Source organism: Calypte anna, chromosome 2 (genome assembly GCF_003957555.1).
Source record: "Calypte anna isolate BGI_N300 chromosome 2, bCalAnn1_v1.p, whole genome shotgun sequence".
Taxonomy (NCBI): Eukaryota; Metazoa; Chordata; class Aves; order Apodiformes; family Trochilidae; genus Calypte; species Calypte anna.
The window spans coordinates 84,526,402-84,670,580 of NC_044245.1; the positions used below are offsets into that span (position 1 = coordinate 84,526,402).

At 41.4% G+C, this 144,179-nt stretch overlaps 1 protein-coding gene and 1 long non-coding RNA gene across 2 annotated transcripts; one reads left to right on the forward strand and one right to left on the reverse strand.

Moving 5' to 3' along the window:
• Positions 1–2,860: 2,860 nt before the first annotated feature.
• Positions 2,861–8,545, reverse strand: C2H18orf21 (chromosome 2 C18orf21 homolog). The gene is made up of 5 exons (XM_030446198.1): positions 8,059–8,545; positions 7,801–7,823; positions 6,775–6,974; positions 3,467–3,675; positions 2,861–3,050 (listed from the first exon to the last, which is right to left on the reverse strand). Exons 1-5 carry the CDS (start codon positions 8,136–8,138, stop codon positions 2,900–2,902), a joined length of 663 nt encoding a protein of 220 aa, XP_030302058.1. The 5' UTR covers positions 8,139–8,545; the 3' UTR covers positions 2,861–2,899.
• Positions 8,116–81,632, forward strand: LOC115597936. Its single transcript, XR_003987276.1, has 5 exons — positions 8,116–8,179; positions 80,194–80,476; positions 80,912–80,971; positions 81,280–81,347; positions 81,429–81,632. It is a non-coding gene; the product is annotated as an uncharacterized LOC115597936 (long non-coding RNA).
• The last annotated feature ends 62,547 nt before the right edge of the window (positions 81,633–144,179 follow it).

The window sequence follows — 144,179 nt, forward strand, 5'->3', positions numbered from 1 at the left end:
GAATGGAATATATTCTGAAGGGAACAGTGCATCAGATGTGTGTATATATAGATATGCATGCATCTGATATATGCATAAGCATGTATATACCTGTATACATTGTACAGATATGAATATACATGTATGTGTGTTTATTTTTTCAGGACATTGATTTTGTGAAAATCTAGTATCGAAAAAAAAATGCTGTATTTGAGGCATAGGAATGATATAACTTCAGATGACAGAACACCCCAACACTGTTTCTGCAAAGCATTCTGAAGCACACTTGTAAAACAAAGAGTGGCACGTACTGAATGCTTCAACTTTTTTTCCAGGGTACAGTCTGGTAGTTTGCAATAGTGAGCCCTTAGAGCAACTCATCTGGCCAAGTGCAACAACTCTGGTGAGTACAACAGAAAAGATGTTGTTCACAGCATCACCAGACTGTTTATAAACAGCCCATTGCAATAGCAGCACACCTGGAGTGCAGCACTCAGGGTCTGGCATCCACAGAAGACTTCTTGGAGATGTTTTTCAGACTGGCTCTCCTGTGATCCTGTGGGTAGGTGGCCTGTTAGTGTTCCTAGCACACCAGGGTGTGTCTTATGTGCTTTTATCCACTATCTGGGGCTTTATCCAAAAGGGATGCTCTGAGACTCATGCTCTGAGACCACTCAGTATTTTGTAAAAAGCACAGTAGACAGGGACAGTTGGGAGATACGTTTCAAAAGGATGCTCTTGATTTGATCTAAGATGTTAACATGTGTGCACCTTAAAACAGCAAATGTCCATGCTGGTTTTGTATTAGCTTCAAAGGAAGCAGAGCAGTACAGTACAAAATGTGCATATTTTTAATATAAAATTTATTGTAAAACTTGTTATCCAAATACTTCTTTATAATACGCATTTTCCATCAGCAACATTGAACTATTTTTCCATAGTATGGGATCATAAATACAGCAAGAACAGGTGAATTAATGCCAAGTTCTGCCGTAGAAAAGACATTAACTCCAAGGTCTGTATTTTGATCAAAGAGCAAGTTAATTTGATCCTACACATATGTAAGAAACAAATGGCAGTGAACCTTTCAAAGTTATTATGCGAGTGTACAGGAGATATAAAAAGGTTACATGTCAATCTCTGAGACTGTGAGTAGAATTTGCAACTATTCTCCCCCACCCTGGACTGCTTTCAAGTCTGCCAACTTACTTTTTGTTAAGTGGTATTCATTGAGTTCCAGTGCACTGAAAGGGAACTATTCACTAGAATACATTAAAAAAAAAAAAAAAAAAAAAAAATTTGCAGGCCTTTAAACCAAAGAATTCAGAGGGAACCTGAAATACAACTTGCAGAACTGTCACCACATACCATACATAGGATAGGCTATGAACTCAGTCCTGAATGACTGTGCACATGGTTTTAACTTTGACAGTTGTCTATTCATGAAAATCTTCTGGTAAAGAGTTGACTGCTGTCCAGGGCAAACCTGTTTTTCCAAACTGAAGTCCAGGAAGGAAACACCTCTAAAGCTTGATGCCTAAAAAACTGAAAATTATGTTTAAGACAAAACTGAAAGACTTCTAAGAAACAGATTGTCTCCATAGCCATTTTGAATGAGACAGGAGTGACCAAAGCAATCAGTGAGCATCAAAGCAATCAGAAAGGGAGCACCCTGTGCTCTTTATGAGCCTGCCACTCTCACAGCAGTACCAAACTGGGGTGCTGACAGTAATCTAGCCTGGAGCTGCTGGTCAGCACTGAGAACAGCCTGCACTAGAGCAGTCTTACAAGGGTCTGTGTTACCCTGGGAGCAATATTGTCTGTGGTCTGTATCACAGAGGCTATTCTTAAGAAAAGGAAAAAACTTATATCTGGTGATACACTGTTTTATTTTTCTATATGAGTGCTGTCTTAAGGAGCAAGTTATTTTTGAACCTTTGTAATGGCTGTGTTAAAGCCTGTACTTAAATTACCACAAGTATATACTTGTGCATATACTACAGCAATACTAGAGAACACTGCATTACATACTTGAAAATGCTGTGCCTGCAGAAAGTGCTGGTTGAAGCATCTTTGGTCTAGTCAGATATGCAAAGCAGGGATGAGATAATCTAAATTCTGTTGTGACACTGCCCTGGTTTTGCTGGAACAGAATCACAAGCCAGCCATGGCAGGGAAGCCATTAACAGTTCTCAAGTCAGCTGCAAACTGAAGACTGGGCAACTGCCCCAGGATGACCAACAGGTGCATCCCGTACCATTAACATCAGGCTCATTACAAAGGGAAAGGCTTGCTGAGGATGGGGAGCTCCTCTTCCTGGGTGTCTTATTCTTGAGCTCTTTCCTGAGGCCTGGGCTGATTATAACCCTGTATCCTTTATGTTGGCATTAACACTGTGTTGCTATTTCATTTAATTAATTTTCATTTCAACTCTCAAGTTTCCTTTTCTCCAGTTCCCCTTGTCAGCTGTGGAGGGGTCATTCATCAACTGCTATAGTCTAGCTCTGGATATGGGCTAAATACAGACAGATGCATTATCTTGAAACAGCAGGTGAGTGAGGTGGAGCAAACTGCCCGAGACAGCATTCAGCTCTGCAAGCCTTTATGTTGGTTCTGCAGGACCAACTGATGGGTCCAATATTGTTGGCTTACTTGAAGGATGGATCCTGATCTTTATTCCTGGGCAAACAGAGCAACACAGGTTCAAGATTTCCAAGTGTACAACACTTAACTATTTGCTCATCTCCCTCCTGCAGACAATCAGCCCCCTCAGAACTACAGCCTTGCTTCTAGAAAATATGGTGTATGCTTTCACAGGATACTTGCTGTGAGCTTTATTTTTAAAGAAATCACTAATTTTGTTGATTTACTGAAACAATGCTTATTGCTGTAAGTTTTATTACTTTGAAATAACATGTAACTAAAGTAAAGTCAAGAAGGTTTTCAAATCTGCCTTTTGGCTTTTCTCCTTTTCTTCTAGGTCAAGCATCCGTTTTAGCTTAGAAAAGTGGAATTTAGAGTTTCGGGGTGTCTTGGAAGCAGAGTTTGTCTTCTGTCCAGATACATGTGCTCTGAAAAACAAGAGACTCAAATGTCTTAAAGGTGAGGAGTCAGAATGAACATAAATTAACTATGAATGTCTGTATATATATATATATATAAATTTTGAGTGTAAGTTTGGAATATGAATAGTGTGTTTTAATGTGAAAATGAGCAGATATGCAAATTTTACACCAGACATTTCACATTAATGACAAAAACATAACTGTGCATTACTTGCACATAGTGACTTTTCATTAGAATCTTTCATTTTAAAAATCAGAAAGTGAAAATTGATCTCAATTGGACCACTACATAAAAATACCTAGTTATCAGTTTAAATTTTATTAAGAGACTGATCTGAGATCAGTACTTGACATCTTTTCCCAACAAGATGTAATACACTGCACTCAGCAGAGTGCCTCTCTAAAAGGAGAGAAACAGGTACCTGGGAAATGAAGAGGGGCTCTTCCCTTTAGATCCCAACCTACTGCAGCTTACAGGTGTCACTGTCTTTGCAGAGTGGATTTTTACATCTGGTGTCTTCAGGCTAGAATTAATATTTGGAGTGTGAGAACTGTGTGTCTTGGTAGCCAGAAAATCCCTGCTTACACCATAATGTCTCGTAGTTTTGTTGCATGAGTTGCAAGTAACCAGCTGTGGAGAGAAGAAAGGAAGTATCTATCATTCTTTCCAGTCTTTCCATCTTTATGTTATAAAGCCATTGTAAAAATTACCCAAACTATTCTCCAAATATTGTGACAGAAATTCTGCTTTTACTTAAGTGAAACATGAGTTATTGAAAATCAGCATATGCCTTACACCTAGTACTGTCATTCAGGCTTCTTAAGCCAAACTTGTCCAATAGGTTTATCCAGAAATTGGATATATCAGTGTCCTGGAAACTAATTTCAGGATACCAGTAATTCTCAAGGTAACATTGTACAGTAAAATATGGAAAACACCCTGTCAGAACAGATAAATGAAACAACACCTGAACTGGATGACATCCTGAGTGCATGTTAGGAGTATTTGTATTTCGTTAAAATACATGGCATAAAGTGAGATCTAAATTTATGAACATATTCTACCTTTGGTGAATTTATATTAACACACTTTCCAGGAGTCTTGAGATAAAAAATTTAAATTACCAAACTGTCAGAGATAGTAATTCATAACTAATAACAGCAAGTCTTAGCGAAGAAATGCTATTAGTGCAAAAAGAAATAAAAAATTAATACAGAGGAGGCTGTAGACAAAGGCCATTTTCTCTTCTGCTTACTTTTAGATTGCAGGGAACTTCCAGCAGCACAGTATCTTGCAGAGGTGAATCAGAACAGATTATGTGAGACAGTCACAAAGACTACCAGATATTCCTAATATCCCTGACTCCCATGACAACTACTCTTAATAAGAGACATGAAAGAAATACAGCCAGACCTTTTGAGGAACATTACTATGCTGACTGAAAAAGTTATGTGATGTTTCTGGTTAAAAAAACAGACCCGAGGAATGTCACAAAAACATCTAAGCAGTTTTGAAAACATCTATATTAGAGCATTCTTCAAAATGTGTATATTTACCTAAATTCCATTTGCTTAAAAGAATTAGACTTAGCAATCAGAAATGAAATATTTTCAGTTTAAGTGTTTTGAATGTCTCTAGACATTGTCAGCCTAGCAAACTAAAAAAGAGAAAGATCATTAACTTAACACAAGTATGTACTTTTAATTATTCTAAATGACATTCAGATGGGAAAGAAAAGCAGCATCACATAACACTTTACCACTCCATGAAATACCAATGGAGGTAAACACCTTACAGTGAGAGCATTAGTGGATTAATTATAGCACTGCACAGCTAGTTTCCATTCTGTGAATTGCACATACATTTAACTCCAAACATTTTAAAAGCCCTGAAATAGTTCCTAATGTTATATGCCTTTCCATGGCAGAAGCATTCTTAAATTAAATTCTACTTGCTAAGAAAGGTATCAAATGCACAACCTGTCATATTATTGCTTGGTTTAATTTTCAACATACTTGAATTTTCAACATACTTTGCAAGTCCCAGGTATTAGATTGCAGGCATCTACATTGCTGATTTTGAAAGCTGTCAGTTCCTGATAGTATTGTAAGACCAGAAATACTTAAATCACAGCACAAATGCAAACAGAATTGAGCAGAACTTACAAGGGCAGTGTAACTATATTCCAATATTAGAATATTACCCAGACTTTAAACTGGACCTAATTAAAAATGAATTTGAAACTACTGATACGAATGCACAATGCACCCTACAAACTTTTCCAGCTATGGAATAAATGTGAGAACCCATCAAAATTCCATAGGAATACCTGGCTGCCTACAGAGACAGTTCTTAATGTACACTAGAAGTTTGTGATCCTGTAGCAGAAAAACTCCAAAGATTCTGGCTTCTCAGATGCCTTTTCTCTTGCTGTTTTCTCTTGCTGCTATCATCTAAAATTCCAAAAACAGTAATAGCAAATGTGCCTTTCTGGAATGACTTTTTTTTTTTGCCCTGACAGCTGAGAGCCTATGTGATATTTCCTCAGCTTAATTTTTTGTTGCTGACTCTTTAGTAAGTTTTGATTTTGCAATTTTTATTCCTCAAACCAGCAGACTCTCATCTGAAAAAATGCCAGCTGAAAAGTGTGCCAGCAACTGCTGGGCTCCCTCATTTATTAAAACATCCATTCATATACCATGTTAATCGTAGTGCATGCCTTGGCAACACTAGACTAAATGTATACAAATATTCTTCAAGTAACAGTAATCATTATAAAAAAACCCAGTAATTATACCCCATATTCCTGAGTAATTTTAGGAGAAAGAACTGAAGTACCAAGAGCAACAACAATTGCTTAAATTACCTGTGTGGTTCAGTATTGAAAGATTTATGATGAACAGCAATAGTCAGACAAATGTAAAAAATTCTACTTGTACTGAAGGCAACAAGAATCTTATGGATGGCCTACTGAGATATATGAGTAAAGCTTTTAAGTTGTAAATATACCTGCTTTTAGACAACTGATAAAACTAAAAAAACCTGACAATCTCTGTCACTCCATCCCTTCCTCAATTCTGAAATAAAGGCACTGAACATCAAGCTAAGCACACTAATAAAACTAGCCTGACTTCAGGCACTGGCATGCTTTTCTTCTTAGGTAAGTCCCAGGATATTAGCATTGGATTTCTAAGGACTCTAATGGAATTCAGGATCTACACAGCTGTGTTAAGGTAGGTTTGCCTGGTCCTCTTCGTCACATTCATACGAAAAAAACAGGCAAAAAACCTGCCACTTCTGCAAAGCTATGCAAATGATACAGTATCTGATGGTGGAAATGGGAGACCTTCCTGGCAAGAAGAAGTACTTACTTTTCAGCAAGATCTTATCTTTTTTGCAGTCTACCCAGACTGCTGCTGAAGAAATTAGAGGAAGGGCAGAGCTGTTTGCACAGCTTCTCTGACATATGGGCTTGCTTTGGGGCTTTTTTTTAGAGGGAAGCTCTATGACTTCTTGTCATTGTACTCATCATCTCTCTATTGTGAAGGGTTTTTAAAAATTTGAACAGAAGATATCCCAAAAGAAAGGAAAAGCTATATGCTCATGAAAAAAGAAATGTGTAGGTGTGACCTCAACTTCTAGGAGAAAGATTTCCGTGTTCTTTTTTATGCCAGTGGAAGGTTTCAGGGAAGTACTCAGTATTTGGCAGTTCCAATAATATATCCTTACCAGAACACTTCTTGACTCCCTGTATTTTTTCAAAAGCTTTGTCTGTTTCATATTAAGTTTGTGGTTCCTTGCCTCCTGTTTAAGAACTTTCTCTATCTGTGGTGTCACTTTCATCTTCGGTTTGAGACGTACCCGGTGGCTATCAGGACTGAGGAACTGGAAGCAGTAAGGACATATCCTTTCTAATCCACATTCTTTATCTACAGATTAATAAAGGCAAAAGAGTAAAACCTACATTAAATAATTGTTTTATAGGCAACATTAAAATGGCATGTTTCTACTTTAACATTCTCTAGGTAGATGTTTTATTTTATGTTTCAGATACAACTGAGAGGATACAACACGAGAGGAAGCTGAACACCAGTATGTGCTCATTTAAGCACAATTCATACTAAAGTTTTTTGCACAGCAAAAGTTTAAATAATATGTAAACTCCCCTGAAAAAATACAATTCCTTCGTAAAAATCTTTAATGACAGAGGCTCAAAATTCTGCAAGGAGCTCCCTGTAGGCACATTCTTTTGCCAGATTAGTGACACCAATACCTTATAAAACTCATTGCCCATTTTATGTGTGAGATTATAGCATCTCAGCCTGGGATGATGAGATGCTATGAGATAAATTTCAGACCTAATAATATAAAGCATGCTTCTACATCAGCCTCATTAATTCCTGCTGCCAGAGCCAGACTCGAGCATGTCTCTGAGGAAACACCTGCACCTTCAACTATATCACTTCTGCCAGCAGCCCCGAAGCACACCCTGAAAATCCTGTTTCTGTGGGAGCAGCAGAGGGAGAAGGGCAAAAGGGGTAAAAGCCTGTTCCTATTCATAAGAGCCACGCTTCTGCTTCTACAACCCCGATGCGCTGCCCTCCCCTCCCCCCAAGACCCTCGCCAGGACCACGGGGGTCCCGGCTTCACCCAGGGGACGGCAGGGAGAGTGGGAGCCACTCTCCTCCTCTGCCGCCTCTTGACGTGGGGCAGCGGCTCCGGCACCGCCGTCTGCGCTCGGCCCCCTTCACTCGCCTCGGGAGCTGCGGAGCGTCCACCTGCGGGGGAAAAAGGGCACAGTGTCACGTCACGTCACCCTCCCCGACCACGCGGGGGCGCACCCCGGCAGGCGCGAGGACAGGGGGCGGAGCTCCCCACGTGCGTCAGCAGCGAGGTCTCTCCCTCCCCACGCCCCCTTTAACCGGCGCGCTCCGTCCCTCGCCGCTTCCTTTCCCGTCGCCTCCCTCTCCCGCCCTGAGGGCCGGCATGTCCCGCCGCGGGGCGCTTGCTTACAGCAGAAACCGCGCCTGGCCCGAGCAGGCGCCGGCCAGCTCCTCCGCTGCCGCCGCCAGGAACCTCCGCTGTCTCCCCATGGTGCTGAACGCCCGCCCCGCCGGAAGCCGTTGCTAGCCAGGTCCGGCGGCCGGGGGCGGGGAGGGGAAGGGGTGGATGTGCATCGTTTCGCCGAGGCACGGCGATTACCCGCGGCCGCAGCATCCTGGTTCCGGGTACTAACGGGCCCCCCGCGACTTCTTCAGCGCCGCGCGGCGGCTTCCCCTGAGCCGTTCCGCCGGTGAAGGAGAAAGGGCGCGGCAACCGCGGTGGAGGCAACCGGCGGAGCGGTCCTTGTTTTACCCCTAGTCGCTCCGCGGAGGCCCGTCCCCTCCCCGGCGTTGGCCAAGTTTTTGTGCCGGGCCGGCGGGGGCCTCCCGCTACCGGCGTGCTGCCGTGCCGCTGCCTCCCCCGGGGCGGCCGTCGGCGGCCGTTGGGGCGGCAGCAACGGTTGCGCCAGACCGTTGGCGGGGGCAATTCTGAGGGCGCGCGGGCGGCGGTTCGGCGGCGGTGGAGGGAGAGGAGGGGGATGGGTGAGCGAGCGGCCGCTTCCCCCGCTTCCCCCACACCGCCTTTAGCATTGCCGTTTGTTCAGAAGGGAGAGGAAGGCTCTGGGAAGGGTCTCGGTGTTCTGGAGCCGATGTTGTCCGCGCCGTGCTACAAGTTTTCTGTAGGAAAGAAAACTTTTACCTCAGGAAAACAAGGAAAAAAAAAAAAAAAAAAAGAGAATTGTTTTTCTGTCAAGAGTCGTCACGTGAAAGATTTCAACCAGCAGCTCCAGGGTGCTGAACATGAGCTACCTCCCGCTCTATTTAGATGTCTTTTTATGAGTTTTGGCAACTACATCCTATGCTTTATCATTCTGCAAATGTGCTCCTATTAAAAAGAAGAAGAAGGAAAAGAAAAAATCTCGGCGTTTTAGCGTTTGATGTGTATTTTATTAATTCCCTCGGCCCCATTCATTTGCTAGACATTCTTTGATCTGTTGGTAATGATGTTCATTTAGGAGAGGTAGTCAGCTGAGCAGGCTTCATGCGCTATCAAGGAATTTGAATAAATATAATTATTTTTTATTTTCTAACAGAGTAGCCGAGGGCTTTGGAAGTAGAAAAGCATGGGAAGAACTGGCTTTCTGGGCTTAATTTAATAGCAGAGCTTTACACTGCAGTCAGTAAATCTGAGCTTCTTAATGAAAGGTTCATAATAGCTATGATTAGTAACTCTGCTCACTTTATTTTTTAAACTCAAAACACATTTTTCAGTGGACCTTTCAATATTACATTGATGATAGGTTTTGTGTGAACTCTTACCTTTCCTGAAAGGGAGAGCTGGGATGTCACACAACATCTGTTTAAAAAAATAACCCGAGTTCAGCAGTAAACAGTTTTTTGGCAAATGAATCATTCCCGTTAATTGCAGTGGGGAAAAAAAAAATGAAAGTGTTTTTTGAACACAAGTAAGCAAAACCACTTTCCACGGTTTTCTGGGGGATGGGCCTTAGGAGTTTTAGCCATGTGAGCCTGTTTGCCCACATAGGAACTGGACTGCAGAGGTGGTGGTGAGGTGAGGTAGTGCCATGTTCTCATGTCCCCCCCTGCCTGGCGAAAGGGAGCTCCCTGTCCTCCGGAGCTCAGACCTGGCTCCTCCTTGCCCCTGGAGTGCTGCAGGTGGGCGACGGCACTCGGGACAGGTTTTGTCTGATTGTTTTTATGTGAACAAGTGCCTGAGTAACTTGGGTAGCAAGCTGTACTAATGAAGCAGTGACTAATACAATACAAGGATTCATTTTTATTTCTTTCCCTTCCCCCACCCTGCTCTTACACTTTTCTTGTATCCGCTTTGTTGGTTTGGTATTTTGCCCCCCTCAATCTCTTCCAGATTTTTTTTTTTTCGCTGCTCCTGAAACTAGGCTGTCCCATTACCTTTTTTATGTCAGTTCATTGGTTTGATTTGGGGTTTTAGATGATCATTGTCCAAAAAGCAGTGTGAACAGCAGCGCCCATCAATGTGCCATCCATAGACAGTGTGTCACGTGTCTTGTGCCTCTACCTGTCTCAGGGGGCAGAAGCTGTTTCTTGTGTTTAGTGGGATTCTGATGTGCTAAATGAATAAAACTAGAGAAAAAGTGAAAATTACCATGAAACCATATCCTCGAATTTGTGTCTCCCTGCTAGCTCCTTTTTTGCAGAGCTCCCATCAAAATTCAGTATGTCTGTGCATTCAGTGCTGGTAGGAACAGACCCTTAAAACCACATAACCCTCAGCTCCCTGGTACAGTTTATGGTGTCAGGGGGGTGAATTCACCAGCATTTCACAGCAGAATTAATTTCTCTTTACTTTTTCCTGGCTTTTGTACACCAAAAAAGCACACCGAAACAAACCACATTAGCAGACCCATGTTACCAATTGTGTCCTGTTTCTGATGTTTAGTGTTTTGTAGCTACCACGTCCAACCAACAAGCTGTAAATCTTGCCTGGTGTTTTGTAACAAAGGGAAAAATATGATTTCTGTTGACTTTTGGTCATCATGTATCATTATTGATTTGGGGGAGGGCGGTGGAGGAAAGCGTGGTGTGTATCTGTTGCTTGCGGATTTTCCCGAAGGCGGTGGTAGCTAGCAGTCAGTAGAGGGCAATAGAGAAATACAGTTTGTGATACCTAAAGGATTTGAAGCACTGATTATGTGTTTACAGAAAAGAAAAAGAAGAAAAGAGCCAGGAGGATAGGTTGTTCAGTTTACTACTGGAGACCTGACTGTGACAGACCACCAAGGAAACAAAATGTTCAAAGAGAGCAAATAAGCCCTTCTGGAGCATCTGCAAGTCTCTCCTTTTTTTCTTCAGAGTTACATAGGATAACTTAACCAGAACTTACTGATGACTGCATGTTTAGTGGACTCGGGAAGGAACTGAGAGATGCGGGAAGGCACTCTTTCAAAAGGAACAGAAAAGGAGGCATTTCAAAGATTCTGCAGGTGACTGAGGTGAGCAAACTCACAGCTTCTCTTTCAGGTGAGATAATACGTGTTCAGTCAGCTGCATAGAAGTCATGAGCTGAGTGAGTGAGTGACTGAAATTATATGAGAATTTTGCTTTTCCAGGCATGTTGGTGCAAGACTAATTTTATCCTGGGGGGGGGGGGAAGGATAATGATGCTATGATGATAAGCATTTCTAAGCATACGTTATTCTGGAGACATGCTAAAAACTGGTTACTTGTTTTATGTGTAATATTTTATATTAGAACTGTTTGAAACATGCTCATCGTTTTACAAGGTTTACGTGCTACAGTTTCTAGTCTCTAGTTTACTGAGAAATATATAAAGATGTGACTGTTGTTGTTCTTTTTAGAGGAGGTTTTTTGGTAAGCTTTTTGGACAAATGTGACCTGGAGGTCTGGAGAAATTAATTAAGAGATTCTGGATGCATGGTGAGAATGCTCTCAGATTCTTCAAAGGCTTTATTATCAAAACGATACTGAGAAGTGATAACAAAGAATATAGCAATAAAAGAAGGAGTTAAGGTACAGAAATTAAGGGGATGACAAGGGGGGGTGGGAAAGATGAAAAAACCCAAGAGACTAAGTTAGGAAATAAGCTTGTTAAACACTTTTCTATTGCCAAAGTCTCAGCTGGTGTCACCGTAACACTTGGAAAATATCCTCAGGATGCTGGAAACCATTAAAGCACTACAGATTATCAGAGGATAAACTTCCACTTCAGCTGCCACTGGTACCAGAAGTGACCAGTAAGAAACATTTGGGAAATAACAGATGAAGAATTGAAGCATTGACATTCTGGGGATATATCTTGCTAGTGCAAGGGTATCTAGAGGTCAGTCAGACAGTACCCATCTAAAATAAAGCAGATTGATAAATAACAGGAGTAAGTCATATTCTAAAATATACCATCAGCTTTGAAAAGCTAATTAAGAAAGTTTTCCAGTGTTCCTCCTGAGCCTGGATTTATTTTGTAGGTGGTATGATAGGTAAGGCTACAGTGCAGTGATTTATCTTTGCTTTGGGTACTAAAATATGTAAAAGATTAATATGATTTTTTGTTTATACATTGTTTAGAACACAACTTCCTTGCAGTATTTACCTGAGAGAAGTGAAGGATAACATATATAAAGCACGTCACTATTTTCCCTGGGTTAGCAACACCTATCTGACAGGGAAGGGATGCAATGAATATGAGAACATCCCCCTGATCTTTAAAGCTGCCAATTCCAGTTCCAGTCTCTAATAATTTTTTCTTCCTCTCATTTCAAGTGGTGTAGATTTTCTTGTATACCTGCAAATCCATTCTTTCAAAAGATAATAGAAATTAAAGGTGGTATTGAACAAAAACCTCAGACAGAAACATACTTGCAGTTTAAGGAAATCTATACTTGTGTACCAACTTTCTCTAAAGCAGCCTCTGATAGAAATTATTAGCTCTTCACCTCAAATGGGAAGTGCTAAGTGCAATAGACATTCTCTTAGAGCTTGTATCTATTTTCAGTGAAATTAACATGGTTGGTTGTTGCTGTTAGCTGAAGAGTTTTCTCATGGGTCATAATCTCCACAGAAGTAACTGGGGGGTTTATGTAGTGGGGAGTCATGCAGGTCACTGTCTGAAGGTGAGAAATGGCAGCTACTGCTTGTTCGAGTCCAGGCTATGCTTTGCCTCTGTGTGACTTTGTGGTACGTTAGGCCTTTTAATGGTCACCTTATGAAATGGCCAGCCTGGCATCTTGCCCACACTAAGGGCTAGGCATTGAATGTCAGGCTGCAGATGTACAAGGAGGCCCCCCTTGCACAGAAGTAATGGGAAAGGCCATCTGGTTGTAGTGTCCTTCAGTACATAGAGAAATACACTCCTATGCCATGCCAGATATAAATCCTTGTCACCTTGAGTCATAAGAAACTTCTTTTCTTCATTTTTATTCTCAAAACTGTTGTCCAAAAATGTTGAAGTCTCAAGCTGTATTTCTACCTGTGAAAAATACACTGCTAATTAATGTGTTAATTGTCATGTAAATCTCTTTGCTCAATGAGATGTGAAACAGATCCTCCTGTTAGGAATATCAATGTGCACAGGAGTTTGTCCCAAGTGCTCAGGGTCATTTATTGCTGTACTGCATCACAACCCAGGGCTGCTATTTCAGCCTCTTGCCAAAACAGGAACATTTTACTTTCTGATGAATCATCTGGGTTTCACTCTGATCTCCTAAAGTTCACTGACTCTGTCCTTCCTTGCTGTATAGTCGAGCCTCTGCCCTAGAAGCCTTGCTTTTGTAGCCAAAAGTTGGGATGGAACACTCTTCAGCAGCTATGGGCTCCATTCCTTAATTAAATCAGAGAGGAACTGCTAATGAATGATCAGAGCATTTTCTCTGTCACTGGAGCTGAACGTGCCGCATTCCTAGGTTTTTCTGGCTTGGAGTGTGGCAAAGCAGTGCTGGCAACTGAGTTGGAGTTTGCCACACACTGTGCTAAGTGTTACCTGCATCAAGACAGAAAGGGAACTAGGTCACCCAAAGGAGGCAGGTGTAGGTTATTCTCCATATTGGTCATATTTACTTGTGAACAGCACAGAAGAGCTTTCAGGAAGATACTTTCTTTGTTGCTGTTGTTGTTTGTTTGTTTTTTCTGGTGCAAAAAAGGCACAGGCAAAATCTTATTTTTTCTTTTTGCTTTAAATTACTTTCTTTTTAATTCTGGATGACCTGTTCTAAGGTGGCACTGGTTTGAGCATGATTTTGGACTAGATGACCTCTAGAGGTTTCCAGACATACCCTATAATTCAACACTCATGTTATTTGGATTCTTCCTGATTCCAAATTACCTGGAAGAGAAAAAAGAATTTACTATTTTAGCATAATTTTCTTTTCCCTTTAAATTATTGTTTTAACTAATATTAAAATGGATCAGAGAGACTGAAAAATGGGTACATCCAATAAATAACTGTGTCATGGAATAGTTCTTTGCCATTGTTGGTTTCTGGGTTTTGTCATAAATGCTTTGGCTATTACATTCAGACTGCTTCACAGAATTGCTGTTATGCAGAAATTTAGTCAGCTGGAGGCTAAACTGCCTGACTTCCTGCTGCAATGAAGAGTGGCTTCTCACACCTTTTTATAATATCCAACATTGGTTTCATGTCTGAGAACCTGGCATCACTGCTCGTTCTTCTAGTTTTATGCTTGATGAATCAGATGGCAAGAAGGGGCGGAATATTTAATGCTAAAGTATGTGAAATAATATGAGCTTGATTCATATAGTTTTTTCAGTAATCAATTTTTGCTAAATTAATTAAAAATTAAACTATTTGCCCAGGTGACATTCTTAATTCATCACCCTTGCTGAGACTGAGATCTTCAAAGCCATTCACAACAGCTAAAAAAACGAATCTTCCATTAGCTTTGATTATGACGCCTGACAGAGTACGCAGAAAATCTGAATCTTTAGAGATGGCAGTGATGGACATAACTGAGACACGAGAGGTAACAGATTTGAGACTTAGAGAGAACTTTAAGCCAGAGGTTCACAGTTGAGTATGAGTGGGTGGTGCAGTGCTCCTTATCTGCTTCAAAACTGCTGCCGAGGCACAGTGGCAGCACAGCATACTTTGCCCACATTGGGAAGATAACACTTGAGTCTTCGTTGCTAGTAATGTGGCATTGCCCCCAAAACATATTCCTCTTCTAAAGAAAATAGAATGGAGAGGATGGAACTACTTCATAAGTCTGAAGTAGCTACAGTGAAGAGGAAAAACTCTACATGACAGTAATTTAATTACACTGCAGTATTATTATCCTGACTAGTGATCGAAAACAAGAAACTTCTTCAGTGAGGTTTGTATTATAGCTGCATAATCCCCCAATACTGAATGGAGTTACCCTTTCTGAAGTTGGTCTGCATGCAATGCAGTCTGCTTTCCCTGCCCCTCAGAAATTTTATATGGGAAACAAAACAGCAAGGGGTAGATTATTCAATAGTGGGTTGGTTTTTTGTTTTTTTTATTTTATTTTTTATTTTTTTAAAGCCTCAGAGCTCTCTGCTTAAGCATAGCAAGTCAGAAAAAGCTAAGGGTAGTTGTATGCACATATGTTAAACAAACATCAAAGTTGTTGCTGACTTCCTACTTACGTGAAATGTTGGGAGGGGCTAATGTAATCTCTAGACTTTTTCCAGAAGGCCCATAGCCATGTGTTTTATGTATTCTTTTCATTATTATTATCAGATGATTCTAACAGAAGTGTTCATGTGTGGTCTGCAGTTTCCTCAAAGGTCATTTTGGCCCTCAGTGAGAAAAAGGCATGTTTTGCCTCTTTAGAAAAGTAGTTTTAAAATGGCTAAGCTGATGGCATGGCAGCCAAGACAAATTTCATCAGCTCATTATTTGACTTAGTTTATACAAGTGAAAAATATTTTTTTTCTTCACTGTGTCCTTTAGCAAAGTTTTCCTGATGAAAATATGCAGCATTTGGGTTTTTTTAATTAACCTCACCCTTAATAACCCTCTAAGCCAGTCTGAGATCTCTGCATCCCTTAGCAATGTTTGGGAAAAAAAGATCTGGTTATCATGAGAGTGTGGGCAAAAGGCAGGACAACGGAAGGCCTGGAAAAGTAAAGGTCCAGATAGAGATGTACTGGCAGGTCTGTGAAGAGCCTGTCACAGTGCCTATTGGCTCTGCTCTTTCATTAGCTCTTCTGGTTAATCATTTGCTTGAGTGCTCAGGTACCGTGGTGATAGAGACACTACCAGTGCCACAGACCCAGCATGCTGCATAATCATTTAAACATTATTTTTGAAAGGAAACACAAAGACAACTACTGCATTTCCTCGACAGAGCTAACATTGCCATTGACTTTCCTCTCTAACAATACAAAATAGCATGATAGGCTTTTTCCCCCCATGTTAGTTTTTTCAGTCTGTTGTTGATATCCACAGATTTCTCATGAAACCATGAGTGGATTGAAAGACTTCATACTTCTTCTGTATGGTGAGTAGAGCCCATTTGTGCAGTGGCCTTCCTGTGCAGCTATTGAGATGTTTTTCCATGGTCATCAATATTAAAATCAGGGAAGGGGCCTTGGAGTAAGAGCCAAGTGTATTCATTCCCCACCAGTTTGCTAGCCTGAACTTTGTGAAACTAGGGCATTAGAAATGCAACTTGGAGCATCCTGGCCAGCAATTAAATGTTGGAATGTGAACTGGCAAGCTATTCTTCCTTCTTCTCCAAACATGAAGCCTTCTGCCTGAGTAGCCCCTATTCAGCATATCTTTTCTAGTGTCACATCTTGAGGTCTGATCCTCAGACAGACCTCTGTTGTTACTTTTTATAGTGCAGTGCTGTTTATACCTCTAAATATTTATGGTGTCCACCACTGGAAAGTTATCACTGAGCAATGGTTACTCACAGAAGGCATTACTGTGGTAGCAGACTCCCAAGATAACTGCACAGAGTATAGAAACAAGTGTTATGTCATCTTCATTAGTATCTTATGAGTTTGCTCTTGGTTTTGGTACCTTGAATTTCTTTGGAAATTCTGCTTTCTCAGCACTGGTGCCTGCAGCAGATTGAACTAGCTTACTGGCAGGCTATGAAACCCCAGCACATGATATGGCCAACAGGGCACATCTAAACCATAAGGGCAAGCTAAACCACAGTGGAGGGAATCAAATGTAAGGTATGCATCTGTTGGAGCTGGATAATTGTTCCTCCAATTCCACTGATCATAAAAGCTCACTTTAACCTTTTTTGCAGCCCTTAGGAAATAGAAAAGACATCCTTTCCTTCTTACATTTCCCTCACATGGTAAAAAGGTACCAGATATTTTTTTTAAGGCCTATCTCTTGCCTTCTGCTCTGACAACAATTAGCTCACCAATTGATGTGGGCCAAGTTCCATTAATATGCACTAAAAGTGTGCAGAAAAGCTCAAAACCCAAGACATGATGTAGGGATCATGTCTGTTTATTTCTCCTTGGCATGAGGCAGGGAGGACTTGTGATACACTGCTTGCTGGAAGCTGGAGACAATTAGAAGCAGTGTGAAGACAGAGCAACACTATTTGAATCTCCCATATCACTGATTAAAAAAAAAAAAAAGACACAAAATACGACAATCCTGTTAACATTTCTGAGCAAAAGGTGAGTATTGTGGGAGTTGTGAGTCAGGACATTAGTCTTCTCCCTAGCCTGCTTCCTGTAAGATCTTAGATGATGTTGTTACAGGGGTGGTGGGAGAGAAGCCAGAACTTACCCTTTAAGGATTTCATTTGGAAGGCATTGGAATTGGCATCCTGTCCTCTCTATCCTTCTGCAGTATGTGACTTTCCACCTGTGTGCCAACTGGTCTGTGTACTGTCTAGAACCCACAAAACCTAATAACAAGTACAGTTACAGCAACTCTGCTCCGGTGTTTTACAGGGCAGAAAGAAGAGTCTTTGAGGAGAGTAGACTATAAGAGCTGTTTGCCTTGTGTGCCTCTCCTGACTCCAGCCAGTGCAGGGAGAGTCACACCTTTCTCCCAGGTAGAAGTCATGTCAGACTGCACAGGAAAGTACCAGATAGTACCATACTAGTATTTTTTGGGTATCAAATTAATACCTTAACAATCCTGGTGCCTGTGGCGTGATTGCAAAACTGGGCTGTGGCATCAGAATGTAGACTGCTACTATTCAGATGGCAAATGTCTACAATGCAGAATCAATAGAGTTGTCCTGTAAAATGACTTTGTTGCTGTGATGCTGACAGTCATGCAGGCAACCCTTCCTGCCAACCATTTCCTCTTTTTCATTTATCTGCAGTAATTTTTTTGTCCTCCTTTGCAATAAATCTGAAGGGTATTCATAGCATTCACAAACATTGTTCAATTAAGTCCCTCATCCTTCCCTTCCCAAGGGTGCTTTATTTTTGAGAACTACCCTAGGAACACATGTGAGTTGAGCACGGACAGAGGTATCTTCTGCCAGCACATCTGTGCACTTGGTTTTTTTTTCATGGACTATTGTCTGGAATTTGGCAAGCCTTTGGAATCTTTCTTGGATGAGCAGTTCTGGATTATTCACCATTTTTTTGTAAACTGAAGTGAAAATAGATGTGAGCTTAGGATTTTGAGCTCAAACTCAAATCCAGGCTTTGCCAATGTGAGCCAAAAACTGTGAGATATAGTTCAGCCCTTATGAATTAGAATCATGCAACAGAATTGGGTTTTGAATCTGAATGGCATCCAGGTTCTGTGATGTTCATGTAAATATAGCTTAGTACTTGCAGTGTATTTACAGTCTGCTATTCATTTCTAACTAGTGAAGTTTTCCTTTTCAGCTACAGATTGAGAAGCTGAGGGCTTTACCATTGGCATTTGGTACCTTATGATGGTAACAAAATCCCCAGATGTAGAAGTGTAATAAACACTCAGATATGAGGGTCAAAAATTAGTCCATTTCTAAATAATTTTAGTATCTGTTGGAATGGGCAGAGAAAGAGGTTATGTAGGTTGCACAACTGCAGTCTTTGACTGTTCTCTTTCAGAAAAGTGAACAGATCAATGATTTTTCTGTCCTCATGGTAATTTTGGTTTAAAATAGTAGATCCAAATTGAATCCAGGTTTTCCAAGTGTCTAATTAGCAATAGGTAGTGGCACACCTGGAATTAAAAGAATGTAAGGAAAGGAGAGCAATCACCTGCTCTAGTGCTGAAAGAGTTAATGAGGAATTAAGGCAGAAATAAAAAGTTTCGAGAGTTATGTTTAATTTTTCAGTCTCTTTGTCATCTGCCAGTCCTTTACATGAGTGCTAAAGAATTCATTAAAAAATTTAAAAAATCTTTTAAAGACCAATTTAAGAAACTGAGCATGCAGTGCTAACTTTGGGAAATCACAACTCTGTTTTCTGACACAGTCTTACATCTCTGTCAAGGGAAAACTTGATTATTTCAGTGGATTGCTGGAGAAGTAGAGGTGAATCTCACTTTATCCATCCTCATTTTAACAGATTGACTTGGAACCCTTCAGTTTCAAAGAATGCAAAGGTGTCAGAGTGAGTTCATATGGAACAGATGGGTTTTCTGGAAAAAAGGCTCCAATTTGATAAGCTTCCAGAAAAAAGTCACATAACAGGCAGGACACAAAGTACCTTTGCAGTGCATCTTTGCTGGTCCCACTGAAGTTGATGCTACTTCTGCAATTGACTTCGTCTGAGATTAGGACTTCAGTTATAGTTTGGTGTGAGTGTTGAGGATGAAGCCATTGATGAATAAAGCTGTGTCAGCTTCTTAGCAGTGAACTGATGTTCTTTTTGGCCTAAGCTCAGTGCTCTTTGAATAAGAACCCTTGATTAATGTTAAGTGTTTCTCAGCTATTCTTGTGCAGGTAAGAAGCTGATGTCTTGCTACTGTTTTTGGAGCCCCAAAAAGTAACAAGCGTAAAAAAAACCCGAACCAACCTCAAAACCAACCAAACAAAAAACCCCACAAAAATAGTAGTTTAGGTTTGATGGCTGGTGTTGAATATGCTTGTTCTTCCCTTTTGCAGCTGCAGAACATACTGGCACTGCAGGGGGGTTGTCCAGACCGTGGCTGTTCAGACCATGGCTGATCTTGCTTCATGGATCACCCAGAAATGCCTTCTGAATTGTGCATGCACTTGTTTCCTTTTCTGGAATAAACATTTTTTGTCTGAAAAGAGCCTTTACAAAGACCAAAGTTGTGCACCCACTGATATAGAGGAAATAACATTTTCTTGATGCTTGTAGAATGAAAGTGACAGCTGTTACCATGGAAATAGTCAATTAATGAAAGAAAAAGTTTTGAGGAGGCTAAACATCAGCAGTAATCTAAGATTGCAGTCAAGACAAAAGGTTAAAATTGGAGATGTGCTAATTAGGAGATAGCTTTATTTCTGATAATGTGAGGATGGATACAAAGGAATTCTATTTGATGAAAATGCTGTTATCCTGACTAATCCCTTGAACCTATTATTTTGATTACACAACACTGATAAGGATCATCCCTAGTATAAATCCACTGATTTAGTTCAAATAGGTGTAAAGTTAATGGGTATAAATGGCCACTATGTCCTGGAAAGGTTCTTTCAAATACTTCCTTATAATGTCTTTTAAGAGTTGTTTTTTCACATTCCCTTTTTGGAGACATTTTCCTGGGTTTTGTTTTGTAGTTTGCAAGGACTGATGTCCTCTCTGTCCTTTTCTCTCTGCTCAACACATTTTCCGAGGTGCAGAAATTACTGTGTTTCTTTGGATTTCTCCTTAAATGTGCTAAAAATGTCAGCAAATAGAGAAAAGGCTTTGTTATTTCCGCTGCACTTCCTCAGTTGATTGACTTTGTCAAGACAAAGTGAATAATAGAGTAAAGTCATCATCTGCAAAACAGGAATGTTCGGGCCAGATATTCTGTGTTCATACAAAATGCCAAAATTTCACTCTCTTCAGGAGACATCTCTACACAAGTTCTGAAAGTACAGCAATGTATTATTTCTGTTAAAATTCACAGCTTTAGCGAACTAAAACCATATCTGACAAACTCCATCTGAGGAGCTAATAGCAATTTTTAAACAGTTCCACAGTTTGCCCTGGATTATTTCACAAAAGATTTAATTATTCTTAATTAAAGCTTCTGTTGATTAAATTTGTGTGAGTCCTAGCTATTCAAATAATCTTGGGTCCTTCCTTCTTTTATTTATTTTTTCCCAAGTACAATTACCTGCATTATCGCAAAAGCCTTTATCTATGTAATTGGTTTTACATGGGTTTTGAAACGAAGACTGGATGTGAAAAATGTAATGATAAATATAGTTGGATATGTCCCCCAAAATGACAACAGTAAGATCAAAGCAGTAGAAATATCACCACCACACTATTCATTGAAGAGCTACAGGACATTCTATAACCAGTGAATGCAAGTAATGGGTCTTTACAAGCCCACCAGCCCTGGCCTTCATACTGTTGTTGTTCTTTAACTTAAGCAACACTTCCACCACCTGGACGTGTCTTCCTCAAGACATTTCTAGGTATTCCTTCACTTATCTCTTTTACTGCCAGGCTAAACAACTCAGCTCTGTTAGTGTCTTTGGATGGAGGTGCTCCATTCCTTCACTCGTGTCACTCATCCTCATCTTATTTTTCTCCACATTTTTTTAAAGTAAAGAAACCGTATTTTTGCTGTTCTTCAGTTTCACTCCCAACTTGGTTGTGCTATTAAAAGTATTTGTCACTGGGCTAGTATTACATGTCAGAAAGTTTTAAAAGTGCAAGATGGTGATTAACTGGGCTTCAAGCTTGATGCATTTAAATTTTTAAGTTGAGCTTTTGTATAAGCTCTTTGAGTTTCTATTTGCAGAGTCACATTCTCATGAGTCACCCTGTCTTTATCTCTGAATTCAACTTAAAACTTACTGAAAACCATGGAAAAATACTTATTCAGAGCCTTTCCTTGTGTTCCCTTTAATCTCTATCCTTCTTCCACATTGGCACAGCATTCTTCCTTGTCTTTTTTTACTTATTCTACCAAGGAACCTTTTACTATTTGTTTTCATATTCTTTGCAAGATATAACTCAGTTGGGTTCTCAGCAGTTCAAACTTTTTACTTCAAATCTTTTTACTTCCTGACCTCTCAGATGTTTCTAGTTTGTGGACAGTACCTTTGGCATTCTGCAGCGTTGTAATACCGACTTGTTCAATTTACTGTCCTTTTTCTGAACTACAGAATAGACATAACCTGAGAGAGCTTAAATACCAGTTTTTGTCATTTTACAATGCTTTATTATGGTTGTGCAATTGTTAAGTTTCTGTGCCTACTTTGCTTCTCTCTTACGCAAATAATCCTACTCATGTCAAAATCAAAGCTATGAAGATTATTTGTGTGAGAAACGGGTTGCAGATCAGCGTCTACATTCCTTAAAGTACTTTCACCAGGTGCAGCATTTTCTCACAGTGGCAGCTTTTTTAGCTTAACTGTAAAAGCTGTTTAAGAGATACTTGCGCAATATCAAAAGACATGCAGAATATTTTGGAAGGTGAAACTGCTTGGAATCCAAAGGATATGGAGATTTGTCCAGGTGCCCAGTATTTCTCTAATACCATTTTTGACACTTGGCTCAGGTTTTATGTCTTTCTTTTTAAGTATTATTAGGTTTTCTTTTGGCACCCTGGTGATTTGCAATTGTGCAAGTACTGTACTGAGTGCTCGGTCTTTCACAGAACTGAATTGTTGCATGGAGAAAGTTCCTTGGTAACTACTTACTACTTGGATTTTTGTCAGGCCTAAAGATGTATTATGGCTATGTTGCATTAACACTAGAAAAGCATATTCAGTAGCAAACTCTGCTCCAAAGAGCTTGGAACTGAAATATGTAGAATATATGTAGGGCCAAAGGAAGAAAACTTTTTCTGTTTAATTTGGAAAATAAGTAATCTAGAGCACAACTGGTAGCTGAACCCAGTCTCTATTACTTCTCAATCTCCCACAGTTGCAGGAAGACTTTTCCTATTTTCATCACTTACAGTCATTAAGAGGTTTAGAAAATTTAATTTAGGATACTGGGAAGAAAAAGAGACAAAATTTGATATTCTCTATTGGTGCAATTGCATTTTTTACCCAGTCCAGTAGGAGAGTATGTATTAGCTATTACTCTGTTACTGACAGGGAGAAGGCAGTGGAGGGGTCAAAACCTGATTTGGCTGTTAATTTACAAGTTTTGAGCAATAGGCATGACATAGCTGAACAAAGAAGTAGATGACAGTGCAGAAAATATTTTTTGGTATATAAAAACTTCCTTTTAGATTGAGCCTATTCATAAGAAGTATTACACACAATTCTGAGAAGATATTAGGAAGTCTCAGTGCATTTAGAATTCAGATTAGCTGATGAACTACGTAAGTGTGACCTGAATAATGATTCTCCTACGCTTTCTACTTATGAACCCTTTTTCTACTACAAATAACTTGGGAAATATATTTTAAATAATGAGTTAATGGGTTTTGTTTTGTTTTTTCAATGTAATGAACACAGCTACTTTGAATAGTGTCATGTTTTGAAGTGGAAGTGAAAAAAACCCAACAATCTCCAAATCTCTTCTGTGTGTAAATATATCCATTTACTTCAGCAGCTTCCCAGTGAATCTAAGTTTGACCAATAAAACTTCGTTAGAATGTCACTCCTGTGTGTGTCTTAAAGACTCAGGAGAGATTAGTGAAGAATCTGTATGTAATTCAGTATATATCACTGTATCAACTTCACAGCAAGGCAGGATCCTGGGTCATAGGAAAGAAAGGAAACAATTTTGTTTTGAAGAGTGCCGTATCATGTATATACCAAGCTATTAGTGCTCTCTCTGGCAGCAGAACTATATATTGCATTTACCAAAAAAACCCAACAACTCAGCAACTCTCACTAGAAGTGCTCACATAATGTTATATTAAGGAATTCCAAAGAAATTCTGATCAGACTGGTGGTCAGGCTATGAATACCTACTGAATTGTTGGGTACCAGCACTGTGTTGTAAAGAGCACTACAGGAGAGCTTCCACTGGCGCTAGTGTTGCAGTTACCCAACAATTCATCTGGAAAGAAAAATCCAAATAATTTTACATTTGGAAATGTTTTTTTCCCCAGTTCTGTTCTAAGGTAGACAACTCAAATCTTTGTTTTGTTCTCTTGTTCTGATTTTTTTAGAATTACTTTTTCAGGGAATTACAATTAGAAAGTATTAGAAACTACTGCAGGGTCCTGCACCTGGGTCGGTGCAATCTGCACTATGAGTTGAGGCTAGAAAAGAACTTGGGTTTGCTGGTGGATGAAAAGCTGGACATGAGCCAACAGTGCATACTTGCAGCTCAGAAGGCAAATTGCATCCTGAGCTGCATCAAAAGAATCATGGCCAGCAGATGGAGAGAGGTGATTCTGCCACTTGGCTCTGGTAAGACCTCACTTGAAGTACTGTGTCCAGCTCTGGGGCCCTCAAGACATGAAGGGCATGGACCTGATGGAGCAGGTCCAGAGGAGGCCCACAGAAATGGTCAGGGGGCTGGAGCATCTCTCCTACAAAGCCAGGCTGAGGGTGCTGAGGTTGTTCAGTCTGGAGGGAAGAAAGCTCCAGGGACACCTAATAGTGACCTTCCAGTATCTGAAGGGGCCCTACAGGAAGGCCAGGGAGGGACTGTTTGCAAGGGCCTGTAGTGATAGGATGAGGGGCAATGGTTTTAACTTAGAGGAGATTTAGATAGTATGATAGGAAAAAGCTCTTACCATGAGGGTAGTGGAAAAATGGAACAGGTTGCCCAGGGAGGTGGTTGAAGCCTCATCCCTGGAGATGTTCAAGGTGAGGTTTGATGAGGCTCTGAGCAACCTGATCTAGTTGAGGGTTTCCCTGCTTACTGCAGGGGGTTTGGACTCGATGACCTCTAGAAGTCCCTTCCAACCCAAATTATTCTATGATTTTATGTTAAAAGAGAATGATAAATCATGGTAATGGAAAGCTGCCCTTTCAGTATATGTTCAGGCTTTCTGAGCAATACCTTAAAAAAACAGGATCTTAGCCTTAGGATTTGTACTCTTGTATTAACTTTTCAGGAAAACAGCTCTACTAAATCAAGGACTCTCCCTCTGTTAACAGCCTGTTAGAGTGATGGGATTTTTTGTTTTAAAATCCAGAGAGACAAAAAGAACTGGTTTAATTTTCAGTCATGTAAAATATACAGATCAATAGCTGAAAAACAAAAGTATAATTTATTTTAATGCTTATTTGTTAAAAATAATGCATATATTTTACTTGGCTTATATATCTATGTTGATTTTTTTTAGCTGTGGAGAAACAGCTACAATACAAATACATGTGGCAGTCTGTCCAAACAAACTGACCCGATTAAGGTGAAAATTTTTCATTGCAGCAATTTCCTGTTGGTAAATTAGGATATTTGCAGTGAAAAGCATGTTCTTTTTGCAGGCTTATGTTAATAAAATTCAAAATCACCTCAAAGCCCAAGTGTTTAACCACAAAATGATTTTATTTTTCATTACAAAAAAGTTCCACTATAACTTCTGAGTATTACAGTTTAGATGCTTCTTGTTCCTCTTTTAGTTAGGGACCTGTTTTTCCTGTCTGGACCTAATCTTCTGTGACATGCCTCTATCTCTGTTTTATGGCTGTGAACATAGCCTATTCTCTGATGAATCAGGGGAAATACAGTCTAATAATGTAGCTACACAAGGGATTGAAACTATGAGTCATTCATACTTTAATATCTGTGAGGGCCAAAAGCTTGTGTTTAAAGTGCCCCTGGAAAATTAAATTCAACTGCAAGGGAAAAACACACAAGTATTTTTAATTACCTCTAGACACCTAGTTCTCATTTGCTGTTGAATACATATGGTGACTTCAGTAAAATTAGTTCACAGGAACTGAGTTTAGAATTTGAGCTGTGCAGAAAGCTAGCGATGCGTGTGAAAGACAGGCTGAATTTATATACAAGTGACTTCATCTGCTAGGAGAAAGAGAGAAGAAATAGTGAGTGAAGAACATGTTGGGCTATTGGTATTCCTCAGCCATACTCTTATTTGTACAGAGAAGTTTTCTGTTGGTGGCTCTATTAATCCTTTCTCTCCGTTTGCAGCATTTGAGACAAAAAGCATTTTTTACACAAGTGTTGTGCATGTGGCATGGCACAGACAACTAAAATCCATCTATGAACTTCAGTGTCAGCTTTACATCACTTACTGCCTGTGGCTCCAGGATAGGTATCTTTAAGACTTGAACAGCAAGCTGAAGTTGTATTTCAAAACGTTGAAACCAACTGCTGGTCTGAAAGCTCTCCAATTTGGATAGAATATTCTGAGCTTGGACTGCTTAATCAGTGCTCTGTGATCGCTTCATCAACAAGAAATAATTATATAAATATAAAGCTCCTCTATTCACAATTAATTTGTAATTTTGAAGCTGGTCTATGCAGTCATGTCTACTGAGTCACTAAATCTTTATGCTTTCTCCTCTTTGGAGAGTCAATAAGCTTAGAAGCATTACCCTCTACAGGGCTGATTTTAGATGATTTTAGAATATGTCAAAACTGTTGTAGAGCAACTTGCTACAAAATTTACATTATTTACATTATGAATCATTCTGATTGACTGGACATAAATTAGTGTCAGTTCTGTTATTATTTTTAACTCAGGGTGCAAAGATCCTTACATATCATAATTAAGCCTTTAGGCTGGGGTCAGCACAGGTATTCTGTTCTTCCATTTTTTATTAACCCCAGATCTTTTTATATGGGCTGTCTATTAATTAGAAGTATGAATAACAGTTACTTGGTTCAACTACAAGACTATTGAGAAACTTAATTTGAGAAAAGCTATTTGCCCACATATTCATTGGCTTTATCTCAGACTGACAGTGCTACTAAAGTTTAGATTTATACAGGGCAGACCATAGGTCTGCAGTTAACCTATAGCTCCACAAAAGGCTCTTAAACTCTGAGTTAGCTCTGCAGACCAACACTTCAGGCCAAATGGGTTTGCCTGTGTCCACACATGTAGCAAATGATGTCCATCAGGTGACCTTCATTGCATCCCATTTGTACCCTAGAGCTTCATCTGCTTTAAGATGGTGAGTGACCAGTGTCTTGGAAGGGGTACAGAGCAGATCCATGTTTCAGCTGATGTGACCTCTGGCAAGGGGACAGGTGAGGACAACCTTTTTAAAACTCTGTGCCAGAATCCACTTGAGCTTGTCCTTTTGGTGAGTGCAAAGGAGGCAGGAGAAGGAGAGGGGAGTAGCCATCTTTCTTTCCCCTCCTTGTGTTTCAGAGGAAATAGACTCTATCAGGGAGAAAAGAAAGAACAGAGCATAACCACAGGAAGAGATTTTTGGTCTCTACCTTTATATGCATGTGAGGGCATGGGCTATGTCTTTCCTCTCATCCCCTCTGTTATACCACAAAGGTATGGCCTTCTCTTCACCTATAATTAGGTTTTCAGAGGTCATTAGCAAAGGTGAAGGCACATATTCTGCCAGAATATGACTTGACGTTTTGTTAGGGCCAGAGAGAATTGTATCCAAAGGCAGATTTTAGGGTGGCTTTTTTAAAGGATTATGTTGCAAGCTAAATCATTTTATCTCACCAATTCATACAAAAGAATGACATCTCTGTTTCTTGACTTGTACTCTATGAATACAATTTTAGTATCTTTATTATACTTTGAAATGTAAGTATTTCCTGCGATTTCCAGGAAAGCTTCCATTAAAAAAGCTATAAGCTATAAACCAATATGTAGAAATTAATTAGCAATTTATTTTTAGTAATTGAGGAAGTCCAAAGAAAACAAAATTGTCCTACTAGTACAATCCATAAGGAAGAAAAAAATAGGAGAAAAATTGTCAGATAAATGGAATAATATAATTCACCACAGTCTAATTTCTGATTTTCAGATTTTGAGGATATTTTAATTTGATTTCCAGGTCATGACCTGCTGTGAGAATAAATAAATCTTAGAAAGTGCCAAGACTGCTCAGCCATTTCTTGTGGTATCATTCTTACATGAGGAACCTGTATCACCGTTTTTCTTCAAGTATCTTCTTTCACGTGGTAAGTTTTTCAGACACAGAATCTTACATCAGAAGTGTTAGGAAGGGAGAGTGGGGTGAGTTCAGAAAAGTCTAGTTCTGGTCTTAGATTTTGTTGGCAGAACTGGAAGCTATAATCAGTAAACCCAGCTGTACTCATGTTGAACATATGTGAGGCTGTGGAGTATCATAAATACCACAGTACTAAATTACAGGTGTCCTAACTGTATTTTATATTTTCTTTGTCCCCATGAAGTGGACCCCATTTGCAGCATGTAAGATTTCTCTACTTGTCTTATAATTTGAAATTCATTTTTTAAACACTGGCATCTGTATTTGCAACTTATGGTTGTCAAAGTGATGTTAGTCCCTCTAAATAATTTTTTAAAGGAGCCTTTCATCCAATATGAAAAGCAAACAAACAAAAATGCATTAATAATTCTGACAACTAACCTTTGGAACGGGGACCTAATTAGTTCTTATTTAGCTTGGTCTAAAGATCACTGAAGTAATTTGGAGTCTTTCCATTAAAGTTAATTCACTTTAGAGCAGAGTTCTTTCTCAGACACACTGGTTCAGCAATCACCCCCTCACCCACCAGCAACATCACCCACAGACAGGTTGTGTCAGGTATTCTACTTGACATTGTTTCTGGTGAAGATGTTGTCTAAGTTGATGATGCCCCTGTGGGCACATAGAGGACATGGAAAAAAAGTTTCTGTCCTGAGTATCCATTTATTTGGCAGTCACCAAAGCCTGCAGGTTTCACTCATTCCAGCTCCACTGTGAAGCTTTCATCAGAAATGTCAACATTAACAAGATTTTAAACTGCAGGCGAATATAGAACATCATTTGATCCTGGCAAAGAACTGTTTGCCTCAGCACTTGTGGGATAATGTAGAGTAAGCAGCAAATCATTGATGAATCTGTAATGCAACGCCAGTCCCAGGAGCACTCAGGCAAAATTGCTGCAAAGAATAAGGAAAGACACCAAAAGTGATGAAATGCAGGAATAGATTCATAACTTGGGAGACCTCTAGAGAGACTCTTCTGTATTGTTTTGTTTTTTTTTTTTTAAAGAAAAAGGGGTACAGAATTATGTGCTTAACCCTTTCAGTCTTGCTTAATAAAAATCAGAAGGAACCCACTGATGCTGAGTATTTACTGAACATCAACTGGCTTGGAATCATCCTATCAATTACTTTAGTTTTGTGCTTGTGGTAGTGTTGAGTTGTGGTCATTATCCATGAATTTCCTTTGAAACTTTTGTGTATTATGTCAGGCCATTAATTCTCATCACTGATAAATACCTTATTTGCCTTGCTGTCCAGAGAGATAATTAATAAAAATAGGATAAAAGTTGTATCACATTAATACATCTTTAAAATGTGGTGAATTTGCTGACAATAGCCAGCAACTTAAACGGTGATTAGAGAGCTTCAGAGGAATTGCATGGTCAAAATGGTACAAGACATCTGTCAGCACAGTCTGTTCTTAGACCATTATTTCAGTGGATGCTTACTTGCTCCCCATCCTTATTTTGTCTTGTACCCGACTGCCGTAGTTCAAATATAGATCCAAGGGGTCAGTGCAGGTTTTTCCATAATGATGGCCGAGCCTTGTACTTAAGACCTTGGCATTTGGGAGATTCCTGCTCAGTTTCCAGCTCTGTTATGTATTTGCTCTGGGAATGTAGGTGAGTCGTGCTGGGGCCAGTGATAATAGGGCTGACAGTTTCTTTCTTATGCTCTGCCTGCTTGGACAGTCTGCTTTGTTGACAGGGCTTTGGTTCCTACTGTACTGCTGTACCTAGGAAGCTGGGTTCCAGTTCTCTTCTGTGCCCCATGTTATATAACTGACTAAAGTAGGTTTGTTTCAGATAATGACATCAAGATTAAAAAAACTCCTAATCACATTAATTATCCTCGGAGTCTTCCACTGCCTTTCCAAATTTATTTTGGAGACTAAATAAGGTTATATTGTAGTACTAAATACAGTCATCTGTTTGGATGATAGTAGTTGCAAAGCTCCAGCTAATACTTATATCGAGTGTAGATTACAGAATACATTCCACCTACTGATACCAAAAATACTGACCTCTTGTACAAAAAATACACATTCATTTCAAGAAAACAAAGAAGCTTTTAAATAATCATTCTGGAAATGTTGGTGGCATTTTGCAGTCGTTTGTGTTCTATGATTTGTGATTGAAATACTGTTTCCTACTTTCTTTTAAAATGTAGTTCTCTACTGTTTATAATTAAGACATTTTATTTAGTACTGGCTGATGGTTTTGGAGTTAGATGGAGAGGGTTGTTAGTTTTATTATAATTTGCAGCAGTGCAGATGTCACTTCAGACTGTATTGGTATAAGATAACTTAAGGATCTTTAGCTTCATGTTTATATCTGGAACAGTGGACATCCAAAACAATTTTACTCTCCAAGGCACAGTAAGAAAAGTGTTGGGCAGTGAAGATGGGTAAAGAACCCATATGAGGACAATAAAGCCCTGCCTTTTCCATGACAAAAGGGCCCCATGAGGCTTTTCAAATCTTTAATAAAGTACATGCTCAGGGGATCAGGCAGGAGGGAAGAAGAGAACCTATTCTTTTTTTTTTTTTCTTTCTTTTTCCAAACACACACACACAAAAAGAAACGTAATTTCTCAGGCATAAGCAAGAAATGTTAGGAAATGTTTTACTGACAGAGAAACATATATTTAGCATCATAATTTTTTGGTGCATTTGTACTTGTTTCCAGAGAAATCTTTATAATGCTAGATGATAGCAATCTGCCCTATGGGCAGATGCGCACATAACAGCTGGTGCCTGAGGTATATTTGCCCATGTTTGCTGAGTTCTCCTTTTGTTTATGTTACTATATGGTTTAGTTTTCTTATATTAACTGTTGAGAACAGTGTCTCCTTAATGTCAGAAATCAATACCTTATTTATAACATGCAGATTTTAATAATGCAAAAGCAGTAATGATTTTTTCTAAGTGTCTGGTAAAAATAGTGTGTCACTGTCTTTCTGTGGTTGAAGATACTTTAAAATCGATAGATTGGTCATACTGATTTTTAAATAATCTATTTTTGCTGTTCCAGATGATGTAAATTCATGGAAAATGGTTTTAGAACCAGGCTAGACAATGCTTTTGTATGTTTGAGTGTCTATGCACTATGCTTAAGAGTCTTGCCCTATGCTCTCAGCTGAGATTGAGAGGAGGTAATTTTCCTTGAAGTTTTGTTTTTAAGGTTCCAGTTCAATACAAGCATATGTTTGTATGTATTTGAGTACTCACATAGTCATTCTGAAAACAGGGAATAAAGTTCTGACTTCACTGATGTCAGTGCTGAAACTCCCACTCAGTGAGGCCAGAACTAAAAATGTTTTTCTGTGGAATAGTTTCTGGGCAGGGAAAGCAAGGGTTCTTTTGTTTTTTTCACCAGTAAATGAAGAGCAGTTAATATTTTAAGATTTTTTAACATATGATGCAGATACCCATGGAGGCTGTCAAAGTAATTTCAGATTTGAAAAAATGTTGTGTTTTAGTAATGATAGTTCTTTTTTTTGTCCTGACTTTTACATTGTATATTAATGATAACCATATTATTATGATGACCTGAAATGTAAAGTGGTTTAGATAGCATTTAGATCCAATCGATTTCAAGCTTCTTACTGCATCAAACTAAAACTGTTCAATCATATAAGAAATAGTCTTGTCATTATCAAAATGCTTTTTGATTTAGATTTCCAGATCTCTTCAAGACATTTGTTTTACACAGAAAATCTGAACTAGTGACATTCTTTCTGATTTAGAGCATAGTCAAATTCTGAAGGGTCAGGATTTCCTGCAGAACAGAAATTTTGACCAGCTCTCAATGCAGTGAGTACTTAATTCACTGTAACTGTTTACTAGTTCAATGAAAAACTGGTTACTGAAGTGCTGTGCATATTTGGAGTTTAGCTGGCTAGCATTCCTGATCAAAATGACATGTATATATGATCATATTGCTGGGCAAATGTACTGTCTGTGGTGCTTTGTTTCTTCCAGAAGATAATAACTGTTCTTACGGTTGCTGTTACTCAGAAATTCCTCCCCCTTTCTGGTTGACAAGGTTTTTTTTAAACAGAGCCCAAGCTTTTGTAGAAAATAGTGTGTTTGTTTTACCTTCCCTCTGTACTCAGAAAACAACTTCATGACCTACAGTTGGAAATAAGCTATGGTCACAAATAAGTTGTGGTTTTACTATTAAAAACTTTTGCAATAGATTTTGCAATAGCCTCTTTTATTGACCCTTTTATTCACTTCTACTTATTTATTAATTTCTTAGTAGCCTTAATTTCTTGACAGAGCACAATATGCTAACAACTCTTGATCCATTTACCTGGTAACTATATCTCCAGAACCACAGTGTTGCTTTTTATTTACTGTAATGGTGATTGGCTGGGACTGGCCCTGTCTTTACACTACTTCATATAAATCTAAATCTAAGGGAAGGAAGACTATGAGGAAGAAATTCTTTGCTAGAGAGTAGTTAGGTGTTGAAATGGGCTGCTCAGGGAGGTGGTGGAATCCCCATCCCTGGAGGTATTTAAAGAGAATGCTTGGTTCATATAGGGCTGACTATGTAATAACAATTCCCAGCTGTTTGGATGGGAACCTTTCACTTACAGGCTGAGTGACAAGTAGTCACAGAAAATTTCCTCCACTGTTGTAATGGACCTTGAAATCTACTAAGCCCAGGAGGGTAAAGGAGGGGCAGGATGTAAAAAATAATATTAACACATCATAAGTGGAAGCAAACATGGATTTTTGCATTCAAATGAAATTTTATGTACTCAAAGGAAACATCATCTAGCAGTTAAAGTATAGAAATGGGAGGTGAGTGATTCCAGTCCTGTTCTTGGCCATGCTACTGCAGGTTTTGTTCCCAATGCAGTAGAACAGAGGTCAAAAATACATCTGTATGAAAGAGCTTTCCATTTTTAATAATAGCATGAGATAATGTCATATCCCAGAACATTAAAGAGAATCAGAACTTTTATTGTAGATAAGATTTGTATGAAAACCAGCTCAGAATTTCAAAAAAGGGACAGATCAGAGTTAAATGAAAATGGGTGTGAGAGCGAAGTCCTATTCAGTCTGAAGTCATGTGAAGAGAGGCGTGTAAGTATAGTCCGGGGTCAGAAAATACAGAAAACACCAAGGGTAGTAATTGCACAATAATTAGTTAAGGGGTCAGAAAATGTGTCTCTCTCATACACCCAGGAAATTTCAATAGCTGCTTACCATAGGATAGTAAGAGCTTCCTTTTGTATTAGTGTAAAATTACTTTTATAGGGGAGATTTGTACAAAATTCATGGTAAAATTCATGGTCTCTTCAGGGTTTATGCCTGCATGTGGAATGGATTCAGACAAGTTCATACCTAACTGTGCTCAGGTGCACAGATAATGTACACATGAGAAGCTGTCATATAAAAAGCCCCATAACTTCAACTGAGACAACCTGGAAATTTGACTCCAGGTATGCAGAGTTTTCTCCTCATTTTCTGTCTCCAAACACACCTTCATGCCATGACCAGGTTCTTCATGTGTCTGTAGTATCCAGGATCTTACTGAGCTGTTAACAATTTACGAAGCCTGAATAAATGTACCCTAGATTTCTGTTTGCAGCCTTTTGATCTGTGTTCTAGATTTGTAGGCAGGTGGTGCTTGGACATGCTAAAAGCTTTGAGATACGTATTTCCAAGATAAGGAAATACATAGACCTTTGCCATCAAAAATGTGAAGAATCACTCGTCTCTGATACTCTGAGTATCAGGTGTAGTCTATATGTCTTATGTTAAGGTGTTCCTGATGTGCCTTAAGTCTTGCTCCTATACATGCCTAGAATGTCTTCAGCTTTGGCATTGCTGAGTAGTGCAGAATCTGCCTTCCATCTCAGACCTGTCAGGGTTTTAGACTTAGAAATGGATGGCTCACCTGCAGGGTACAATGTTATAGATGTTTTTTGAGCATAATGTTGACACCCCTTGTCTGGTCTAGTGGCATTCGTCTAGTAGTGAGGTGATACCACTTTAAATCCCACCTCTGCCTGAGCAAATAGGAATTTGCATTTTTTGCCTCACAGGGGAAGCAGCTTAGACACCAGACTATGAAATAAGCTTTGAGAAAGAGTAATGGGACGTGGAGCAAAGATTGTCCTTTCCTCTTTCAGCTTCTAGGAAGTGATTAAATGCTCATTGGACTAGGGAAGAGGATGACTATACCAAGGGATAGAGGAGAAGGGGCCAAGCACTTTCAGAAATTGGAAGGATATGAAGCTGGGATTTGAGATCCCAAGCGAGAGCCCCAAGGAGGTTGGAGAGCCTCTCACTTGAATTTTGTGGGAAAAGATGGCTTAAGTGTCCATCTTCAAGGAGAGAGTTATGAATTGTAGAAGAGAAGTCCCAGCTGCAGCTCAAGGTAGCAGCTATATTGGGGAGGGGGGTGAGCGGAGAGAGTGCCTCCATCTCCAGCAGTGCCACTGTGCCAGTTTCAGCAGGTTACCCTTCCATATGTCCCTGTACTCTATCAAATAGCACATCAGTATCTGAGTGAGAATATGGATGGTAAAGTGTCAAAGCATCAAGGAATATTTATGTTTCCAAGGATATAGTTCATCACACTTTGTATATCAAGAATCACAGTGATATCTGTAAACTGGTGTAGAGGTCTTTAAATCTCCAAATGAAAAATGAAATGGCATCAGTTTTTCTATTCAGAATGGATTAAAATCTAAGAGAGGCAAGGTTTCAAGGGAGAGATTAGCTTTTATTAGATCATCTGCTATAATTGGAAGAAGCAGGCCAACTTTCAGGCATGAGTCTCTTCATTGTAATCTTGTTTACTGCTTATTACCACAAGGTGTTGCAAAGTCAACCTCCTACTTTGTCTCTATCTTTGTGTCTCTTTCTTGTTTTATTGCAGCAAGCTATTTTTTCCTTTCTGTTGCTGATTTTTTGATTATTCTAGTTAGTCATCTTGCCTAAAGTGTAATTTTCAGAAGCTGGACTGCATTACCTTTTACAGCTCCAGGGACTTCTTTGTAGCAGCAGAATACCCATCTGCCGTGTTCCATCTGGTTTCCACTTCAGCCTTTGCCACCTGAATGTTGAGAGCCAGAGAAGTAGGCTCAGCATTCTTCACTTTAGTATGCACACATGCAGGGGTATATTTAATTACTAAATATTTATTAGCTAATAAATATTTTTTTTAATTATACTCTAAAAGGAATAGCTGGTACTTAATTTACTGAAATTAAGTTACCTTAATGCACTTGGTTCATGGTTAAAAAAGTTAGTTCCTTGAGGGTTAAAAGGAAGGGAGGAGCTGAGGATAGAAGGGAAAAATAATGACGTTATTTTGTTCTGTATTTCCAAAATGACTTTCAGCTTTCTGTGGAAAGTCAATCTGCTGTGTCAGTCTTTGTGTCCATTTACCGCCATTCTTTGACTTCAAAGATTCCAGTCCAGCATCCACTAGCATTTGCAAATGCTCTGTAGAGGTGACTGAACCTGTTTGCTTTGTATTTTCTCTTGAAAATCTGTTAAGCTTTCAGAATTTATACATAGATATGTATTCATGAGAAACCAGAAGCTGAGTAAAAAATTTAAGTCGGTTTTCAGCGAACTTTGGCTGTAGCATTTGCCCCTAGTAAGCTGGTGTGCGCTCCTCAGAGATGTCCCTCTTCAGTTTTGCATCTGTCCAAATTCATGGGGTTCTGAGAGAAGCTTTTGTCTCAAGCTGAGTGCTCAGGGTGGGGCTCAGATACTGAAGCCCTGGGTTTTTTGCCTGATATGCAGTTTTATTGAAATTTTGCCTGGTTTTTTTTTTTTTTTTTTTACTCATCAGCTTCATAAGACAAGCAATCTTCTCCCAGTCCACAGGGGCTCATGAATACATTGGTTATATCCATATGAGACTAAACTGTAACAAGTTAACACCTGTACCTTTATGTTATGAGTTAAGTGAATTATTTCACTTGGTGGATGGGGCTTTGAGCAACCTGGTCAAGTGGGAGGTGTCCCTGCATGTGCATGGGAGGTAGAACTAGGTAATCTTTAAGGACCCTTTGAACACAAACCATTCTATGATTCTGTGATTCATGAAGCAAAGCATCATTCACAGAAATGAATAAGGGTAATGACACTCTGGCCCTTGTCCTCCTGATCCTTCTACTAAATATATCAACTCTTAAAGAGGACTTCAGGAAACTTTACTTTATGGAAGCAGTAAAAATTAAGAATTGTGACAATAGAACCTGAAAATTGCCTGTGAAAAAAACAGGACGTAAAAAGTCAATTGCTTGCAAGGAGTTGTTGAGAGCTTGGGAAGAAAGTATCATAATGATATCACATAATGGCTCCATTATAAGACAATAGATACTTTGCAGAGCAACACTAATGAGCTCCTCTGAAGCTTCAAACCGATCTAAGCTCACTTGCTGCCTTGGTCTAATTTAGACATACATTTATGTCTCTGCAGTCACTTGATGCTGACTGGGGGAAGGAAACCTGCAATAATCCACTAAGTATGCTGTCATGTTAACAAAACTATAAGAATTAATAAAGCATTTTAAATACATCACAAAATGAGTTAAAATTGCAAAATAAATTATAATACAGTAAAGAAAAATAACAGCAAATGTGAAATAATAGCAAATGCAAATAAGAAAATAATAAAGTAAAATGTTACATTTAGGAGTAAAAGATACCGAAACATTAACATTTTACATTGGTTTGCGTTTTAGAAAGTATTCAAATGATGATTTAGGCTTTGATGCAAAATTTATTGGCCAAGTATTGTGTCTGGAGTGAGGCACCACTGTTTGTTCTCATATCAGCAAATTCATTACAAAGAAGCATGGGTATATAAAATTTCTTGGTTTAACAAAGTGGTTTGAACTCAGATAGAGTTATCAATGGAGCTCTCTCAATCCGTTCTTCCATCTCTACTCTTGTCAGCATTGTAGATACGCTTCTGCATGTCACCAGGGCATAAAAAATTGTAGCACATTTCTTAAAAGCTATTCAGTTCCTTCTCTTTTATGTAAGGGCATAAAAATGCTTTTCTTGCCTCCGGCATTGATAAGCTAATAGCAATTTCTCTGAGCTTAACTATTCAATTTCATTATTTATTTGGATAAATTCTGAGGAATTGTGCAAGGGAAATGGAATTGAGGAAAATCTACTTGAACTTAGAGTTGAAAGAATTTGCTAATTAGCATGAAATAAGAAAGAGAAACCGGGACTTTCCTGTATTTAGTTACTGGTATAGTTTGGGCTTTTTTATATGAAAGTCCTTTCCTTTCCATACTCTGAGTGTGAGCAGCACTCCTAAGGCATCTGTAGAATTTTACTAAGAAAATCAAGTCCCTTGAGTAAAGTTTAAAGAGCTGCAAGCAATAAAAAATACCTTGAAACTAATGGTATATGGTATGTATATATATATATACGCATATATATATATATACCTATATATATAGGGTGTATGATAGTACCAGGACAAGTAGGTACTTTTTTCCTAGGTATCGTTATTAAGCTCTTAAAGTCAAGACCTTAACGTCAACAGGAAAACTGTTGGTGACCTTGAGGGACTTAAGATCAGCATCTCAATTTATTGGAGTTTTGTTAATTTCTAATGTCTAAAATGTATGTAAGAAGATGCTTGAATGGCAGTGATCAGAATTTTCTAACTTGGTCATTCAGCAGACAAGGATGCTAGAGATTGCCACTTGTGAGAGTTGTATTGATGCTTTTCCATTGACTGCCTGTATGACCTTTGTACACTGACCTGCCCCTTCAGCCCACAGTTAATTTATTGTGACGAGTAAGAAAATATGAATAAGTGTTCTTTTTCCTTTCAGAATCCAGTACCTATGAAATTTAAAATCAAATATCTCCAGGGATTCTTAGACAGAGAAGGAGACAGAATGCTTGAGGGCAGCAAAATAGAGATTTCTGTACCTGCAGACAGATCCACGGTGGCTGGTAGCCAAAAAGAGGAAAAAAATTTGCATGTGAAGATACCTGATTTTTACTCATAATAATAGTATACTTTTCCAAGTAAAAGGGAGGATAATATAACTCAGTTGAAGATGATGCAGTTACTACAAGAACAGAGCTGAGTTTGACCCATGAGGAGCAGAGATCTTTTCCCTTTTCCCTTGTGGAATCACGGGAAGATGCAGGGAGGAAGGGGAAAGAAAGTTACGGGTGTGGGAGGCTGCCATGGTGATGACCAACCTTGCACTGCTTCAAGTCCTGATGTGTATATTCTGGGTTTAATTATGGTGCTGGAGTGTAGTGATAATAAGGCTGCAGAGTTTTGTCTTCTTCATCTCTGAGGCAGAGCTAATTAATACAGGCATTAATTAATATGTGCTTTGAGGTCCCTGAACTTTAGGTGATTAAAATATTATAAATAATATATTATAACTTAGAGCACATGGATCACTATGAAATAGTTTAATGTCACTGACTGTAAAATGCAACTAATCTTTAATGACCTGCATGGCATAGAACAGCAGTTTGAAGTGACCACATATATTTCCATGTCCCCGGAAGAGAGAAGTTTAGCTGTCTCGGGCTCCTTTCTCACACCAGCCATGGGGGGCATTATTGGCAGAAACTTTCCATCTTTGATCCCACTGCTTTTCTCTGGTGCCAAGACTTTACCTTTTAGTCAAGTGCTTGACAGGCTGTTTCTGGGTTTGTATCTGCAGGTTTTGAGTAAGGCATTTTTTCATGGCTTTGTGCTTTTAGTTCTCTAATTATCCCACAACATCTTTGTCCTCTAGTTGTGGGTGGTGCATAGGAGAGAATTAATTAAATATTAAAAACATTTTTACTATCTTCACAACGGCTCTTGTAAGTTTTCTCTTTCCATCTCTTGCTGACTTTTTATAATGGTTATAACCAAGCATGTGCACTGTCAACAAACAAGACGTCTTGGTCTAGAATACTTATTTAGAATATACTTTCAGTGGACAGTAAATGGGGCAGTGAATGTTAATAAATACTCTTTGTACTTGATATATGCAAGAGTCAAGACTATCTTAGTACTAAATAGGGAAGATCCTGGTCAAACTGGACAGCTTTTAAAGGATCAACATGGGGTGCCACTTCTACAGACACCTCAGGGATGATGATGATGCCTTCTCCACACTTCTGAGAGGAGGAGGTTCACATTCCTTCTAGGAGTGATCACCTTTAGATCTCCTTCAGACAAATCAGTAGGTTAGACAGTGCTCTCACTTTCAGGAAGAGGGTTAAATATCTGCTTTTCAAAATGACCTCTCTGCTCCAGCTTCACGCCCTTTGTACACACAGTAAAACCCTCTTGTTAGAAAGAGCTTAAAACAAATACCCTGTCTACTGAGAATTTATAATCTGTATCTAGATTTCTAGGCTGCTGTTTGGTGCTGATTTCTTCTTATAATCACCATGGCAGCAATACTTAACTCATTCTGTTAAATAAAGAAGCTTTTAGACACTTCGTCTATGAAGAACCATGCCAAAAAAGAGGAACATAATTTTTGTAATTTATTACATGACAACACAAAATTGGAAGCCTGCAATCAGTGGGAAGTAAAAGCTTTCAAAAATAACGCTCCAAGGTGGTAAGTTAAAATTGCTGGTTGTCACATCTATCCCACTGCTTTTATCCATAACTGTTCTGTTCCTTGTATAAAAGCCTGGCTTTATTAGCATCCACTGGAAGCCTTCAGACACCATATGCCCTTGTGCCTCTCAGGTTAATGACTGGTATTAATTACTACCAACATACAAATTTCTATGGTCACATACCAGTTCCTATGTTTTATCTCAGGTGCATGTGAAAACACCTCTAAATTTATTTAACAGCACTGGTTTCAGCACTGAGTGTTTCTCTAAGACAAGGCCATTTACAGGTACCATGAAGAGCTGGATTTCTATCTGACAGTAAGAAGGGTCAGCTTATTGCTGCAAAATGGGCTTTCACACAGGTTTCAAGGGGAAAAAGTGAGCTGCTGCACTGGTCTAGCCTCCTTTCTGAATGCATAGTCATTCTGCCTCTTGCAGAAATAAAGGGACAGGATGCTTTTTCATGTATATAAAGGATAAGGAACAAAGATACAACTTCCCAAATTTCTTTCTGGCCTAGCAGTATCTGTCTTGTGCTGTATTTGATACACAGGCTAACTCTATACTGCTATTCCTGAGCCCATCTTCAGTGCTGCATTCACAGAGCCACCCATCCCCAGAAGTTGTGCAACAGCCATGGGTACCATCTCCCTGCAGGTGACCCAGTGGTTTGGTCCAGTCTTCAGGCCATCTTTCATGGTCTCTAAGGTTTGCAAACAGACACTCCTCTGATGTCAATTGTGCTAGGGTACTACACTCTGGGAATATCCATTGACATCTACTTCATCACCACACTTCTAAACTATTTTGTTCTGTAGTTCCATTTGTGAGTTATCAAAAAAGTACTTGACAACATTGACAGCAAGTGGACTGACACCATTACTTCCCCCTGGCAAGAGCTGTCTCATTCTATCCTTTCAACAAGTAGATGACTTGTGAAACTTCTTGCCAAAGGATACAGTAAATACTAAAAATTTACAAAGGATGACTGAAGCTCAGGAAGATAAGTCCACTGAGCATTGCAAGATATTTAAAGCCCACATTCAGAGAAATAAGGTCCTGAGCTAAAATCATTAAAGGTGAAGAGAGTACTTTGCAAAAAGTTTCATAGATAATTGTCCTGTTCCATAACTATGCACTTACAACTGTAATTTGTTTTTTTTCTTAATCAAAACACCAGAATAAGAAATTGTCAAGAGTTCCATGAGCAAAATCTGTGTTCAGACATCTCTTACTTCTGTAAGAACAGGGTGCCCTCCTGGAATGGACATACCTTTGGTCTTACCCACTGCTCCCATTCTTATATTTTGCTTTTATGTATCTAAAAAGGGAATAAAAGAGTACTTAGCTCTCTAATCCCCTTTTTTTGTTTGTCCTGTAGCACAGCTAGATTATTTAGACACATACCCATGCATGCAATATTAAAACACTGACACCCAGCAAAAAAAAAACAACCAAACAAACCATAGGCTTTGCCCCACATCCCAGTGACAACAGAGATGATCTGTTAAGATGTGAATTGATCCGTGACATCTTGACCCATAATCTTGTCTCGGAGAGCTGTTATTTCAATCAGAAAAGGGTGAAGCAGGCTCTAGTGCATCTTTTATAAATAATTTTGTGATGGTTTCCTTGTGATTTATTCAGTGGCACAGTATGAGAGGCTAAAACCTGCTATGGGTTTTAGTCATTTTGTCCAGTGCATTTTCTACCAGTAGAAATTTAATAGAATCATTTTCTGCCTTTGAAATACCAGATGCCATATTGATCTTCCTTTTATGAATGCTGTTATTATAGATTTTGATGCCTTTCTGCTTATAACAAGACACAGAGATTTGTTGTAGAGTGTGTTTCTGTATATGTTTTGTAAATCAGCATAATTTCGAGTGACAGAGATTGCTTTTATTTGTTACTTAGGTTTGAGCTAGAAAAACAATATTTACAGCAGGAAGAATTTTCAAACATTTGAATGTGAGAGAATGTTTTTATTCAATAGTTAATTTCTCTTTTACCCGCATTCTTTTATGAGGGACTACAAAGGTAATACGTCTGAATACTAGAACAGCTACAGGGGCTAATTTTACCTGTCTATGGCCTCTTAAAGAGGGAAAGGAGTCCTCATATCCTGAATACTAGTGTTCCCTTTATTGTAATTTTTTTGTTGCTTATACAAATATATTATTTTACAAATTTCCCAGCCTGCCACTTTCTCCCACTTCTGTAGGCATCATTTCCCAAGCTGGAGATGAAGGCTTCCCTGTGTGGATTGACAGATGATGGCAGTAATACCATTTTATACACAAATCCTTGAAGATTATTTAAGCACACACTCCTCTGTTGAAGCTGGCAGGAGAATGGTGCCTGGTAGGTTTTAGCCCTGCTGCACCACAGTGCTGGCAAAAGCTGAAGCAGTGGTGAGCTTGTTAGGGCACATACTCTGGAGGGCACTTCTCAGCTGTAGCAGTGGATGAGCTTTCAGGTTTTCTTCTGTTCATTGGACACATTTAGTTTTGAGAATTTTGAAGCTCATACATTGCCCTTGCCAGACACTGTAGCCACAGTCTCTGTGACCTCAGATTAGTTACTTACTATTTTTGTGTGTCTGTTCTTCTTTTGCAGTTAGCTACAAATATAGTCATTGAAGTATATGCAGTCTTCAAATACAGTACTTCAGCAGTCTCAACTTCAAAAAAGGCCTTGTATGTAATTCCTTCTTTAAGTGAATGCTTTTGTTCTCTAAGAGGGCTGGGTCACAGAAGGGCATCCATGGACAGGATAGTCTTTTATGTTCTTAAGAACAGGAATGGACATAGTTGTGCTCATTTGGGGTGAGAAGTACTTTGCACAAAGTTTCACTGAGTTAAAGAGTAATCAAAGACATGGAGAATACAGCAGGATGATTCTCTGATAGCTGATTTCATGAGGCTGTATCTGCCTACATCCTTCACTGCCAAGCAAATGCAATAAAACAGTTGTGTGCTGGGCAGAGACATGCCAAACATATCCTGTGCAAACAAATTTCTTACTGACTTTGCCTTGTTGCCAGTGTAGTAAAGGGGACCTGTTCAAAAGCAAATACTGTAGCCAGCTGTAGTGTAGACACTTTAGTAAAGGGATATGTCTGAGTAAAATCATAGTTACAGCAGCAACTAAGCTATAGCTAACGTGTGCCCTGTGGGTAGGATTCTAGAGGCAATACTTGTGTAAGTAACACTTTAGTATAATTTTATAATTCCATAATTTGGTATGTTCCCACAGAGTTCAGCATAGGTAGCACTAACAGAAAACAGAGGGACATGAGCTAATGGGGTTAGAAGCTGTTGTACTGAATATGGTAGCAGGTATCCATATGGGTTTGCCATAGCATTGTGGGCTGTGCATTGTGTAAGCAGAAATTACCAGCAGGGAGTTTGTTCTTAATAATATTGCTTGATACATGGGTAAATACACAGCCATCGTCTGAGATGTAGCTGTACTACTGCAGTAGAAGAGATGGGGAACACAAACCCGGCAGGCCCATGCCTTGGCAGGACATTTCCAGCTGATGGGCATTTCACACTCTTAATCACACATTTGAGACTGGTGAATGAAGAGAGCTTAGAAAATGCAATAAGGGTTTTCTTTGTTTCTTTTTTCTATGTTTTTCTGATCTTGTCTTTTTCACTTATTTGTGAATTTCTGCAAGAAAAGCGACTGCAGTCTCAAGTTTTGGAATGGATCCAGATGTCAAAGTTCAGTGGTGTAGTGGCAACTAACTACTTTAATTCAGTTTGAAGTTAGAGTAATTTAGCAAGAAGGGAATGTATTGCAAAGAGTTATTCAGCCCCACATATACATTAGACAGCAAATGGGCTGCACATTATTATTATTATTATATAATTTCAAATTTTCTGTCCGTTGTGCTGGGGGAACAATTTTTTCATATTGAGTCTTTAATTCTGGAAGCAATAGGCATTGCTTAGTACTGGACAGAAGCAGCAGTGGACGAAACTACCTACAGACAGGTAAATACAGAACATCTCTAAATCCATCATTGGCTCCATTATTCACCATGTATCAATTACAGACTATTGACAATACTGACAGAGGCTTAGCATTGAATATGGAAATTAATTTGTGGGGAGGTGAGGTTTACAGGCTTTATTTGCTCTTCAGATCCAGTGGCTGGCTGGGAGGGGCTATGTGGCAAGTGCTGATCGTGGCTGACAGCACCTGGGATGCTCATTTGTGTATGTCAGTGTGGCACACTGGGCATGCTGTGTCCAACCCTATTTTCTGGTGTCCTCTGGATGCCAGCTGAAAACCTGCAGAGGATTTTTACGTGTGTCAGCAGATGCCTGTTCAGTCCTTGCTTTAAAATCTTGTTTTCATTGCTGATTCTGCTTTACACTTTCTGTGTAACCGTAGCTAAGCTAGTGAGCAGCAGCACTCCCAGACAGAAAATGTCTGTAACAGCTGCTCGGCTCGCAAGGAAGCAATTTTCAGTGGCATGTCTCCAGCCCATAGAGATGTTGATGTCAGTGTGTCGGTGCAGAGTACCAGTACATGAGACTTGTATGTCAGCCCATAGGTATAGCACATGCCTTCCACTGGTGCTATTTCATTTAATTAATTAGGTCAATTTTAATAGCTAACTGCCTAACATTGCTTTGTAAATTGGTACCCAGATAGCAGTGGGAAGATGATGTTAAGTGCGCTTGAACAGGACAGATGCTGTTACACAAGCACATTTCTGTGGGAGAGGGACAGCTCAAGTCACAGCCGAATAAGAAATGGAAAAAAATTATGGCCTGTCACGATGACAAAGACAACCTCCTCATCCCACAGGAACAGGGAGGCAAAGGAGCCTGAGCCACGTAAGCCACAGCATCCCCATCGGAGGGTGCGCACGTGCTGGCGTGTACCAGTGCCTTCCCAGTGAGGAGGGCATGGCTGTGCAAAGCAAGCCCATGGGAGGACAGCACTACCTTATGAGACAGAACCTCTGTTGACAGTGTTTTTCCCAAGTGGGTGCAGGTCATGAGGTGAAAGTGTCAGTTTTATGGGACTTCTTCTGCATTGAGTAGAGGTGCTGGGCCAGCGTTCCTTCTCTTCTCCTTGATTTAGAAAGAGATACTTTTTGTTTCCAAATTAATGCCTAGCTCGGTTTTGCTTTTGTCTGTGGAGATGGGCTTTCTCTGTGCTACACAAGCTGCTGGATAATGAACTGCAGCCCTCTGACCAGCATAAACCAGCTCTTCCTAAGGAGGGAATGCTTGCACAGGGACACGTTTGCTAAATACTGATGCTGGAGAATCACTAGCACAAACATTTTCCCCTTGACCCAATGCTCCACCCATCCCGAAATAGCTGTGATCTTGATTGATTCTTGTATTTTATGCATGTTTGTGGTATAGCTGGAAAGCAAGTAACTGAGCTTTTGACATTCAGACGTTCTTTGGAGGCTGATGCAGAATTTGGACAGATCCTCAGAAACACAGTGGCCAGGGTGATTGAATCCATCAAGCATAACAACACAAAAAGATATCATGGGGATATGATGCAGACTTTCTCAGTTCAGTGATGAGGGCTGTCAGCAGAAGCCTCAAAATAAACACTCGATTTGTTGAGTCTGTGGGCTTTTTTTGGGCCTCTTTCCAGAACTGAACGTGGAAATAGTCAAGCAACCTCTAAAACTTAGCAAAGTCACAAGAGATGTATTGATGGTAAAAAATGTGAAGGCTAACCTAAAAGAAGACAAATTTAAAAGTTCAGAAAAATCATAATGGATACAGGAAAGAAAAAAAAATCTTTCCAGAGGGGAATAAGTCTAAATCAGTATAAAATGAACAATAGTCATTAGTATTTTGTCTGATGGTGCAAGACCAGTTCAATAGAGTGTTAATCATGACAACCCACGCATGGCAACTGCAGGTCATCTCCATGCCACAGTATCTATGTTCTTGTAGGAATAAGACTTGGTATCTCCCAAGTTACCGTTTTGTTGCAACTCTAGAATAACCTCAGTGTTCAATAAGAGACACTGAGTATGAAGCATGAAGAGAAGCTCCTTAAAATAAAGGCCAGATGAGACACTTACCCTAAAGCTGCAAGAGCCATTGAAATAATTGCTAACTCCTTAACCTTTCAAGAAAAAATTAGCTAAACTGTAAAAAATGAAGGATTAAAAAGTGCAGGGGGAGGAGGGTGGAGAGAGAGAAAAGTAGGAAGAGAAAGGTGGTTTTAATTTGCAACCTGCTCTCTTAATCAGAATTACTTTAGGATAATCAGGCAGATGCGGATGTTTGCTGGAAGGTAATGCTTGAGTGGTGAAGGTAGAATACGATGGTTGGGTAAAACAAGCTTGCAAATTTGACAGGTTACATTATCTTTTATTGACACCTGAACAGAACTGCCAGACTCTGAAGGTTTAATTTTTGCATCAGCCTTTTTTATGACATCTGCCATCTTTGGAAATTAAACAAACTTTTTATTACTGAGTTTTAGCAGATTATCTCAAGCAGTCTTGTCTGCTCCTTGGTAAATTGTATGATATGTGATGTGCTTCTGACTTGAACCTGCATTTTTCTCCTTCTTTTTTTTTTCTGCAACATCATTCCAAATAATTTATGAAATTCACTCTGTGCCATAATCTAACTTTTATCTGAGGAGACAATACCAAGAAGAAATAGAAAAAGATGGATTATGGTTCCTACATTAATAGACGTGCCAAAAAACCCCTTACACTTTATGAAATGAGAAAGATAAGAAGATGAATTAATAATGCTTTAGTGGTGGTGGCACAAAATCCTTGAACAGTAATGCTCCAAAACTATTCATATTGATTTAAAATCTATATTTAAGACAGTTAAGTCTAGAAGTCCCCCTTCAGACACATCAGATATAGATTTTCAATTTACAAGATTATTTTGAATCGCAGTCTTTAATTCAGAAAATATCATAGAAAGCTTTCCATGTTTAAAAGTAAATTCCTTCCTTTCACTCTCTCAAATGATGATAATTAAAGTTTAACAGTCACCACAGATAAATGCTTGTGCATGACCATGTCAGAGCAGAACTGCCACATGTCCCACAGAAGTCTGGGTCAAAGTTATATGTTTATAAGGCTTTGGGATCTGGAATGAGGGAAATCCCACAGTGAATACAGATTGCAATAGTATTGGGATTATGGAGAACTTAAGGTCATCAAGGGCCAAATTGTGCGTGGGGTGGTGTGTACCTATTGAGTGGAAGGGTTGTGTTCATGCACATTTGTCAAAAATATTTTACTACTAATAAACAGAGATTGATGTTCTTAATAATAAAGTTCAGCAACTCATTACTTTATGTTTAAGTAGCAGCAACAAGAGAATTGATTATTGCTTTCTTGCATTACAAAACAGTTCTTGAGGACTTTGCTGGAAGTGTGCACTGTTCATTCAAAAGGAATTTATTACAGCCTGCAGCTACATTAATGTGCTAATATGTAATTAGTGCAGTGTCACCTTAAACATGAAATTAATTCACAGTGGTTGGGTAAATTGTAACACATTTATTTTTCTATAAAATTACTGAAATTTTTAGTGTGCCCTAGCAAGCCTGTCATCTCCAAAGAATAAGGTGAGCTGGTATGGAACAGATGTGAAATTTAATTAGAAGAATAAAAGGGTATTTGTCACAAACTCAAAAATTGTAACAATGCTTAGGGGCTGTGAAAGAAAATTGATTCCAATAGTGGCAAGAAATGTCTCCCTTACCTAATAATTGTAGCGGGCAGAGATGGCAGTGTCCAGCTCCAAAAGAAAGAGCTATTTTGCATTTAATGGCTTGAGGGTGAGGACAAATCACCCTGGCTTGAGGTCAAATCACATTTTTGGCTTCAGTATCCCTGTGATGTATTTCTGCAACTGCAAAATAATCCCCTCCCCATTTTGGGTCCAGCCACACTACTGAATTTTAAGGGTTGGTTTGGTGGCAGAAGTCAGAATTCCCCTCAGACATCCAGTTCAGAGGTTTGGTTTGAATGGCAGCCTGCACCAAGGGGAAGGAGCCCTTGGCCATCTCTGTAGTCATACGAGCACATTTTATCCTTTCTTGGTTCTTATGCAAACCACAAATGTTATGGCTATCTGGCTAATAATATTGACAGTGATTGTTCTCCAGTGACTCAGTATGAGGATGACACTCACCAAGTCACTGTCCAGCTCAGCTGAGAGACCAAATTTCAATGATCATTCATTGCAGTTTCGTGTATCAGCTTACCACTCATGTTGTGTGAGAGGGGAGTGAAACATCATGAAAGGGGTGAATTACAAATTTCTCTCCCTCCATCCCATCAGCATTCATCATGACTCACAATTTTTCATGGCACGAAAAGTGATTCTACTGTTAGACTAGGGAGATGAATCCTGAGAAATGAGCAGGCTTCCCATTTACCCACAAATTGACTTAACCCTGTTGGTAGTGTAAAACAGGTAAAAGAATGTGTTGTATAGAGCAGGCTGCAGGGCTAAAGCATCCTGCTTCTTATTTGAGATGTCACACAGAGAAGGCAACAAGGCTGTCCCAGAGAGGCTTATGAATTCAGAGTAACTTCTCTTGGAAATGCCTTCAGTGAACAAAAATGAGGAGGCACAAGAGAAGGAAATATAGACTAATTAAGCAGAATCTTCTCCAACTCGAATGATTTTCATGCTTTTTCCACAGGGCATCATCAAATCTTTAAGGATGCGATTTCAGCTCTAACCTTGAATTTCCGTTCTGTGATAAGGATGGGGTGAATCTTTTAGCTGTATCTGAACATAATTTTTCTGTAAAAAGTGGATTAATTCTAGGTCCCAAGTTTCTAGTACTCTGTGTTTTGCTTTCCTTTTAGTGCCCATATAGGCACAGTTTAGGGAATTGGTAAAACAGATGGAACTTGGCATGGTTGTTTTTTTTCTTACAGTGAATGTAAAAAAGGATGGATTTTTTTTTTTACTATGCAGTTGAAATAAGAGGCTGCAAGTAACTAATTTCTAGATCAACTATATAATTCATAGCAAAAAAACCAACCTCACACCAAACAAATAAACAAACCCCTCACACACACAAACAAAAACCCCCTCAGAATACATAAACAAAAAGATTTGGGGGTCCACCAAGTTGCTGAAAACTGATGTTGCACTCCTCATCAGACAACCTTAAGAGCCATGTTATTGTCAAAAATACTGAGCTCATTCTTTTTGATGTGTTCGAATGGAAAGATCTTTTAATTCATAGCTTTGTGATTTGCCTAATCTGAGCTGTGACTTGTTGAACTGTACTTTATTCCATATGAGATAAGTCTGAAAATAAACATAGCTGATGGCTTTGAGTTTTATTTGAAGTAGATAGGGAAGTTTAGAAATAATTAGAAATCTTTTGAACAGAAGTTTGACATTTTAGAGCAAACAGTTTACGTAATTTACTACGTTCTGTTAATGTGAGTACTTATCAGAGTGCCTGAACAGGCATTCAGTGGGTCACCTTCATAAAAATAGCAGCTAAGTACACTTAATTTCCTCTCCTACTTCTTTGAGTTTGTTTGGAAAAGCAAAAGTAGCAACAGCATAGAAATGATATGTGGATAGTCAGGGACAAAAAAGCAATAAATCTGCCAAAGATATTTTGAACAGAGATAGTGATAATCTTGCCTTGTATACCTGCCTCCAAATTGCTGATCTTTATTGTAATGCACAGCAATGTTCTTTACAGGATTGACATTTATTAAAAAAAATAATAAAACATTTTCAAGTTCTGCCTCTCAAAGCATTTCAGTTGGGAATGAACTCTAAGTCCACAAGGAAAGAAAACACATACAAGTAAATACTGTGCTCAAGAAATTTAGCAACAGCTCTGAATATTTTAATTAGCATTAATTTATGACTTGAGTTGAGCAAGCAGTAAAAAGCCATGTTGTCTTGTGTATATCTGCTTGGATTTGTCAGTGAATTTCAATTTAACTCTTTAAACCATTGTAGAGATTGTGTGTGGCTATTTGGCATGGAGGTTTATTAGCAGAAATTTTAAATTTAAAAGTTTTTATGCTTACCAGAAGTGATTTCTTGAGCTTTATAGCCATGGTGTCAGTTATTTAATTAGACAACTAACCTCATCAGGAATAAATTTTACATGGCTTATATAATTAAGAAATGCAGTGTGATCTGGAAATGTTCACAACTCCTTCTGAGTGATCTGCAGACCTGGCATTATTAATTATGAAGGCATTCATAAAGAAGTCTGAATAACAAATTTGGAAATGTTGTGATCCGTGTAAAGGCAATTTGCAAACAATAAACAAAAGGCAGAATTTGTTTATACATGATTAGTTGCTAATTATTTGCTTAGCTTTATCTGCCGTTGAAAGAACGGGTGCTGGCCAAGTTGCAAAAAGAAATGCTTTGAGTTGTCAAGTTTTGGTGATCATGCTGGAAAAGCAGTAAGGCTCATTCAGACTGCCATGAGCTATCACGTCTTTGTTAGATCAACCAAATGACAGATTTTTAACTCCAGGTCTGAATTTGACCTTTCTGCCCTAGGTAGGCAGCTACTTGGGTCTTTTTTCCATTTGCAGTGTTGACAGTAGTAATAGCACACAGTGTTATCTGCGTGCTGTCCACAAGCACCTGATTGCCATTCTTCTCCACTTCTCTTTCACAGATTGACACAGGTTGAATTCAAAAGTGCAGGAAAAGAGCTCTGTGCGGAAGGAGCCTGCACTCCAGAGGCTTTGCTCTAAACTATTGTGAGACCTCCGGCTACAACACAGGACATGGGAGCTTTTCTGAACCCTCGTGTCTTGTGTTGCAGCCAGAGGGGCACATCTTTTCAACTGAGGCTCAGAAAAGTAGAAGAAACCGACATGAAAGGTGTAAAGAGAGAGTGAGAGACAGGTGCAGGCATGGGACTTCACTGAACATCTGAGAGAAGCAGACTCTGGAATGTGATCCTTGGCATTAGCCTTTGATGCTTTCTCCTAGATCCAGAGATGTCAGATTTCTGCCTGTTCTTGAATGCAGATTGAAAGATCTGAATCAGGTAGTGAAAGTTACTGTGCTTGCAATGCCACTGACGTTGGTCTTTGTTTCTTGCTGCAGATTTGACTGGAATCGTTGAATTAAACACTAAGCAGCTTGCAACTATTTAATGATCTGCCTTTTTGAAACTCAGCAGTTTTGTTTATGTACTTCAGCAGTTGTAGGTGTGAGTTTTCAGTAGAAATAAAATTAAGTAGCCTACATCTTTTAAGCAGAGAACATAACAATGATTAGAAGTGAACTATTTGTTTCTCACTGGGACAAATTTTTCACTTCTTCAGCAGCTGACTTCAGGGTGAGCCTCAGCTTGAGTTAAAGGCTGCAACACAGCTTCTTTGTTTTGGCTTAACTTTGTCACTTGTTTAAAACATTGCAAGACAATACGGCCCATCTAATAAAATATTAAAGTATAATTAACTGAAATCTTCTTTTTTAATATAGCAATAGATTATGTACATTGGGATATAATGTTTTAAATATCTACATTTAAAAAATATATATGTCACCGAAATACCCAGATGAGGACTCTGGATTTGTATTTTGAGTTGTTAAAATAACGTGGGTGACTGAAAATGTTCTTGTTCTGATATTTCCATTTTGACATCTTTTAGGAAAGCTACAAAGACATTTCCCTTCATGTGGCAATTAAAAAAAAAACAACCCAAAACCAAAAACAAACTCTTAAATTTTGAGGTATGGCCAGAGTAATTTAGAATATGCTTCTAGGGTGTCTGTAATCATTCAGACTTTGCCCCATTCTGTATTCATTGATATCAGTGGCAATGGACACAAAGCAAAGCTTTGGTCACAGGAGTAAGAATAGCAGCAGCTAGTCCTTGGATCATCAAAACACAGATTTTGTTGAAGATTCACTTATTGGATATATATAATTTTTTGTAGTCTATTTTAGATTGTGGTTTCCCATGGGATAATTAAAAAGATAGTTATAAGAAAAGTAAATAAATATTCTCACCTTCACTTCTCTGATCAGACTCAGTGTTTCCTGCACATTTTGTGTAACTACCATTTAAACCAGAGAGAGTGCTTTCATTCAGAAAGTGGACTTCTGGGTTAGTTTTCAATGCCATTTATGGTATCCAGTTTTCCTGCTGATCTCTTTTGGAAGTCAGAAGAAAGCATTTTCTTCAGTATTATCCATTGCCCCATCAGTTTCCATTGGGTTGAAAAGCCCAGCTGTTGCATCTCTGTGCGTGCATGTCTCCACCTTCAGCATCTCTTCTAATCCCAGAGCATAAAACCTGATAATTTGAAAATGCTTGCTAGAGGAGCTCCACCTTTCAGTGTTTTCAAATACTCATCTTCAGATATTTTCTGAGTGAAATGGGAGTGAGAAAAACTCCTCAATCCCAGTGGAAGACCCTGGAGGAGAAAATGCTTTGGGGGAATAAAGGGACAAATGGACTGCATAGAAGAGGGAAGGTCTGGGTAAAAGTTGCACCAGTTTACTCCAGCCTAAGCATTTTCCCCTTTCTAAAATATCTCATACAGGAAAGCAAAAATTCCAAGAGCTTTCTAAAATACTCAAATTGAAGGATGCAATTTCGGTTGCTTTCAGTGATCTTTATTCAAATTCTTTGCTTCCTATTGCATACATTAAGTTCTGCACTAGAAATAGAAAGCAAATGGTTTGACAGAAAAATATGTCTGTACTGCAGGAGAGTGGCATTTTTTTTGCCCTGGAATCAACCAGCTATACTGTACCAGTTGAGCAGATTTTTCAAGTATTAGCCATCAGACTGTAGCCAAACCCCTAGTTTAAAGAAAAACAACACAACAGTTAAGTATCATTGTTTTGATTTGGTTGGTTTTGTTTTGTTTTGTTTTTCCAGGAAATATTGTTATTATAAAGTGTAATTGGTGGTTTTACCTCAGCAGAATTTAATTTCCCTTAAAGGAGAAAAAGCTTCCTAGCTGAGCATCTTTGTTAGAGCTGTCAGTGTCTGCATTCATAAAAGGAAAAGAACTGTGATCAAAACCAGGTAATTTCTTGGCGGGTTAGATGCACACCCTGCCAAATCAAGAAAGCCAAGGCCTCCTAATGATATTAAAATAACAGAAAATGGAATTTTGTCAAATATTCACATTTTCTTCAGAGAGCCTGTTTGCTCAATAGAGAAGTTTATTTGTTGGCAATGGCTGAATACTTAATTACAGTAGCTGTGCTAAATATCATTGCTAGTGCTTGAGATATATTTAGATTCAGTTCCCTCTGTCTCAGAAATCACACCAATTAAAATGCAGCACTGTAACATAATGTAACTGATAATAGGTGTAGGTCTGAGGACGGTTTGAGATATTGCCAAATCTGCTATGGAAACTATAGATGAAGCATGAAATTGGGAGCTTTCCCCTCCCATAGTAGTCAGAGCCCTTACTCTACCCCATCAGTGCAACATGCAGCACTACAGGAATTTTCAAGGGAATCTGAAGGAGTTAGGTGCCTTTCACAGTAATTATTATAGTATTAGTCTTACTGTATATAATTTATCTGCTTCACAAGATTTGCTTCAAATAATGAATCAAAGCTCAGTCCTGAACAGACTTAAAGTGTTCCTTTAAGAAGTTTAAAAGGCTCTTTTCTCTCTCCTATTCTTTCAGATAAGGCATAAGTGTCCTTTGGGTCCTGAATCACAGCCTGTGATTCCCACCTGGTCTGGCTTCTTGCACAGATTAGCACAAGTCAACAGTCAGCACAGTTCTCATAGGGGCTCTGATTTCGTCTTTTGTTCCCAGATGGTGATGGAGAAGGAGACTGAATGTGGGACACAGAATCTAAGAATTTTATCCCAAACCTTTTGTAATTTTATCTGTTCTCTGCCTCTCTTCTGCTCCCTTCTCTGAGAACCTTCAGCCTCCTTTGAGTGAGCAAGTGCTCAAGTTATTGCGCCCTATCAAGATCCAAACCCTCCGACAGTCCCAGCAGAGAGCACGTAGTAGAATGCAATCTATAATATGTAATTCCTGACTATTTTTTAACATGTCATGCCATGTGCAGGAAAACAGGCACAGTGCATCTTGAAGGACAAAGTGGGAAGGCATTGCCTGCTCGGCACATGCTGTTTGGCTTTGCTGTGGGAAACCTGCTTTGCAACATGTATGGAAAAGCTTTCACTCTTACAGGCTCTGAACTTTCCAGGACCTGCATTAACTGGGAAAAGATATTTCATAAAGAAATATCCTTGTCCTAATTTAATCTCTTATTTATGCTTTGAAAGTCCCACACAGGTCACTGAAAGAGTTTCTCTGACCCTCCTCAAAACATGAACTTATTGTCAGAGCTTCATATTGATAGGATGAGGAACCAACTTAGCCTGTTTGTTTATCCATAAAACAGTGGCACTATGTAAGTTACTTCAGCCAGTGAGTTGTTTAGAAAGCAAAGGGACTTTTCATATTTGCAGGCTGATTCAGTCTGTGATCATTCTGTAGAGCAAGTGAACAAAAGTGGTAATTCACTCAAGTCACAAAAAATGTTCTTCTCTATCAGTTATAGCACCATTCTTTAAAGCTTCTTTCTTTCACTATGTTGTCTTTTTTAATTGAATTAGTATATGTATGGTGTACATGTCTTTGTTTCAATGAGAATTTAATTGACAAAAACCTCATTTTCAACTGAAAAAGACTGCTGTGCTGGAAGCGTAATAATCCATGCCCCATTAACTTTGCTTATAGTCAAAAAGGAACAGTAAAATTGTCACCTTCCAGCTCAGGTCAGCTTCCTGAGCTGATCACAGGTGGTGTTTGTTCACTTTACTGACTTAAATAAATCTTATTTCTCTTGGCTGCAAGAGCAATGCAGTTAATGGAGTTAGAGGTGGGCTTCAGGCTGCATCACAAATATTCAACAAAAATTAATTTACTGCTTTAATGAGGAATGTTTATCAGTAGTCATAACGCAGTGGAAACATCCATTAAGAGCTTTGAGTCAACTTCCAAGTGTGTCCTTGTAAATTAAGCCAAGCCAAAGAGACATAGTGAGCACAGGGGTCCCTAGAGGACTCCTTGAATGAGGCCAGGCTGAGCAGGCCAGGCCAGCTGGGGGACAGCCCTGCTCCCTGTGGGTAAAGAAAAGCAGCAAGGCAAGATTTGGCAGAGCAATCCTGTAAACTCAGACACAGGGTCGACTCAAAATCCCAGTGGGAGTGATGGAGTGAGTCAGAGCAGTGCCTGTGGTTGCAGGAAAGCGGAGAGGAGGTTTATTCCCTCTTGACACTGGCCTGCAAAGCTAGCTGTGGGCTTACATTTTTCAAGGTTGTGTAGCTATTTTTAAAGGCAGAGCGGCTGCGGTGGCTGTACAAGCCCTGTCCTGAACTCTCCTGTGGTGAGCTACTGGCCTGCATCCTGTCACCACTGCACCATTGCTTGTCTTTATGCATGCAGTACCAAACTGTACTGGAGTCACTGGATGCCCTCACCTCACTGGTGAGCTTCTTTCTGCCCCCAGTGCACTTCTAATGCTTTTCTTCTCTGCTTCTGCTCTCTAAAGATAAGGTGGAGCTATCAGCAGCAGGGAGATTGGTGGGGTTTCCTATGCAATGCAAATGGTATATGTTTTTCTTGCCATCACATACCAAAAAGCTCCAGGGTACACAGGGAGTTCTGTAGGTCATGTGGTATGGCTGGAGCAGGAAGGAAGTGTGTTATGATTGTTTCAAAAGCCATACCTCAACATTTGATGCAGACATACAAAGCCATCATCTCTTGTATGAACCCATTAGAGAAATGGGCTGAAACTGTTTTGAATTCTGAAGTCATGGCAACCAAAAAGGTTCACAAAGAGGAATGGTGCAGTAAAAGAGAGAAGAAAGCACATGTGTGGGTGCATGCATGTGTACTCTTCGTATTGCAGACTGGGGAGAGAAGAGGTGCAAACATTTGGGAACTGATGCTATGGATCTGTTACCTGTCCTGTTACCCTCATGTTCGTCCAGAGCAACTCCTTCAACTTCTGCCAAGCCACCTAGCTTCTGCTTAAAGAAACAGATAATGAAACTTTGCTTCGAGTTTTGTTGGATGAGCTATTTCAGTTTTTCAAAAGAGATGCAAACCTACAAGCTGAATTTGAATGTAATTCATAAAAGCTGTTCCCTTTACTTCCCTCTTCTGCATCAGTGTATCACACCAGGTTACTTAGGTGCTGCTACAATTCAACAGTCTCCATTTGAACTTGATACCATTCCATTTGAACACTGCAAAAAGAAAAACCCATTTCCTTCCACTCTGCTAGCAGGGAAAAAGCAAAGAGTAGAACAGGCACTAAGACAAAAGGCAGAGCTCCAGGAGGTATGCATCCACCAGGTGAGGAGGGAGCAATAACCACAACAGATCGAAAATACTTTCAACACTATGGCAGGGCAGAGCAGGCTTCCCTGTTACCACATGTGGTGTGCAGTTACATCTATGGCTATCATGGACATCATGAAGAAGCATAAAATCCAGATGGCAGAAGGTTTCACACTTTCTATGATGCCAGCCCCCCCTGGGACAACTCCGTTGGATGTACTGGGGTGTCATGGAACTGCGGGGTTCCTGTGGCAGCCCTTCAGCTGTATGCCTGCTGTAATTGAGAGAAAGTAACCTCCAGGCACCAGCTCACTGCAGCGATGCCACCCTGCAAGGCAGTACATTTCAAGGCCCTGTTGCTGGCATGTAGATTTCAAGGCCCAATATCCCCCCTGCTTGCTCCCCACCAGGAGAAGTGTGTGAGAAATTGGTTATTGCCACCACCCAAAATGCTGCTCCAAAAGGGTTCCCCTCCCATGCAGTTGCCTGTTCTCTGTGGGAGGAATAAGAATCACACAGAGACTGGGGGAACCGGGTTGTGTGGAAGCAGCTCCTTTGCAAGGGTTCATGAGGCATTTAAATGCCTCATGGGTGTCTCTGGCAGGCTGTCTCCAAAGTCCTCTCCAGGTATTTTTACTTGTGGACTACCTACCCACAAAGACTATAGATTAATGCGAGAAAAATTAACATTACTGTAGCCACTGTTAATCTAACCTCTTCCTTTTGCTTCATTTTGTCAGTTTTCTTCCTGAGCCTTGTATGAACTCTGTCCATAGCAGGAGGCCAGTGCTGAGGAAGCACCTGGAGCGTGCTGAGTCTTTTGCTCTTTATTCAAGTCAACTCCAATATAACTAAGTTAATTGGCCAAAACACTTTTACAGCAAAAAAAGACTGTAAACTACTGCACAGGCTAGGTAATATAGTAAAAGCTTAGTATAGTAAGGGCTAAGAAAGGGTTTGAAAACTATTTAAAAGGGAGAGTCAATAATTCGTGCTATGTGCTGCCTCCTTCTCTGCCACAGATCCATCCACACATAGAAGAGCTGAATCACTGCATTATAAATAGACTCACTACGTATTTTTTCTCCCTGAAAATAATTTCAAACCAAACATGCCTACTCTATTCATTTTGAATTACTGCTTCTAAGAAAAGAGAAGACAATGATATTTTCCAACTCTTTCTAACTTTCCCTATTAATAGTCTGACTGTTAAAAGCTTTGACTGTTAGCCTTTGGGATGCAAACCTGCTCCCATTTAAGTCAATGTGAGTTTTATCATTTACTTAATTGGAAGTGATATTGAGCCATTGGGCATGTGACTGGCTTTGTGCAGAGCTTGAAAAAAATAATAATAATAAAGGAGACTAAGGCAAAATGTAGTGCTAGTTTTTTCATCATAGCAATAACCCAGCTTTTCCCAGCTTGCCCGTAGTCATGCTAAAAGGAAAGCCTAGCCTGGAAGGAAACACTCACAATATTATAGCTTAATTAGTTTATAGGAGAAAAATGCTGAGGGGGAGAGGAGCTCCCATTGTTAAATATTTTACCATTGCAACACTGTTGTCTCCTCGACACTAAGTTCCCAGAGTCCTTGCTCTGTTCCACCACAGCTTGCCCAGGTTTCTGTGATGCTTCCTCAAGCCCTGATTTTGTTTTAATGACGTTCATGCTGGGTACCTCTGAAAGCACAGAAAACATTTCTTTTTTGTGTGTCTAATTTGCCCATTATTAACATTACCCCAAATCTTTTAAGTAGCTGATTATTAAGCAAAGAAATAGCAATGAAGCAGGGAAAGAATGTGATAGGGAGATTTACTGTGTGGGAGGCAGAGATAAAATTAGATTTCTTTAAGCTGTGTAGTGCAGTTATTAGGAACTTAGGCTAATTTTTCAAGGAGCTGTCACTTTAATAACCTCATCTTATTATTCATGCTGAGGTATTTACTACAGAAATTCCCCTCAGGTCATCATGTTTTCTAGCAGCAGAAGTTGGAAACTCAACAATTGTCTGCATGCCCAAATAATGCAATGGCATGTTATATTAATGAAAATAGTAGATTATGAAAGGACATGATTTTAAAAAACTGGTTCTAGTGGTATTTGTTTGGTCTCTTTTAGTATTTTCACCATCTCCTTCCAAATTTTCCATCCACAGGCTATCAGTAGAGACAGCAGTAAATTTTTCCCACCATGATTTGTTCTTAATGCTGTTTCTCATTATCTGCTGTCTTTTCTAGCTATGCCCCAGCATCAGTCCCACTGACTGCTAATAGCACCCTCCACCACCACGGAGCTCCAAAGTGTATTTTCTCTTGATTGCCTTCACTTTCCCTCACTTCTATTCTGTAGCTCCCAACATGTTGGTGGAGTCCTGGCCCAGTCCTGGCCCAGTCCTGGCCTGTCCATGAATTAATCAGTCTGACTTTCAGGTTGAACTATGGGCTTTTTGAAGCATGTGTAGCTTTTAATACAGAATACTTTCCTACACAAGAATACTTGTTCTACATGGTTTTCCAAACCATGAACTGGGAGGCAGACTCAAACCTTTTGTGAGTTTGGCAATCCTACACTTCCTGGCGAAACTTTCCATTTATGCTCCTTTCAACAATGTTCCTCCAATCATCAATGTTCTACTCCTTTGTTTTGGATTGCTTTACAAGACTACCTCAGCATGTGCTTCTCAGTTCCAGTTTGCTGGCACATCACCCTGAGCATTTCTCTTGGTTTGCCAGTGAGCCAGGAGATGTATGCAAAAACCTATGCAGCATTTTACTGCAGAGTCAGTCTCTCAGACTTCAAGTGGACTCTGTCTTTTATATATGGGGTAACTGGTGCACAACAAAAGGTTGTTTTATACCAGAAAACACAAGAAAGGGACCAAGGAGAGGAAAAAAGCATACACTTCTGTAATGTTTTCATTATTTAGTCTTAGTAAAATCTCCTGCTGCAGCAGGTTTGCCAATAAAATGGGTCCTTCCTTTTTTTAGAGGACACTTTTTAAGCATTTTCCTCTGCTGTGTAGTTAGCTGAGTGTGACCTCACATGTTCAAGGTGTGGAAAAATGGTCAGCACACCACACATTCTGTGCTAACTTCATGAGGCTGCTCACAGCACACATGATTTAATCTGAGCACAGAAGAGCAAGAGATACTTGTTCTTATGAAAATGAAGATCACCTGAAGTCCCTCAAAAATGGCTAAGATTTGGAAACCTTCTTGAAGCTGAAAATCCATGTGTGCCCAAAACTTCTTCAGGTTTCCCAGGAAGGGGATACTTCCACAGGGTATTATCTGCTCATCTTCTTCATTAGAGCACATGCAGTGTCCCCCCAGGAGAAGTCTAGGGAGGTTGTGGATACCATAGATTTCATTTTTTTTCAAGATAAATACTTGCTTGTTGAAAGTGATATAGATACAAACATGAAGGTGAGCAAAATGCTCCATGAAACCATGGACTTTGTTTAATAGGGAAAAGGCAAGATTCTAATCAGCTACTGAGTCTGTTACCTCCAAAGTAGCAGCATATGGGAAAAAATCAGCCTTTAAAATAACCACTTTGATTTGTGAAATTAGGTATAAAAAAGTGCTGAGGAAGCTCTGAAGTAAGAGAAAAAGATTAATGTGTTTTGTTGAGGCTGGGGTGGGAGGTGGTGCATTTTTGAAAATGCTGAGAATAGGACAAGATGAAAATAAGGTTGTTGGGAAATGTATTTGTCTCTGAAACTTCAGAAACTATGCAGTAATGAAGCAGCACCAAGGAACTTGTTTTCAAGGCAGGTACAGAACTGGCAGAATGCTAACTGAGACAGGGACAGTGTGCTCCTCATGTTCATACAGCTCTTCTCACCTCCACATGCTTCATCTCTTGCTCCTTCCTCTCTTTATATTTCTCCTCTTTTTCTCTCTTTCTCCTTCTTCAAATAAGGGAAATACATAAACTTTTTATTTATGCTCATAGGTCAGGAAACACACCCACAAGACCATCAGGCTCCTGTCATTCTCAGGTGTCTGCCTTTAAAAACACAACAGAAGTGACACTCTAAACAGGACGAGTGTCTACAATGAGCAAATAGAACATTCCATATTTAGGTTTTCAGTAATATACCTCAGCATTCAGGCAGTTGTTTTCTTAACCTGATTATGAAATTATGCTTCTTGCAACAATAAGCATTACATTTGTCTTGTTCTTTTATAGGAGAAAAGTAGGGGTAAGGAATTATAACTTTGGAGTGAAGGACTGGCAGAAAGAGTGGTACTGGGATGTGGATTCAAGGCAGGGTATCCTGAAAACCTCTTTCAGGTTTGTTTTTCTCTCTCTTGGTGACCTTGCCCAGATCCATTAGGTTTCTTTTGCTGGAGTACACATGACTATAGGACAGCAGGACAAACTCCCGTCTCCACCATATAAGAACACGAGACAGTCTCCAACACTCACATCCCTGCATCCCTGCATCAGATTCATGTTGCATAATCACCAACATGTCAGCCTGTATGGCAGAACACAACCCTGTGACTTGGTTTGCTTACTGCCTGCATGTTTGCTTACTGCATGCATGCAATTACCCTAAGCTGGGTTTGCACTTTCCAATGAGGAATGCTCTGTGACTGTCCTTCAGCAGCTAACACTCATTGATGGGGGTGAGCTCAGCTTTTTTCCAAGAGGAAAACGACTCTGAAAAGGATCAGAAACACTATCCCAGTGCCCTTGGCTTTCCAGGGCCTCCCAGCCACAGACATGGAGGTGGCTGTGGTTTTTCTCCAGTCAACCCCAGCCCCCAGTGCCTTGGTGGCCCACCCTGAATGTGCAGCACACAGTTTGGTGCTTAGCAAACACTCGGGGGTGTTTCAGATGCGTGTTCATTTCTGATCTCCATCTCCTTTGTCTGGCTCTTGTGGTCCCTTACGTGCTGTAGGATTCTTTCCCTTGCCCTAGATTCTCCTTTGTGTCACTACACAGCTTGCAAAGGCCAGACGAAGGCCAAACATTCAAAACTTTGGGCTAAACTGTTCTGCCTTTGTCCAAACCCTCTGTGGAATATGATTAGCACATATTTACAGAGCTGAGGGGCACATCGTGAGGCCTAATGAATGGCTCCATAGTACCTAGTATGATTTAAAAGCCTAGAAGAGCATGATAAGGAGGTGAGCTTTACTTAATTAAGTTAACCTTCAGATTAATTGAGCTGCTTTAGAAAAAATGCAGTTTGAGAGCAGCAACTCCTTCCTGCAGGGCTGTAGACTCATTTTTGAGGCTGCACTCATTAGATACAGCCAAACACAATATCTGTCACAGGGTATGTTCATTGCTGAGGAAACATACTGATCCTTCCTGCCTATTTATGCTTTACAAAGTGTAAATTTCAGAAATAAATAGTTGATATACTCTGCATGCAGCAAAACTTTGCCCAAGGCTGGGTTAGTGGTGTTTTTTTTTTTCCTCTATGTCTGCTTGCTCCTTTGGATCATGCCCACACACTGCTATTTCAGTTCCTAACCTAGCAATTATCCAGCTACATGTATGTGCAGCAAGTGCACTGAATGTAGCTGCCTCCCTGGTGAGTTCAAGGAAACTCAGGTATCTCTTTCCCTGCTTTTATTGGATTGACCCTTTGCACATTATCCTGCAATTCTTTTTCTTTAGCAATTTGTAGTTATAAAGGCATATCCATTTAAACCCCTCTTTCCTCTCTTGACAGATTCATTTTTTTTTTTTTAAATGACTAATTAGCCATGGGGCTTTGTGGGTAAGCTGTTGGCTTTAGTGCCTCTCTTCAGGGCCCCTTCCAGTTCAAGTGTAGAAGACAGAGAGGTTGCAATAGCAGAGCTCAGCATAAACTCCACCCCGCCTTGGAAATCTGTCACCTACCTCTTTAGCTCTTGACATGAAAAAAAGTAAGAAAAGAAGCAGTATCTGGGAGGAATCTCTGTGCTGTGTTGTTTGGCAGTCGGATGCGCTAATGTTTCCTTCACTGGGAAACAGCTGGAAAGAGAAAAGTCTTGCTGACTTGCTTCTCTTCCCATCCATGGTCAAGCAGAAGGAGACACTGAGTGAGAAATTGGGCTGGCACTGCCAGCAACCTGTGCAAAAACAGCCACAAATCCCCAGTCAATGTACAGCTGAAACCTAGCAGAAGGTTCTCAGAAGATGCCGGATACCTCCTGGCTGGAAGAAAATGAGAACAAACAGTGTCACTTGGTGGAGCTGGGGCAGAGGGGGAGGGAGCCCCCAGTTGATGGGGGTGCCTTGAGGGGTCCCCAGAGAGCCTCAGCACAATCCCCAGAGTGCTCCTGAACAGGGGACCACAACAGACCCTGCTGAGTTTCTGATAACTGTGTCTGATGGGAAATTTTTCAGTACTGCAGACCAATATCTCTGTGGGGGATTTCTTTTGTCTTCCTGGGGTGAAAAAGATGAAAGGAGCCAGCATGATTCTAGACAGTGGTACCTGGTGTCATCAGGAGCTCCTTCACGTGTAGTAGAGTTTTAACTATTTCAGCCTCTTGACTAATCAGTACTTTAAAGTTTGACTGAACATTGGTAACAAAAAATAATGGGTGTTGTTGTGTGTTGTGTTTGGTTGGTTTTTTTCAGTTTTTTTGGTTTTTTCCCTGGGAAAAAAAATAGAATTCCAAAGAATGATGAAGACTTGCTTGAGAATTGAATTGAGTATGTGTGGCTTTGGGTGACCCATGACTAAGAAAATATAACTCTTTAAAAAAAATCAAATGGAAAAGTGTCTTACCTTTAAGGAAAAGATCTGTAATCTAATCTAATACAGGACTAATTTATTTTTGCATATCTTTATGAATTTAAAGATTATTTGTTCCAGTTCACATTCATCGTGCTTATAAGGTATATTTCAGGGAACAGAAAACATGTAAGTGAGGAAATAAACTTAAAACATTTCTAATTTGTTACTTTTGATCACTTCAGCTAGGAGGAAGAAATCTACCAGAAATATTTGTGTCGACACTGATGATACTGCACACCCTGGATATTGGCTAAGGCGACTGATATATCCAGAAAATAATTTTTTCATATTGGAGAATAAAAAAATGCATTGAAAAGTGTAATTTAATGCACTCCATACTGTTAGAGAGTTGGGGTTTTTTTTATGGGGGACTGCCAATACATTCCCCTACAGACAGTATACATCACTGTAAGCCATTCTGCCTGTTTTATTGTGTGTGTGTATGTGTCTATACAGCAACTTCCTATTCTAATTTAATTTCAGGAAGCTGAACTTCTGTAATGAGAGTTATTATGGGGGTGATGATTTCAAACTTTAAAAGGGAGACACAGGTGATTTTAAAAGAGGAAATAAACTTTCGAATACACCAAATGTCTTACTGAATGAAAGATGAAGATCAGCTTGATTTTATCTGAATTTTCAGCAAATGACCAAAAATGAGGGATTGGAGATGGGATGTAAAGACCTGGAGGTTGCATTTTTGAATCTGAACACTGGGGCTGCCTATCACTTGGTGTCTGAATGAGAAGCTGGATTTATTTTATTTTATTTTATTTTATTTTATTTTATTTTATTTTATTTTTTTGTTTGTCTACAATCCAGATTGCCTTAGAAATATGTTCTTTTTCCATCCAGAAATTTTGTTCAGTCAGTTTGAAGACTTTGGCTGTTTGTCAGGAGTTTCAGAGTGCTAAACAAAGCTTACCATGGGGACAACATCATACCTTGTGGCTCTTCACATCTGGGGTTTAGGTCTGTGTCTTGTTGGGTTTTTTGCTGTACATGTGTCCAGGCAGCAGGCCATGAGACCCAGCTCAGTCTCTGCTCAGAACCTGTCTCTTGAAGCCACACTAGCTGGGACTGGACCCTTTTTAAATGGATGGATGACCGCAAATGCCTGCATGGGAAACATCCCTGCTCCCTGTGCAGAGAGGAACCATCCGCTCCTATTTCTATCCACGATTAAGTGACAGTGTCACACACAACTACAAAAGGAAAATATCCAGGAGGGAGTATGTGGTCTGTGGCTCCCACCTCAGTACTATGCTGCTGAAATCAAAGCTACTGCTGCAAAAAAAAAAAAAAGACGCTATCAGGAACTTAAAGGGGCAGCTCCAGAGAAAACCTAATCCCCCACCTGCTAGTGCTTGCTGTTTAGTGGTAAGGGTTGTGATGTCTGATGTTTTCCCCAGTGCCCAGTTCTTTGAGTCACGCAGCTTGGTGAGAATTCTTTTCTAAAATGTTAATTTCTAGAAAAAAGCCTGAAGACGTGACCAGAGTCCTGCTTTTGCAATGAGAAGCAAAAGGAGAGTTGAACTTACTGTTTTAAGCAGTCTTTAGATTTTTAAGTTACTTTCAAGCTCTTCTGAGATCTAGCCTGTGATTTTTATTTTTTTTTACAGTGTAGCTGTGACAACACTGTGTTACAAGTATGTAGAACAGGATAATGATGCTCAGGGTTTCTTACTGCCATCACCACCTCTTTCCCTTGCTAAGACTGGCATAATCTTTCTGCTTCTCCATCTCCTTCTTCCTGGAGTTACTCCAGCCCCTAGCTTTGCTCTTTCTTGCCCCTCCCAGACTTTCCTCCCTCCTCACCACCTTCCTATATTCTTCCTACTCATTTCAAGAATCCAGTGAGCACCAGCAGAGCTCTGGTGCCTTGGTCCCCTTCTCATGTCCCCTCCATCAGAGCGGCACTTTATTACCCCAGGCTCCTGGTGGCTTTCAGGGGTGTAGGAGACAGTGTGAGAACCTGGCTCTTGCTGTCTCCTGTAAGTCAAACATAGACCTGGCAGAAGGTGGTTTTGGTGCTAAGGGTCACAGGGGTCCCCAACACTTCTGTAACAGTTGAGTGGCTGCCGTCACAGGGGGGGTGCAGCTGCAGCAACACAAATAACAGAAAGTCACAGCACCAAAAATTTACCCTCTCAAGGTGAAGGCCCCTTATGTGACCTGTCTGAGTAAGGAGGAAGATTCGGGAGCAACAAGTCATGGTGGTGGTTGTATAAAAGGAACAGAAAAAGAGGGAGAAGCAGGTTGGATTTTAGACTTAATGTTTTATAGTATCTCACAATTTAGGCTCCAGCTTTTATCCAGCTGAAGGTCAGTCTCTGAGGCTGTGATTGTGGCCTGTGGAAGGGAAGGCAAGTGAGGCAGCTGCACAAAGAAAATGGTCTGTGGTGGTCTGTCTCCCTGGGCTCCCCTGACACTCATGGTAATTCAAAGCGGAAAATTAACTCCATGTTTTCCTTTTTCCATTTGAGGCCAAAGTTCCCCTTTCTGAAGCCCCTCTGCTTTTCATAACATTTTGCTTTGTTGGATTAAATGGGGCTCAGCATGTGGGTTGACCTGGACAACAGTTGATGAACACATGTTAGAAGCTAGACCTGTGAGGAACAATTGCAATGAGGGCTGTCATGCAGCTCCACAAGCTGTTTTGGCTCAGAGGAGAGGAGGATTGGCAGTAAAGAGCAATGGCTTGATTTGTGCAGCAGTTTCAGATGTAAACAGCAACTGCATTATGCAAAATCTTGTGTCCATAAAGCTCCCCCCTTGCCTGTGGAGCCATTCAACAATCACCAAACCCTGTTCAGGAGCAGACGCTGTTTTTATTCTGAAAAAAAAAAATAGTAACAATAAAAAAAAATTAAAAATATATATTTATTTTTTGGTTTGATAACTTACTGTTGCTACTGACAGCTATCACGAGCATCTACTTAAAAAAACTCTTCTGGCTTATTTCTCTGCCCTGGCATACGTGTTCCCAGTCCTACTTAATTTCGACGTAACCATGGGCAGTGTTTGCTGTGGCTCTGGACTAACTTTGTGTCAAGCACAGGCAAACAACAATCACACATGCCATCAGGTGCAGCTGTAAAGGAAAATTAGCTCTGTGTGTCACCACCACAGGGCAGTCTCTGCTAGTACTCAGGTGTAACTCCCAGAGGTTGCCAAGGCGAGGTGCTGATCATCTTCAGGTGTTAGGAATTCCTGTGGCTTCTAAGGCCAGGTGGCTTCATTCCTCATGGAAGCTTTACCCCTTGTAATACCCTTCCCCTGCTCCCCAAATCTTTTATGTGAATCTTTCACAAATCACTCTGAGCCAAATACAACAGTTTCAAAGGGGTACCCAATGGATGTGCAAGCACTGCAGGACTTTATGGTGCTATTGTGCAGGGCAGGAGTTTCCATTTACTTCATGCATACAAAAAGTGCTACCTCCACTAAGGCCCATTAAGACTTTCCTATCTCCAGGTGATGCTAAATCTGCCATTAAGGGTACTTATGACCCTCTCAAATAAATTCAGAATTACCTCCTGGGCAATTTCCCATAAATATCCAGGACTCACCAGAGATTGTCAGTTCTCACTGGCAATAATGAAGCCTCTGGGGCCTAGATGCAGAGTTATCAACAAATCTACTTCAGAGTAAAATGTAAGAAGTCCAGGAAGAAGATTCCCAAGCTATGCAGAGGTATGTCCATGCTTATAGCCATTTCCAGGGGATACTTAAACCAGGCACAGGCTGCACAAATGATTGTGGGAAAATCAGGGCAACCCAGCTGAGTGCTGGGAGCCCTGCATTCAGCTACTACTTCAGAGAGCTGATTTCAGCTTGCTTTGGAGGAGGATCTGAGCCTTTCTCCAGAGCAAGGCATCCCACCCAATAGCATATTTAAGAATCTCCAATTTCCATTTATTCGTACTGTCCTTCTTTAAGCATGAGGAGAATCTTGTCTGGGCATTTCTGCCATTCCAGAGAGTAAGCTTCTATTTCTGGCTGTCCTAGAGAAAACAGAGAAATGGTCTGATTACAATTAGCTCTGAGCAGCAGGTTTTTGAGGACCCTTCCCCATTCCACCTCTCTCCCTTGAATTGGGAGTCTAGCCTGGAGCTCTACATTCCTGTTATGGTCAGTAGCTGCTGCACAGGGTGCACTTCTGGCCAGATGGCATCATCAGGAGAGTCCAGCAAAACCCAGCAGCGAGAGGCTATTGCCAGCCTTCCTCCACTTCTGCCTTCTCCCCCTAGCCCTGCCCCCAAACCCATTTGCTGATACCAGGCAAACTCAGGACAATCCATCGGAACACCTCCCAGGATAAGGTGGTTTCTTCTCAGCCATAGTATTTAAACTGTGGTGTAAGCTCTGAGGTGGATGAAGAGCTGCTGCCCTATAGTCTTCTGTTGGTGAAGGCAGCCACTAACTGAGGCTGGATGGAGGGAAGCAGCATCTTGAGTTATCAGAGTCTTAAGCTAGGTGAACAGGAGGCCAAGCCCTATGTATCTCTGAGGTTTAAGCTCAAAGTGCTTTACAGGCTCTTGGGAAGTAAGTTTTGTGTTGGCAAGTTTTAAAAGTAAGTTTTTAATCCTTGTTCTGTTAGTGAGGCAGCTAATGCACAGAGGGAGGGATCATCCCTTCTGTTGTATTATGTACCCATATGCAAGACATCCCCAGGTCAGAAAGACAATGTCTTGTCTGCACCTATGAGAATGACACAGGCACAGGAGGACTCCTGGAGTTGGATAAGAGAGGCTAGAGAGGTGCAAAGCCTACAGGGATCACACAGGTTCTTGCTGATTTTGTTTTGCATGGTCAGGAGTGATCTACCCAGGGCTGCAACACAGTGTGTGCCACTCTCTCTGAAACCCATGACCCAAATGCAAGTCTCTGACCCCTGCTTCTGCACTTGGATGGGGCTCTGCTTCCCTTGGCACAAACAAGGGAGCTCAACAGGCTTCATCATTCCATTTCCCTAAGAGCCAAAAAAGTTAATGCTGGAAATGCTCGTTTTTGAAATGTTTGTAATTGGCAGCTCCTGCCAAGTATTAGCAGGCCAGTAAAATCTCTCTACATAAATTGTGTTGTAATTAGCATGATTTGTTTAATGTCACCTTGTCTGGCTGTCTGAGAAAACTGTCTCAAAATGTGAAAACACTATGTTTTCATTTGAGGGAGTGGAGTCAGACTGCATCAAAGACATTTTTATTTCTCTCTGTTATTTTACAACAGCCTTCTCAAATCACTCAGGTTGGTGAACCTAGGCCAAGTTAATCAAGAATTCCCAGATGAGGAACATTACAGCCATAAGATATAGTAACAACAGTCATCAACATTTTCTTAATTAAAGTAACATGCTAATAATAATTTATGGGTATTGCATTCAGTACACAGAGCAACACAGTGAAAACATCCTAATACCCCCCCAACTACTTGGTATATGTGTAAATAAGCCATTTTAGGGGGAAGCAATAGAAAGACTGAGAGGAGAAAATAGTTTTCCTGCTGGAAAAGGATGTCAGGAGCTGACCAGGCTCCTGTGCTGGCCTTCCTGAGCTGTGCACGCAGGTCCCAAAAGCAAATACAACTCAGTGATGCTTATTTTCCCACCAGGTGGCAACAAGGACAGCAATAGGAAAGCAGTGGAGGAGTACTGGTAAGACTGGAATGCAACTGGGGAGCAACATTTTAAATTCCCAGTAGTCTTCATTACATTAAGGGTCCCAGCTTGCATGTGGTGCCTATATTGTCTATCAATGCCCCAAAAAATCTCATGACAGCCACAGCAGAAGGAAAACTGGCCAGGTCTTACATGCACCCAGGTGTCGCAGTCTGATAAAATTACTCTTATCTTCCCCATGAGCATTACAAGCAATCTGAGAAACAGAAAGAAGAAAAAACCAAGAAAAAATATTGAAATAAAAATCAGGGAGCCTATTCACGCATGAGAAATATTTCAAGGTGTGAGAAAGCTGTAGAAGGAGCACTGGATGCCCAGCTCAGCACCATCATATTTCAGCTTGAATCTTTCTTCCAAATGTTCTGCTTTTATTCTAACTAATTGAACTCAAGTCTTAAAATTTGCAACACAAACTGAATTTGATTAAATCTAACTTGATTCATATGATAAAGCATTGCAGTTAAAATGCAGCTAGAAAAATGCATTATGCTAGGACAAATAAGTACAGTTAACTTCAATAAGAGCAGAGGTAAATTGCTTTTTGCGTGAGATGTGCAATTTTACCTCAGTAGAGCTTTAATCAAAGTAAAATATTATGGGGCAAGGGAAAAATCACCCACAATGTAACATTTTGTCTACTAACTGCTCAGTAAAACTTCAAGTTTAAATTGCTAAATAAAGCCAAGGCTATATGTTATCTGTCCCCATTTAGTATGTAAACAATTAAGGTAATGTCTGGCTATGAACTAATTTATATTTATACCAGATCAAAACCCTCAGGTAGTCAATGTGAATGCACACTGTCCATGAGGTGTTTGTCTTCCACCAAAACTTCCACTGGAAAGGAAAGAAGTTTAATTTAAATGGAGTTTGCATTCACACTTAGGCCACTGTTTTCACAGCAAAATGAAAAAGAATGTAAATTAAGCATAGCTAATAAATGGGATAGAAAGCATTAACTTTGCATTTGTGGGAAGGAATCTTGCTCTTCAGTGATCAGTAGTTGATGTGAAGTTACCAACACCGGGTGCTTCAGATTCCTGCTTATGGCTCATTGCAGCCTATCTTCCATTTGGGGAGAATCTGTTCTTTTTGGGGGGGCAACACTGATAATGCTGCTGCTGTTGCCTGCTTTGCCTATAGAGAAATCTGCACCCCTTATCTCAGGAGCCCATAGCTGGGGCTGCACCTCCACTCAGGACATAGCAGGAGGCTGAGATAGCTCTGACAACACTGCAGCACAACCCAGATGCTGGGAAAAGCCTGATCTTTGATTGCATCTGGAGCTTCCCTGCAGCCAGGCTGGGAAGAGACTGAGAAGGCAGCTTCCATCAGAGCCTAGGAAGGGTTTCACACTCCCACATTTCTGCTTAACATGTAGTCAGGGGAGATACAGACTCTCCAAGGGGACACCTAGCCATATGAAAAGTGGAAAACACGCATGGCACAGGCTTCCTTGTTCTCTGCAAGGTTCTTTTGGCTTCCGCACACCCTCACTTTGGAGGTCTACTCCTTATCTTGCCAGATGGGCATCACAACCAGCCACTGTGACTAGAAAAGGAAATAATACTGGAGGGTAGAGGTCATCAAACCTTGTGCAGGTGAATCAGCAAGGTAAATAGTAACAAAAAAAAATATCCATCCTACACATCTGTCTGCCCTGGAGGAAACTGAGGGAAGTTCTGTGTCCGTGGGCTGCCTGACTATGTGGGGAACTTGCTTGAGACCTGAACCTGAGCAGAAGTTTTGCAAGGATGTTGTGCCTGCTGCCCTTGTCAGTGGACGCTGTAATTCCCCAGGCCCCAGCCCCAATCCAACCAAGGCAGAGCACAGGAGGTGTGTTTCAGCCACCAGCTCTGAGAGAATCTGCACTGTTGGTGATACAGCAACCTGGAGAGCCATCAGAAGTGCCTTGAAAAAACTAATAAGGTAGTTCAACATCACTGTGCAGATGGAGTAAGAATAAACTAAAGCAAATGTGTAAAGCCTGGGCTTTAGTTAATGTTTGGTAGAGACAGAGATGAGAGATCATTAGGTAAAAGATGGTCTGGACAATTAACACCAAGGACCATATACAGTCATTTCTCAGAAGACATGAGGGTCTTGTCTCATCTTTCAGCATGCTCTTTACTGATTATACAGCCAAAAACATCTTAGCCTGGATTTTCTGTGAGGATTTCAGCTTCTTGGAGGGACGAAAACCTCTTCAAGTACAAAACTGTTTTGCACAGAAACTAATTCTGGCATGATGGAAAGGTCATGTGTGCTCTCAGGCACCTTTCACATTCATTGCAGAACTCAAGGGAGAACTTTGCGTGGCCTGACTTTGGCCACCAAGCTTTAAGCCTGAGGTGTAAAGCTGGTGTGGCTGTGGAGTCAGTGGAGAAAGAGAGGCATTTGCTTCCAGGGGGTTTTCACAGCACCACGGGCAGGGTCCTGAGCTGGGTCACTTGCCTGGCCAGAAACTCCAGCCTGGGATTCTTCTGGGCAGATAGAGGATATAGAAGTGTGAACAAGCAGGTGCCTCCCACTACACAGCAAGGCCCTCATCATCGCTAAACCAGAGTTTACAGCCTGACCAACATACTACTAGCACTCCTTTAGTATTGACAGCTAGCAGTGGAAAGGAAAGGACATAGTGAATAGGTGACCAGCAGTCTCTTTGTAAAGGCAGATGAACAGCTACCTCTTACCATCCCCCAAAGCTGTGGCGTGGGCCTGAGGACTCTGGAAGCCATAGTCCCTCCAGATGTGGTCTGATATGAGACCACAACCCACCTGAGAAGGTAGGAGAGCACTGAGGGGAAATATAGCTCATTTCTGCTTTGAAGGAGGCTCTCTCCCTTCTTTGGAATGGACCTAGCACCTCTTCGTATGACCACATTCCCTCTGATGTCACAGGAAGCCCTGGATCAGTTCCCAGGAGGGAAATGGTGTACAGAGGATCATGGGTGGAAAAGGTTGGGAGCCAACTTGTTTTCCCTGTCTTCCATTTCTTCTCTGTGGCCTCATCCCTGGCACATTGCAAGGAACAGCCCCTGCCTTCCTGTGCCAGGAGCACAGTAGGGAGGGGAAGCAAGAGCTGCAGGAAAAGCAAGATCTTCTGGTGCTCTTGGGACACAGGCTGAGCACATATAACTGACCATGTCCCTTTGGGCATGATCTGTGCTGCCTTTACCTGTCCAGTACCTTATTCTGAGGCCAGAATGCTTCCCATGCTGAGGGGACCGTTCTTGCACCAGGACTTCAATTGATGCTTTAACATCCCACTTTGCTTCTACTATTTTTTGGAGACAGTCTAAAGGAATGAAGCACGTTCATCTGACTCCAGCTGGAATTCAGTAAATCTCACTAGAGTTCAGAAAATGTCTCTTTGTGCCTGTGGTATAATTTTTAATCTGCCACATCCAGTGACCCAAATACTTCTCGTGTCAGGACTGGAAGGTCCTGAGTGCAGATGATGGATGTTCCCTTCTGTGTAGCACCTCCTCCTTCTCAGCTGCCTTCCTTCAGCAAAGGATCCACCACGGTTTTCTGCTCTACATTTTCAGCTGTGATGTTACTCATATCCTTCATATTAGACCCAAAAATTCTTTTTTTCTCTTTCCAGCCCTAGTTTTATTACTGCACAAATGTGTTGGATGCACAGAACCTCACACATGGTGTGATTTAACTGGGAGCATTTCACCCTGCCAGATCAGAACCTACCTCTTCTTGGCTGCATACACATCACTCCCTCGAAATTCAATACTTCATGTAATTTTGATTATGTTAGTAAAGGCTGCAGTGAAAATCTCACCTGGCTTGTTAGTGATACATTGACTTAGAATACCCAGTTTAAAGAAAGAAAACAATGCAAGAAAAGCTCAAATCTCCCAATGAAATTCAGTCTTTTCAAGACAAGGTTAGCAATTTGGGAAATAGAAGTTTTTTTCCCTCCAATGGAGATGGATACTGTGTATTTAAACAGAGGCAAAATATTTCTGGATTAATTCAGTCTTAATAATTCAGTTTTTAGTAGATACAGCTGGCGCTCCAGTCTGAAACTACATCAGTAAAATCTGGTAGCTGACCTCAAGCTGTCTATAACCTATCCTTTGCTGCAGCCTCCAAACAGTTTAAGTTATGCCACTTGTAAAAGAACTTAGAAAATTTCCCCAGTGCAGGCAGGCTTGAAGAGGAAAGGAGTCCACTGCATTGATGTAAGTAAAAAACACATGACATTAAGTTGCTCCTGTGAGTGATTGCTAAATGAGTAGTGGATAAACAATGTTGGTGACCCTCTTTGCCCTTAACTCAGGCACAACAGAAAAACACAGTGGTTGAAGGCTTTGTTCAGCCTGGTTTGAAGTTTCCCAACAGGAGGAGTCCCAGGCAGAAAGAGGTATCTCCCTCTACTCTAGATGCAGATTACTTTCCCCGTGACCACTCACTCCCCTGTAAATTTTTTTCTGCTCTATGGATTTACATGCTAAAAATGTGTAATAGGGAAGGAAAGGGAAATAAACTCTCACTTTGTGGTATCATTGGCTCACATATTGCAGCTCAGCAGTCATGGACAGTATCCAGCATTAACGCTCAAAGGGACCTGCCATATTTATGACTCTTGCAGCCTCACAAAAGCAAGGAAGGCTGGTGAACAGTGATTGAAGCACAGCTGAATGAAATGCATAATATAAAGAGTGCAAAAATAAAATATTTTTTGAGGCTGAATTCCCAAAGAAATTAGGTTTATGCAATCCTGCTTTGCTGGGTAAGGATGTGTATGCTAAGGAAGGATGTGTATGTAAGGAAGGTTGCTCTTTTCACAAACTCCACACCAAGGTTTGATCCTGTTGAAGTGCTGCCAAAGACTTTTGATAAGGGGGCCGAGCAGCCTTGGAGGCAATTCAGTTAGTCTGTGCTGGACTGGAACAGATGCTTATGGGTCACAAATGGAAAGGCTAATAGACTCACCCATTATTAAGCTTCAGAACAGGGGCAGAGGTGTTTGCAAATTGCACCCACTTGTTCTGCAGCCCACAGAAATTCCCCTCTATCGTTTAAAATGGCTATCAGAAAGCTGAAAAAAATTCTCTACTTGTATTTCAAAGTTTTTTACCTGTTTCTTCAGAAAAAAAAAAAATTCTGATGTGTGGGTTGCCTGGGAAGAGGTGGCTACAGTCACAGAGCCTGATTCTGCCACTACTGGTTTCTCTGAAACTATATTCAGATGCTGCTCCATCCATGCTGAACAAGGCTACTGTCACCCAGCCCAGGCTTTGCTGAGGGTGTTACATGACACATCAGGGGATATTTTTTTCTTTGAGCAGATGACACAGGCAGCACATGGTATGCACTGACTCTTGTGAATTACGCCAGTGCATAGAATCACAGAATCATCAGAGTTGGAAGGAACCTCAAGAGATCATCTACTCCAACTCTCCCACTAAAGCAGGATCTTAAAGCAGAGCACATTACACAGGACTGCATCCAGGCAGTTTCTGAATATCTCCAGAGAAGGGGACTCCATAAGCTCCCTGGGCAGTCTGTTGCAGTGCTGTGTCACCTTCATAGTGAAGAAGTTTTTGCTTATGTTTAAATGGAACTTCCTATGTTCCATCCTGTTATGCCATTTCCCCTCATCCTGTCACTGGGAACTACTGAGAAGAGTCCAGCCCCATCTTCCTTGCACTCAGCCCTTTGATACTTATAGACATTAACAAGTTCTTCCCTCAGCCTTCTCAAGCCTAAAAAATACCAGTTCTCTCAGCCTTTCCTCATGAGAGAGATGCTCCAGCCCACCAGTCATCTTTGTTGCTCTTCACTGGACTCTCTCTTAAACTGGGGAGCCCAGAACTGGATGCAGTATTCAAGCTGTGGCCTCACCAGGACAGTAGAGGGGGGAGAATGACCTCCTTCAGCCTACTGGCCACACTCTTCTTCATATAGCCTAGAATTCCATTGGTCTTCCTGGCAGAAGGTCACAATGCTGCCTCATGGATAATTTACTATGTATCAGGACCCCTAGGTCCTTCTTTTCCAGACTGCTTTCCTGCAGATTCACCCCTATTCTGCTACTTGAGGTTCTTCCTCTCCGGGTGCAGGACCCTTCATGTTGCACGTACAATGTGAAGCAGGGGTTTGACTCTAACATATCTGGTTTTTTAATATATGGAGGTGAAGTTCAGTTCCTCAGTAACAGAGAAAGTGAACATTTCCACAACTGCAGAGTGAACAAATAGCATTGGAAAGGTTTTCCAAGTTGTGCTCTGCCTCATAGGGAAAGATGTTTGGATTTCACAGATCTATAACTAGCAAAATTGCATTTTGGGAGGAGGGGTTTTCAAAAATCTTCAGTTGAGGGGCTGTTTTGCAAGATCTCCAGTTTTATGCATGTCCAAATGACACTGCTTCCATAAATAAGCTGTTATCCACAATAAGTAATAACACATAATGAGTGCAGTGGCAGTCAATTACCTGTGTTTCTAACTAATGTGATAATGGTGCAGCAGTGATACGAGGATGTTCATTGCTTCTTATTTGAAACAATAGCAGTGCTGAGGTTTTTGTGTGCATAAGAGGGGACACTTTTTAAAACAGTGGCTAATATCAAATGCCTTCATCCAAGGAAGGCTGTGAGCACACTGTCTCACGTTCAGAGGTAAAAAAGCACCAGCAGCTTTCATTTCATCACTTTGAAAATCAGATCACTTGCTTGGGGGCTGCTGTGATTGATAATGCCAGTGCCTGCTTCAGAAATGTGTGTGCTCACCCCTCTGTGAAGAATATCCAGAACAGTAGTGCAGGAGGAGGAAAGAAGTTTGGGCCTACAGTGCATCTGAACAAAGGGGAGCTCACACCAGGGTACTGATTATTTGGGGCCTGTAGAATTGAAGAAACCCGTTCTCTCCACATGTGGTATCAGTTTTCAGTCAAAAAATCTCCTGAACAGTAAAATTTTTTTTGCTTGATTGCAGCCGCCAGCGCAAGATTAATGTATAACCAACGTGTAAACTGAGATCCCTTTGACTCTGAAGAGAGCCTGAAGCAATGATTCAAAACTATCTGAACTTTTAACTTCAGCTCACTCGGGGTTGTGGACTCTTCAGTTGTGAAGCTATGTTTTTTCAAGTGTGGGGTTTTTGTTGGTTTGGGCTTTTTAAAAAAAATTTATTTTATTTTATGGGGGTTTTTGCTACAAGGTTCATTATTTGCAGAGGATGGGTCTTTCTGCCCTTCAGGGATCTATCTATCACTGCTGACTCTCTACATCTTCTCTGCATGGAAGAAGTAATTGGATTGTACTTTCTGCACATGACCAATACAGCAGGGAAATCCAGGGTTGGACAACTAAGCTGTCTAGTGGGGAGGGGAGGATCTGATTCCAAGGAAAACAAAATGGCTGAGTATAACCACAGCATCTTTCCTGTCTTTTCTATGGAAGAGCTGGGACATGCTGAAATCTCCTCACCAGACTGCACTGGAGCTTGGGAAGGTCCCTGAAACCTTCAGAGAGCTGTGAAAATCTTAACAACCCAAATAATCCTTGCTGAAAACCAGCCCAAGATATTAAATGTCTGTGAATATATGAAACAATAAGCTGTGCTATGGGATGCTAATGGTTAGGGACATTTCTTAAAATTACAATACAAAGGCATTACTGCAAAATTTAGTGGTGTTTTCACGATGTTAGGGTCTTCATATGCTACCACATAGCTGGAGTACATAATTATGGAGGGCAGCTGCAACCCTTCACCCCCTGCCCCCCAAAAAGAAAAGAAGGAAAATGAAATTATTTTGTACATTTCCAGATAGTTTTTTATTTATTATTATTATGCTGTTACAAAATGTCATGTTGTAACCTTAAGCATTGTGCTGTTTCTTTATTCCTGAAGACACCAGAATCCTGACATTATCATGTTCCTGGGAGTGATTTGGGCAAAGTGATGAGATTGCCAAGACCGCATTCTATAAGTCTTTAAGAGTTTAGCAGATTTATTCCTTTCCTTCAAATGAATGTCTGCTTGTCATTGTCAGAATGGCACTGCTTGCCACCCCACTCCACCCCCTTAGATCCAAGCATGAAAAAAAAGAAGCTGTTTGGAGCTTGATGTGTTGCTTGTAGCTATGTTAGAAAAACTGTGCTATTCTGGGAGCATTCAGGCTTCTCCCACCAGCTCTTCCAGCTGTAACATCATGCATGTTTTTAATCTCAGCAGTAAGAACTCTCATTGGTCTCCAGCAGCCAAAATCCAAGTGCTGGCTGGTGTTCTATGAGGCCTAAGGAATGTGTGTATGTGTGGGGGGGTGTTTGCAAGGGGGTGTAGCACAGATGCTCATTTATTTGCATGAAGGAGAGGTTTGATGGTCAACTTTGCACAACCACCCCCCAACCATGTTCCAGCAGATTCATCCTGCTGCTCTGATTTAGAGCTGTGCCTGGCTTGCTCTAACCTGCAGCACTGAAACAGATTTGCAAGAGCTGAGGAGATCACTGCTGAAAAGTGTACCAATGGGATCTGCTCCTTTGCTCCCAAGAAGCCATCATCTCCCTCTGTCCTTGCCGTGGAGACAGATATGGGTTGCAGGTGCCTGTAGGAAGGTTTGTGCCTCTGGACAACCCCTTCCAAAGTTGTGCAGCATCAGACATGCATGAGGAGTGCTCTACATGGGAAGGGACAGTGCTGGTCCCAAAACTTGTGCTGGCAGTAGGGTTTCTTACGCAGGCCGATTTGTGAATTTCTCCTCAATAAATATTGAGGGGCATTACTTTGAGGATCAGCTTTCATTGGAATAAAAGGATTGACACACAGCGAAATCTCTGCTATTACTTTCTACTTATAAAGCCCACAAATCTGCATGATGAGCCGAATTCTCCTATTGGAAGGATTATTTGTTGTATGAAACATCTAGAGCAGCAGAAGGAAGCCATTCTTGGAATTTCCATCGAGAAAAATTGTTCTCTGCATCAGTGAAACCCCACCATTGTCCCACTCATTGTATTAACATTCGCAGTAAAAGATGGCAGTTACAAAAACGTGGGGGAGTATGATCAAATCAGTATTTCTTAAGCAATTTTGGAGTGTGCAACAGATATGTTATAATAATAATGGAAAGCATACAATAATCTGAGATGTCAGAATTTCTGAGGGGGCAGAATCAAAGGTCTGATTCAATTTATTGCTGAACGGAAGACGAACAAACAGGACAACTTGGGGTGTTGTACTTACAAGTTGGATGAGTTATACTGTGTTTTCTTTTTTTTAAGCAAATCTAAAATTTAAATGCTGCTGTAGTGGAAAACTAAAATGACACAGTACCATACACAGATCTCCTACAGACAGTATGAGTTGGTGCATATGTGTGTGTGTGTATTTGTGTTGTAATTTAAAAGATGACATCATCCCAAGCTAAAAAAAAATTTGGGACCTTGTGTGAGAGAAAGTATTTGCCTCAGTATGAGTACCCATGGCAATTAACATCAAAGTGGAAGCCAGGAATAGCATTTAAACCCTTACCAGCAAGATCTGGTAAATCAAAGAAGTTAAAGTGATCTTCTTGCCTTCCACCCCAAACACTTCTGCTCCAAGACCAGCCTCCCTTTCTCTGTGCTGACAGCTACAGTGTTTTTCTTGTCCCCATCAGTGTACACCCTGTGCCATCTTTGTGACCACCCTCCCTCTGCTTGTTTACACGTCTGAACTGCAGCTGAAGGTTTGCATTAACAAGAGCAGAATTTTGCTTGGGTCATGATGCAGTGAAATACAAAGAAACCAAAGAAACCTGGACCTTTATCTTGTGAGTGGCTCCAGACACTGGGACTGCAATATGCGGTATGGCTGAGGCTAAAATTGGTATCATAACAAAGCATGGGTCTAAATAAAAACTGCCTTAAACTCTCAGGAGCTTTGCTGCTTCTACTCGATGACAGTTGTTAAAGAGCAGCTCTCCTACAGAAACAACCAGACCAAATATAGTGTGCTGGAGTAAATGCAAGAGGCAACACTGGAAGAAAACTAAAAATGTTTTGCTTGGTCTCTGGATGCAACCCTATTTCTGTAAGAGCCCACAGCTGCCATATCTGAAGGTGTTTGTCCCATGAGCTTGGGAATCCCACAATTATTACAACACAGCCATTTTCAGAAGCTCCAGGTCTATCTCGAGGCCATGCTTGAGGCTGGGAGGCTCCTTCATGTGCCAGCCCCGGGGAACCTGGTGAGCAATTTTCTCTCCCAGGTGGCTGCTATCAGCCTCAGAGAGAGGCCACCAGGAGACACTTTTTATGTTACCTTTTCTGGTGGTCTGCTATTGATCAGTTGCATAGCTAATCTTGATTTAGTTATGTGTTCATGCAGAGAGCAAGATGCAACTAGGAGAGGAAGCAACCCAACACAATAGTACAGACTCTTTGCCACAATGGTGTTTTATGATCTGCTCAGAATGTACACAGGTCCCTCACAGAGCTGCTGTGACCTGCAGGAACTTTGCAGGCATGTACAAGCTGCAGGACCTGGAAGGCAGCAAAGCTGCAACCTTGTCTGGGAGCCTAGGCAAAGGCAAAGCTTCCTCTGTGCTCAGGAGGCCTTGACCTTTTTTATTCCACACCAGCTTTCTCCTTTGCACCTTCTTTATGTTTTTCATGTTGTCGTGTTTGGAGCGGCTCAAACTTCAGCACCAAAAGCAAGCTCAGTGAGTACAAAACCCTAGCTACAAATCCTTTGGATTGAAGCTGTGCCAATTTTCACCTGCCCCAATCAATAACCCTCTCAGCTACCCTGAGGAGCAATCTTATGGGGAACTGCTGCAACCAACAGAGTCTGGTGTAGCTTCTTGGCAAGCCAGATGAAAACACAGCCACGCTGCTGCTGTTGGACTGTCCAAGGCGTAAGGTGTCCAAGAGCTTTGTGTCCCCACAGAGTGTTTCCACACTACAAAATGTGGGTCACTCTTGCTAAGGGGCAGGGACAGAAACTGCCTCCCCAATGAGCAATACCTTCCCTAATCACCCTCCCTGCAATGTAACCCTATGACTGCCAGAGGGAGTTTTGCCTAAATAAAACCTGGACTTTGGATTGCTACAAAGCAAGAGATGTCCTGGGGAGTGTGAATGCCTCTGAGCAACAGCTGGACATCTGGTGCTGCCTGTGGCCACCAGAGCTGTGGAGTTTGCCTGATGCTTAAAACATAATCAGCAGTCTCGGCTATAAGCCTGCGCCATTTCATTTGAAAATTAAAGTCATTTTCTGAGTAATAGGAGCACATTCGTGCCTGGAAACTGTAGGGCACTTAGCATCTTTTTCAATTTCAGTGCTCAAAAAAAGAGGGGGACAAAGTGCCGGGAAAGATTGTTTCTTGACTGAACTATTGTAGGCCAAGTTTCAGGCCAGAGTGGTTTTTTTGTGTGACTCAGTGGTAAATTGCTGAACAAAGAGCTGTATAATGCAGAGGCAATACTGCAAAAAGCATTTAACTCTAGCTGTGCTGGAAGTGGTTTTGGAAACTTCTGGCATCTTTGCTGTCCTTCTCACAGCTTGTAAATGGATTGAAACCTTCCTCAGGGATTTCTGTAACAAAGTGGGTAAAAATGTAAGTGCTCTGTAATCTCTGTGGCGAGATTTAGTATCAGGTAGAGTAGATAATTTGAATTACTTAAAGCAATCATGCTTTTGAAAGCTTTTCTTAGTTCTTGTGATAACTAGTTTGTAGCAAAATTACCTTCCAAAAGCTTCTTTGCATACTCCCCTAATGAACTTCTGATTTACATATAGTATGTAGATATGACTTATCTCGTAATGTAGTTTTCTTCCATTTATTCAAGGTGGATTTTTGTTTTAGGAGGAAATATTATGTAGTGTCGATAGCCACTGTGGAGGAATTATTGCAAGTATCTCATTTGTAATGCTTTTGTTCTTCCACTCAGAAACCCCACATCTCACTTTCTCCATGGAGCAGAGGATATTGTGTTTGACTTATTACAAAGCCTGAAGCATTTTCTAGATTGACTGCAACTAATCACTACAATATGCCTTCTTAGTTTGGAATCCTTCAACATGGGAAAAGGGCCTCTTACTTCAAAATCTATTTTACTTCTAATTTTTGTCCCTCAAAGGTAAAGTCTGGACCTGTGTGCCTCCTTCATCAGCATCCCCCTTAGTGTCACCACTACTAAGGACATGAGGAGGATGAGATGTCTGATGTCTAACAGTGAAAGTGTGGTAGTTCAAGTCCAAAAGTGACCAGACTTCAGACAAAGAATGTGTAGAGAAGCTGCTGAGGTCTCCACACAAGTGTCTGACACCAGTCCCACCAAGGGGGATATGAAATTCTCACAACTCAGCCTATTCTCCTCAGTCCCTGAGGATGCAACTTCCACCCCATCTTTGCCTCTCCAGGTAAGAGTGGGATATCAGTGTGTGAACTGGCTGATTTTTATTGCTTTTTGATGTAGAGTAACTTTACTACTTTTTTCATTCTTTTCTGGGGGGTTTGGTTGGTTGGTTGTTTTCTTCTCATGAGAGCCATAGCACCCACATATCTATGATAAAATTTATTTATGTAGTGGTTTGGGATTATACAGGACAATAGGCTAAAATAAGTAGTTTATTGAAGAACAATGCTTAAGAAAGGAACGTCAGATACTGTGCTGTGGTTTAGAAAGCTGGCCACTAATCTAATATTTTTAACAAGCCACTCTGAGTTGCAGGATGGAATAAAAGTTGTCTTTAAAAAAAAAAGAAATAAACCTGTGCTGCAGGGTATAAACAAGCTTCATAAAAGGTTGGGATAGGAATAATATCCCCTTCTGACACATCACTTCATAATTACAGAATATGGGCTTGCTTGCATCTTTCTCTGAGGGATCTAGTGCTGGCATTTTTAGATACTAGGTAAGTAATTTTTAAAATTTATATATCCTTCCACTTCTTTCAGTGGAAAGACAGGCTTTCAAGGACATTTTACACAGGTCAATTGCTATGTAGAGACCAAGAACTTAATATCCTCCATCACATTTCATGACTGCGTTATAGGTAGTCCACAGGTAATCAGGGACTGATGAACCACAGCATGACAACCACAAGACAATTCACACCAGAAATCAGATTATGTCTGACAGTTTTCTAACACCTGATGTCTTGAAATCAAGGCTGGACTTTTTTTTTTTTTTCTTTTTCTTTTTTTTTTTTTTTCCTCACAGAAGACATGCTTCAGTTTGGCTGGAAAATACAAGCTTGAAGAAAGAACTTAAAAGTCTGTGGCAAACCTGTAAGTACTGACATACATCGTGATTGTAATGTTTAATTCTAGACTGAAAATCAATGAATCTACAAAATTCCATATTTCTAGGAAAATAAAGACACAAATCTACATCCATGTTGGCAAGTGATACGAAGTTTTCTCCTGGGGAATATCTAATATCTGCAAAGAAGCCCCACACCTAAGGGAAGGTTGATCCGGGATGATGTCACCTATGTGAATCATAAAGGAATTTTCTCCTTCACTGCTCAGATGAGGATTTTTAATGATTGCCTCCCATTTACTTCACAACACTTCACTGCTGAGCAACTTGAGACTTCTTCACACCATTTGAGTTTGATGGCACGTACGAGTAATGCAGAGACCTTTCCTTCCTGAGGGAAATTAAGAAAATAATTCATTCTTTCACTCAGTAACTCAACTGAATCCAATTTGAGTTCATTCTTTTAGGAAATATGTTCAGCTAATTTGAATTAAAATATAAAAAGCAAAACATCAGTAATACTGACCATCTTGATATCCCAGTTCTTAGTTCTTTCATACCATTCTTCCTCCACTAACAATTTTATTTTGCAGAGGGAGAAACTAGCATGAAGTCTTAGAAGAATGTCATATCTGCAACTTCTGCATATCATGAAACACTCCTGTGTGTATACATGTATGAAAGAAAACCGTAGCAATGAATTTTTCATGTTGATTTGTCATTTTTTTTTCATTTGTGAGCTTTTATTTTTACTTTTTACTTACGTTTACTTTAGTGTCTATTTTTCAGATGCATTGTGTGCACAGAGAAAGGTATGATAAGAGGATGGGAGCGTCAGGTGCACTCTGTGTCCTCTGAGTCACATTAACTAGGGAACCTTTGTCCACATAATCATAGCACACTTGATGAAGAGACTGCAGGAAAGTGAGTTATTTAGAGACAAGTATCACCTTTTAGAAATTTACCTGCCTGCCAAAACTTGGCAAAACAAGATGGTAAGTTCAGGTCAATACACAGAGTAGTTCATCACTGTCTGTCTTTCCTTCTGGCTGCCAGGAGTGCCTGGCATGTCAGGGACCACAAGCTGAGCACTAGACAAAAAGCACTTTGTTGCTTGTAAAAATGAAACAAACTCCTTGTTGGAAAAAAAACCCAACCTATTTTCAGCAGTAATGCATCCTTGGACAACCCTGCAGCCATGGCAGAGCCTGAGTGATCAGCCCAGGCCATCTTTAACAGTGTCAGTGGATACCTGTACACCAGGGACCTCTGCTATCCTGAAGAAGTGGCTCCAGCTGCCTTGTGCCAGAGCATCCTATAGCTACCTTTCCTTACATCTTCATTATCCAAGCAACAAACATTAAGAAGCAACAAGCATTAACAAAATATACCTACTCTATTGTTTAACAAAATATACCTACTCTATTGTTCAACAGCTGTAATACAGGAGAGCCCCTGGGATTACATGTACTGCTTTGACCTCTAGTTCTTCCCTAACTCATCAGTAATTCTGTTGTGTCAAATAAATCTTGTATTTCTGGCCTTACTTGTAGTATTCATAGCACAGATGCTGTTCTCTCCCTGTTGGACTGCAGCTGGCTATTCCCTCATGGGGCATGGGGTACTGATTTTTCAAAGGTGTGGTGATCTGGTGCTACATGTGCTGTACAACCTCAGATAAGAGGTCTCAAATAGCAGACGCTCTTGCCTTTTCAAGGTCTTCCCATCTGTATCTTTTTATAACCTTCTTCTCTAGGGCTTGAGGGTGGCATCAGCTGCTGAGGCTCTTTCACACAACAAGGTTTCTAACATCTGCCCAATGTCATGGTTTGTAACAGTAAATGATACTGCTTACAGCAAACATCTCTGGGGTTTTCTCAGATTTTTCAATCTCTAAATGGTTTTCAGGCTTCTTGCATCCTATCTCTGTCTACACTACTTTAGAAATTACAATCCTGGTGATTTGGGCACTGAGGATTCCTGTGAGGCTGGTGCAGAGGCTGGTAAGAGACTGCCCTGATCCTCTGGGGCCAGGAGTGTCATGTCCTTTTTGCATCTGGACTGAAATTGGAGAGGCTTTAGAAGGGTCAGACACAAATGCACATGTTTTGGCATTCCTCTTTGTGTCATGGGGCTTTTTGCACAACTAAGAATTACAGATGTGCCCCTCAAAGTCACCCCAAGATTCTGACCTCTTTTCTCACACCATTTTACACAGTGTACCATGTCCAACATGACTGTAATCTGTCATCCATTTTACTCACATCCAGCTCTGTCTCTTGCTATTTCAACTCCTCTCCCAGGAATTTCTGTTCGGAAGGCTTTTCAGGCTCAGATCACATTTTGTCACTCTTCTGCCCTAGATCAAAAGCTGCAACCTCACTCCCTTTGCATCTATGACTCCCAAAAATTAGAAGGCTGCTCTGAGGCAGCCAGTCTCCCTAGAGCAGGGGCAACAAGTTGTGGTGGCTATACATGTCTGGTGGTTTTTTTAGATTGCTGGGTTTTTTGGTTTTTTTTCAAGGGGTCAGGCTGTGCTGCCTCCCTGCCAGCTCCCTGTTTTCCCTGTCTGACATTGCTCGCTCTGGGCACTCATGCATGGCTGGAGGATGTGCTCCATGGCTCTGCTCAGGCAAGCCTGTCTCCTAGGTGTGCAGCCAGTGCTGGATAAATGATGTCAGATCTTTGCTGGAACTACTGGGTGGCTATTGAAGAAAAAACGTTGGGAATTAGGATGGGCACCTCCTGCAATGCTCATCGTGGGTGGTAAGTTCTATATAGTGATTGCAGGAGCTTCCCTTCTGGGCTGTAAATGTTTTGCAAACAGGCCCCTGTGTGGTACTCAGCACAGCGTGCCCTGCTCGGTGTCTTGCCAGAGATATTGTTGGGCAGTAGCCTCTCCTCACCTGAGAGTCCTGGAGTCCCAGTGACATGTGTTACAGATGTCTGAGCACTCAGCAGTGACTTCTTTGTGATGCTGGCTAATTTCTCCAGGGCAGGATCCATTTCTCTCAACAATTTCACTTGCAGGCTGGAATTTCACAAGCAACTCTGTTTTTAATTAGAGGCTCCATAATGTCTCTAAAGATATGCATAGTGTCAGAGAGCTTACATCTGAAACATAGTACTTCGTGGTTTCTTATTTTTATTGTTGGTTTTGAGTACTGTTATGTGTCCCTCTACAGTCTTACTCTGTCCAGGTCACATCTTCAAATAACTTTCTCAATGGTTCAGTTGTTCCAAGTATTTTGAAAATAATCTCTCTCAGGTCACTTCTTGTCCTCCCTGCTCAGTGAGAGAGTGAAAGGTTTTACTTCTGTGTTTTCTCTGTCTTTTATAGCCAAATCCATTTATAGATTCAGTTCTTCCCTCTGGTGATGATTCCATGCTTACACACAGACTTCAGACTGGCTTTTTGATTTCCCAGTAAGCCAAGTCACAGAATCACAGAATCACAAAATGGTAAGGGTTGGAAGGGACCTCTAGGTCATCTAGTCCAACTCCTCTGCTAGAGCAGAATCCCCTAGAGCAGAGTATACAGGAAGATATCCAGGAGGGTTTTTAATGTCTTCAGGGATGGAGACTCCACAACCTCCCTGGGAGATTTGTTCTGCTACTCTCAGAGTAAAGAAGTACTTTCTCATATTCAGGTTAAATATTCTGTGTGCCAGTTTGTGACCACTACCTCTTGTTCTGTCACTGAACACCACACAGAAGAGTCTGGCCCCATCCTCCTGACACCTGCCCTTAATATATTTATAAATTATAAGATTCCCCCTCAGCCTCCTTTTCTCTAAGCCCAAGCTCTCGTAGCCTTTCCTCATAGGGCAGATGAGCCAGTCCTTAGGTCCCTTCTCGAGGCTTTCCTGCTCTGTTTCAGGCTGTCTTTCTTTGCCTGGATGATGGGGCAGTTTGTTATTGAGGCTGCTGCTGCAGTGATGCATGTACTGTGCTGGCTGATGGCATAATCTCTGCCCTACCTCATAGATAGAGACATTTTTTCTCCAGCTGCAGGTCACCCTTTCGCTGTGTGCTTTCTGATGCCATTTCCCATGGCTTCCTGTGTCTGCTCTCACAGACCCTGTGTCTGGCCTGCCTTTCTCTGGAGCTGAACATAGAGAAATACTCAAGTAAAAGAACTTAAAAGCAATTTCTAGCACCCCTTATGGAGTACCACTGCTGCTGGTGTTCACAAGAGAGAAGTCTTGTTAGTGCCTGTAGCAAACAACCCTCAGGTAGCTGTGGCAACTGGGAAGCATTTAAAGGTGGGCTATATCCATGTGTTGGGAAGGACTTTATGTTCCACATATTTCATATTATTGCCCTGCAAGACTAAATGAAGAAGCACACTGCTTATGGAAGTGCTTATAGAAATTAAATCCATGTTTAAATGAATTTAAAAATTTTTAACACAAAATTCAGCAGCTAGAAATGTTGCACCAACTTATACTTAATTAAAATTAATAAGGTTTCCTGGGATAGACCAGGAAAGAATTTGGCCTTAAATATGTAATTAAAATATAATTATGTTGGAAGGAAGTCATTACTGAGGTTGTACCTCAAAAGCATACCTAATAGGCTAGCAGCAGAAAAAGTTTATGCATTTGGTACACCAACTATATAAGATATAAAAGGATGCAGTCACTGAAAGAAGAAGATATTAGCAAGATCATTTAAGTAGATAGTAATAGGTCTTGTATGGTCAAATCCTTCTGGATATATTCAGCAAGGAATCTTCTTTGTCTTAGGTTGGGATGTACAAGGCACGTCTGCAAGTTTTTCTTCTGACACATTTAGTTGTTTCCCAGACCTCCCAGATCTCTCCCAGGACTCTCCCAGTGAGTGACAGAAGCACCTTCCAAGTAATGTCAGACATCTCTGGATGAGGAAAACATTAGCACTGAAAGAATTTTGGGAACCATTTGACAAAAGCATATTCAAAGTAGAAGACCTTATCCAACCTTGGTTAAAACCAGGGAGGGAGACCTCCTCTCAGTCACTGCCCCAGTCTCCGTGAAGCCCTGAGCATGGCACACAGAATTACAGTGTTAGGGTTATGCACAGCTTTGCATTTGCAGGTTTTGATTTTACTTTATTCCTTGGGCAGAGATATAGGAAAGAGATTCAAGAAATCTGACATTCCACAAGATGCACACAACAGAGGTTTGGGAGGTAATGTGGAAGTGTGAGCATAAAACTGAAGCCACTTTGTGCTCTCTGGAGTCAGAACAACCTATTATTAATTTGATTTAGTTTGGTTTGGTTTGTTGTTTGGGCTTTCTTTTCCATAATGTGGTAGTTTTTTGTTCAAAGTCTACTGAATTCAGCAGTGAGGATCTTGTTAACTCTACTGAGGTTTGGGCTAGGTTCATGGAAATAAATGCATTATCTTTTATAATAAACTGTATAAGTAGTTAAAGATGCAAAGTTCACAATCACATCAGGATCATCTCTTTTTCAAAGGTCATGGGTTGATTTGAATGATAGGAAACATCTGGATGTAACCTTGAACTCAAATTGATGAAAGAGGATTTGAACTCATCTCTTCACATAATTTCTTAGGTTTTTTAACTGTGATTTTTAGAAGTACAGTGAGTCTTATAAAAGAAGTGTGAGAGAGGAAGTGTGAATCCCTCAGCTGTGCGGTGTCCTCTTTGCTGCAGTGCAGAAAATGGTGTAAGTAGCCTAATGCTTTAATGAAGAGAAATATGTTCCTGGGAAGGAACTGAATTTAGCACTTAGTGAAACGCACTCTGGTGAACTGGTGACATTCAGACCCTAATCAAGCTTTTATTGTTAAAGAGAAATTGTGGTCATACCCTTCATTTTGAAGATTTACTTCAGTAAAATAAAACTCTGACAGTAATTTCTCCCTACCTTTAGATTCCCTGCAGTGATGCTTGTTAAATGGATAAGAAACATGTAGAGCTTGACCTAGCCTTTCTCACACCCAAGTCCAATGTCTTCACTGACTAATACTCAACAAGGATGTTCTCAAGCAACTTTTTTTTTTCATTTTTAACATGGTACTGAAGATGTGCAATTGTTAATATTGTGCTACTTCGTCATCTAAACACGTCCCACATCAGAACTCCCCAAGAAGCCTGCAAAGGGGAGATTCTTATACAGTGTTAGTAGAACTTGTCAACAGGGGAGGACTGAGTGAAGTCAGCATTCTGTGGTTATAACAGCAAAAGCACTTCTTCCCTTAAAAGGTTTCTTTTTTGCCCCCAGAGTCTTGTAGTAACTCACACCTGAAAAAGCAGCCTTTATAGCTTCCACAAGATAATTAAAATGCAGAATCTAGCAGATGAGCAGTGCAATATTGCTACAGTGTCTGTTCCTTACCTTGTCAGTCTCTAAAGAAATTTCCTGGTTCAGTTGTGACTGAGGTAAATGGCAGCAGAGTACTCAGCCATGGAAACCACAGCTGGAAAAAACCCACTTCTTGAAACCACAAGGATTGACATGGGTGACATTTTATTAACAGGATCAAATAAATGGAGTGAAAATGTGATCCCAGTCACCAAGGTCACTGAAAAGCCACAGAAGTTTAGCTTATAATGAGTTTTGCCACTTTATGAAACATTTTTTCAAACATTTCTGGGATGGGTGGTGAAATCTAGCAGAGAAACATATGTCCTGAAGTATACTGCTGGGACAGACACGAGACATTTCTTATGTCCACGCATTATTGGTACCAACCTGTTCGGAGTATGACTTGCCCCTTGTAGGCCACCACCACAGCTCCTCTCCAGGTGGCAGCACTGGTGGGGCAGGTGCTGTCAGAGAGCACCATCATGGATGAATCCCATCAGGTTGGACGGAGGCCAGACAGGGGCCATTCAACCTTTTCCACTTGTATTTTCTGCCAAGTTCAGAGCCATACAGATATTCACTGCCTGATGTCTATACCATTAAACTCATACCATTAAACTCACAGGACTGTCCAGGTCCTTTGTATTTATATTTTGTATCCTGTACACAACTTAAGACATATATCTTCTGCTTAGGCCTTTAATTTGTAAGCCATTATAACTAGAATGCATGATAGGTTTATGCCCTAGAATTTCAGGATTTGCCAATCTGTTTTGCACAGGGACACGGGGTAGTGCCTACTTCCTTTTTTCTTTTTTTCTATTTTCTTTTACTCATTAAAGGCAAAGTACAAATCTGTGCATTTTAAAGCAGCTCTCTGAAATTGCATGGCCATCTAATCACAATCTATCCGACTAAAAATTAAATCTAAAATTAGACATAAAAACCACAACATTACCAGTCCTGGATTTAAGGCTTATAATGCTGTGAGTTTCTAGGAAAATATTTAAGAATCAATTTATATGCTAATGAACTGGTTTCCCATAAAACTAGATAGCAGTCGCACTCAGTAGCTGCATCAGAACCATAGTATTGGTCTTTCTTTTGTCAGGCTTCACTTGTGACATTCTATACATAAATTCACAAGAGCTGATGTTTATTGCAGACCTATATACAACACTTCAGCAGAAAGAAACTTCCCTGAAATTCTGCAGGAACCAAGATCTCAAAAACTGAAAACATCCATGTGGAGTTAGGAAATCTCATTGTAATCCAGAGATGAACTCGTGGAAACCTGAGGAAGAGTTAAAGGGAGGAGTCCTTGTCTCTTCTCCCCCTGCACCAGGTGGCTTGCTGGGTTCTCCAGCTTTGTCTGTGGAGTGTCCCCTCTGGTTTGAAGACCTCAGCACAGTCCTGCTCAGATGCCTCCTCCAGCTTCGTGCAGCCCCTTTGGATTGCCCTTCTGCTGCCACCACAGGAACTTCCACTGTGGGTGGTGGGGGGTTACAACCCACTGGAGGCTATTTCCATTTAAACGAGGACCAGCTGCAGTATTGCCTCTGACAGGCACCACAGCTATGCCCTAAAGAATGAGATGGATGCGGTGATGAGGCAGCTCCTTTGTCCAGCATACAAACAGTGACTTTGTCTTACGTTTGATACAAGGGCCCAGGAGAAGCACTTTCCCACACATTTTCTGAAGCTGCTGTGAGCAGCTCTGCATGAGCAAAGGGCTATCCACACACATCTGGAACAACTGCTCCACTCAGCTTGTCACCAACAACTCATTCCTGAGATGATGAGTTCTGGTTTGCTGTGGGGTTGTGTCCCATGGCCAGGCTCTCTGGTGTTAGAAGGAGGTTTGGAGAAGATTCCTGTCTGTCTTCTATCTGGCTGTTCATGCCTGTTTGCTTTGAAGGCATTCCACTTGATTGCACCTGTCCTAGAAAACTAAGCCATGGCCATGGCCATACTGTCATCTACACAGCCCATTGGTGATGTTGATCCCTCTCCCATTTTGGCCTGGGCTGACCAGCACTCTCCCAGCAATTCTTGGGCATGTTGTAGGAGTCAGGCCCCAGTCTATTCCCAATACACAGTGTAGGGAAAAATGGGTTGATTAACATGGGCAAGAACTGTTCTGTGCCAGGGAACAGCTCCAGACACAATTAATTCCTTACTGTATTTGTAACATTCAAAGTCATTTCCTTTTGATAAAACTTGTTTGGAAACTACCTAGTGAAACCCAAAGTCATTTAGGGAAGCTGGCAGGGAAGTAAGGAGGGAGGGCAGAAGCAAATAAACACATTTGTCAGTATCATTTTTTTTTTGCTAAATAACTGGACTGGAAAAAAAGGGAACATGAGAGTACCGTGCTATGTGCTGTGAGCAGGGAAAGAAAGCTTCTCTCCTTGAATGTCCAGATTGGGTCAAAACTGGACAGTCACAGGGAACTAAAAGTGTCTTCATGATCTGCAAAACATGTATACAAGGGAAAGGGAGATCCAAGAATTATAAGCTAAAGGAAAGTGAGAAAGTTACCCTAGTGGAGCTGTTGATGAAGGAAAGCTCTTTGTGTTTTGTCCCCACATAGCAGAGTGCTTTGAGTCTGCTGAAATACCACCTGCACTTTGTTTCAGAAGAGGAAACAGGATGTTGACATGCAGTCCAGACTGAATGAGGATGGAAGGGGGGGACAAACCCCTGCTAACCTCCTGGGAATATAACCTGTAAAACAGAGAAGATAGGGCAGTTCTAGAGAGCCAAGAACCAGCATCTGTGCAATGTACAATGCCATCTTGCTTGTGTGGTATTTCTGCTTAGGTCATGCCCAAGAGAGCTGCACTGCAGCTTCCCTGTCAAGCACCCAAACACAGCAGGGAAATGAAGTCCCTGCCTGAGGGTGCTCACACCAGGGACACCAGGGAGCTGAGACACCTCTGCTCCCCTTCTGTAGGCAGAGGGAGGGATGGGGGCACCGTGGCTGTCCCTGCCCCAGTGTCTGGGTGACCACAAAGCCTCGGATGGCACCGAGGTGTAGGCACATTTGCCTGCACCACTTCTGCACAATTGGAGGCTCATTTTCATCATGTTGATTGTTCATCACATTGATCTTTAGTGGGTTTGGAATTTAAATATTAAAGGACAGCCCTCAAATTAAGCAGGCAGAAACCCTAGTCCTTTTTCATTAAGAAAATATCTGGGGGCTTTTTTGCCCTCTCCCCTGAAGAAGGTTTGAAAAGACAAGTTATCCTCATAAAATCTTATAAACGCCCACGGGACAATTTTGCTTTGAAGTATCAATGTGACAGGGCAAAAGCAGAACAATTTGATACTAATGATTTCAGTCACCATCCTAATGCTTCATGTTTTAAAGATCATTTTGCAATAAAGACATCGTGATTTTACAGTCACATTAGAATAATAAACTATAGCACTTATGGAGTACTTTTCCTCTAAAATGTGAAACAAATTGGAGCAATAAGTGTTTTTCTCATTTTAGAGTTGGAGAAACTGAGGCTCCAGGACACGACATTCTTGCAGCACAGTCTTAAGAGAACCTCACCTGCCTCCTAGTTCTGGGGATGCCCTTTGGGTCATGTTGTCACTCACCTGCTAGTCCAGACAAAATGACAGATGACAGCTCTGCAGGAAAGAGCAGATGCAGATTGATGTTCTCACTTCCTTGTAACTTCGGGCACTTCACTAAGACATCTCAAATAGGAATGTTGAAACTCCCATTAAGAAAAAAAAATAAAAGCAGGAAAAAGAAGTGACAAGATCTATTCACAATAGACAAGATGAATACTATTTACCAGACCTGAGGATAGTTTCTGGTGGGAGGCAGGGTGCTCTCAGAGTCACCTTTCCTCATCATGTTTGCTAGACACGGGGTCTGACTGCACAAGAGAAGCATCAGAGCTATCCCCAACCTAGGTGGCTGTGTCCCACCCTGGGCTGACAACAAGACTCCACCACTGGATTTATGATCACCAGCAGGCAGGGACCAGAGAAACACAGATGCTACCAAGCATCCCTTTGAGTGCAGGGAGTGCAAAGACAGGAGACAGCTGATATGTCAGCTTTCTAATTAAGGTTCTCCAGCCTCCAACCTGGCTCAATTTATTATTCATCTGGTAATTTTCTCCCCTAACATTGTTCTTTTCTTTTGCTGTCACCCACTAAGCAAAGGTAGGTATTTCCCTCCTAGGAGCATAATCAACATCTCTGCTAATATGCAGCTCTCAGGTTGTGACAGAAGAGAAAGAAATTGTTACAAACCAGGTCCTGGAACACTCATCAATATTTACAGGTGTCTGACAGTGACTTATCTCAGACCACCTACATTTAAACCACAGAAATGCAAATTGGGTTCTGTTTGCAATGCAAGTGTTAAGGATGGGATATTCTTACTTACAACTTCTCTAGTAGACAGATGTTCCTCCTCCAGAAATATTTCCTTCAATGCTGTCCTGTTGTGTCTCTGTAACAGAGAATCATGGAATCATAGAATAGTTTGGGTTGGAAGGCACCTTAAAGATCATCTAGTTCCAACCTCCCTTTATGGGCAGGGACCATGAGCTAGACCAGGTAGCTCAAGGCCCCATCCAACCTGGCCTTGAACACTTCCAAGTGGGCAACCTGTGCCAGTGCCTCACCACCCTCAAATTAAAGAATTTCTTCATAATTTCTAACCTAAATCTCCCCTCTTCAAGTTTTAAACCATTGTCCCTTGTCCTCTCACTACACACCCATGTAAAAAGCCCTACCCCAGCTTTCTTGCAGGCCCCCTTCACATATTGGAAGGTTGCTATAAGGTTGCTGTACATATGTATATACACATATATATAGGTATATGTATATATATACATAAGGTTGCTAACATATATTCAGAAAGTCAGTTGGAAAGGTACATGAAAGGCAGAGTGGGTTTCCTAGCTCCAAAACAGATGTACATCACTTAAAATTTTGGCAGAGAGGAAAAACTCTGCAGCAGTTGTCCACCATCAGAGCTTCTGCTGCTCTTTTTTATGGCACTTAGCCAACAAGTTGTGAGTGCTGACCTGATTTAAAAGATTTATCCAGATAAAATATTTAAGGATTCATGGGATTAAATATGAAAGGTTTAAAATGAACACTTCACCCCCCACCCTTCTCCAAAACACAATCCCGTGTGTTGCACCCTGGGGTAGGGTAGGGTGGGATGGAGGTGGAAACAGAAGGAAAATCTCTAAACTGAAGCTCTCATCATGAGACTTCAGAGGAAAGAAATCTTGTGCTGACAGGGATGTGATCCCCAGGATAAGGTTTCTCTGCAGGGTGCATGATGGGGAGGAGGAGCATGGCCTGCCTTCCTGCTGCCCAGGGGAAGGACCCACAGATGCTCTTGCTGCTCAGCAGCAGCCAGGGCCTGGGATGCTTGTTGAAAGCTGTCCAGAGCATCAGATGGCACATCAGAGAGCAGAAAGCAATTTCAGCCATGGGATTGCTTCTGGTAGCTGCACTCATTGCCAGTTCAAGGTTGTCAGCCTCCCAAAATAACTTCTACTCTCTCCCAAGGAATTTTTAATTTTTTTTTTAATTTTTATTTTTTTTAAGCACAGCCATCTATGCTAGGCATTATTGGCAGAATTGTATGGAAAGAGATAGATCATAATTTCATCAAGCTCCCTGGATCTCAGTCTTTGTCTTTATTTGCCTTTGCATGACTAAGGGATGTACCCAAAGGCTGCTCTGGGAGTAGAGGCTGCCGTCAGGAACAGGAAAAAGTCCCATGAGTGTAGAGATAATTTCACTATGAACTGGATGTGTGTGATGTGGGAGGACATTCCCCCTCTTTTTTTGCCTCTTGCTTATGTTGCTGTGTATGAGAAGTTATTTCCAAATGATGAAAGTACTTGCCAGGAGTAGACAGGTTGGTATGACTGGCAGTGCTTTTGAATTCTGCTTATAATTACCTTCCTTCCCTGTGTACTTTCTGTTTTTTTTTAAAGAAAAAAAAAACTTTTTTATTTTTAGGAACTGTATCTAGTACATTTCTTTCTTTTATGTGAAAGACTTAACAGCCCATTGCTTGATTTCCATGTTAATTGGGTACATGGCTTCTCTCAATAACTCCCACATCTTTGCTTACTTTATCCATTCTGTTGGACCCTTAGCAATGATCTGATAACATCCTCAGAGCAAAACACATAGAACAAGATACCGTGGCGAATAGACATCGAGGAGGACACTACGGGGACCACGTTAATTGAGGTGATCAGCAAGATAAAGATAAATCTCTCTGCTCCCTCATATTGGGCTTAACAGCACCAGGCAGAGCCCAAAGCACTTCCCCTGCTGCACAACGCGGTGAAGTCGCTCCCTAACCTGGGGTGTGTAATCAAATCTTCCAGATAAAAACACTTAGCAGAGTGAAGCCAGCTGGTGTTAAAAGCTGTATCTCTAAGATACGGCACCTGTGCAAGGTTTTAAAAACTTCTCAAAAAATGGTGAAGGCCAATAAAAGTTGTAATTTGGTGTGTGGATGCATAGAGGGAGAGATGGATGGAGGTGTGTGATTGTTTGTGTTGTGCCTGTGTGCGGTCCTGGGCTGGCCTGAGCTAGGATGCTGCTGCTCCAGCTTGGAGTTAGAAGCTTGCCCAGGAGATCTCCAGGGAGGTTTCTAAACAATCTTTTCTTGATTCTCTGGTAGGATCCACGGGAGAGCGAGTGCTACAATTTAATATTACCATTTTTTTAAAGATTATTCCTGCTTTAAGAATATTGGCTTTTTTTCCTTTTATTTTGAGAAAGGCTTCTTTCTGCAATTAAAATGATGATACCTCTGCAGCAAATGATTTTATATAACTAGGCTTTGAATAATGGAGCTATTATCAAGAGAAAAAGAAAAGCACTACCCAAACCTTTTTCAAATCAATTCTTGACAGAGTTCTTCAAACAGAGATAAACATTGCTGGTGTAACGATTTGCCACATGACCTTGCACTTGAAGTGCCAAGCAAAGTGAAAAATAGCACACTCCGACAAGAAAAAGTGCTGAATTTGATTCCCAAAATAATATTTTTCTAGCTGGAACTATTTCTGCTATGTGTTAGCATGCACATGCAGAGAGAAAGTTAAGGTTTTCCTTCAGCACTACATGACGTTTCCCTCTCAACTAGATAACCAAGGGGCTATTTGGGCTCGCTAAAAACACTTGTGCACATCTGGGAGCAATCAGCTCAAAAGCAATTCATGAGGAAGGATAAGTCTTGCAGTTGAGGCAGAGGATTAAGAAGGAGACTTCAGTTCAAGTCTGTCCTGCCTGACCTCTGAGTCTCTTCCTCTCTCCCCACTTCCTGTTCCCATGTGGTTATGTGGATCAGGGGGGGTCCTCCTCAGCTGGAGACCCTTTCCCACCTCTTTCCTCACCATGGCCCTGGTTTTCCATAGTTTTATAGACTGACATGAGGAGTTTTGGTAACAAGCAGGAGGAGCTGAATCACTGATGAGGAGGAATTGGGTATAACCATCCCACTGAAACCACCCGGAAGGCTTTGTATGACGGCAGCGTTTGAAAGCACCAGATAAAACCTGTCTGGGCAGGACACAGGCTGTAAGAGGGAAGGTGACACACTCTCCACCAATACTGGTGTGGGGATGGAAGGCATCTTGGAGGCAGCAAACCTCTCCTGCCATGGACTTGGTGACCTCCTTCAGTGTTGGGCTGTGTGACAAGGAAAACTTTGCCGAAGCAGAAAAGAGAGGTTGCCAAGGGACAGCTGCTGTTGCCCTCCTGACAAGCTGTGGAACTCCAAGTACTACACACACTGAAGACACTCTTTCCCCAAACTGAGAAAAGTTACAAGTGAAACTGAGTGTAAAATGGTATTAGGAGGAAGCACAGATTAGATGGCCAAAAAGCTATAACTTCACAGTAAAGGAGCTGAATAATATTGGTGAACAGCCCATTCTCTTTCAGCGGAAGGATGAAGTCAGGAATAATGAATTAAAAAGCAATATGCAACATATGGGAAAAAGGTGGAAGGAATAAAAATCCATATAAGTAAGAGTTTATGAAGTGTAGAAAGTTGATAAAGGATGCTAAATGCACCAGAAAACAGTTCATGGCTGGTCAGACTTTGTTTAAGAAAAAGGGTTTCTTGAAACCTCGTGAATAGTAGAAAAACTATCAATGCTGTAGTCTCATTACTAAAGAGAGACAAACAAGACGTTAAAAATGATGAAGGAAAACCCAACACTGTTCAACTATTCTGTCTGATCTCTGTTTGGAATACTGTATTTTCTGATATATTACTAATTAAGAAAATATTGAACAATTTGCACTGGGGGTTAACCATTTTTCAAATCTGAAGATGTGCATAAGTGGCTCCCAGGAATCAATGCAGGATATTTTTAGCTTGTTTAGGTGAATTTGTAATAAGTCATGAAATAATGGGTAAATTCTCAAAGGTCAATGTCAATATTGTGTAAAAATCAAAGACAAATGAAACCACACAGGTAAATACAGCCCAGTTTACTTGATACCAATCCTAGAAAACTAACGGAGAAATTGATGGAAGATTTCATTAATAGAGATTTAGAAGATAGGAGAATAATTAACACAGTCTTACTGAGAAGGGATTTGTGATTTCACACCAATCCCCTGAGGTGGAAGGTGTGGTTGATAGAGGGTAGCCAGACAGGACCAATCTGTTTAACACAAGAGGCTTGACCATGCAGGACATCCAGGGCACAGACATTGAAGAAGTGCTGCTTCCCCTCAGTGGCCAAGAGATGCTGTAATTCCCCCTCCAGCTGTCCCCTAGCCCTGTAAGGGGTTCGTAGCCCCATGGCTGGGGCCATGCAGTGATAAGAGGCACAAAGAAGAAGCCTCAAGGGCCAGGGACAAGGAGTCTGAAGAGTCCCACAGAAGCATGAGGGAAAGGAGCCTGGTGGCTCTTAGGCAGGAGAGGTCCCAGGGTAGTAGAGGTATTTCATGTGGCTTTTCTGTTTTGACTTCTTGTTCTTTAATAAAGTACTTCAGATAAATAAATCTGATGATTTCACGGCAGCCCGCAAAGAAATAAATGAAGAGGGGTGGGAAACAGGGCAATGATGGCTGCTTCAGGAAGCAGGGGGAGAGGTGTGGCTGTGTTGCTCAGTTGGCAGAGAAATAAAGGATAAAAAGGAGAAGAAGGAAATGGGAATGCAATATAGACTTTAGAGGCTTCATCAAATGTACTTAACCAGCTTTCATGAAATTATGAGTATGTGACTGAACTACCTTCCTAAAGGAGTGTTCCAGCAGATTAGTGGGAAATAAAATGAAGGGTCATTTTTCTCTTGGAGCTGTTGAATTCATTCCTTTTAATGAATCAGTGAATTGCAGATTTTGCTTATCAAAGGTCCAGGTTCCTTTGGAGCTGTTTGATGATGAGCCATATTCTGCCCTGACTTCCATCCCAGGCATCCCCACCAAGTTCAATGATATCTTGTGGAGAGTAAAGGAGGACAGATATTAGCTTGATGTTTTTAACAGTGCTGTGGCTGCTAATGAAGCATGGTCTGATCTGGTACATGTTCAGAGACTGTTGTCAGTGTCTGCAGTAGAATAGACCATCTTTCATGTGAAGATGCAAACGATTCGTCAGCACATATGTCCACAGGAAAGTAGAATAAGTCCTCTCTTTTGTTTAATTTTGTTCCCATCGATGAGTCACTCAGATAAAACATGCCAGAAATTGTCAGGGCATTTTTGGCAATGAAAGGGTTTTTCTTTTTCCCTTCTCCTGCCTCACCCAAAAGTGATGGAGCTGTCTAGCTTGTTAGATAGCATGGGCAAATTTTAAGTCTCCCATTATAACGTAAAGAAATGAGAATTTTGCTTTTGCAAGAAAGAATTGCAGAACTGGAAATGATCCATATTTGGGACATGAATGCAAGCTGTTATGCAGATCAAAGTATCTATTTGGAGCTGAATTACTCAACAGCATCTATCTATGCCTCTTCAACACCTGCAGATTAGCAATGTAATCGTGTGGAGGTTGCTATAGCTACATCTCTAGAGCAGGTGGAGTTCTTCATCTCTTGGAGCATAATGTTTGTTCTTTGCAAATAAACCATATAAGAGTATTTTTTAAATGTCACCCTAGTGGTGTCAGACCCTGTCTCTTGCTGATGTTGATACTGTCACATCAGATCTGTCCTTACTCTATTAGTCCTGATTTTCTCTAGAAACAATTCCACTCCCATCTGAGCCTCTTGCCTTCCTCATAAACACATGAGTGGGCACCAGTGCCTTGCCAGTCCAGACCTAGTAAGGTCATAAAGCAAGTACTTGAGTTTAAGCTGAGAAGGACTGCTCAAGTTTATTGAGCAGATATGTAGTCTTGGCTAAGGGTTGATGGCATCTAAGACTGTAAGCTGGAGCTAGGTACAGGATGTAGGAAAACTACCAGCTTTCTGTACCAACACTTTCCAGGGCTTGACTGAATGGTCCGACTGGAGTCAGGCAGGGGCAGTGTTGGTTGTGATGGTTTTTAACTGGTTGTTGGCCTAAATCTCTTCCCAAACAAGGGCTCTGTTTGCTTTTTTTGCATCAAATACTTCAGCCTTCTCTTTTGAACTCCCCTGCTGTTTATTACCATGAAGGGTTGCCCAGATGACCTTTCCTTCTAGCTGGCTGCCTGCAGTGACTGGCATATGCTGTAACCCTTAACCCTCTGCCAGTCAAGCCCACAACATGCTAACCCATGTGAAAACTCAGTAGCAATCCCTCTACAAAAAGCTGATAGCCTGAAAGAAGAGCCCTGACAAGTAAAAAGAAAAACAAACACAAAAAAACAACCTCCCCTCCCCCCCAAAAAACCAACCAACAAACAAGAAGCTAAGAAGAAGCACCAAAGAGTAGATTAAAAAAATTAATCAGGATTCTTTGTCTTGTATAATTTCATCATTCTCCTTGTTTGTCTTTTTCTCTAGCTCCTCATCAAGTGCAAGTTTTTAATTTCTCAGTGAAGAAGGTACATAAGGAGCGATTTCTTACTGAAAATTGTTACCAATGATAGAGGATGTTTTCTCATCCTGGCAAATTTTAATATCTACACTAGAAAACTGAATATCAGAAAATGCTCGAAACACAGCAATACCTAAATAGTTCTTCAATAGTTCTTCTCTTGTTTTCCCCACAAAGCAGATGCCTTTGAAAGGGTATTTAGCAAAAAAAAAAGTAGGAATACTGCCAAGCAATAGAATGGCCAACTTCATCCTCAGTGCTGCTGTTTCCACTTACTTCTTTTCCCTTGAGTTTGTTTTCATCTGTTGAGTCGTGTCACTTATAGACTGACTCTTTGGCTTTTGCCAAATTCCTGAAATATGTATGTTCCTTGGAGCTTGTGAACTTTTGTCTGCCCTGAAAAGAAGTGCTATCAAATTTATTTTCATACATTCGGTCAGATAAAAATATGTCACGTTGCTTTGAGACAAATCCATCTTCAGCTCAAATGGTGCATTACATATCATGGCTGCATTTCTCTCCATCTTCAGACTGTTACCTTTCAGGCAGCTTCTTCTGTAGGTTCTCCAGACTGCTGGTGCTGATAACAATACCAAAAAGACCACTCATTATGAGAGAGGCTGTTTAGTGACTGGTTTTTCCACTGTTGCTCCTTCCAGCTCTTGAAAAAGATGAGCCAGACAAAGGCAGCTTGAAAACAGTCCCATCAACCTTGCCTTCCTTTTCTTCTGATGCAGTCTGCAGTCTTGCTTATAGCAGGTAATCAAAACATTGCCAAAAACAGTAACTATGTTCTGGCTTTGAAAAGGGTGTGGGTTTAAAGGACAGAATTGAAGGCAGCTGCAGTGCTAAGTGCTGCAGGAGCCAGCTCCCCCTACCCGAGTGCCGGATTGCTGTCAGCACCAAACTCTAACAGAGCAGGAACTGAGTCTTGGTAAACATCCAGCTTGGGGAAGGTGTGCCCAAAGGACAGCTATGAAAATGGTTTAATTTGGCTTTTTAAAGCGTCCAGTCCAGAATTAGGTTTGGGTTGTTTGGGGGTTTTTTGTTGTTGTGTTTTTTGTTTTTTCTTTTGCCCTTTGAGCTGCTATTTTATTTTTTTTCTTCCTCTAAGGCCCATTATAATTTGTAAACTGTTAATTTTGTACTACACCAAATTACGAGTAACATTTGTTCATGAGTTAGCTGCCAGGAAGTTGAGTTTGCTTTTTGTAGCCTGCCTGGCAAACAAAAAACATGCAGACAAATTTGCTGTACACACACGTGCATGACCAAGGTTTTCAAAAGCAGCTGGCAATGTGGGAGGCTGTGGTTCCTCACCCTGAGACTCCTGCAGTGGGCTTTCTTCCCTGCAAAGAAGCCTTCCTTAAGACACCTCCAATCAAGGAATTAGAATTGTAGATACACCCCATATCATTAGGCACTTTTGAAGCAAGCAGCCTTTGCCATCAAAAAGGAAGAACGTGATCTTGATAATTGCCAGTGTGCCCCTATTATGCACAGCACCTGCAGAGTTTTTTTCGGAAGGGGAAATCTCTTGCTTGGAAGTCTTCTGGATGATTCTGTAACAGAGAAAATAAAAGAAAGTCAGTCTGTTTGAAGTCAGAGCAATCAGTACTTAGGCTGAGACATAAGCTTATTTCTTACCTAAAAGAAATGCGAGGGGAAGGGAAAAGACTACAAAACATGGCAACTGATGCTTTTGGCAGGGGGGGCTGGGGCCAGGGGGGGAAGGAAGGTTTACTTCCATCCCACTGTACAGCACTGTACTTCCACACCCCTGACTCAGCGTGACCTCAAATAGAGCCCATGCCCTGGGGTCCATTGGTGAGAACTTGGTCCCACACTCACCTGCTGCATCCACGACCTTCTGATGGAGAAGGTACCCCAGCTTCTGGCAAGTCAGAAGCCAAAGAGCTGCAGGGGGTCACCCACAATTCACAGCACGGCTGCTTCTCTGTTCCCATCACTGTGGAAATCGTTTCTTGAAGCAGCCCTGATTTTCCTTTCATCAATTAGGGGCAGGCTTTTGCCCTGGATTGTTTGTTTCCCCCGCACTGCTCCGTTTGATATTATTTTTTCCATGACAAATTAAACACAGCTGGACCTGTCTTGAATAGCTGAGGGTGGTTTTAGATAAGGTGAACGAAAAAAAAAACAACAAAAAAACCAGACACATTAAGCATGAGAAACAGGAATAAATTGACATTTTGAAGGCAAAGGAGTGGAAATAGCTGGGACCTGACAGCTGCCCATGGAAGTGGATGTCTTCTGATTGCCCATCAGGTCTGGTCACACCATCTCCCGGGGTCAGGCAGGCTAACAGGGTGCTGCAAAGCCCATTGCTCCTGGGTGTATTAGTGGTGACACTCCTTGTTATGCTGAGCCCTGTAGCCAGCCTGGAGTTTTCTGGAAAAACCTGGTAATGAGCCTCTCCTTTATAACCTTTACCACATACTCAAGTCAAGCCAAGACCCATGTGTTCTACACAGGGACATGTCTTCTCAGGGAAAAAAGAAATTAAAAAAAAAAAATCTTTTTTCCACTGTAATGATCTGATACCAGGAACTTTGAAATTCTCACATCATGTGCTCCTTTAGTTCAAACAACCTTATTTTACATTTTCCCTCTGCTTCCTTCCCCCACCTTCTCTGCTTCTTTGCTGCAACAGTCTCCCATAACACATTAACAGATTAAAAATAACCTACTGCCACCCTTCATCTACTTTGGCCAATTTAAAACTAGACAAACTACCCTGGGCACTGTGGAGTTGAGGAAGCAATGTGTGCACATGTGTGTGCATATGGGCTCTGACCTAAAGGGAAGCATTCTAATAGCAAGAGGCAAGAGGTTATTTTTATTTCCAAGGTCCTGATTTTCTATCCCCCTTTTTCTGCTGCCTTTTTTCTCTTCTTTTAAGACTATCAGGCAAAGGTCCAGAAAAGTAATAATTACAGTTATTGTGTGACAAAGAACAATGATTCATGAACAACAGGATTAAAAAAAAAACAAACCAAACCCAAACAAAAAACCAAACCAAAACAAAATAAAAAACAACCCCAAAACATCAATGCATTCATCTTTTCTGAAGAGATCAGGGTCTAATGATTAGAGCTGAGTGAGCAGCAGGCAGAGAGCTAACTGCAGAGAGGCAGAGCTGTGTTTGGAATTGGCCCTGGATGTAGATGTTCCTAGAAGAGTTGTGTGAAAAGGGATATTAACTACCAGCTCGCCTCCATATGGAGCCTTTTGAGAGGACCTTTGCCTCAGAGGTGTCAGGGAGGGAGGGAGAACAGCACCATGTGCAGAAAGAGGTACAGCCCCAGAGCAAGTGCAACCTGTGTGCTGGCTGTATCTGCTTGCAAGGAGAGATACAAGGAATGCAAGGAATAGAGGGGCTTGGAAATAGATTTTAATATCAGGAATGCTTTTGCAAAATTAAAACAGCTGCGGTGCTTGTATGAGCAGAAGGAGGTTGGACAGGAGCAAAAAAAAAAAAAACCCAAAAAAACCTTTGGGGTATTGAGGGAAGAAAAGCTGGGAGCTGAGTCCTCTGCCCACCCAACAGCTGAGCAGCTCAGGGTACCTGAGCCATACTGGGGGCAGAGGAGAAAAACTGAACCCCAGCACCCCACTGGCACAAGACACACACCTATAAAAAGGCACAGGTAGCCACTTAGCCAGCAATTGCCAGCCCAGCTGACAGTCACTGCTGGTTTTCTCCTTTTATCCATCTCAGCATTCACAGAGAATGTTTTGTGTAGCAACTTAAGATACAAATCTCTTCAGCAAGGATTTGCAGCAGGTTTTTCTCCAATGTTTAATAATTTGCTTCAAAGATTGTTTGTGCTGGTTATTAAGCAGTGTGAATCAGGTTAAATCAATCTAGCAACTGGGCTGGATGGCAAATTATAAAAATTTCTGGGTAACCTGAGCTGACACAAAAGCTGTTTCCCCATTGTGCTCCCCTGAGAACATGCAAAAATCAATCACTCAGAAAGCCTTTCAATGCCTCTGTCCCCATGTGAACTCCATTTTTTTTCCCAGCTGCTACTTATTTACCTACCAAGGCAGCCAGATGCTTTCCTGAAGGTAGCTGCCAATGTTGCACCATCAAAGGTGAACTGATGTCAAGAAGCCACAAATGTACAAGCTGAAAGATTGAGCTTATTCAGAAATCATGGTTTATTACTCCAAAACTTCACACACATCTGTACTTATTCACCCGTGCACATGATGCTAAAAGAGCAGCTGTTACAGGGTGAATCCTCTCCTCAAACAGATGAATCCTCTCTGCTTCCCCCAGCCCACACCTTCTGCCTCCCCCTGTGAGACGCAGCAAGTTTCAGGGCAGACCAGAAAATCCTGTTCAAGAACTAAACCTGATCAAAGAAGCATTCATGCAAAAGCTGTAAATTGAGGAGGGTTTGGAGGATTGCTTTCTCCTCTGACTTGATACAGAGCTGTTCATTGCATGTGAAAAAGCATAACATCTTGTTAGAGAAGTCCTGGAGCATTCTGCTCTCTCATGCTGCTGCATGGCTGCATCCATGGCATAATCACAGGCCCCAACCTGATCTAACATCTGTCTCCTTTGCTATACAGAGTTTTTGATGATATATTTAGGATTGTTGGGGTTTTTTCCCCCTTCATTTGAACTTGAAAACAGTTCCTTGCAATGAAGTATTTAACAAAAACTTCGAGATTGATGGATTCGGTTGGCTTTGTGTGGGGAGGTAAAGGTCATTTCAGCTCTAACAATTGTACTTTAGATCTCCTACTTAGTTAGCTGGTAATTTTCTTTAAGTTCTAAATTCTCTTCAGGATAGAGTGAAAATGGTATTTTTCAAATTAAGTGCACATTAGGACTTGTAAATTCTCCAGTGATACACTAGCTTGGGTAAAATGCTCATTAATATCTGTTATTTTCTCACTCTCAATAATTTTTAAGGTCTATTCCACAAATACTTTGGGTAAAATGTTTAGTGGCAAGCTCCTCTGAACACTTAGGACCATTAGGGTGGCAAGAGAAAACAGTTATAGACTTGGCTTTTTTTATTTGCTCAGCCAAATTATTTATCAAAAGATACCATCATTAAGATGGGAGTAGGTATTTCCCATTCCCGTGCTCTGCAGCTCTGAATTAATAACTCCCATGTTTCTTACATGTAGGAAACAATTATTTTGTGTCATTATACCTTCTTTTACAATTAAGCTCTTCCCTTGACACCTGCAAATTTTGACATGATATTGCTCAGTTTTCAGCATTACTGATCAACAACTGGAATTCCCAGCGCTGATGCTTTGGATGGCCCCACTTTTGGGCATGTGGGTAGGGAGGTCCCTACTTGGTTCTTTGGGAAGGAGATGGCCATTCTGGGAGGGGGGAATGGAGAAGAAGGTGCCCACTGTCCCCTGCTTTCCTGTGCAGGGAAATCCTGCAGCTTGACTGGACTCAGCAGACACCTGATGTGGCCATACCCACATGGATCACACTGCAGTTTATTCTCCTGGATAAACTAGAGGTTTCCTCTTGCTGGGCACTCTCATGCTCTCTTTTTCCAGCAAGCAGCTTTGATTAAGGGAATTTTTTCCACTGGTTGGGTGTCAGCTGATTGGTACTGAGGTCCTGGGGTACTGGAGAGCTGGATGATGAAATGCCTGATCCATAGCTGTCCACAGTCTCAGGCTGCTTCCTCTCTGAAATAATGCTTCAGCACTGACATCCACTTATCTAGCCATGGGTTAACTTTTTTGTCTATTTTCTCTAAGCTGTTGTGGGTTTTGTTCCCAGTAGGCTTATTACTTGATTAATTATCTTTCTGTTAACACTTGCTCATCTTCCATATGGGATCTTCTTGGGTTATCTAAATGCACAAAATATTTAAAACAATGTTTCTTCTCAGCTCAGCTCAGCTCTATTTTGAAGAGGACAATATATTTTTCCTCCCTTCCAAAAAAAACCAAGAGAATTTTTATAGCATGTCCAAACTCACACTGAATATTACCTGGGAGTCAATTCGATTCGTTACCTTGTGCACTATACCAAGAAAACAGTGTGGACAGGCTCTGTCAAGAAAGGTTTCATAACATATCTTTAATTTCTCTTCTGTCTAGATTGAGGGCCAAATTTTTTGATGGGAGATGAATTTGTAGTCCCCATCTCTCTGAAATCACAGCAGATATTCAAAAGAGGAAAGATGCCGTTCTTTCACTCTATGATGATAGCACTTTCCCAGATGCAGGTTGAAAAATATTTGCATCAGTATAAATAAGCACTGCATAACTATAAATAAAGAACACAGGTAATAAAATGTTATCATTGAAGTTGAAATTAAAATTGAATCCTGCCAAGCCCTAAACATAGATCATGACAGAAAAATCCAATACACCTTTTTTCTTTGGCGGTGCTGTAATTATAGACTAGGTAAAAAAAAAAGATTCTTTGGCAGACATCATTTGTAATGATTTCAGTAACATTTCTGATGTAAAGCTGTGAAAAGAATAACTATTTGTGAATAGCATCTACATGTGCATCTACATCCCACTGCAGAGAGATTCAATCTGCAGCACTTACCTTTTAACCTGAGGGATGCCACAGGCTGTAGGACCCCAGGCCTGTTTCTGAAGAAGATGAACCAGTGCCCACTGGGTGACTGCTGCCAGGACTGTCCCCAGCCCTGGGTCCTGCTGCCTGAACCCACAGCTCTGATCACAGACTTGTTTTGGTTGGAAAAGACCTTTAAGACCATCAAGTCCCACTGACCTAACACTGCCAAGCCTCCCATGAAACCCCACTCAGCACCACATGTACATGTCTTTTAAATACCTTCAGTCATGGTGACTTGACCACTTTCCTGGGCAGCCTGGTTCCAGTGCCTGACACTTGTTTTGGTAAGGAAACTTTCCCTAATATCCTCACCTGGCACAAAGTGAGGCCATTTTCTCTTTTTCTAACACCTGGGAGAAGAGACCAAGCCCCACCTCATTACAGCCTCCTAGCAGGTGGTTGTAGAGACCAATAACATCTCCCCTCAGCCTCCCAAAGACAAATTGGGAAGTTTCCAAACCTCTGGAGAAGTCCCATGTAACCAAGAGCCAGGTGACAACTTGCAGACCCTGATGGCAGGGGGTTGTGTCATGAGGCCACTCCTTAGTGGAGTCCCACCTGCTGCCCACACACCCCCATCACAGTCTGACCTGCTGCAGATAAGAGTCACTTCTGCTCCCATCATGGGCTGTCCCGGGGTGATTCCTCTTGGAACAGGTCCTGCTTGCTTTCCCTGTTTTCTTCGGCCAGGAGAACTTGGCACTCTATCCAGGCTGCAATTAGCTGCTTGCTGGGTAATGGTTTTGAAGAGAGAGATAAATTAAACCCTGGGGTTAACTGTGCCTAAACTCAAATCTTTTATCTGGAAGAAAGTTAATTTTTTATCACGAGGACTTGGTCTGAGCCTTTTGCTGGACCTTTCACTGGCCAAGCAGGAAAAGGTTTGCAACCATTGGAAGCACGGAACAGTGCGAAAAACCCCCTCAGAGCTGTTCACACCAAAGCAGAAAGCATTCCATTTAAGTTACCAAGAGGAGAGTCTCTTGTCACCTCTCTAGAAACCAAAGCTTGAGGCCAAAAGCAATTTCTTGAACTTCAATAGCTGAAAATAAAGCTTTAAAAAATAAGAACATGTCAGGGAATTAAATGAGAACTACAAATTTAACAGGGCTAGTATTTGCCCAGGAGAATATTGAGGAGAAATGTATAAAAAGAGGGGTTTTGAGACACAGTTAAGTGAATTACTGGTCCCATCCATAACATCTGTTACAGTCCTGGCTGTTGGGTATTTACTTTCAAAGAAATCAGCTTCCACTACTGCCTGCTTAGGAGCCCTAAATCAGATGTGCAGATGCAATTACTGAAAATTAATCTGTCAGAGCAAATCTCACGTAGTCAAGGTGTCCTGTTTGGGCTTCCGTCTTGAACTCATCTTCGCCTCGGGAATAACCTAAACCAATATTCCTTAAATCCACCAAATATGAGCAACACAGATATAAGCCTGTCTTACTAAGAAGGTTAACAAAACTTTAAAACATTTGTCACAAGCTGGAAATGGCATCTGGGAGTCAGTCATCCACAGGGATCGTCACATGGTTTTATATATATATAAAGATCTCCGTATAAAAGTTAAGATCATTATAGTGCCAAACAGCAGAAATAGCCTGGTGCCATTTCAGAAGCACCAGCAGCCCCTGATGGACAACAAATGCACAGAGGTCCTTGAACCTTCATGCACCAGCAGGTACCTTTTTTTGACAGGGCTCCAGTGCATGGTGTCTGAGAGATGATTTGTAAAGTGAATATGGCTGAGGAATGGGCATGAGATCCTTGTTTGCTCCTCTGAGCTCAGCCCACTGGCTTGAATCTCTGAGTAATGAAGTCTTTCTTCATTTAGTTAGGTCACTATTTAGTTGTGGTTTTCTTACTATAGATGAGGTGCTCCCCAGCATGCCATTTCTCTTTGATCAGTGACAGTTTCTGTAACAAATGATGCATAAATACATCAAAGGCTATTGACAGTGTCAATAAATAAGTGCATCCATATTTCTGGTTTACGGATGTCCTTGGGGGCCTTCGGTTTTTTTGTTATTGCTGTTCAGGGTGTTGGGTATTTTAAAATAAAATTTTGCTCAAGGGACTGCTGCTGACTGAGTCTTTGCAGCCTGTTCTTGCTTCAGTCCCTGCTCTGCACAGCAAAGACACATGGAAGCCCCCATTGAGCCACTGCTCCTGATTAACTTCAGGGAAATGTTTCAGAGCTCTCCTGAAAGGGGATGAACTATTATTCAAAGCAATGATTTCTGTACTGTCCTTTCTGTGAAACAGGCAGGAAAAAGGGTAGGTGTTGCCTTCTCACAGCCTTTGTCAGAGTTGCTCAGAACACCTTCGCCCCCAAAGGCTGTATAGCTCAGATGAAAATTCTCACATAAAAGTTGAGGTTTGAAAAAAATGTCCAAATTTTTTTTTTTTTTTAAAGAATTGGTTCCTTTACTTTCTCTCTTTTTATTCAATCCTGGGGAAGGGGGGAAATTTTAAATATAAGTTTTATGTTTTATGAGAAAGTATGTATTTTTCTTGCTTTTCTAAAAAAAAAAATCCTACTTTCAACTTGCAATTATTTGTCCAAGTTTGGTTTTTTTTTTATTATTCCCCTCTGTATTCTGAACATTTGATCTATATGAGGCAATGTTGTGTTTAACCTTGCTGGCACTCAGAGCAATAAAATATAAAATTGATAGGTGAAAAGGGATACTAAATCCCCATTGCAAAATTATCTGGCAGGTTCTGAGTCATGGGAAGATGTTGACAAAATAGAATTTATTTAATATTGATGAATGTGACACTAATGCACCTGGAGAGAAATATCAACAATCAACGCAGATATTTAGAGAACATTAATAGAGGAAAAGGCCTTGGGGTTGTAGCAGGTAATGGAGAGTGTAAATGCTGACATTGCAAGGGGAGTAATCACTATCCCAGGGTATAAAAGGAAGGATCTGTCGAGTGACAAAAAGGGAGTGAGGAGCCCAGCATTATGCAGGCTGGGTAAGGCAGGAGCCAGAGCACAGCATGCATTTTTAAGCCTCACTTTCTAAAAAGGACACTGAGAAGTGGCAGAGGAATTAAGGGCAGTCAGGGGGAATAGTGAAGGGGGCTGCAGGTTATGGGTGTGATGGAAAGCAATTCACAGGGCAGGAGGGAGCCCCAGCGAGCACCAGGATAAGTGCTAATATTTATTTGTGTGCCATTAGGATGGACTTGCCCTGCAGCAGAGATGCTAAAAGGGTCTTGAATTAAAAGTGGAACAATCCCATTTAGATACAAGAGAAATGACTTAATAATAAGGGCTATTACATAGGCAATAGAATAAGCTGTCTGGTGAGCAACTGAGCATGAGTCACTATCAGCAGAAGGTTTCCAAGGCAAGACTGGAAAATGTAGCAGTGGGATCACCAACAGAAAAGGCTTCCCAGCATTATTCTAGCATGGCTGGTCTAAAAGGTCCTTTGCTGGCATCGTCATTTATGATTCTAGCATCTCATAGGCTGCAAAAATGTCTCTACAAACAACAGAAGAGGTGATATACCCAGTTTATTAATTAAATCCATCTGCCACATGCAATAAGCCTGCAGCATGACTGGGACAGAAACTCCAGCCCTACAAGTCTCACCCCAAATGGCCCATCTGCTTTACAAGCATTACAAGTGCAGGTCCAGAAGCTGGAGACACTGCTTTTGGAGCCATCCACACAAGTGGCTCTTACCACACGCATTTTCAAAGGAAACTGGCACAGCTCCTGTCTATTTTGAAACATTTGCTTCTGGAATTTGCAATGCTTGTAGCAGCTAAATACTAAATTATCATAAATGTAATTTATACGTTTCCCATATAAGGAAATGCAAGTGGAGAAGAGGGTTTCTGAATGTTCATATTTCCAAATTAAAGGAATGTAAATGAGCCTGCTGTTCAATTCAGTGTGTAATGTGTTATTTCACGGTTGTCTCCTTGATATTACAGACCCCTTTTACATTAGGCAATGTCACATCCCACCCAAATCACCATGAGATAAAGATGTTCCCCTTTAATGTAATAAAGGACAACGACAATATTCCAACAGAGAAAACAACATGCATACTGATTTGGTATAAATGCACCATCTCTTGCTGGAAATACTCCACCACGTCCCTTCCATCGCAACATGCAGCATTGCATTGTTTCTTTCATCCAAAAGCCCTCCATGGTGAGGCTTCTGTTGACTCCCCATCCCTTCCTCCAGCAGCTCCTCACACCTTACTGAGGAAGCAGCTGTTTCAGCTTTCTGTGGAGCAGTCCCACTACTGACAGCATGAGAAGGATGCTCAGGAGCAGAGCTCAGCCTGCTTCTTGGCAGAGGATTTCTGTTCTGCTTGTTTTCCTTGTTTCCTAACAGCCAAGCAAAAGGGAATTATAGGACGGCTCCAAATTAATTCATTAAGGGCTGGTGACAGATGTTCCCTCCCACTCTGGTTATCTTTAAACGGAAAGTGTGCTGGGCATAACATGGCTAAAGGGCCAATGGGAGAAGAGCAAGGGAATTATTTGTTAGTTTTTAAGTATTCATAGCTCAGTCTGGACAACCATAAAGCATCTTTACTTCTACCAATAGGTGAAATTTACAGTGTTGTTCACTGGGAAGTGAAATGCTCCTAACAGGGGAAGGGAAAGATTTGAGAGTTTCCTATTCATTTAAATGTGTTGTTCCTTGCTCTTCCTTCCCCAGCATTACTTACTAGAAGACAGCCTCACAAACTTATTTCAGTGGCAGCCCTTTGCTTTAGGGACCAGGCAGAGTTTGCCACTTGCTGCTTGTGCTAAGGCTGTTGCTGCAGGGCTGCTCCTTGTTCTGAGGTTTCACAGGGTGACTGAGGGTGGCCCAGGCAGCTTCCCTGGCCATTTACTCACCTCTCTGAGCTGATGGATGTCTTGGGATGCCCACAGCACCAGAGGCATTGCAACTGCCCTCTGGTACAACACAGCTGCCTCTCTACAGGGGCCTGAAAAAAGTGGGAGAGGAACCTCGGGTGCCCTTTGCATTACACTTTCCTTACCACTCTTCACACTGTCCCTTGGATAGAGATTTTTCCCTCTGGATCCACTGTCCTCCTCTCTCATCTGGACAAGGAGCACCCAACTGGACAAGGGTGCATGTGTGCTCTTCAAAGGGACTGGCCCTGAGCATTGTCCCCTTGTGGCTCCTGGGGTGTTATCAGAGGCCATGTTGTGGAGGACAGGGGCTCCCTCCCCCAGTAGTATAATACCCAAAGCACCATGCCTTGGAAAGCATAGGAAAGTCCTGCAGTATTTCCTTCAGCTCCCGAGATTGTAGGCAAGCTGCATGAGGTGTTTTCTTGGAAGGAAATAGGTGGTCTCCCAGGAGATTCCTGCCCTCCTCAGGAGCTTTTGAACTGAGCTGGTAGAGGAGTGGCTCAGTGTGGGGGGAAAGCTGGAGACAGCTGAGAACAAAGCCATCCTATTACTTTGGGTCTCTTCACTTTCTAACCTTTGCTTTGGCTGTGCGAGTATAACTTTACACAAGCACATGTCATTTTTCCAGCTTCTTTTGATGAAGAGTGCAAGGGGCCTGCAGAGATGCAAAATAGCCCCACACAACGTAAACCAAATTCTGAGCGAGTGAATGACCTTGATGTAAATGCAGCCCCATGACACTTATATTCATGTAGTCTTAGAGATGCACAGCATTACCTCTGTAAATGTTCACTGCTTTTAGTTTTGCATTTTCTCTTTACAGTCAAGGGTAAGGCAATGTGCTGAAAGCACACGACATGAGTGCTCATGTCTTACGCCCAGCTCTGCCACTGGTTTCACATTAACTTATGATGTCTTGTCTTTCCTGTCTGAGAAGATGATGCTAAGATGCTGACTTGGGGGTTGACTGGTTGGTAAAATAATTTCTTCTGGCTGTAAAATGGTGATATGACAAAACAAGGCTTTCCTATGAATGTATCTGTCATAACAATTTCTGTGTGGTAGGCAAGTTTCTCTGGTCCAGAGGGAGATGTCCCATTTCATCAGAGAGAGTGCTCTACCTCAGCAGTGGAGGAGAAAATGGAAAACAACTGCACAGTGTTCCATGCAAGGCAACAGGGAGCTGGAGAGTGTTATAATTCACAAAGGAGAAGCAGGTGAAGAGCATCTACCCTCCACAATGTCACTGTGGCAAATGAAGGAGCAGCTTATCCTCTTGAAGATGACACACTCAGATCAAACCTACATGAGCCAAAAGAGGGATTCAGAAGGGCAGTTTCCATCTTCCAGCCAGCTGTTTGGCCACAGAGCTACAGAGCTGTCCTCATCAGTGTGAGCATCAGCGGAGGCAAGAGCAAAATGACTGCAAGCAATACAGAAGCTAGGGCATGTTTAAATGCAAGGTCTACTCTGGGCTTGAAGGCAAATCCCTCTCATCTTGGATGGGCTTAACATAAGGTATTCGAATGGTCTTTCATTTTTTATTAGCATTTTTGAAAGCCTGGATTTGCTTCTAGTGCAGAAAGAGAAAAACCCTGGATATTTTTTTTAATGAACCCATATTTGGCTAGCCCTCACTATGATCAGCTTTAAATGCTTTGAGAGCTATTGATGAAGAGCACTATATAAGAGGTATTATTCCTCAGGCAATCTGGAAGATTTAAGATTTACTCTATGTACTCTAAATAGCCGTTAGCTTGCAAATTCAAAACACCAAATATTTCAGACAGAACAAAGAGAGTTCTCTTCCATAAGTACAAATTTCACAGCAAGTTTCCACTTCCAAGATTTATCTGTATTTTAGCATAAGTCTCATTTGCAGTTATTTCCTGCAGTTTTCTGCTTGAAAAAACAGTCTTAGCTTTAGGAGACAGTGTATCTTGTCAGCCTTCATAATGCAAAAAACTGTTAATGCTATTACTTGGCTTAAATTTCTGGGAAGAAAATGTCTCCCCAAAGAAGTTTTGCAAACCTTAAAAGAAAAACGGGATCTGAAGTTTAGACTGGAAAAAAATTTGCAGTCTGAATTGCAATGGAGGTGAGCGACATGGGCTGGAACAGAAAATTCTTATTTCTGCCATTGCATTGCTGGAGGGCAAATGTTACTCACCAGAAAAGACAAACTTCATAAGCTCCAGCCAGTCAAAAAATCTAAAGTCTGGTGTCTGAAAGGACATTGACTTTGATAAAGAGTACTATCATGGGTAAGTTATTCTGTAGCACCCATTGACTGAGGCTCTCAATTGCTGGATTCCCCATGGCAGCACGAATGCCATCGGACAATCAGGTTAAAGTGAGCAATTGCAAGTCTAACCCAGGAGCTGCCATGAGCAGCAACACATTCCCACTGCAGCAAAGCCACCTTGAGAGTTTTCCTCCCACTCCTGCAAAGCAGGAGCCGGCCCAAATGAATTGAATCGGCTGCGCCTCATTCTCCTGACAAAATTGAAATAAAGGTATCAAAACACAAGAGTGTCCCAGGATCAATGCCTCCTGCTGTGAAAAGAAACATTCCAGCTTTCCTTCTCTGTTTACTACACTTAACATTTATGCAGCAGCAGGAGACCATTATCTTGTGACAATGTTCTGCTCTAGTGACATTACCTTTTAATTATTTCTTCATTAAAACCAAATTAGAAAGCGGTCAGGAAAGTTAAGCCAATTGAATTGCTCATTTGGCTGAACATCTCAACACCTTTTTTTAGAAAAGTGGTGTGGGCTCATGTAACAAAATGTTTAATGATTCACCTCACTGCTGGGAAGCACTGATTTTCATTTTAAATGGTGAACTTGCCACACTTGTCACACCGCAGTCATTCTGAAAGGACCTTGCTTAGTTAAATACCAGAATGGCAGTATAGATGGTTTTGCCCATAGCTACAAGGTGATGATGCTAGATTGGGTTTGGCACCGTCTCTTGACATTGTTTCTTCATTAAAGCTAAAGGCAGAAATAATCTGTGCCTGATGAGAAATGAAAGAACCAGGAACCTGCATTCCCCAGCAACAGAGCAACTGCAATTCCTCACCAGCAGAGCTGGTGCCTCCCCTTCACTCTTCCCTCCCCAGCACCATGAGGAGCACGGCTACAGAGATGCTGGGACAGACACCAGCTCAGGCAGCCAGCTGCTAGAAACCTCTTCTCCTCCTGAAGGGCAGAGAACGGGGCTGCCTGCCCAGACAGATGCAGTGCTGCTCCCACAGCCCACAAGCAGAAGCCACTTCGTGCTGCCAACACCGGGCAGTCACATTTTACACAGGTACAGCCAGGTTGCCTGCACACATCTTCCCTGCATGCTGGAGCAGACAAAGGGCAATGCAGCTCCTGTGGCAAGGTTTTGGGCAAGCTGCTCTCCTCCATTTGTGCGGATGGTCTCTCTTGCACTTCATGTACTGGGGGAGTTAAGTGAGAGACTCATATTTTATGTATGAAACTGGACAGAGTTGAGCCATCGACACTGAAGCAGAGCTCAGACCTCCCTCCAGTACTTTGGCTTTAGCTGCTCACAAGATTTGCTCCTCTCCCCCAGGATGCAGCACTCCATGAAAGTTTTTGCCACAGCCTACAATGATCAGGCTCTTTGGGAATGAACTGCAGCATCCAAACCTATCAATCGATTCAGGTATTGTAGTAGTGATATGGAGAAGGCTGAGTTTCTCAATGACTTCTTTACATCAGTCTTCACTGGCAAGGACTCCAGTCACACTCCCAGAGTTACAGAAGACAGTGGCAGGAGTTGGAAGGAAGAACTGCCCATTTTTTGTGACCATCTGAAGAACCTGAAAGTGTGCAAGTCCATGGGACCCAATGGGATACACCCATGGGTACTTAGGGAACTGGCAGATGTGGTTGCTAAACCTCTGTCTATTATATTCTTAAAGTCATGACAGTCTGATGAAGTCCCCACTGACTGGAAAAAAGATAACATAACCCCCATTTTCAGAAAGGAAAGAAGGAGGATCCAGGGAACCATAGGCCAGTCAGTCTCACCTCTGTTCCTGGTAAGATCATGGAGCAGATCCTCCTGGAGGCACTGCTGAAGCAGAACAATAATGAAGAGGTGATTTGGTATAATCAGCACAGCTTCACCAAGGGCAAATCTTTGCCTGACAAAACTTGTGGCCTTCTATGAAGAGGTCGCAACATCAACAGACAAGGGAAGAGCAACCAACATCATTTACCTGGACCTGAGCAAAGCCTTCAATACTGTCCCACACAACATCCTGGTCTCCAAACAGGTAAAATATGGGTATGATGAGTGGACCACTCAGTGGATTAAGAACTGGCTCAATGGCTGCACCCAAAGAGTGGCTGTCAATGAGTACTTGTCCAAATGGAGGCCAGTGATAAGTGGAGTCCCTCAAGGATCAGTAATAGGACCTAATAGGATCAGTCTGGTTTAACATCTTTGGAGACATGGACGGTGGCATTGAGTGAACCCTCAGCAAGTTTGCTGATGACCCCTAGCTGTGTGGTGTGGCTGACACACTGGAGGGAAGGGATGGCATCCAGAGGGACCTTGACAGGCTGGAGAGGTGGCCTATGCCAACTTCATGAAGTTCAACATGGCCAAGTGCAAGGTCCTGCATCTGGGTCTAGGCAATCCCAGCACTGATAAAGGCTGGGCAGTGACTGGCTTGAGAGCAGCCCTGAGGAAAAGAACCTGGGGGTGCTTTTGAAGTTTATCATGAGCCATCAGTGTACACTTGCAGCCCAGAAAGCTTAACTGGATTCTTGGCTGCATCAAGAGAAGTGTGGCCAGCAGGTGAGGGAGGGGATTCTCCCCCTCTGCTCTGCTCTTGTGAGACCCCACCTGGAGTACTGCATCCAGTTCTGGAGCCCCTTTCTTAGGAGGGACATGGATGAGCTGGAGCATGTCCAGAGCAGGGCCACGAGGATGATCAGAGGGCTGGAGCACCTCTCCTATGGAGACAGACTGAGAGAGTTGGGGTTGTTCAGTCTGGAGAGGAGAAGGCTCTGAGGAGACCTTATTGTAGCCTTCCAGTATCTGAAGGAGACCTACAGGAAAGTGGTGAGGGACTTTTCAGGATGTCAGGTAGTGATAGGACTGGGGGGAATGGATACAAATGAGAGGAGGGGAGATTTAGATTGGATATCAGGAAGAAGTTCTTCACCATGAGGCTGGTGAGACACTGGAACAGGTTTCCCAGAGAGGTGGTGGAAGCCTCATCTCTGGAGGTTTTTAAGGCCAGGCTGGACAGGGCTCTGAGCAACCTGATCTAGTGGGAGGTGTCCCTGCCCATGGCAGGGGGGTTGGAACTACATGATCTTAAAGTTCCCTTCGAGCCCTGAAAAATTCTATGATTCTATTACCTGTCAAGTGCATCCACTAGCCACCTCACAAGTATCATCAGCCAGATGAACTTCCCTCCACCAGGAAGACAGAGCTAATCTCCATGAACCTGTAGCCACAGATGAAGTGACTCAATTGACAGTGTTCAGCATCGCTGGGTCACGCTCCTTACTACCCAGTGCTCTTGACATCAAAGTTAGACAAGTTTTAGGGAACAATCAACAAAGAGTGAAGTATAATAACAGGAAAAATAGAGAGGAACGTGCGTTTCTTAAGGAACTGTAAAGCTACATGGGAGAGAAAAACAAATGTTTCACTTTGAGGACATAACAGAGATCAGACTTCTTATAGCTTAGCTCTTCAAGCAAAGAGAGTTTGCAGAGTCTCAGTGAAGAAAGCCAGAAGCAAAATTTACCTGTGAACCTGGACAGCTCAACATGATTCACAGCAGTTTGGACAGCCAGAAGCATGCAGGAAAATGGGAATACTAAAACTGTGGATTTCTGGCTTCCAGTGATCTGATACATACCTTGAGCTGCAGATCAAATAATGGAAAAGACACATTTTTTTGATCTTAAAATGGGGACCAAAAGAAGGAAGAGTTAAACAGATGTCTAGGTCCTTCTTGTGCAGAGTTTAGAGAAGGGGAATTTGTAATGGTATTACGTGGAGGCTACAAGGCAGACCATACAGGAAAATGAAGCCTTGCCCTTTCAGAAGCAGCAGTCAGATCCCCATTATGCCTTTGAAAGGGAAATTTAATATGGAATTTTAAAAACGGATCAATACTGGCACTGAAGTTGGCAGCCAGTGAATGTACCACACACTTACGATGTCTGACATAAAGAGAAATCTATGCAGTTTGGAGCACTTCATCCAATCCCTCTTGTCCCTCCACCTCTCAGATGCATATCTGCAAGGAAATGAATTCACTTGTCACTAAGTGCTGCAGGAAAGTCATCCTTTAAAGATGATGATCTGTCTGGGATGTACTGGATGGATTTTGTTGCATCTGGGTGGGGAAAATAGAAGAAAAATGAGCACTAGGAGGACAATACAAATCTATCAGTCATGGGGTTATGATTAATCTCTTTGGTTTGGGTACACTAATGCAGAGGTGTAGCATTCTGTGTTCAGCCAGGTTGTTGTTTCAATAAGGCCTGTGCCTTATGTTTAATAGCTGTATTTCATAGATAATCTATGATGCTTCATTTTCAGTTCAAAATAAACGTGAATCAGCAGCAAAAAGGGAGGGAGAGACAGAGAGAGAGAACATGATGCAGAGGTGAGGCTGATGCAATAATTTTCAGTTCTAAAACAGAACAAGTAAGATGAGGATATGGCTGGTTTAGTGATCACTGTAATCAGCACAATTGACTGCTTATAGATGAGTAATCTTTGAGTTCTGGGGAGTTAAATTGAGATTTAGATATTTCGGCTTTATCCTAACACTACAGGTAATGTAAGACAAATGGTCTGTGAATTCCTAATACCAAAAATATTTGTTGATTATAAAAAAACACAGAATGTATACATGGGGTGAAGTTACAGAAATACAGATTTGGACTCAGATTAAATTTTAAACAAGCCTCGAGGTGAGGTTTTTTTCACTTTAATTATTTCTCGTCTCCATTCAGGCCCATCTGTAATTTAATCAAAAGTGATCATAACAGTTTCATGGGTAAATGGAAAATGGATCTTGATAGATGCTCATAATACTTCATTTTGTTAACAGCTGAAGAAACAACAAGAGGAATGAATTAATACAGCAAGAAATGAGATTCTGAGAAAGAGGAACGCAGAGAAGGATTAAATCTTATTAAATTAAAGGAACTCAAGCTGTGCTGGATGTCCTAATTAAAACATACATGGGACGGATGGAGCAGTGGACACAAGAGTATCAACAGATGTGCATAAATAGCTCAGAAGAGGAGGAGAGCATGGGACAATCTGAAGTTATCCTATGAAAGGAAAGGTAAGACAGAACACAAAGACAAGGTCTCTGGACAGAATTTATTTCTCCTGTTCAACAAAAACAAGGATGCAGGAGCAGGGTACAATCTCAAGGAGTGTGACTCCAGGAGAAAGGGCTGGGTGGCAACTTTCAATCAGAATGAGACAGATTGGAAGTAGGTCCATGTGCTGGCAGCAGCTCATGGAGTCTTCTGACTAAAATATAATACTGTGGCTATTTTGTTCTCACTCCATGCTAACACTAAAACTGTTTGGTTAGGAGGGGTTACCAGGTTCACCCTAATGAAAAGAAGGCACTCGGTGCAGCGTAGAAGCACTTCATGGGAAAATACATCAATGTGGTTTTTTTAAATTTTTCCTCAAAAAACCCCATACTTTCTGAGTGCTAAATACAACTCTACTAACATATGACCAGAGCATGCCTTTGGGAAACCTGAGCTTCCTTGCCAGGCATTAATGGCCCCAGTACTTGTACATCCATACTGATCTTCTAGGTGGCCTTTTCATAAGGTCACATCAAGGCCAATCACCAATGTCTGCTGTTCCCTACAATCCCTTCCTCACTAAGGCAAAGTCTTAACCAAAGACACTTCTTACCACAGGTGAGATTACAAGAAAAGGGGACCCTAGCTCCAGCCCTCAGCAGGTGCTCTCAGGCATGACTCACTGGCAATGGATGAGTTAATGGGCTTTGTCACCAGTGAGCTGAAGAGGCACAGAAAGCATGGCAGCTTTGAGTTCAAAAACTCCTTTCCAAAGAGTGAAGGCATCATGTACTGCAACAAGCTCAAGAGGAAGGATATTACACAGCCTTCCAGAAAGACAAAGGCCATCTGTGATCCTTCAAAAGCAAATGATGAGCCATGGGCCATGATCAGAGGAGGGTGGTTTCACTGGGTGTTAGAGCATACAATGTTGTATTACAGTGGAGAAGACGCAACCCCTGCTGGCACCCTGCACAGAGCAAGGGACAGCCTTGAAAGGAAACATCAAAACAGTGTATATAGACAGAAGCAAGACTGGTCCACAGAGGAGGAGAGGGCTGCGGGGACAGCACTGGGTTAGGAGGAAATAGACTTCAACAGGCTTGTCCTTATCCTGAAGTACTAGGGGAAATAGGCAATAAGATATTGAGGAAATGATGTTGAATGGGTGGGTGATCTGTATCCATCCATACTGAGCTTCCACTTTTATGGAGAGCACTTGAGAAGTCAAGACTAAACCCACAGAAGAGGAGGGATGCAAAAAAGTGCCCAAGGAATGACAGTGGTACATAATAGTTACAGGTGAAACAAATTAAAACAGTGAAGTGGAAATGAAAAATGTTGCAAAGTGAAATTTAATGACTCCACCTTTTGAGTTGAAAAGACAACAGTCTGTATGCAGCTGATAAATAAATAACCTTGGATAATCAGCACATCTTAATTACAGGATGGCTTCTTTTTTTTTTTTTTTTTTTTTTTTTTTTTTTGTCCACTGTCTTTTCTCAAATCTTAAGAATTCCACCAATTTCTAGTTCCTGGAATATTAAATTTTAGCTGCTGTTAGCATTGATGTCACTGAAGTCAGAGGAGATATTCCAGCAATTCGTGCAATTCCTGATGCTGAGCAGTTTCCTTACTACACTATTTCCCTTTTGTTTTCATGTGAGGTGTTTGAAATATCACCATTTTAAATAAAAACATTAGTATATTAGTAACTTTACAGTGATAAATGTCTACATTATCCTTTTTCTTGAGGAAGGCACTGCAGCCATCAGTTTTTCATGTCAAAGCTAATATAGTCACCCATGGATTACATTACACCGTTGACAAAAAAACCTAGATTAAAGAAAATCTATTTTTAGCTTTTTAAAAGTAAAGTTACCTTAAAAAGCATGGTGAAGCTGAGGGATGGAGTGATGGGACATCATCACAATCACTCCACCACAGAGTGGGTGACTGAGATAACCACTGCTACTATTTATTTTTTTTTAATCTACAATGAGCATTCCACCCTTGAAGAACTTCATGAGGAGAGCAGTGGAAGCACCATGACCACTGTCCTCAGTGGGTGTCACGTATCACAGCCACATCAATCTGCTGATAGGATCTCCTCTGCTTTCAGACTCTGGCCACAGAGTTTGGGAAGTTGAGGGCTGGGGCAGAAAAGGGACTCTCCCTGGTGTTGTCCTTGTTTCAAGCCCCTGAATGAGCCCTTTTTCACTGGGGATGGAAACTTGCTTATGTTTAGAAGACCAACTGAAGACCTGCATCCTACAATCTGCCTGTGAACAGGTACAGTGTGAATTTCCCTTTTTTCACTCACTGTACAAAGACAGCTCACCTAAAGTTTGAGCAAGGTTGACACTGCAACCCCTTTCTGCTTGTTGTCCAGCACAGATCAATTTATGAGTAAAAAGCTAGAATTTGCATACATGTCACTTAGAATCATAGAATCCTTGGTGTTGGAAGGGACCTCGAAAGATCATCTAGTCCAACCCCCCCTGCCAGAGCAGGGCCACCTAGAGCACTTCTAGGATCTCTTTTTCTTCTTTCCCCATGATCCTGTCTCTTCAGACCACAACTTTTCCCATTACATGCCCATCCAGCACTTCCCATTTTTCAAGCCTGCTGCAAGCTAACCTCTTGTCTCTGTCCTTCAGCACATCATGAGAATGCTATTTCTGCTGTGTTTCTGTAGGCTTATTGGTGAAAAAACCATCACATTATTTGTAGACAGGACATAAAAAACCCAAGGAAACAATTGGTGCAAATTTTTCCTTTGGCTGCTGTTTCACAGGTCTTGAAGGAATTCAGCAGGACCTAGGCATGCTCATAAAGGCCGTGTCTTTTCTCTGTGATGGACAGAGATTTCCAGCTGCTTACAGCAGCTTGGAAGTTAATCCACTGCCTCACATTTGAGTAAATATGATGTATTTTTAGTCTTTCTGGAGCCTAGCATCACTGTTCACAGATGAAAGGTACTGTCATATTCCTGCAAGTGTTTTTATTCCTACAGAATTAATTACAGCATCAAATTGAATTTCACTCTCCTCTAGCACCTGATTTGCACCCATGAGCCAGCAACCAGACGTGGTAACTCAAGTGAAGGTACAAAAGCCCAACTACTGCTTGAGCCAACAAACAGAAACCTGCATTTTTGAAACTTCATATCTCAGACAACAGCACTGTGCTCCTTTTGGCAAAGGAAATCATCCTGAGGAAGGATTTATCTAGTGACTGACAGGAAGCAGTGGGCTATGAGCCTAGAAGAGAATATTTTGGCTGCTTCATTCCTTCTCCTCAGAAACTTTCCTGAAGAGCTCTGTGCTGCACAGCACTTTCCAAGGTAACTGGTAATGAGGTTGCATTTTGATCTTGTTTATAGTTTGCAGAGGTTTTCCCCATATTATAAAACTACTTTTATAGAGTACAAAAGGTGAGTACTCTCTGATCATTCAGCTAAGAGAGTTTGTTTTTAATATGGAGCCTTCCTAATGATGGCCTTCCAGGCCATATCAGGTCAGGACCAAAACCTGACTGTATATCTGGTTGCCCTGGAATATTTGTGCTTTAAAAATATCCTTATTGTTTTGCTCATTAAACCTACTGCATTGCAGAGCTTTTATTTGTAACCCCAGGTGGGAAAACTAGGGCTTACCTCAGTGTCAGAGCTGGATATCTTCACACATGCCCATTTTGAAATGTGTTTATCAGAGGACAAGATGATGTTTGATAAATGGTGAGATGATCCAGATGACCAGGTGACCGGTATGAGCCAGGAGAATGGAACCAGATAGGGAAGGGAACCCAGTACAAGACTTCTGAAAGCAAATCATGCATCATTGTCGTGCTGACCTTGCCATTGAGAAACAAGGCTGGGTGTTGGTGTTCTGATCCAAGACAGTGATATCAGATGGATGTGAGCTTCTCTTTGCTAATGAAAGGCTGCTAATCAGGAAATGGCAACTCTGCAATAAAAAAAAAAATTTCTAAGTTATAACTGCCCGGCAAGTTTCTAACCAAAATGTTGCAGAGATTTAAGGAAAACAGAGAGGCATAAGAAGATATTCCTTGACTGACAATTTACCTATATCTAGGCTGATGGGAAAGCCATTGCCAGCACAGCCACACTGAAATCTGGACATGAGTTTCCAAGGGTTACACACATGTCTAACCATGCTTCCATTTCTCTCTTCCAGGTGAGGCTGGAGAAGAGTATATGGGTTGCTGCACTCTGTCCTATGACCCAAGAGAAATTACGTTGAAGATGCCTGAAGGAGCTGTTTGCTTTCTTTCTCTCAAAGCACTGAATTATTAGTACTGTATTAATAAAATCCATTAATGTTATCTGAACAAATCTTTCTGTAATTTCATAAATCGCTTAACAAATGTGTGAACTCAGCTGTGCTAGTCCTTAGTTAAAACACATAACAGCTGAGTAATATGCAGGCAAGTAACACTGCTGGTTAATGTAGTTTAAATCTAAAGGGCATGTGGGTAAAAAAGAAGTCATCCGAGGACCAAAGTCATTAGAACAAAAGATGCCCATCAGCTGTTGTGAATTTATGAGGGCGTAAGAGTGGATTAAAAGAGGGATTTAGCTTCTTCAGGGCATCTTCCATTAGCAGAAAGAAAAGCCTCTGTGAGTGGGCACTACAGCAGCATCTAAATTGCCTGATCTGAAAGTGCTGCTGCTGCTTAGCTGGCACTGCTTCTTTCAGCTTTACCTTGGCAGCAAGTCAGCTGTGAGCACAACCTGAGAGCCTTTACCAAGCACAGCTCTGTGTGTGTGAGCATTTATCAGATGTCTCCCTCAGTTTGCTCCATGTGAACTTCATTTTAGGTCAGGGAATAGACAAGGAGGAACATTGACAACATTTATGTTCCCAGTATGCTGGGACAACTCTTTCCCCTGCTGGGTCACAGTGTGTCATTGTTTCTTCCAGATGTACCTCAAAAAGAGCTGTCCCAGTTTAGAACAACTTGACCTGTAGGCTGTGGCAGGTAGCACCCCAGTTTCTGGGTTGGATTCAGCAAGGAAGGATTTGCATGGATCTTCAGCCCATGGGATTCACAAGATGGAGGGCAAAAGAGTAGTCAGATAATCTTCACCTATCCCTTGATCTCTTCCCCCTTCCTCCCCAGCTGATAGAAAGCTCTGTGCTGGGATGCTATATGAAAATGTAAGCATTAGATGGACAGTGGCACTTCTCATATGCCTGGTCTGGGCATCAGCCTCTACTCACAGGACAGAGCATTATCTCAAAGATTAACTCCACTGTGGCAAGATGCAAGAGAGATCTCACTGTGTTCCCCTGATGAAAGGGAAAACCCTTCCTTTAAAGTGCTGTCATTCAGAACAGTGTCAAATGAAGGAGAAACAAGATGCCACCATCACCACAGGGGTACTATGGAACAGCAGGTTGGGTGATTTTCCAAATCCCACTTCAAGATGATGTGAATGAGCCAAGGGAGCTGTGCCCGGGTAGGCAAGCATAACGTGGCATGCTCAGCACACAGCCAGATAGCTGGTTTCTTGAGGAAGGTCACTAAATTGGCCAGAATGGAATGATGAGAAAACGGATATTTTACCAGCTGGCAAGAGATGGATAAGAAGCAGACCCCTTGGCACCCTACAGCAATGCCTCAGTGACAAGATGGTTCTTGGTTGGCATTAAAAAGAGCAATATGCTCTGAGACAGGCTCACATCTCTCCTCCACCTATCTGCAGCCAAGAAACTGCCTCATAAAATTATTATTGTACACCTGCATAGAAGTGATTTGGAATATTATTAAAAGGCTGACTTAATCATCAGGATTTAGGGCATGGCTAGGATTTCTCCAAGGTGATAAGTCAGGGTGTACCAATTAGAAAGAATCATGTGCAGCACTAGCTTGATTTAAAAATCATCTTAAGTGAATCAGAAAGCAGATGTGCCTTTGGTTGATAACAGCAAGGAAATTAAGTCTCTGAGACCTCAGCTAGTGAGGTGGGGTGGAGGAGGAAAAAAATTAACTAGCAGCAATACCTTGTGACAAATCTCTAGGGCAAAGACTCTTCTCTAAAAACTATGTTCAGTTGCAAGGAATTGAAAATAAAGTCTGGGGGAATCCTGCTTGGGACCTGAAGTCTCCTATAATTCAATGCACAGTTTGTTACACTACATTTACACACATACAAGGGTGGGAGATTGATCTCCCCAGAACATACACATGTAGAGAGAAGGCCCTCTCCAGAAACCTCGTGAAGGTGGAGGAGAAGCATGAATTTCAAGTGTAGAGAACCAGAGAATTAGCTGAGTCTGCCACTAAGCAGCAAGAGCAGGGCTGGGCCATTAGGGAGGGACATGGTGGGACACAAGGGTGACCTGAACAAAGTCAGTACCCTTAACCCAGTGAGGTGCAGTCCCCACTGTCCACCAGCAGAGTAGGCAGGTGACAGTGATGGTTCTGAGATCATCCTGTGACTGTCAGACAGGTGATGACACTGATCTGGCTCCAGGGCTCATCCTGGAGGCAGGAGATTAGACACAGGACTAGGGATAAAGCTACCTACAACCTACCTGTAGTTCAGGTCCAAGTTTCATCCAGAAAACAGGACTGGAGGCAATGTTACCTACAACAAAAGATCCAGGGTCTATACAGGAAGCTTGGTCAGGATAGCAAAGGACAAAGACAGGCACAGGCACACCTATGCTGTAGCTTAGGACATGGTTCCACTGCATGAGCTTATATGGGGCTTCTGGGCCCCTGGACAGAAAGTGTGGGTGGGAGCTCCTGGTGAGACTGGCTGAAGACCTTAAGTTCCATCCGAGTAATAGAAGTGGGAGATTCCCTGCTGCAGGATGTGGAATTCCTCATCTGCTTACCTGACCTGCTGTCTAGGGAGGTCTGCTGCTTGCTGGGGGCTCAGATCCAGGATGTCCTGGAGAGAAGGCTGAGATTCATCCAGCTCTGAGAGAAAGACTGGGGAAAATGTTGTATCCAGTGCAGAACAGGGCAGGTCCTGGTGACAACAGATGTGGAATAGGTCAAGGTACTCAATGTCTTCTTCATGTTGGTCTTTATTGATAAGATTTGCCCTCAGGAAAATCTCAGGCTTTCCCTGAGACCAGTGGAAAAGTCTGAAGTGAGAAAGACTAACACTGACTGGAGGAATACCAGGTTAGGAAGCAAGAAAAAAATAAAAGGACAAACAAACCCAAGTCTTTGGGACCTGACAGATTGCACCCATGAGTGCTGATGGAGCTTGCTGATGTCATTGTGAGGCCACTCTTGATTATCTTCCAAAGGTCATTATGACCAAGATGGGTTCCTGAGGACTGAAAGTCAGCAAATGTCATCCTTATGTTCAAGAAGGTTGCTCTGGGAAGCTACAGGCTATTCAGACTCACAATCCCTGAAAACATGATTACAAATCCCTCTGGAAATCATGTCCAGAAACTTGAAAGACAAGAAGATGATCTGTAGTAGTCAGCACAGATTTACAAAAGGCACATCATGCTCAGCTAACATGACAGCCTTCTGCTAAGATAGGACTCCAGGTAAGAGCACTGTATGGTGGTCATCTTGTCTTTAGTAAAGCATTTGACATCATCCCCCACAGTTCCCTCACTGATGCATTGATGAAATATAGTCTAGATAAATGGACAGTGAGGTGGACTGAAAACTGGCTGTTTTGCTCAATGGGTTCTGTTTAGTGGCACAAAGTCCAGCTGGAAGGCAATTAGCAGTAGTTCACCCCAGAGATTCACAGCAGGGCCAGTACTGGTAGCACCTGCATTAATGACATGGATGACTGGACTGAGTACACCCTCAGCAAATTTGCAGGTGACACAAAACTGGGAGGAGTAGCCAATACACCAGAGGAGTGCACTGCCATTCAGGAGGATCTCAACTGGCCAGAGAAATGGGCTGACAGGAATCTCACAGAGTTCAACAAAGGCAAATGCAAAGTCCTGCTCCTGAGGAGGTGTAGCTCCATATACCAGTATAGGCTGTGGTCCAGTCAACTGGTAAGCAGGTCTGCAAAAGAGGATCTTGAGGTCCCAGTGGACAACAAACTGACCATGAGCCAGTAATTCACAGACACAGCAAAGGTGGCCAGCAGCATCCTGGGCTGCATTAGAAACAGCACTGACAGCAGGTGAAAAGAAGTGATCCTTCCCTGCTCCTCAACAGTGATGAAACAAGCCTGGAGGGCTCAGTCCAGATCTGGGATTGCCAGTACAAAAAATCACAGAATCACAGAATCTGCTGAGCTGGAAGGGATTCATCAGGATCATCAAGCCAACTCCTGTCCCTGTTTAGGGCACCCAAAAAATCACACCATGTGACTGAGAGCACCATCCAAACACTTCTTGAACCCAGGCAGGCTTGGTGCCGTAGCTACTTCCCTGGGGAGCCTGTTCCACTGCTCAGCCACCCTCTGGGTGGAAAACTTTTCCTTGTATCTGACCTAAACCTCCCCCAGCACATCTTCCTACCATTCCCTCAGGTCCTATCGTCGGTCACAGAGAGCAGAGGTCTGTGCCTGCTCCTCCTCCTTCCCTAGTGAGGAAGCAGGGAGCTGCCATCAGCTCTCCCCTCACTCTCCTCTTCTCCAGACTGAAGAGACCAAGGGCTTTTAGCTGCTCCTCATAGGGCTTTCCCCCTAAGCCCTTCACCAACCTCACAGCCCTCCTCTGGACACTCTCTTGTAGCTCTATCTCCTTTTTGTACTGTGGCTCCCAAAACCGCACAGAGAACTCCAGATGGGGCCACACCAGTGCAGAGTAAAGTGGGACAATCACCTCCCTCAGGTGGCTGGCAATGCTGTGCTTGATGCATCTGAGGACTCAGTTGGACATACTGAATGAAGTGGGTCAATCAAATAGCCACAAAAATGGGAAAGGCCTCCAAATGTTTGACATACAAGGGGAGGCTGAGAGACCTGGGACTGCTCAGCCTGTAGAAGAGGTGGCTTGGGATCTTATCACTGTATATATGTATCTTATAGGAGGCAGTAAAGAAGACAGTCAGGCTCTCAGTGGTGCCTGGTGACAGTACAAGAGGCAATGAGCACATATTGAATTAAAGTAAAATCACTAAGCATAGGAAAAAACAAAAAAAAAACCCAATAATTTTTTCTTTCTGATTAAACATAGGGACAAGTTTCCCAGAGATGGGGTGGAGTCATTGTCTTGGAGATATTCAAAACCTAATTGGACAGTCTTTAGCAACCTGCTCAAGTCCTGATCCTGAGCAATGTGCTCTAGCAGATGCTGCTTGGAGAAGTGGGAGGTGGACTAGACAGTCTCCAGGGAGCTCTGCCAACCTCAGCCATGCTGTTCCTGTATCCTCAGGGCCCTGACAGAGGGAAAGTTTACACAGCCCTGAAAAGAAGAGAAAAGCTTAAAGGATAAAAAAGAGATGCTTCTTTTCCACAGCATGCTTCCAAGTGGTACTCCCAGATGAGTTATTGCTCTGATGGCCTAATTAAACCACATCTTCTCTTGGTTTTATTCCTCCCGTGATTATGAAAGACAATATTCTCATCTGCGTAGAACCATTCCTGTTTTAAATCTGCTCCTAAATCCCTTCAAGTGCTACATACCATTTTCCCTGTTGCCAAAGGAGGCTACACAAAACCAGGATTTTAATAAGCTGAGGGCATTTCTTAGGCTTCTCACCGCCCTAGGGGTTGTCCTGATCTAAGGGCATCTGTCTAACCATTATTTACAACCATGCAGGCTGAGAGACCTCCAGTGGGGATCTCATTTCAAATGAAACAAGATGCTCCCAAAACCTTTGATAGCAGATTATAAGGCTTTAGGGAATGGACCACATGTCAGGTGAGAGCTTTAGGCTTGCCTTTCAAAACAGGGATGCCAACCTTGCAAAAATGAAATGTGTACCTTTAAGGGCCCCATTCATATCAGACTGGATCTTTACTCACTATTTGTCAGCGCAACTGCCCTGAAGGCAATAAACCTGTGATGACACAGAAGGATCTACTTGTTTCCTAATGTAATTTGTTTCAGTGTTAATAACAGCAACCACTTTTATAGATTTCAGTTCTGCATGCTGAAAAAAAGGATGATGCCTCTTTGTAAAATACAACTTTGGACTTCACTACCACCACAAAGACAAAATAAGTGAAAAAAAGGTACAAAACATAGTAACTGGTTTAAAAAGACCTACTCTCAAAGGGAACAGGTAGAAACACAGACTTGACTTCCAGTCTGTCCCAAAACATCAGAAGCTCTTTCAGGACACAGCACCCTTTTCATCCCACCACAAGGAGCTGTGCTCTATAGGGAACAAGTAATAGGAAAGGCAGCCAAAGCAGCAGTTTCTCTCTGAGGGTGGGAGGATGTTTTGTATCAGATCACAGCCCTGGCTCTGGAGGACCTATGCAGAACTTCCCTGCAAAGTTTCATGGAGGATCTTTTGTTTTTTCTTGATTTATAGTAGGTAGAAGTGACAAGGCTTTCTGCTGCACAATATTTCCTCTGAATGCATGTAAGCAGTATCCTCTTTTGGTGAGCAGAGGACTTTAATAGCATTTGCCAGCAAATGTGAAAACTTCAGGAGCCTTTTGCTTTGCAGGCATTGTTTCTTCACTTCATTATCTATTTATAGTTCTTGCCTTTGATCGATGTTTGTATTTAACCTTGCATTTCTTAATTTGTAGGTCAGTCCACATTTACCATGGTTAATTTATTAGGGTAGATTCTTCTTCTCAGTCAGATTGTTGGGGGAGGAAAGTGTATTTAGAAGCTGTAAATCATTCCAAACAGATCTCATCTAGTAACCTTAGTAACCGAGTTATATACTGGAACAAGTAATATTTTTATGGTGATATTTTTTCAGTGTGAATAATAGGAAAATAATGACAACACATTTGGGATGGACTTGACAATAAAAATTGCTATAAAAGCAGCAGTCTTGAATCAGAGCAATATTCTAGCCAAGCCTCTTCCATAACTACTGTAAATTGTCCCAGAGAGAAGCTTTACTCCTGTGTACACAGTGAGCTAGTTCCTCTATTACTGGATCTTGTAATGCAGAATCTGAGCATATTTTATAAAACCTTGAGTCACAGGCTTCATTAAACAGCAATGCATGCTGTTTTGATTGAAAAGATCATCTGGATTGTCACTTCCATCAAATGTCACTTTCTATGACAAAGAAGAGGCAAATGCTTTAAAAGACACCAGAAATTTTCCTGCTGTACCAAGATAATCCTGAAAGTCTGAATAAGCACCAGTTGTCTGCATGGCATCACATCTAAAAATGTCATTATAAAAATCCTCAACTGGACAGAGACCCTCAGACTGCTGACTTCAGAGGTGTGATTTCTTCTTCACTTGACTGTCCCAGATGATTAGAGTTTGTTGGTTTTTTGGTATTTTTGTTTTTGCAAATGCTCCTTCCTGAGCTTGTTCTGTTCCCAACTGTGAGCCCTATGGGGAAAGTAGACTTTAGCTATGATTCACAAGATGGCCAATCTGAGAGGTGGCTTTGGAATGTGCTTAACTCACATTGCATTCTCAGACATCTGCCTCTCTTCAGAACAAGTGATGAGAAGAAACTTCTTTTACAGTAGCCAGGTGGGCAGAGCCCCTCTTCCTCTCTTCACTGCTCTGGGAGGTTGGTTACCTCAGATGAGACGGGGAGAGACCCACATATGCTGTCTCTAACCTCCAGTCTAAAGCTCCTAATCTGTGTGGGTTTGGTCCCTTCCAGACAAATGAAGCAATGAAACCTCCACACCTTGCCTCTTGGGGCAACAGCTCTAACCATCACCCCCAGGAGCTACCTGTTCATTTTTTTGAAGGAAAAGCCAGAGAAGCAGCTTCTGGCCTATGAAAATCACCACTTCTCAGACACAGAGGTGCCACCCTACTGCTCCACAAGTACCCTTTAGGTCACTGTAGCAAATCTGCTAGGACATGGTGGCCTAGGACCCTCTGTCAGAGGGACAGGACTTCCCTTGCACACAGATCCTGGGCTCCAGTCTTGGATTGCTCATCTCTGACTTTCAGACTCAGCAGTACCTTTTTAGGTCTAGACTGAGGGAGCTTTTCTCAGCACACTGTGAGTGTGAGAGACTTTGAATGTGAGACTTTGAATATAAAGCACAGCCACAGCAACTCTTTAGAGACACAAGTGCTCTGCTAAATCAACACCAAGTTACGTTTCATCACAGGTCCTGTCATATCGCTACGTCTGGGCTGAAAGAATTTGCTATTCAGTACCATAGCCCTCACAGGGACTGAACAATTATTTGGGCCAAGAACAGCGAAATGCCATGGAAACTGAAGTGGAACATAATGCATTCACACAGGACAAGAGTCATTGGCTTTCTCGGCACAGAAAGCACCATCAGCTCTTGTATAACAACAGACAGTCAGGACTTCATCTCCCACCTCATCAGAAAAATATACCCTCCAGCAGTGTCAGCTTCCTAATACCATGCTCATCCAGGCAGGCTGAAAGGCTTGTCAGGAGTGCAAGGAGAGAGGCTCTAATCCGTTTTTGATAGCATAGGTACTTCACATAAAATTCAAGATTACCCCCTGTGTGAAGATCAAGTCACCTTTGACTCATGTGGCAAAATATCCACTGATGCCCTCCCTGGCACACCAACTTTTCCCTTTGAGCTCATTTATGTGGCAACCCCAGCAGGCCAGCCTGCTTTGGAGAGACACTCAACCCCACTTACCTTCTCCAAGAGAAGGTGACGAATATCACCAGGCACAGCCCAGAAGAGTCACAACTACAGCACCAGCTCTCTGCTCACCAGTAAAGTTCAGCAGCTCCTCTGTAGGTTTCCATCTGCAAAACCACATTGTTTTCCTGTCCCTTTCTGGTTTCCCACACTCGTCACTGCTGGCATTCAATAGTGCCCCAAGCAGTGTTTGCAGCAAAAGATAACATCAAAACCCTGCCAGGTTTGGGGTTTTTTTGTTTTTTTTTTTTCTTTCTGCCACAGCAGATTTACAGAATGACATTTTACTTCTATTTTTTTATCACTAATTTCACTTTCTAGCACTCTGATCACCTACTCTCTTGTCTTTGTGGTCTTCTCTGGGTACCAGATGAGCACCAGGTTTGAAGCAGGCAGCAGGGTCTGTGTCCTGTCTCTGCCAGCAGCAGGTGAGAGCCAGGAAAGTGCTCAGCAGGGGAGGCAAGGCAGGAGGAGGCAGGAGGAGGAAGAGCATCCCCAGAGCTAACTAACACACCTACTATAGCTGGAATACCATGGCCTGCTCAGTGGCAGCACTAAACAGAAGCACATCTTCCACTTCTTAGATGAGGGGTGATGGCAGACAGAAATCGCAGGAGCTGCTGGCAATCACTCTCTGGAAAAAAAGATGATTCTTTCAGATTCAAAGCCAAGTATAAGTATCTTACTTTGCACAAAAGAGGGATCCAAGAGACCCGCAGGAGAAATGAGGCTTGGAATTGGGGTAACTTTTAAAGGTTGGTCATCAGCCTCAAAGCTTTCTTAAGAGGTTTTCTTTTTCTGTTTACTTTTTTTGTCCCCTTTAGATATGGGACTGAATTGTATTTCACCATATAAATGTCAGGGAAGCCTTACATCAGGCTACTTCAAGTATAGCTCTCCCATGATATCAAGACTGTGAATTAAAGTTTGCTTTTGGCGAGCTCATAGAGAGTCTTGGCCCCTATCTGCTAAATGCATTAGGTTTCCAAAGAATTTCACAAGCTGTTCCAGATAAGCACACAGTAAGTAGGTGAGGCAAATAGACTTATGACTTCTGTTTTTTCCCTGCCAAGTTTTTCATCTCAGAAGTTACAGCACAAAATCACTTGGACATTTCTGTTACTGTTGACTTCTAAACAGCGCTGCTTTTTAGCAGCATGCCAAAAAAAAAACCAAAAAACAAAACATTACTGAAGAAGGACAAGGCAGCGTTGGTGTGGCCACAGCACTCCCAGAAACCTGTAATACCCTGGCACTATATAGGGCACAGCTTTTGTGGATGAGGCATTGGAGACATTTGGGTTTTCATTTCTCTTTTCAAAGCTCGCAGGTCAGGCTGGGATATTCATGGTTGCTGAGTTGCTACAACTTGGGGGGAGGAGGGGAGGAGGTGGCAATCAAGGGGAGTGTTGTTTCTGAACACAAGCTGACCAGAGGTGCTGGGACTTTCCTTTAGCCTCTAGAAGAGGATGCTAACGACAGAGAAAGAGACTGCAACTTGCAAATTTCAGTTTCTAAATTCACTCACTCCTGATCAGCCCTGAGAACACAGAGGTTACATTTATATTAGTTTAATATTTATGAGCCATGAAAAAAGATGTTTCTTGTGAATAAAATGTGAGCTTCTACGTGAGCATGTAAGACTGAACTCTGTTTGGCCTTGATATTTTGAAGATAAAGTGGTGAACTTGAACCCAGAAAAGGAATTTGTGCAGATCCTCCTGACCAGAAAGGTGACAAACACTTACCCAAGTGAATTAAATTACTGTCTTTAACCTCTTGGTTCTGCTACCAACACTGACATCACCATTTTGCTGCAAACAGTACATCCTCTCATCAAGAAACTCCAGCTCCTGTCATCAAGTGGTTCATTAGTTTAAAATGAGGAGCTCTGACCTGGTTCAGGCTTCTTCATAACCCCGACCTCTTTTTTCACTGTTAAGAAATCCCATTATTTTAAGTGTTTCCCTCTTGTCAGATTGCCTCACCCTTTACCCTGTTGTGCCTGCTTTCCAATGTGTCCTTCATGTAAGGAAACAAATAGCTCCTCTTAATTTAAACATGTACTATAACCTCCCCCCCCCCCTTTCCTTTCCTGTTTTCCAGAAAAAGCAAAACCAAAAAACAGCAAAACCTGCTATACCTGGTCTGCCCCTCAGTCACACCAAGCCACACCAGCCCTCAGCAAGGGGAAGCAGGGCTTTTCCTGCTGTTTGCAAGCAGAAGCAGAATTCCTCTTGCATTAAATCTCACATTACCAGAGCATCCAAGAGCTCAGACCACCCTGTGGGCCTGCCAGGGGGCTGGTTGGTGCAGTTCAGGGGCATATTTCCAGCCTATTTGTGCTGACTTTGGCTTCCCAAGGGCAACCGGTGATGCAATGCAAAATGTACATAAACCCCATGTTATGAAGAACAGTTTACTGATTGCTGGCTGGCATGCATCTGAACCTAAGGCTGCTATCTATTCCCTGTGAACACACTCTCAAATAAGTGTGGATGTCCCACTAAGCTCCCAGCCAGGGCAGCAACAGCACAGGGTATTTGCACTCAGTGCTTCAAATCGAATAATTCTCCAGCACCTCTTTAACTGCTTTGTCCATTTTTACCCATTTGCAAGCCTCATGCTCCTGACAACAAGTAAATGGTGAGTGGAGTCTCTAAATTAAAAACCTATACACTGCAGGCATTTAGCACTAAAAGACCCCAAAGTTCCCTTAGCTCATTCCATCTTCCACTAACATCAGGCCCATTGTCAGCAGGTACATCTGCTGGCATTATCTGCCTATTAAAAAGTCTATCACAGGCTTCAAAGCACTATCACTTTCCAGCGTTAAAGAGTAAGTTCAGAGGACTGCAAATATCTTAAAGTGTTCTGCTCCAGGAAGATAATTGTCCATTTTTAAACCAGTGTTTGGTGACAAAGAACTAGAAATGACTTAAAAGAAAGAAGACATTAAATCTGTATGTCCTGGAATAATCGGGTTGCTCATAATGGGCTTTTCTGATAACACAGAAGAGGCAGCTGTGTTCAACCACAACCCCAGGAGGTAAGAGCTATATTCTCATCTCAATTCAGCTATTGATCTGCTGAGTGGCCTGGGGCTTGCTGGCATCTCTCACTCCCAGTTCTCTCAACTGACGACAAGACCAGGAATCAGAACAAACGAAATGTGTCTGAAGAGCAAGGACAGCCATCTAAGTGGCCACCTTTAAAACACAGATGATAGCCTTCACTTTTTCTAGCTTTCTTTTGGCTATAGTTGTTCTCTGGGAGACAGTTTTCACAGCAAGTTTAATCAAAATATGTCTATGATGGGTAATAAATGGTGATGCCTTGTCTTTCTGGTTTCATTCATAATTTTGAGAAAAATTGACAGAACACTTGCAACAGCTTTGAAACAACCAAAATCTGGGGTCAGCTTGGATGCATGACAAGAAAATATTTTGCAGTTTTACACTTCAAATCTTACATTTTCTTAACTGCTCCATGCAAATGTTGTATAACCCACAGGAATATTATGAAGAGTAGCTAGGGTATCACTGGGACAAGTCAATCATTTTTACAGGGGATAAAGCTGAGCCATGTTCTGTTAGGGACTTTGGAAAAATCTCAATTCCTATGTAAGTACAAAGTGCTATTGAAATGTCAAACACATGTGCCAAGCCTGGCAGGGTGGATGGATTCTAAGTCACAGGGCAGAACACTTCCAGAGTGCTGAAATAGTGTTTGGTGCTTTGGGGCATGGAAAAAGAACAAAATAAACCCCAGTTCAAATAAATAAAATCATCTTTCTTATAAAAAAGAAAGTGATATTTAGTATTTCTCCCTCAAGGCTTATAAACAGCTGTCATTCAGGCAGAATAGATAATAAAACTTTCAGGCTAATCCATGAAATCAGGAATTGGAATAGAAACCTTTCCAAATGTTGTTTTTCCTTCTGGGTACCTCCACTGCTCATTGTGGTGGCTCTGCCTGAAAAGGGGGCTGTCAGCTTTCTGCAAGAGATATTTGCTTAATGCAGAGGAAGAGTCTCTGAGAAAGGATATATTAGATAGATAGAGTGAGAAGTGCATGCTGAGGATCATTTTAGGGATGTGTTCTGGTGTTATTGTTGTCTTCTCAGACTTAATGGCATCTCACACTAAAACCGGATAGATTTTATCTTTGTTGGCAGAGACAAAGCTCAGTTACTGAGGAAATTCAGGGGCTTGAGAAGCTGTGCTGGTCTTTACTGTTTTTTCTCAGTAACTTCATGAGTGCACTAGAACCTGCCAGAAGCCTGTAGCTGTGGTAAATGTGCATTCCTCATGCTCCTCCTAAGCTTGGTGCAGGATCCTCACAGCAGACCAGAAGACCCTTCCAGAGCAGTTCTGGCATGGTCTCCAGATATCCTGGTCCCCTAACTCCAGCTGTCCTCCTGGAGTATGTAGCAAAGCATGTGCTCACACAGTCTGGGATCATAACAGGCAATGTCAGGGACGGGCATGGGGAAGTCTGTGTTCCCCCCTGGACTTCAGGGAACCATTTTCCGGAGTCTTCTGGAATAGCTTTTAAGGTTTGGGTGGGATCAAGGAGGGAAGATGATAAAGCTTATGTTTCCAGTTGCTGACCTGCTTATGTGTGTGGAGAAGGATTGTATCAGGAATGACTGGCAGCAGCATGATGCTCATATCATCACTCAGGCATCTGAATTCTGGCTGCTTCTCTGTCCCAGAGAAAGGCACAAGCACAGAAAAGCAGCAAACAGCTAATTAGCTTTCTCAATTGGCCAGGCAACCAAACTGATAGGTTTCAGAGAGAATCACAGCCTTCAGGCAAAGACTATGGTTGAGCTGGATAAGAAGTGGTGAAGTAAGGCTTTCCATAAGAAAACTAACTTGCTGGTGTACTGTGAAAAATTGATAATGAGTAGTGTCATTGCAGCATTCATCTGAATCTCTTCCCAACAAGCTCTAGAGCAAGCAAGCAGAAAAAGGTCCTTTTTGTCTGCTGGCAGATGTCGACTGCTTCTTCCTAAGTCAAATGTGGAGACCTGGACTTGAGTAAGGCAAGCATGAATTCAGGGACTTCTTTTATGTTCAGAGCCTTCCTTTGATATCAGAGCAGCTGTTTCCTTCCCTCAACTTTCTGCACCTTTCTGTCTACTCTGCAATATCCCTTGATTGACTGACCTTTGGTTATAGTGATGTTTAGAGAGGTTTGGGCTGTTCTTTGGAAAGCCTGCATTTGTTTAGGAGCCAGAATATTTGTGCATGGGAAATATAATTCCTTATGGAGTCATCCTTTATCTCATGATAAAAACCAGCTACCACCCATTCAGAAATCTGAGACTACACCTAGGTGACCAGTCACAGACTGGGCAGCATGAAGAGTAAATTAATGAGGGCTACAGAAATCTGCCGAGGAATATTTGGTTGGACTTCCCAGCAAGCAGAGTCTAGAGATGGCTAGACACTACAAATAACTTAATAAAAAATAGCTCTATGCATAACTCATGAACAAGAAGAGAAGTGAATAATTCATCATTGTTTGCATCACAGTTTAAACAAGCCTGATGCAGTCGTGTAGGGAAAAGGAAACCTCTCATTTTTTCTTGCAAACCAAGCAAATTAAATCCAGTAATTATGGAGAGAGTATAAATGAAGAAGCCAGGGTGGCAAGTAATAGGAGAAATATTGAAGTTTAGAATCGTACTTCACATATGAGATTCCAGAACTTGAGCATTTTTCTTTCCTTTCATTGTTATAGAAGGCTTCACTGGGAACTCTCATTACCTGCAGCTTTGTATCGGCAGCCAGCAGAGAATCCCTGCAGCAAAGTTCCAGGGGTTACCTCAGAATATATTTCTCTGAATAAGCTGCAAATTTACTTATAAATATGAATTAGCAAGGTCTGAGTCTTGTGAAGGTCTTTAAAAAAAAAAAAAAAAAAAAAAAGTAAAAGAAAAAGCTACTAGCGCTAGAAAAGCATTTAATACACACTGGTTTCAGGTGACTTTAGGTAATACCCTTTAACCTGTGCTGTAAGGTGCAAAGCAACTCACCTTGACTATGCACTGAGAAGTGTCCCCAAGCTCAGGGCTCCTGCATGTGCCCCCAGCACTGCTGTGGCCCAGAGCGATGGCACCGCTGGGTACGGCAGCAGCCCTACAGGGACTCTAAGAAACAGGTGACAGCCAAAAGAGATAGGTGTGTTTATTTTTACTCCCCAGGTTTCCCATAGCTGATATGAGGAGGAAAGGCAAAAAGAAACAGTGGCCAACTGAGCTACCACCAGTTGGTCTTTACCTTTGGTACTATTCCTGCACTCTTGGCACAGTGGTTTGCTGCTTGCAGATGCTGCACTTGGTGTTCCTGCAGGAGACTGTGGCTTCAGGAATGCAGATTTTGGATACTGCATGGAAACATAGTCAAGAAAGGGAAAGATGTTTAATGCTGCTAGAGAAAGTCCTCAAGTGATACAGCCAAATTTTGTTTCATTTTAGTTTTAATAATCCTTAAATAATTAGATATTACATGAACAATCATAAGAAAGATTATCCGGACCCAAAGGTCGAACCCCAAATTTAAGTGACCCTTGCTTTTCTAAATTTCTGATTGTCAGGAATGGATACTAGGTAAGATGTATTTAAAAAGTAAGTGAGATGATGCTAACTCATTGAGTTTCTTTTTTCTGGCTTAAAACAAGGCTGGAACATCACTATAGCATAATTCACCTTTTCTAGCCAGTGTGTTTTCTTCATGCTAAAGTTTACTGGGGCACATTCCTTAGAAACAGAATGTTCTGGAGACAAAGAGATCTCTGCTGGGCATATCTGAAACTGCTAGGCCTACAAACAAAATAACTGGGACTTCTTGTTCATTGGGTTTGCTGGCAACCCATGCTATCAGTTTTTGTGCTTGTTTAAAGAAAAACACCAGAGTTGTTCCAGGCCTGGAAGGCTGGGTTTCTGCTGAGTTGTACATGTTTTGAATGTTTAAGGTGGATCCCAAACATAGCCAGCTGAATTTTGGTAGGTCAAAAAATATTAAATTTTAAGCACATGAACCTTATAAGAGCTGATGTTTCAGTCACCTAAAATTGCATGCCAGCAGGTCCTCTGCTCTTGGTGACACTCTTATTCATTACTCTTCTGATGTGTCCAAATTTCAGGATAAAATTATAACCTCAGTAACTAGTATTTAGGTAGGTCTAAATACCTTAAATCATTATGCGGGGAAGATTATCTCAGAACAGCATGTCATCTCAAAACTGGATGTTTTTACAGCCTGAGATTCAGAACTGTATTAGACTTCAGATTATCTCACATTGGACCAACACAATGTCACAGAATCTATTTTAAACTTTCAGAAGTGTCATTATCACTGTTATTATTGCTCATTACCTAGGCTAATGGGAGCTGCAAGCTCTTTCCAAGGTTATAGAGCCAGTACAAAAGAAACTTTACAGTTACCAAATAGCTACAGAGTTCAAAACCTTTCAAAACCATCTTTAAAATAAGACAGTCCAGCCTCTTCAAATTATGCTGGGAGCATGCTTTGCTTTGTTTAAAAAGAACAAAGAATATGTTTTAAAGACTTGCAATTGGACCAAGACTGAAAACAAATGTAGCAGCATGGCCTGCTGTGAGACAGAAGGTATAAGAAATTTATTTCTGAACAGTGCTGCAACAGAAAAGAATTTTGGAGAAGATAAAGAGAAACCTTCTCATTAAAAAAAGCCAAAAAACTCAAAACAAACAAACAAACAAAAAACCCAAAACAGGACAAGAGCAAAGCCTGAACCCTTAGAGCTCACCTGTTTTTCTTCACTTTTATACTTTTTGTCTCAGCCTTCTCTGGGGCACTTGGCACAGAGCTGTTATCTTTCAGGCAGCCCATAGATACAGTGAGCATTGGGAAGGAGTGAGTAGACTTTGTATGAATACATCCCCCCCCTCATCTGAAAATCTGGTTGTGCAGGGACTCCCAAATGGGGGGCAAATGCCTAGAGGGAAATCATCTGATAACCAGCTTAGCACTGACATATCAAGTAAGCAAAACGTATCCACATCCTTGGCTGCTATGACCTACAGAAGGGTGCATCCCTCCATCAGGTCCAGTTTAACCACTAATAGTCTCCCAGGGGGCTTCACAACCCATACTGTGAAAAAATCAGCCTAGCTAAGGCTGGGACAGAGGCTTCTGTCACCACCTTCTCATGCCTGAGAGGACTGCTGAGCTCCTGTGCCAGAATTATAGGAACATGGGGGCTGGGAACCTCCTGCCCCAGCCATTCACATCCAGAATTACAGCCAGGTGGTCTAAACCTAAGACCTGGTATGTAGGGTATGTAGGAAGAGCTGAAGAGAGCTCCTGGCAGATAGAGCAGGTCATGGAGTAAGAGGCTATCTCATGAGCTGGAAAGGGGGGAAAAATGTTTGGGAGTTGATGCTATTAGGAAAGAGCATCAAAATGCCTTGCTTCCACTTCGCCTACTCTGAAAATTAGAGCATGGAAATTCGTCCACAAGGTCTGTACTAAACCCAGTGGTGCCAGAGGACACATTTTTAGAAAGGCAGTAACCTGTTTTAAAATGTGTGAGCGATAGGGAGCTCACCACACAGGCAAAGATGTTGAAATGGTTGAGTGCCCTCATTGCTAGAAATGTATGTATTATCTCTAATCCCAAAGCACACAGTTGCACTGTCCCAGTGCTGGGTTTCACTTAATGATTCTGTCTGCTGAATTTAAGAGCCCTCTACTGTCACCAGTGTTCTCCTCAAATAGTCATCAAAAGACCATGCTGAAGTCATCTCTTAATCTTCACTTTGATAACTAAACTCTTGGAGGATGTCTTTCACACTCATATGATTCTTTTTGCTATTTTTTGTTTTTAAATTTTTTTGCAACCTTTCACAATTTGTTCTGCATCAGGGACACGAGAACTGGAAACAAATGCCAGGGCTGTCTTAAGCAGCCCTGCACACAGAGGCAGACTTCAGCCTTTATGGCAACAGTGTCCATTCTTCTAGGTATTTACTCAAAGCCAGTGTTTGCTTGCTCTACAAGCCCATTACTTTTGGGGACCTTCCCTGGGCACCTTTAATTTTTAAGTGGGAATACTTAATTAACGGGCAGATTTTCAAACCTACCTGATGGCTGAGTATGAGGCAACATGGCAAACATTACTTGGGAGTCTATTCTTGAGCATATGAGACAGCAGGGAATAAAGAACAAAGTCAGAGTGGGCAAATTGCCTAGAAGAAAAAGATGCAGCAAGTCACCTACTGTGTTAACATGCTGGACTACTTTTATCATTTTTTTATAGATTGGTGGGAAATTCTTCCTTACATAAAATTATTTTCAATTATGCAAGAAAGAAGAGTCCATTTGCATCCACTTTTTTTTCAGGAAAATACAGATGCCCACTCAATGCAAATGGAGTTCTGCTCACAGAACAACTGAGAAGCAGCAACTGGGCAGTAAGACAGGAACTGCCATTGCAGCCTCTTTGTCAGGGTCCTGAAACACTCAGCTTCCTCTTTGGAGTAAGAGTGAGATTTAGACAATGTGAGATGAAACATCAGTGAGTGTGGAAATGTTTAAGTGGGGACAGTGACTGCTGCTGTCAGGGCAAGATGCTCAACATGCATTAAGCAGAAAGACATCAAGGGAGGCACAAGGTTTCTGGATCAGTGTGGTGACAGAGACTAACCAGAAAAATTGAGATAGCGTACAAATCAAAAATCAGGAAGTTTTTTCTGAGGTTTTCTTTTTGTTGTTGTTGGTTTGTTTTTTTTTTTAATTAAGTGCCTTGCTTACAAGTGCAGCGTCTGTGGTATCATGGTTGCTCCCTAGAACATACTCTCAAAAGAAGATGAATATGAATTTAGTAACAAGATAGAACTTTAAATATTTCCTGTAATACATTTCTGAGATCTTACCCATATGTTTTCAGAGGACTGTATCAGAGATAATCAGTGAGAAGCCAGGAATAGAATAATGACAATGTGTGTCAGAAAAGCTAATCAAAAGCTCTTAAAGAGAAGGAGAAAGGAAATAACACTGATCTCCCCTCAGTCCCTTTTCCTTCACTCTCTCTAGGACAAGTGGCTGGTAACGTGTGCTCACGTCCAAGTATCTGGTCACAGGAGCAAAGAAAGCAGCCTCCACCAGGAGGAAAATGAGCCAAAACAGGCATATGCTCCTGAATAAAAAAACATCAAAGAAGAGAATAAACCATTTCCCTCTTTAAAATCATAGTTCTGGGATAGCAGCAGCTCCAAATGAGAAATATGTTGTGTGAGCTGCCTAACACACTACATTACATTATATTACATTACATTATGTTACGTTACATTACATTACATCACATCACATCACTCTGAGGGTAACAGGATGACCCACTGTACAAGCTGCACAGGCCAGTTTGGGAGCCTGTGCCACAAGGGGCAGGAAAAAAAAAATCTGCCCTAAGTCTGCCTGAAATCTGGAAAAATTTTGTGATGATTATGTATTCAGAAATACTTCAAGTGCAAAAAGAATACTGGCCAAAGCACAGCATGTAAACTGCCATCATTTATTAAAGTGAGGGTATTTTGAGAGCTGGGAAGTATAAAGCTCAGCCTCTGGGAAAAAGAAAGGACCAAGAGATGAAGGACCCAGGAAGAGCTGCTGCAAAAGGCAAACCTTTTCAAAGAGGTTAAAGATGGAACAGTCCTTCTAGGTCATGTGAGTCAGTGCCCTTATGTGTGCAGGAGAGAGAGACAACAACGAAAGAGGTCTGGGCTTGAACATCACACAGAAGCCAAAGTCACAGAGCCAAATTACAGAGAAAACAGGCAGCCACCTCTAGGGAGGGTCTCTGCCATGACCTCAAGGGAACTGGCAACGTTGGGCTTGCTTAACCTTGGCACCTGCCTATTATATGTCTCTTGGAAAGAGGGAAGTATCATGGAAAGTCAGTCATAAATATCTGCCCAGAAGCTATGCTTTTTTTCAGTTGCTAATAAATAAAAGAAAGCTAAAAGGTCCAGGTGTGAGAGGACATGAGGTCAGTGTGGGAGAGGGAAGACAGAATTCGGTGATGGATTGGATCCTTCTGGCCTGGCTACATTTCTAATTCTTTGTAGGGATAAGTCAGTGACAGCTCTGCAGGCTGCTTTGCTCAGAGGCAACAAATCCCAGAAACAAGCAGCAACAAATAGAAGAGAAATTGGAGGCAACGGGAGAAAAGAGAAATGACAAAGGCAGGAGAAACCTAGCTGAATTTATGCTAACCCAAGCAGGATTGTGGAATACGAATGGCTTTTGCAAATGTTTGGTAGGGGAAAGGAAAGCCAGACAGAAAGCAGTTTCATTAATAAACTAGAGGAAGATGAAACAATCGGTATTTCTTCAAAGGCCAAATTACCCCCTTACTATTATTTTATTGAACAAAATATAATAGAAGGATGCAGCAAATGGAAAATAACAAAAATCCCATACAAATAGCTAATAATGTAGTGCAGGTTAAAGGAATGGTTGGAAATTTTGAATATCCACTATACTGATCAATCAGCTGCTCTGGTTGCACTCATCCTTAGGTGATGAGGGAATTAGCCAGTTAATTTACTGAACCATTGGCAATTATTTTTGAAAGTCATGGAGAACTATGGAAGTCCCAAAGGCTAGGAATAAAGCAAATATAGTATTGATTTACAGAGAAGGAAGAATGATCTTGGCAATTACTGCCCAGCACTTTTATCTTCAATCTGCAGTAAAATAATGGACCAAGCAGTACAAAAAAGAGCTGTTAGAAAACTTCAAGAGGGCATTGAACACACGAGCAACATGTGACATGGGATAAAGAAAGAATCCATCCTAGAGAGAGTTATTGATGTTTTTATACATATAAGACTATAATCAAAAGGTAAGGGATAAAAGTAATGAAACTGAAACCGAAGCCTCCCTGCATCAGAGCACTTAAGCACATGCTTAAATCCTTCCAAGTAAGTTTTGAGCAATCACTGGATGAAAGGGCAAGCTTGTTTGCATTCTTAAAGTTCAGCAATGAGCATAAATGGTTTGCTTAATCAAGACCTACATGAAGAGCAACACCAGAAGGGAGACTGAGAAGGAGCCCTCTGCAAAACTGCAGGAGAGAGAATGATGAGGACAAAGGAGGAAAATGTTCACAGGGTTCTCTCCAATTTTTAGTCCACCTTCATTAGGCATGAAAAAGAGTTTGCAAAGTCCTCAGTCAGGTACAGAAAAGAAAGGAAAAACACAGCAATACATACATATCTAGAGAAGTAACAAAAGGCAATTCTCTGTAAACCAAAACCTGCGCTCTACTAGCACATCCAAGGGGAAATAACCCAAATGGAGTCATCTGAGGAGAAGGAGAAACCCTGAATAAACAACCTCAGGCTTTTAAGAAGAAGAAAACTGGACAGCAAATTGTTCACTACTTGTAAATGATGGATAAGAAACACTGTAAAACGAGCAGATCATAGTAAGAGAAGTAGCGGACTTCACAATGAGAACTTTTATTACGTACCAGTCAACCTAGTTAGGAAAATGGGAGCAGGCTGAAAGAACAAAAGACAAATATTATTAAGGTGTCAAAGTACTGGGTTTGAGAGTCTGACATTAAAGTTTTATAATACAGGTTGGCGGTGTAATGATCAGACTTCAATCCTCCCATCCACTGCCTGTCCCACACAGAGAAAACTGCAGAATGGAGCCTGGGGGGTGGGTCATATATCACTTTTTTCTAATGCCTGTAGCTCAAAAATTACGTGTTTACTAGAGCCCAGCTACCTCATTTGGAAGTGGAAAAGGGCAAGGAGTGAGACTCTGTTGCACTTCTTGCAAAAGCAAAGCTCAGACTTAGCGGCTTAGAGAGAAGAGGAATGATGCAGATTTAAGCCACATATTCATGCTTCTCAAGTATGGAGGACTCTAACATTTCATATGCATAAGACAGAGCTACCTCTGAGATTGCCTCACAGGCAACATAATCTCCACAGCGTTACATAAAACAGACTCTAACTGCACACAGGGTATGTCCCTGATATCAGGGCTTGAGGTGGGGCTCCCTCAAGAATACTAAGAGTAATTTCTGCAATTATTTTCTTACTTTAGTTTTTCTTACTGATGGTAATAGAATTTTCCCCCTTACATTATTTCCTTCATTTCTTGTCATCTCTCACTCAGATCATCCCAATTATTCATCATTACTCCTTGCTATTTTTAGTGCTTAACATCTGTTTAAAGAATGCTTACTCCAGCCTTGAAAATGTGCGACAAAGTAATTTTGCCATTTTATTGAAGGAAATTATAGGTACATGAAGGTGAGAAAATAGGGACAGAATAGCATAGAAATGAGGGAATATATATATATATATATATATGGTTGGAAAAAAGCTCAGATATTGAATATTCATATAATTGCTTGGCAGGAGGGTCATGAAGCTGCTCAGCTATCATTTCTAGATCCCTGATTTAAGTCAGACACAGGTCAGAGTTGACAAAAATCCTTATATCCATTAATGACTTTTGTGCTGACATCTCAAGTCCAACTATTAGCAATTAAACATCCAACAGAGGTGTGGGCTCACACACATGAGCAGAACAGCCAGCTGCCTGGTTGCCAACAACTTAACAAGTTGAGACAGGTATAAAATGCCCTTTTGATGGCAAAATATTAGCTCTCAATTTGGGACCCTGACCTGTGTCTGAATGATGTGGAGAAGGAGCACCCTGGCTTCATTCATTCTCCAATGTTTTCCTTGCCTCCCGGGATTTACCAGGGATTTACCAGGGAGCATCTCCTTTTGCCTGCCTGATGCCATATCCTGACATGGAGCATGAAAGCAGCTGTTTTTTTTGCAGGTTCCCTTGTCCTTATCACTGTTACCAACCCCATTGCAGTCTTTCAGTAGACATATCAATCCCCCAGCTTTTCTAAATATCAAACTGCATCTTCCCACATAATAATTACACTTAC

What these genes read in the sequence shown, in the direction of transcription:
- C2H18orf21 (XM_030446198.1), bottom strand. Translation starts at nt 8,138, where the DNA reads ATGGGGAGACAGCGGAGGTTCCTGGCGGCGGCAGCGGAGGAGCTGGCC. An exon ending in GGCCAGGCGCGGTTTCTGCT is followed by an intron (nt 7,824 to 8,058) that starts GTAAGCAAGCGC and finishes TTTCCCCCGCAG; the next exon opens with GTGGACGCTCCGCAGCTCCC. An exon ending in GACGCTCCGCAGCTCCCGAG is followed by an intron (nt 6,975 to 7,800) that starts GCGAGTGAAGGG and finishes ATTAATCTGTAG; the next exon opens with ATAAAGAATGTGGATTAGAA.